Raw genomic sequence first — 144,179 nt, forward strand, 5'->3', positions numbered from 1 at the left:
CATACACCCTAACCAAGCATGCAGAAAATCCGATAAAACTTCAGTCAGAAACACCTGATCTGCATGCTTGTTCAGTGTCTAAGGCTGAAAGTATTACAGGCAGAGGACCAGCAGGACAGCAAGACATTGGCCTCAATTCACTAAAATCATGCTGGAGATAAGGCAAGAGAAAACTTACCACCACGCATTGATCTTGCCTTATTAAGGTGTAGAGATAAGGTTTCACTGTGAGAGTGTTATCTTATTACTTCAGTCCTTAACCACCCCGGTATTCTATTTATTGCGGTCATGCGGCCACGGGTGGCTTTTAAAAAAAACAATGTGTTCAAGTTGTTGTAGCTAGAACTAGGCTAGCTACACTTCCCCCCCCCCCCCCAAGTCCCCCGGCACTGTTCCCCCCCCCCCCCCCCTTCCGATCACCGCCGGCGATACTTACCTGGCTGCGATTCCACGATGGCCGAGACTTCCGCCATAGCTTCAGACGTTGCTATGGCGACGATCGGGCATAATGTCATTGACGTCATGCGCAGTTCCGATTGCCGCCATAGCGACCCCTGGAAGCTATAGAGAGGCTGCGTGGGCTCCAGGGGGGGGGGGGGGTGTTTGTATTTGGCGGCGATTGGGGTGGGGGAATCAGAGCGGGCCGGCGGCAATCGGGAGGTGATGTAGCTAGCCAAGTGCTAGCTACACACCCCACGGAAAATTTTATGAAAAAAGACCCTCCAGGGGCTGAGCAATCCACCACGGCGGCGTCATTACCGCCAAGGTGGTTAAGTTGCCTCCTATGTAGTTATTTTCACATGCAGTTAATTAACAGCCTGTCATTAACTGTAGAATTTTGTTATTTTAAGGATTAAAGAGTTAACTTTAGAGAAATGATGGACTGAATCTGGCCTAATATGTTTTACTAGGCAGTACCTATAATAAACCACATGGGCGTCTCAGATTGAGTTTGACATTATTTCATGTTGATGTGTCCTCTTCTGATCTTCTGTTCCAGGTTTCTATAACAACAATACAAAGATAGCTGTGAAAACACTGAAGCCCGGTTCCATGTCAGTGGAGGCTTTCATGGAGGAAGCAAACCTAATGAAGACTCTCCAACATGATAAACTAGTGAGACTTTATGCTGTTGTCACCAAGGAGGAACCAATTTACATCATTACTGAATTCATGGCAAAGGGTGAGCATGCAATTCATCTATCTGCATACAGTTTAAAGTGTGTACATAGGATTTTTGGCTCATCTGCAGGAAAGGTAGAGACACAATTTCCTGGTTGTTCCAGGAAGAAACCATTAGTTTCCATTGGCAAGAAAACCATTAGTTGCCTCCAGGAGAAGTGGTGTGTATGGGGACATGGATGGTCATTATTGGCTGTTGCTCAGCAGTTCATCAGCCAAGCATTAGAAACTCACTGTTAGAGAGCAGAGGTACAGTTATCAGAGGAAATGGCCACTCCTTCAAGCACAGATCACACCCACTTCTCAATTTCAACCTTTTGCTTTTGTCATCTCTGGTACACTTTAAGTAACTAAGTTCATACGGAACTTGAACCAGCGTTAGGCTTCCCGCATGCTTCATCCGATTTTTTTATTTTTTCATACAATCCGATTTTTCATTCCGAAAATCGGTACCAGCTTTAGCCCTCATTGCACAAACTCCTGTCATCTCATTTTGTCCTGACCGCTACATGTAGCATCCAGGATCAGCTTCTGTGCGGCCCTTCGGTGTTCCACTGCGGGAGTGAAAACGCAGGGCGTGTACCGATCAATGAGAACTGGTACCAAACACTTCTCTGCTCGATTGCAGAAAGACGTTTAGCATTGGCTAATTGCGATGTACCTGAGCGCCCATATGAACCGGCCCCAAGTCATGACATGTAACCTGTATTCCTGTCAGCTGTATCACATGACTAGAACTGATGATGGCTGATCAGTCAAGGTTGGATAGGCGAGAAGGAGGCAAGCCAAATAAAGACGTAGGCCTAAAACTCAAACCATACACGTTTCAGAAAAGATCATTTAAAAAATCAGGAAAAATGACATTAAAACCAGAAGTGGGACAGTCATATGATGGCAGCATGTAAGATGGTTTCACAGGTCTGCTTTACGTCACCGGATTGGAACATACCGTAGGTTCATTTTAAGAAGGGTGGAAGATGAGCATCAGTCTGAATAAACCCTTGGACTTTTCTCACAGTACAATATATCATGTATTTTGCATGTAAATGTTTTATAACTACAGTTAAAAGTTGTTTCTTTCTTTTTTTTTTTCGTGGATAGGAAGCTTACTAGATTTTATGAAGAGCGACGAAGGATCCAAAGTTATTCTTCCAAAGCTGATTGATTTCTCTGCGCAGGTACACTTGTGTTTATATCTATATGAAAGTAACCAGCTTTAATTCATTTTCCATTCTCTTAAAGAGAACCGAGGTCTCAAACTTCCTAAAAAAGTAAAACACTTATTTACAGAGGGAAGGCTCTGGATCCTCCAGAAGCTCCCCATGTTGTCCTTAACCTCAGCCCCAAAGACCCTCCTTAACCTCGGAGTTATGCTCTTCTCCATGCATGAGTGCCTCCTGCTTATGCAGGTGTGGCCATACTCGCCCAGGCACAGTACAGCCGCACTTGTGCCTGAAGAATAGTTTCGGCCCTGAGGTTCCTGCCGTCAAGCCCTTGTCAGTAATATTTGGGCAGTCAGCGCTTGGTGACAGAAGACCGGAGGATGGCGTGGAAAGCCTTTATAGGATCCACTGGCATCCTTCTTCTTAGGTATTTTTTTTTTTTTTTGGTACGTGAGGTCAAATAAAAACTATGGTATGTTGAAAGTTTTCATTTTTAGTCATTATTGCAGTTTTCCATAAAGAAATGTTTATGCAATGCTCACATTTACACTTGCCTGTTGTACCATATATTTACGATAGGCCAGCATTGCTGCTTGCATAGCTATTATAGGAAAAATAAACACGGGATTGTTTTATTGTGCAGAAAATGCCTATGAAAATAGACAAGTGTAACTCGTGTGGATCTAGTCACCCCTACTCTAACCATAACATTATGGTGTCTTACACATGAGAGGCTGAACTGCCTGTTTGAACGGTTCATCCTCCTATCTGTTGACCACTGTGCGCATTTGCAATTTAATGCAGCTGAATGGCAGCATTTGTAACCCTCATAAAAATAATTGGGAGGATACTAAAAGAAATCTTCATTTTTTTTTTTTAGCCTTAATGGCTGGTCCACCGCGCGCATCAGACAATGGGCTTTAAAGAGACTCCGTAACAAAAATGTAATCCTATTTTCTACCATCCTACAAGTTCCTATACCTATTCTAATGTGCTCTGGCTTACTGCAGCACTTTCTTCTATTACCATCTCTGTAATAAATCAGCTTATCTCTCTCCTGTCAGGCTTGTCAGCCTGTGTCTGGAAGGCTGCCAAGTTCTTCAGTGTTGTAGTTCTGCTATATACTCCCCCTTCCAGGCCCTCTATGCACACTGCCTGTGTATTATTTAGATTAGGGCAGCTTCTCTCTTCTCTCTTATCTTTTACAAGCTGGATAAATCGTCCTCTGAGCTGGCTGGGCTTTCACATACTGATGAATTACATACAGGCAGAGCTGTCTGCACTCTGCAGTAAGAAACAGCCTGACACTTCAGTGGATGAGAGCTGAAGGGGGAAAGAAACACACAAATGATCTCTTGAGATTCAAAAGGAAGGGTGTATACAGCCTGCTTGTGTATGGATGTATTTTCTATGTGTGGACATACTGTACATCAACCTACTTCCTGTTTTGGTGGCCATTTTGTTTGTTTATAAACAAACTTTTTAAAACTGTTTTTAACCACTTTTAATGCAGCGGGGAGCGGCGAAATTGTGACAGAGGGGAATAGGAGATGTCCCCTAACGCACTGGTAGGTTTACTTTTGTGCGATTTTAACAATACAGATTCTCTTTAATGGGAAGGTACGCTCACTATGCATGCCTTATAGGGCAGCGCTCGCTGCTTTGCTATGCAAGAAGTATGCCTTCCTTAGTTACGCACATTGCTTACATAGCAATGCGCGTAACTTTAAATGTGGGCAGTCCTGTGAAGTATTGCGGCTGCGATACATCACTAGCGGCCGCAACTATGTTACTTGCTATGTAAGCAACGCGCGTAACTAAGCAAGGCACGTTCCTTACATAGCAGCGAGCTCTGCTATGTAAGGCGTACATAGCGAGCACTCCTTCACATTAATGAATCAAGGTCAAAGTCTTTTATTATAGAAGAATAGTTCGAGTTCAGTTCATGAAACACAAAAGCTTAAGCAGATATCTGCATGATTTGTTTTTATTGCAAAAATACAAAAGACAAAATTCAATCAATATTTTTCAATATAAACCACATGATTAGATCTATTCAATGGTTTGGAGCAAAAAATGGGCAACAACATTTCAAGCCAATTTTAAGCCAATGGCGACTCTTCATCAAGCACTTATGTGATCATTCTTTAAATTCAAAATAATGAGAATTAAACTGTAGTGAAAAGGGTGGTATCATCTCTTAGGAGTGCACTCCTCGCTTGCTTGCATGGTGGTTTGGACGCCCCTCCCAGAGGATGTTGTTGAGCTTATCCTTATAAGGTAGATGTGAGATGCAGCATGGGTGGGTTTGAGATTGATATGGTCAGCCTACCACTCTGCGGCTCTCCACTTCCACTTTAGGGAACATTAGCTAGTGGCTTTCATTTGCTAACATGGCTTCCACCTGTTGGGTGAGCAGAGATTTGCATGCTGGGAAATTTCCCACTCATCCTTACTAAGAACCAGTACTGGAGTGTCTGATAAGAACTGGGGGGTGCAAGAATTCCTCCTTTACTGGCATATCTGCAGCCTCTGATGGTTGGACCCTCAGTGGAGATGGTCAGTGAGATGCAACATGCACATGACGCTTATATTTGGCATTGTGATCCTTTCACAGATGGCCAGAGCTGGGTATTTTAGTGAAGATACATCATCCTTAGGGAACCAGATAGATGTAATGAGTCGGCATATAATTCAGCTTGCAGACAGCTATAGACATGTAAGCTTTGGGTGGAGTCAGACTGTAATGTGTTGTTCTGGTAATCTGTGTGATGGTATACCCAACACATCTTCATACAAGATTGCAAAATTCCCAGTATAAGAATACAGAGTGTGAAGCAGGCCTATTGGGTCGAAAGTTTACTCCATGAATATTTTCAAGTTGGCCAATAAATGTAATCATGTTGATTAAAAACTTCCTGTCAGTACAGGCTATAATATTTAGAATCTGAAACACATTTTATTCGCCAAGCACAACTGGGTCGTGCCTGGAATTGGGTTTAGTACTTGCATGGTTCAGAGTAGAGGTAAGAATGGTACAACAAGGCACAGTGGACAGTAGGAAAAAAACAACAAAGTACAGTAATAGTACAATAAAGCATAGTAATAATAATAACACAAGAAAGCACAGCAATAGTACAATAAAGCACAGTAATAATAATAACACAATAAATCACAGTTAGGCCCTGTTTACACTTAGGGCCTGTTTCCACTACACGCAGATTTGATGCAGATTTGGTGCAGATTGGATGCAGAATGGATGCAAAAAAACTGACTCCAATGAATGCCTATGGGCCTGTTTCCACAAAATGTGATTATTCTGATGCAGATTTTCCCATAGGCATTCATTGGAGTCAGTTTTTCTGCATCCAATCTGCATTAAATCTGCGTGTAGTGGAAACAGGCCCTAAATCAGTTGGTACACGTTTTTTTCCTTCTCCATAGCAGTGCATTGTGAAAAATATTTCAGTTAAAATGCGTTAAGTGTGAAAGGTGCCATAAGAAAATATTGGACTTCCTTTGAAAATCAGTTGACATTTCAGTTATAACTGAGAGCAACTGATTAAGTGTAAATGGGGCCGTTAATAGTAATACAACAAAGCACAGGAATAGTACAACAAAGCACAGGAATAATAATACAACAAAGGACAGTATGAAGCACAGTAATAATAATAATACAACAAAGCACAGGGAAAGTACAATAAAGCACAGTAATAGTACAACAAAGCACAGTAAAATTATGAAAGCAGCATTTTCACTAGACAGACTATCCATTTTGCAACCTTAGGGTGGAAGAGCGTGAGGGGGGTGAGCGCTGGAGGTGGGAGGGCATGGAGGGAGTTCAGGAGTTTGACTGCAGAGGGGAAATTTTATTAAAGATACAAGGGCATAGCTGAAGATATGAGGCATTTTCTGTGCAAGAAGCATTACCCACTTAATAGGCAACAGATCTTTCACCCATTGTTTGTAGCACAGAGAGATGTTGGCAGCAAAAACACATTATTTCTATTTAGAGAAGTAACCACCGTCCTGTGCGGTCTGTGATGATGCAAATGGGGAGGTCTAGGTATCTTTGGCAGAAATCCACCATTTTGGGCAAACCTCTGATGCAAAGTAACAGCTTTGTCTTCCTATTCAGTTGATCACTGCTCCTGTCCTTGACTATCTTTTAACTGCCCTTATAAACGCATTTGTGTAAAGATTACACAATAGACTCTCTGTCACTTTTTGTAAAAGTAGGAAGTAAACAGCAGTATAGATTTAACTGTGAAATAACACACAAAATACAAGACCTCAAAACCTAAAATAGATCTGGATTTATGGTTATCAAAAAGTCAAAAGCAGCCTGCAAGTCTTCTGGGCTAATATATATGCGCCTGTGCAGTACCGCCCTAATGACGTCGGAGAGACCACGTGACCCACGCGGTGGAGCGCAGAAGAAGCTGACTTGGAACCCGACCTGGCGAGGTCAGCTGCGCAAGCAGAGAAGACTGGGAGCCACCGGAGCTGCGGCGAGGGCACAGGATGGCTGCCACGGGCTGGAGGAAGCCCCAGGTAAGTGTATCTTTTTTTTATTTTTATTATTATTAGCTTGAATGTATCCTTTGACGAGGAACTGTCGCGAAAATCTTAAAATTTTAAACACGTACAAATAAGCAGTACATTTTTCCCAGAGTAACATGGACCATAAATTACTTTTCTCCTATGTTCCTTTCACTTACAGTAATTAGTAGAAATCTGCCATTACCGACAGATTTTGGACTAGCCCATCTTCTCATAGGGGGGTTCTCAGGGTTTTCTTTCTTTTTAAAAGCACTTAGTGAATGGCAGTTGTTCTGACAAACTGCCAAAATAATGTACAGCGAGCAGGGAGGCTGGTCAGCATCTTTGTATAAATGTTTTTCAGGGAATGTCTTTATAAACAATAAAGGCCATGCTGAGAATCCCCTATCGAGAGATAAACTAGCACAAAACCTGTCGGTAATGTCAGATTTCTACTACTTACTGTAAGTGACAGCAACACAGTAAGTAGTAGAACTGGGAAACTCTGGGAAAATGTACTTCTTATTTGTATGTGTTTTAAATTTTAAGATTTTCGCAACAGTTCCTTTTACAGATTACAGTTATAAAGATGTTCTATGTCATTTGCAGTAAAGTCCGTTAACTTTTCAGTAGGGTTTTGGGATGTGGAAGGAAACTGGAGTACCTGAAAGAAACATGGGAAACTGTATCCTAGCCGAGATTTAAATCTTGTATGTCATCAGCACTGCATGGTGATGGTGCTAACCCATTAGGTACTGTGATTTAATACCTTATAAACAGAACTGGTTCAGCTTATTGATGCAGGATTTCAACGCAAATGTATGCAGCTTGAAAATCGACCAAGGTGGAATTTGCATAATCCCTCATAATTTGCATTTCATTGACCATCCCTGCTGTCCTATCATTAACCTTGAGTCAGACCTTAATCATTTTTACTCTGAATGCCTAACCTAGCCATTTATCTCTTCTAAGCCTATCCTACACCTTATAAGCATACATGTTAAACATGCCTGCCCGCAGAGCCATCAAATTGGGCCCCCAAGTGCTTTCCCCATTTTGCATTATGTTACCCTACTATAGAGCACCAGGGAAACTATATTGGAGGTGAAGCCCTAGATTAGCAGGGAAGCCATATCAGGGAAGGAGGGGGAAAGTACTAGACACCAGGGAACCGTATAAGGGAAGGAAGTGGGCATCACTAGACACCATGGAGGGAGGGGGGTCACAATACACCAGGAAACTGTATAGGGGAAGGGAGGGGGGGAGCGCTAATCACAAGGGAACTGTATGGGGGGGGGGGGGGGCGCTAATCACCAGGGAACTGTATAAGGGAGGAAGAAGCCACTAGACATCAGGGAATTGTATAGGGGACGAATAAACGAACGAAGGCACTAGACACTAGGAGATTGTAAAGGGCAGGGAGGCAGGGCCATTAAATAGCAGGGAATTGTATAGGGGAGGGAAAGAGAACCACTAGAGTCCAGGGAACCGTATAGGGGAGGGAGGAGTCATTCGACTTTCGGGAACTGTATAAGGGAGGAAGGAGGCATTAGAAACCAGGTAACTGTATAGGGGAGAGAGAAAGGCCACTACACCAGAGATCTGTATAGGGGATGGAGGTGGCCACAAGACACAAGGGAACTGTTTAGGAGAAGGAGGGTGGCCATTAGACACCAGGCAACTTTATAAGGAAGGGAGGTGGCCACTAGACAATGAGGTTGGCCTGTGGCTTGTGAAAAGATTCTTAAGGTGGCCATATGTTACTCGATGGCCACCTGAATGACCTTCAGATAGATCCCTCTCTGATCAGACGGGTCTATTACCTGCCCACACACTACACACAGATTTCCTATAGACTCCAGCGTGAAATGTATTGGAAATTTTCCATACTAGTCTCCTCCTGTCTTGCCCCAGGTCTCCTCCATGTAATGTGTATCCTCCGGTCATGTAATGTGTCGTCACAGAGAAGAAGAATGACTAGCACTTAAGCAATTCATTAATGACCCAGGCAATCAATAGAATCCATTGGTTAACATACACCGTGCAGCCGCCATAGCACAACTTTCCAGTATCAAAAGAATAAGAGAGGGCGGGCGGGCACCAGTGCTCGTATCACCATAAAAACATTTATTGGCGTCAGATGGTAAAAACAGAGGAGGCCCCTGATGGAGAGCGCTCCCCTCTACCTGACAGCTGTTTCACAACATCCGTTGTCTCATCAGAGATTTTGCGGTAGTGCAGAGAGGCCGGTAACTGCGCTAGATCCGGGCCGTGCGTCTGACGTCACCGGCCCCTCCTCTCACTGTGCGTGACAGACTTCCCCCTCTCCAATCGGGTGCTTTGTGTACATATGATGCGCTGCAAAAAGCTGCACCTATCCTTGAGGTGGGCGGGACACGGACTGGCCAATCCACAGCCGCAAATCAGTCCGTGTGTCATCCCAACTCACCCCTCCCAGGGGGTCGCTATAGCAACTAATAAATACAGAATACGCAATGCCCGCGGGAGAGATAGATACAGTGGGTTGCAAAAGTATTCGGCCCCCTTGAAGTTTTCCACATTTTGTCATATTACTGCCACAAACATGAATTAATTTTATTGGAATTCCACATGAAAGACCAACACAAAGTGGTGTACACATGAGAAGTGGAATAAAAATCATACATGATTCCAAACATTTTTTACAAATAACTGCAAAGTGGTGTGTGCATAATTATTCGGCCCCCTTTGATCTGAGTGCAGTCAGTTGCCTATAGACATTGCCTGATGAGTGCTAATGACTAAATAGAGTGCACCTGTGTGTAATTTAATGTCAGTACAAATACAGCTGCTCTGTGAGGGCCTCAGAGGTTGTCTAAGAGAATATTGGGAGCAACAACACCGTGAAGTCCAAAGAACACACAAGACAGGTCAGGGATCAAGTTATTGAGAAATTTAAAGCAGGCTTAGGCTACAAAAAGATTTCCAAAGCCTTGAACATCCCACGGAGCACTGTTCAAGCGATCATTCAGAAATGGAAGGAGTATGGCACAACTGTAAACCTAACAAGACAAGGCCATCCACCTAACCTCACAGGCTGAACAAGGAGAGCGCTGATCAGAAATGCAGTCAAAAGGCCCATGGTGACTCTGGACAAGCTGCTGAAATCTACAGCTCAGGTGGGAGACTCTGTCCATAGGACAACTATTAGTCATGCACTGTACAAAGTTGGCCTTTATGGAAGAGTGGCAAGAAGAAAGGCATTGTTAACAGAAAGCATAAGAAGTCCCGTTTGCAGTTTGCCACAAGCCATGTGGGGGACACAGCAACCATGTGGAAGAAGGTGCTCTGGTCAGATGAGACCAAAATGGAACTTTTTGGCCAAAATGCAAAACGCTATGTGTGGCGGAAAACTAGGACTGCTCATCACTCTGAACACACCATCCCCACTGTCAAATATGGTCGGGGGGTGCATCTCTTCTGCAGGGACAGGGAAGCTGGTCAGAGTTGATGGGAAGATGGATGGAGCCAAATACAGGGCAAACTTAGAAGAAAACCTCTTGGAGACTGCAAAAGACTTGAGACTGGGGCGGATGTTCACCTTCTAGCAGGACAATGACCCTAAACATAAAGACAGGGCAACAATGGAATGGTTTAAAAACAAAACATATCTATGTGTTAGAATGGCCCAGTCAAAGTCCAGATCTAAATCCAATCGAGAATGTGTGGCAAGATCTGAAAACTGCTGTTCACGAACGCCGTCCATCTAATCTGACTGAGCTGGAGCTGTTTTGCAAAGAAGAATGGGCAAGGATTTCAGTCTCTAGATGTGCAAAGCTGGTAGAGACATACCCTAAAAGACTGGCAGCTGTAATTGCAGCAAAAGGTGGTTCTACAAAGTATTGACTCAGGGGGCTGAATAATTACGCACACCCCACTTTGCAGTTATTTATTTGTAAAAAATGTTTGGAATCATGTATGATTTTTAATCCACTTCTCACATGTACACCACTTTGTATTGGTCTTTCACGTGGAATTCCAATAAAATTGATGCATGTTTGTGGCAGTAATGTGACAAAATGTGGAAAACTGCAAGGGGGCTGAATACTTTTGCAACCCACTGTATTTGCCATACAGTAAAGCCAGGCATAGGAGGCCAGATTACAAGTGAGTGACATAAGCAGCACCATCAATGTTATATAAAAAAACAGGAGACAAGTGTGGAAGATGTGGGGAGCATGCAATATTTTTTAAAGAGACCACACTCCCTATTAGAATACTCCGTTATGTGAGAGACAGGAGGGGGAAAGGCAGGGGACCCCAGAAGGAAAACCAACAGCAGCAGATTTTAAATACATGTAGAGGCATACTAATTACAACATTATATACATTCTTTAGTAGATATAATACCTTTTAGGTCCTATAACTAGTTCTTAGCCTGGACAACAACCAGAACAAAGCAATAGGGCTCCAAAAAGCAGCTTAGTTCATTTTTCTCATTTAATCCTAAATTCCCTATCGCATTAGTCACAGCAATAATTTTAGCCTCCCTCTGCAAGAGTAACTTAACCCTATTCCCGCCTCTAGGTGGAGTTTAACGGTACACAGGCCCACAATTTCCATTGCTGTGACATCACCACCATGAGTATCATTAAAATGTTCAATCACCCTTGGACAACCATGTCCCGAATCAATCTTATGCTCTTGGAGCCTTTCTCTCATTGGTCTGGTCCCCTGCCTTTCCCCCTCCTGTCTCTCACATAATGGAGTATTCTAATAGGGAGTGTGGTCTCTTTAAATAATATTGCATGCTCCCCACATCTTCCACACTTTTCTCCTGGTTTCTTATATAACTTTGATGGTGCTGCTTATGTCACTCACTTGCACTCTGGCCTCCTATGCCTGGCTTTACTGTATGGCAGATATCTCTCTCTTACGCGGGCATTGTGTATTCTGTATCTACTAGTTGCTATAGCGACCCCCTGGGAGGGGTGAATTGGGATGACAAACTGACTGGCCGCGCCGCTAGTATCGCTCATGATTTGCGGCTGTGGATTGGCCAGTCCATGTCCCGCCCACCTCAAGGATAGGTGCAGCTTTTTGCAGCGTGTCATATGTACACAAAGTGCCCGATTAGAGAGGGGAAAGTCTGTCACACACGGTGGGAGGAGGGGACGGTGACGTCAGACGCACGGCCCGGATACAAGATGAGGCTACGATCTAGCGCAGTTACCGGCCTCTCTGCACCCCCGCAAAACCTCTGATGTTACAACGGATATCGTGAAACAACTGTCAGGGGGAGCGCTCTCCATCGGTGGCCTCCTCTGTTTTTACCATCTGCTGCCAATAAATGTTTTTATGGTGATACGAGCACTGGTGCCCTCCCTCTCTCTTATTTTTTTGATAATGTAATGTATTGTCCCCGCGGGCTCACCTATCCACTGCTGTGCCTCCTCCAATATCCCGAATCTTCTCTCGATTGCCTGCAGTGATGTCCATATCCTGTGACTCTGTGGCACTTGTGTGACCTCACAGTGGGTCATATGGTACAGGCGCCTAGTGGTAATGTAGGGAAGACTTGGGATACCGGAGAAGACAGGCCAGAGGTTAGGTGTGCTTGGGAGATGCACATTAAACATAGGGGAGACTGGCTGGGGGTCTGTTGATCGTCAGGGAATCGAATGCCACAACCAACGTGCATCTCGCCCTTTTGAGCGAGAGCTTTCCAGCATGCCGAGCTGATCTTTTCAACCAATTTTGGACAGAAATTGATGGAAATTACAATCAGGTGGCCACATTGCAGCATCGATCTCTGGCAGATTTGATCATTATGATCAAATCTGCCAGATATTGATGCTGCAAATCTACCTGTAAAACAAATCGCAACTGATATTTAACCCTAAGTGGACTTGCTACCACAAATCTCCTCTATCCAGACTCTCTGACAACCGATATTTACCTGCAGGTCCTAATAATTGTTTTATCAATCAAACAGTAGTAAACTACAATGCTTCACTTGTAGGCTGTTATTTGGAAGGGATGATGTCATAAGGTGCATTTAAAGGGAAATGCTTTATATTTCCCAGAGACCATTGCATGAATTTTCCTTCCTTACTCCAATGATGTCATTAAGCATTGTGAAAATGATACATACAGGCCAGGATCCTGAATTACATTGAGTATTGCTCTTGATCCGCACTAAAGTCAGTGTTTTAAACCATAGAATCTATTGCATGCATGTGTTACAGCCCTAACTTCCTCTTCCTCTTTAGTGTACTGAAAAAATGTTCACACTGTGAACTTTAAAGCTTTACTGTATGTGTTATTTGTGAAAGGGGAACTGAGAAGATGGCAAATTCACAGTTCATTTCAACAGGGCTTAGTGAGAGGAAATGACAGATACATTGTGCAAAACATGCATGCTGCTACCTACTAAATCTATGGCACATAATATGGAAACTAATATATGGCAATTATACTCACCAAGGCCTTATTAAGGGCTTGTTCACACTGCAGGCGTCGACATTTATTTATTTTTTTTACACGTGCTCGATTTTTAAGATCGCCCACCAAACGCTTGTGCAATGAATGTCTATGAGAAGGTTCATATTCGCGTGGGTCGTGCGCTGTCCATTCAGTAAAGTAGTGCATGCACCATTTTTGAGCTATTGAATACCATGAACAGATTGTGTAGGTAAATTTTCATAACATGGAGGTGATACCTCAATTTTGACTGTCCAATCACTGACTAATGTTGTGTACCAGGCTTAATTCTCCTGTAACTAAGCCCAACACTAACCTCTAAACCTTGTCACCTAACCCTAACCTGCCTATAACTAAGCCCAACACTAACCTCTAACCCTCCTACAACTAAGCCCAACAATAACCTCTAACTCTATCTCCTTACACTAACCCTTCTATAACTAAGCCTAACGCTAACCTCTCACCTCTCACCCTATCTCCAAACACTAACCCTTTTATAACTAACCTCTATCCCTATGGCACTCTATAAGGCTATAGCTGTGCTGCCAGCACCAAGAGCTGAGCACCCAGCACCTCAGCTGATATGGCAAAGCCGAACCCCTGTGCCCAAACTAACCTCAGATTCACCTGTAAGTGTAATATCCCTAAAGTCTCAATTCTTTGCATATATGCAATTGTTTTATGAAATAGTGTGAGGTCAGCATTACTGTTCTCTTTCCTTCCCTCTGTGAGCTCTGTGAGTATCGTATGTTTCTATGTTGTGGAAATAAAGGCATGCCAGAGGATGATGTCATCAAGTGATTATAGGGAACAGGTTTGCTATTTCTGCTTGTCTGCTGCATTGCTGCACAGTCATGTGTAAAGATGGGGGTTTAGGAGTGCAGTAAAGTGGAGGAAGGGGGTGGGGTCTTACCGGAATGACAAGCTCAATCAATGTCTTGGCAAGGAGTTAAATACAAACTGACTTTTGTTCCATAAGTATAGTGCAAACATAGCATACACCATATTGAACTTTCCTAAAATGTTTGAAAAGTAAATAGCTTTAAGGGAATTGTGTTTTTCCTATTCAGTTTATTTTTTCCATCAGTTTACCCTTCTGGGGCTTCTTTACAGTAAACAGAAGTGCTCCTGAGGTAAAGTTGTGGTGGTATGCGCAGGCTGAGGACCTGTGCACTGCTGCACGCAGACCGCAGAGCAGTTATGTGACCTTAGGATGTTTAGAGAAGTTCTTAGCATTTTAGTCAGAAACTTGTTTTACTGGCTCAATGAGAGGACAATAAAAGCATTAAGGTAGTTATGGCTCAAGTTTCTGTTTTCTTTCATCATGCCAGGTGAATTCTACTCACTAATATTACAGTGGCTGGATACCGTACTGATAGGGCTCAGCCTCTGACACAGGAGACCAGAGTTCAAATTTGTTCCTGTTCAGTAAGCCAGCACCTATTTAAGAAGGCAAGACTCCCTAAAGGTGGCCATACATGGTACAATTTTTCAATTAGATTATTTAGTTCGATTATTCCATTAGATCGAATATAAAGATTTTTCCAGCATGTCCGATCATTTTTCCCGAAAAAACGGGATAATCGTTCGAATTTCTTGATCGAAAAAAAAAAATATTTTCAACTTTCATTCAATTCGATCATTTAGATCGAATAAACGGGAAAATCGAACGTTTTTATTGTACCGTGTATGGCCACCATAACACTGCTACTGCCTATAGAGCGCATCCAAGTGGCTGCTGCTCTGGCACTTTAAGTCCCCCTGGAGAAAAGCGCGATATAAATGTTCTGTTTCTCATCTTATCTTATATCAGCAATAGTCAAGGTAAGTCAAAAAACAGCAACTACAAAAGCAAATCCATTTACTAAAGGGCAACAAGTAAAATCAAGCAGCAAATGCTAAAAATGACTTAAAAAGATAAGTCACCATTTTAAGGGGTGACCGCCCTTCATTCCTATTAAATAAAGAATGGAAAAAGTAAAAATAACCCCATATATCTTCTCCGCATAAACCACTTACCGATATTTACCTCACAAGGGGGTGTGCTCACTAAACTGCGGTAAGCAGAATAACGTGATAGTCTTTCCACACGATGGGTAGAGTGTAATGCATTGCATGTAATGTATTACATTGTGCTCTACTTGTCGTGCTTCAGTCTTAACTCGTGCTAGTTTAGTGAATACACCCCAAGATCAGATGTAAACCTTACTGACGCATTATCCTGCTGTCTGCAAGGCCGGATTTATACTTTGTGTGCCCCTAGGCCAAGTATGTCGTGGCTTCCCTTTCATGTGCAGCAGCGCCCCTCCCATTCCATGTGTATCATCTATGTACAGCCCCTCTCTTTCATGAACAGTCCCCTTGGGCATCAGCTTCCCTTTTCATGTGTTTCAGCCTCCTCTTTCATATGTAGCAAGCCCACTTTCATGTTCAGGTGCCCCCTGGGGCTGAAGCCGTCCAAGGCACTGGCCTTAGGGGCCTTTCCAGAAATCCGGCCCTGGCTGTCAGGTGTTTCTGGAAAGCTGACTGTAACCCAAGCAACGGCAAGAGTTATTGGCAGAATTTCCAGCTCCCATCCACATCACAGTAAAAACTGCCATTATTCTCAGTGTCCTGAGCATGTCCGCTTAATAGTAGCGGGGAGCACAGAATGGGCAGACCCGGATCCAGGTCAGCAGGCAAGCAAAGGATGGTAATATTTCTGATGAATAGAGGTAGCACAATTATTATATGCCTGCAAAGACCAGAAATAAGGATACCTTTAGGCTGGTTTCAGACCATAAACCAGCGTTGGCGATGTGGGGCGTCGCACTCGACATACTGCATCGCACCATCAAAAACAGGCCTTCATTTGTGCTGTGTTCCCTGTCTGGCCACCGGCCAAGCAGGAAGTGACTCCCGCTGGCCATCATACTCACATATCAACTTCTACTCAAACAATAGCTATTTGAATGAGGAGTAATCAATCATTTGGATATCGAGCTGCAGTCAATCTGTGTACCTTTACAATTTAACCAGGAGTATTATATAACTAGTGTCAGTAGGTTTTGAAAAATGTCTTTTCAATGGGACTGCAGCCTCTGGTTACAGGAGTCGGTGCTGCACGACTGTATATGGCTGAGATCTGTCTCTTGGCCAATCTGCCCATCATTGCTAGATGCATGGCCACCTTTACTACAGGGCAGGAATCATACATGGTAATGATGTTCATCCTAGTATGTATCAGTCACCCTTTACTAGGGATGATAAATGAGAAGCAAATTGTTCTGAGTTTACGCAATTGTATGCAAATTGTATGCAAATACATGCAGCTTCCAAATGGACCAATCAATTTAAACTAGTGTTTTTCTATTGGCCCATTTTGAATCTGCATATATTTGCATATGAATTTGCATAAATTTGCATAAACGCTGAAATATTTGCATATCATTGATCCCTACACGTTACACGTTACAGTTCTGTTGTCTAATATCATTGATCCCTACACGTTACACGTTACAGTTCTGTTGTCAAATAAACCCTACTATACACTACGTGTTTCCTACATAACAAAATGAAGTGCATGTGCAATTGAGTAAATAATATAGTTAAGAAAAACGGTCAACTATACATTGTCAATCCATCATATACTATTAGTGCCTGTATAATGAGGCCAGACATGTAGGGTCACATAATACTGTATATACAGTAGTAGGGTTTATAGGATACTCATCTAGAGCCAATTGGCCAATGAGAGCAGCTTAGAGAGGGAGGAAGGGGTGTCCTGGGCAGGCATAATTTACCACTTAGGTCTGAGTCCCATTGTTTTAAATAACGAGACTTTAAAGTGAACCCGAGGTGAAAATAAACTGATAAGATAAACCATTATATTTATCCTCCTACTCCTAAAAATGATTTTTTTTAAGTATCCTGTGGTTTTCTTTTATATTTAAACATTTAGAAAGTAGGTTGAATGTTTTACTGTCTCTAATCAGTGGCAGCCTATTAAGTATCCCAGAGTTAGAAATTGGTCAATAGTTCATGTATTTTATCCCTCCTTGTCCTCAGCTGTTGTATTCTGCCAGGAAAACTTGCTGTAATTTGCTTATCTGTGATGTTTACTTTATTCCCAACAAGGTATGGACAGGACAGATTCTGTCACTTCTATGCCTAGAACTCTTATAGGCAGCAAAATAAAACGTAAAAAGTAAAACAGCCTGGTTATTAATGATTTATACTGTACATATACATGTTTATTAGACTGTGAGCTCCTCTCTGAGGGACAGTTAATGACAAGACTATGTACTCTGTACAGTGCTGTTGAAGATGTAGGCACTATATAAATACTAAATAATAATAATCCTGAAAAATGTACTACATTCTATTAACCGTGACTACAGTTCTTCGGTAAGTTTGTAGTTTTTTTTAATATACAGTCCTTATTAACCACTTGTTTAATGTCTCACAGATTGCTGAAGGCATGGCTTACATAGAAAGGAAGAATTATATTCATCGGGATCTCAGGGCAGCCAACGTGTTAGTCTCTGAATCTCTAATGTGCAAAATAGCTGACTTTGGTCTGGCTCGAGTCATTGAAGATAACGAGTACACAGCCAGAGAAGGTATGTTTGTTTTGTTATGGCTGTAAATGTGAATTTTGCCAGCAGTTAGGCTAGGGGCCCACTGGCGGCACTTGCTGATCGCCGGGGATCAGCAAAGCCCTGCAACAGTGGAACCCTACTGTCGTGGTTCCACTTGCAGCGCTGTGATCAGGGAACAATCACAAAGCCCTGCATGCAGCATTTTGGATGCAATCTTATAGAGCCAAATCGCGATGGCTTCTGAAATCACACTTTAAATCACGGGACTTCCTCAATTCGGGAATCGGGTTCTCTTTGCGATCTTCCATAAAGCACCACCGGTGGGCTTCAAGCCTTAACCTGGGTCTGGATATGCGATAATGGTCAGCCATGTAACACACAATCCATTACCTTTTAAGTCTTCTACTCACAGAAACAGAGCAGTGTTGCAGTTTATGTGGCCAGACTGAAATACAGTTTGATTATTTTAATAATATCAATAGAAATTGTATGATTACCTGAAAGTTTAATGCAGAAATTACAGCACGATTGCTTTTTTTTTTTTCTTCTTCTTCTGTCTGAACTTAATTCTTTTTATCCATTGCCCATGTAGGGTGATGTAAAAAGTCTTGTCGAATTGGACAGAGGTCAGGACACTCCCAGTTTGAGTCTAGCAAAGTCAGACTTCAGTCAGAGCACCTGATCTGCATTGTTTAAAAGGAAATAAATATGGTAGACTCCATATCCCTTTGATTTCAGGTGTGCTTCAAAGGTGTGCTTGATTTCAGGTGTGCTTTAAAGAGAACCCGAGGCCGATATATGAAATCTCAATAAGACACAGAGGCATGTCCTGTGTACAATGACATGACTCTGTATTTTTCTGAACTGGCCCCAGTCCCCCCATGCTCTGCTGCCCCCCCTACCCTTATAAAGCAGATTCCTTATTGTCACTGAGAGAATGTCATTTACTCCTGGAAGTCTGAGCAAATTTTGGACTTAATAAAACAATACAAAATGTAACTTTATTTCTTTATAATTCTTCACAGGAGCAAAATTCCCAATAAAATGGACTGCACCTGAGGCCATCAACTTTGGGTCGTTTACAATTAAATCAGATGTGTGGTCTTTTGGTATTCTGCTGTATGAAATCATCACATATGGGAAGATCCCATACCCAGGTATGTTACAGGAGACGGACGCTAATAATCAATATACCAACTAATTGATGAAATCAGATCAAAATGTATAAGTTCATGCCGATACTGCTACTGCTACTGATATGCATTCCTCAGTAGTCTTTAGTAATTCAGCGGATTTCTCCTGCCTTTTTATTGGGTCGTTCTGTGAAACATTACAAGCTTAATAAACTTGTCTTTGTTACCTTCTGTGGGAAGAGTATCCTGAACTTCTGCAGTTGCTGGTTACTGTTAAGAAGTACATTAAGGCTGAATTCCAGGTATTATTATTAATTTTTTTTAAGTGGGTAACAAACACTTCCCCATAGTAGCTAAAAACTGAAAGAAAAACCCTGTACAAATACCTTTTCCCTAGCTGGAAAATAATTATACAAACATTTGTATAGCGCTTTTCTCCTGTCGGACTTAAAGTGCTTAGGAGCTGCAGCCACACAAGAGGGCATCCTGCAGTATTAGGAAGTCTTGCCCAAGGAATCCTTACTGAATAGGTACTGACCCTAGCCAGGAATCAAGCCCTGGTCATCAGTGGCATAGCTAAGGAGCAGTGGGCCCCGATGCAAGTTTTACAATGGGGCCCCCCAAGCACTCTATACGTAACAATTGATACGGCGCACCAAAACCTGCCAATGGCAACTACAGTGTCAGAGGTGCAAGAAGGGGATGGGGAACAGTTTAAGGATCACCACTATTCAAAGTATCTATAGAAGTGATTATTATGAGCACAGGACCAACAGAGAGCTAATACTGTAGTTGAGGGAGGGCCCTTCGGGGCCCCTCTGGCCCAAGGGCCCCGATGCGGTCGCTACCTCTGCAACCCCTATTGCTACGCCCCTGCTGGTCATCCATAACAAAGGCAGAGCCCTTAAAGGAGAACTGAAGTGAGAGGGATTATGGAGGCTGCCATATTTATTTCCTTTGAAGCAATGCCCGTTGCCTGGCTGTCTAGCTGATCCTCTGCTTCTAATACTTTTAGCCACAGCCCCTGAACAAGCATATACAGATCAGGTATCTCAGAAAAACACTTATGCGCCTGTATGTACCATCACATATACATTCTTTTATTCAAAGTCATAAATACAAAGGCATGAATCCCCTATAAAACCAGATAAAATTACCTATGAATGCAAAAATCACTAACCAACTTTCTCAGTACCACCGCCCTATGGCACACTGCCTGGCACACACCACAACAGGTACCTATTGTGGTGTGTGCCAGGCAGTGTGCCATAGGGTGGTGGTACTGAGAAAGTTGGTTAGTGATTTTTGCATTCATAGGTAATTTTATCTGGTTTTATAGGGGATTCATGCCTTTGTATTTATGACTTTGAATAAAAGAATGTATATGTGATGGTACATACAGGCGCATAAGTGTTTTTCTGAGATATTTTTTACTTTAACGGTGGGGGTGTGAGTAACCCCACTTATCACTTGTTGCAGCCAATCGTATTGATTTTAGATTCAGTGGGCTCAAAATCACTTATTTACATATTTTTGGATATACAGATCAGGTGTTTGTGACATTATTGTCAGATCTGACAAGATGAGCCTCATGCTTATTTCTGGTGTTATTCAGACACTACTGCAGAGACATAGATCAGCAGGGCTGCCAGGCAACTGGTATAGTTTAAAAGGAAGTAAATATGGCAGCTACCTTATTTTTCTCACTTCATTTGCCCTTTAACCAGTATACTATCCAGCTACCCATGTGACCACACCTGTGCTGGAACTTGCCTACCATTCAGCGTACTCATATGACATTCATTTCTTAGCTAAGAAATGACATTTAGACCCGGTTCACATTACGACTCTAATGCAGCAGATGCAGAAATGGTGCGGGAAGCACATCCATCACATCGTTAACATTATGTGCCATCTTGCATCCGCTCTGTTTTCTTGCCACCTGTCTGCCGCTGCTGCTGACTCTTCTGCTCGTCCCAAAACCGATTGGAGCAGGATTGTAAAAAAATCCAACTAGAGTTCTTCCTAGCAACAGAGAAGATTCTCATTGGTCCACCATGAACCAATGAGAATTTTCCCTTTTGCTAAGGATTCCTGCAAACCAATGGGGTGCCCCATGCTTTTTCTGGGCTCTGATCTGCTTCTCCACTGCAGTGCACAAAACGGTGGGTGTCAGTGGTGGCAGAACAGATTTGCATTGTACAGGTGAGTTGGCATTTTGCATGCAGCGACCAGCCTAATGGGAACAGACACAGTCCATTCCCATAGGCTTCCATTGCACCCAATTTGTGGCGTTTGCAGCGCAATCGTAATACAGTGGTGGAAAAATGCAGCACGCTGGGATTTTGCATATACAGTCCAGTCCACATGTGGTTTGTTCGTGTTCCCTAGAGATAGCAAAGACGCTAGAACTGCCCTGGTCCAACCAGCTGCTACGTTCTCCCGCAAACAACGTTCAGACCTTCATGCTGGTAACGTTTTATTCCCATTTTTTATTTTTGAGCAAACTGTCTTGTGTGTCTTTGTAATTTTTTCTTTGTTTTTGTAAATCTTTTGTATATATTACTTTCTGCACTGTTCCACTTCTTCTGGAATATTAAATATTTATTTAATAAGTCTTGACTCTGATGTACTAATAGAACTCATAGCCTAGAGAGAGACCGCAGTGTAATTTGCGTTACAAGTTCAGTACCTGTTTGTACTGCTGGGATTGTGCCTTGCTACCGTGTGATTGTATTGTGTGTGCGGCGTTTCCGTATTTTGGCCTAAGCACGCAGCTGACCCAAATACGAAAACCCTGGACTGAGTGCAGGCCACTCGACAGCAGAGTGGGAATTGTTGAAGTGTCTAGCAGGTGCTAGTGGTGGCAGAGAGTGAGAAGTGTTACTGAGGGGTGACAGCCTTGTGTTAGCTTGAATAAGGCTGCTTCCTCTCCCGATCTAGTCAAACCCCCAGTCGGGAACCGTCTCTGCAGGCTTGCCGTGGGGCCGATTCCTCCCACTGGGCAAAATTATCCAGAACTATGGCCTAGAATACCATTGTTATGCAGATGACACACAACTATATCTGTCCTTCAAGCCTGGCACCCAAGACCCATCAGCATCCATAAATGCGTGTCTAGTGGGTTTACAAAATTGGATGAACACCAGCTGGTTGAGGCTGAACTCTGACAAAACCGAGGTGTTGGTGGTAGGTGGTCCACACATGATGGATAAAGTTCAAAACACTCACCACCTCAAACTAGCAATTGGGGGAGATACCGTACAGTATAAAGACTCTTTGCGAAACCTTGGGGTGATCCTGGATGGAAATCTAAAACTCAGACAGCAGGTATCAGCTGTCGTCAAGTCTTCCTTCTTCCATCTAAGAAATATAGCGAGAATCAAACCCCTTATCCCATGTGAAGATCTACCTGCTTTCCCATGTCCTCCTTGACATTGCCGCTGCTCGCCGGGACCCTCTGGAATATCAGGGCTGTGTACCTCTTCCGGCAAGAAGAGTATGGGCCCGATGTTCCATTCCAACAAGCCTTTGCTGGAATTCTTGGGGGGGGGGAGGTGCACTTGGCAACTGGGGATCGGAGGACGTGTGGGAAACCTTTATAGGATCCAGAAGCTTCCCTCTTCTTAGCTAAGTATGTGTTTTCGTGTGTGAGGTTTGTCTCGGGTACACTTTTTAAAGTTCACATCTATGGAGCAGTGAGAAGCACAACATGAATTACTGTGTACACAATCCTTAATGCCTTTTTGCATGTGTGCACTCATGTTAAATGTTGCTGCATTGTGTTTCGTGAGGCTGAGATGTGGCTGCAGCACGTAGTCGCTCACAATATACTTGCATTAGGAGTGGCTGGACTACAGACAGTTTCACTTCCCTGGAAAGGGGAAAATCTTCACTCAGCAACTGACTATGGAAATTCTGCAGAAGTTATGCTAACTGCCTGTTAGCATGACTTGTCACAGCCTTTGGAAACCTAATAGGAGGGGCATGTAGCAGTCGAGTTGCCTATGTGGCAAGTCCCTTACAGCTGTTCCCACAACAGCTAATGTACTTGGTAAATTCACATTTCTCGTATACTGAACTTTCAGTATTGAAATGCTACCATGGGGAAAAAGTTAGAGAAATATATATTAAATACATATTATACCTAAAGTCACAAGTCCAAAATGCATGCAGTGAGTCAGTGTTCCTATGACCACAATCTCTAGGCAACATAGATAAGCAGATATATCCAGCATGACTAAAAAGCAAACACAATACCGTTGTGTGTATCTTATGCGATTGTTGCAGTAATGTTTTATAGCTTAGCTGAGGCCAAGATACATAGCTCTGTCAACTGTAGATCTGACTAGTGAAATGCAGAACAGTCCTCACTTTCATTGCATCATGTAGCCAAGCAGCAATATAATGCCTGTTGTATAATAATGTTATTTACAAATGAAAAGAGCACTTCATGCAGAATTACCCTCTGAAGATCAACCAGTTAAAATGACTGTACATTTTGAGTCTCCATACACTTAAAAAAGAAAGAAAATCCTGATTTTGCTAGAAAGTGCTTCCCTGCATTAGACTGCTTACTCTGATCAAGTCTTAGCAACATTTAGGCAATTAAAGGACAACTGAAGTGAGCGGTATTTGGGGGCTGTCATATTTATTTCCTTGTAAACAAAACCAGTTGTCAGGCACCTGCTGATCTTTCATTCATTAGTACTTAGCATATGAATCACACACCTGAACAAATCATGCAGCAAATGCAGTCAAACTTAAGTCAAACATCTGATCTGCATGCTTGTTCGGGGTCTATGAGTTTTAGAGGCAGAGGATCAGCAGGACAGCCAGGCAATTTGCATTATTTAAAAGGAAATATACCGGTATATGGCAGCCTCCACATCCCTCTTGCTTAATTTGTCCAATAACCATTTACTGGAGAGGCTTCAGCAGCGCTGGGCAAACTACGGCCTGGCGACAGGATTCATCTCCTTCCCCCCCCCCCCTCCCTCCCTGCCGCGTCGCACGCAGGCAGCGGGGGATTTTAAACTCGCCTCGATCACTGATTACCGTGTTGCGTCTCCATGGCAACAGGGCGTAACATGACATGATGTGGGGAAGTGCCAGCGTGGCTGCCAGCATGTAATACGCTAGCATGTCCCGACGTCACGTCTAGTGACGCGGGAATCTGTGATCGATGGGAGTCTGAAGTCCCCCGCTGCCCGCTCACAACTCTGCAGGGAGGGGGGGGGGGGATTTAAGGAATGCAGCCCACGGTCCACAGCATGCCGCCCGAGACGCTTAGTTTGCCCATCCCTGAGCTACAGTATATCTACGCCCCTTGAGACTTCATCTTGGCTCCAGGGGTGTAGATATATACGTACCTAGCTGCAGTTCCTGCTGTGCATGCTGTTGGTCGTTCTCAAAGTGAAAGTAAAAACATATACACAACACTTCCTGTGTACTGTTCACAGTACACATGAATAAAGCGGGGAACCTCTAGTGGCCAAAAAGTAAAAAGACACCCTACATACATTAAGTTAAATATATCTCCATTAATTAACCCCTTACCTCCCCCTCTCCTAAAATTATCAATATAAAACACACAAAAAAAAAAAGATTTAAAAAAAAAATAGTTACCTTAACCTCCCTGCCGTTATAAAAAATTGCTGCGCACGGCAGGGAGGGTGTTTTTTGGCATTTTTTTTTTTTTAGCATGTAGCTAGCCTAGCGCTAGCTACATGCTTCCCCCCTCCCTGCGGCGTCCCCCTGTATGCGCCGATCGCCGCCGGCGCATATGCCCATCCGGAAATCCCGTTCTGAACGGGATTTCCATGAGGGCTTCCCCCGTCGTGACGTCAGAGGGAGTCCCGAACCACCCCTCGATGCTGCCTGGCACTGATTGGCCAGGCAGCGCACGGGTCTCGGGGGGGCACCCTCTGATGCGGCGGGTTGCGGTGAATCGGCGCGGAGCGACGGCGATCGTAAGTTACACGCAGCTAGCAAAGTGCTAGCTGCGTGTAACAAAAAAAAATTATGCAAATCGGCCCAGCAGGGCCTGAGGAATCCTCCGCGGCAGGTTACCCCGAGCTGAGCTCGGGATAACCGGCAAGGAGGTTAAGGAATTTTTTTTAAATATGCATGTCATGAGAGTTTATTACTGTTATTTTTGCAAATAAGGGCTTATAATTAGTGATATAGTTTAAACGAAAACAAAACTGAAAAAAAATGCACCTACAGTATATTTCCAACTAAAATATTGTCGCCATACTTTGTACTAGGGACATAATTTAAATGTTGCAATAACTGGAACAAATGTGCAAACAAAATGTGTGGGGTTTAACCACAGCACCATGATTTATTTTAAAAATAGAATGGTTGAAAACTGAGAATTTTTTTTTTTTTTTTTTATTCTTCCCCTTAAAATGCATTTAGAATAAAATAATTCTTTGCAAAAAGTACCACCCAAAGAAAACCTAAGTAGTGCCCCCCCCCCCCCCAAAAAAAAAAGATAGTAGATAATTTCAGTGTAATAAGTAGTTATAAAGTTATTGGTGAATTAATGGAAGGAGTGCTGAAATCTGAACTTGCTCTGGTTCATAAGGGGAACACCTGTAGTGGCCAATTGGTAAAACTTCCTGCCAGTGTGGACCAAGTCTAATGTAGGCCATATGCTTTGCAATTTTATTGTTAGTTGATCTGATCTTTTATATATTACATGTGCCCCTGCCCTGCCTGAAAAAAGAAATAATTTCTCACTGCCAGTTTATTTAACTCTTTTTATCAAAACACTAATGGTATGGGAAGGATTAAACGTTTTTTTACACATTACGCAGGAACAGAAATATAAGACTTTGGCAAGCTGTTCTCTTGCAGTGCTGGCAACAAAGAGTTAAACTTTGAGAGAGGAGGTGGGTGAGGTCAGGTGACCCTCTTTATTTAATTAAAAGGTCAAATTTTTTGAAGAATGATCAGTGTGCCTGCGCTTCACTCCAAGCAAGTGCAGGGCTCCAGAGCCGGGACAAGGTCCTCCAGCACCCGAGGCTGAGACAGCAAAGTGCGCCCCTCCATCCCTCCCACCCCAGCCGTCACACACTGATTGCTATTAGACTAAGAGGCGCCCCAGTGCCCCCAACATCCCCAACACCTTAATATCTAGTTATCTGGCTTGCAGTCACTGCTATGTATGCCCTTTTCTTATTTCTTGGTGCTTCAAACACAATTGGGAATGACAGCTGAATGAATTGTGTGCCCCCTCCTACACTGCGCCCTGAGGCTGGAGCCTCTTCAGCCTCTGCCTCGGCCCGGCCCTGCAGGGCTCCAACTATTTTGCCAAACGTGTAGTTAAAACTTACTGATTGCACAGCCATTATTGAATATTGTAGTCCAGTTAGAGGTTTTTTTTTTTTCAACACAACAATAAAACTTGTAGGACTTTCATGATCAAGCGACTGTTTTGCTTACCTCACATTTTACCTGAGTTTAGTTTTGTGTGTTTGGCTTATAACACTAGTGTCCTCACTATTGCTAACAAAGGGAAACAATGCTATTCATACAGTAAATGTTGGCAATCTATTCTTGCAGGTATAATGGAAGGCATTTCTATAGCAATATCTGCTATAATTGGACATACAATGACAGAACACAAATTTAAAAGCGTAGAATGTCGTCTGTGATGGAGATCAAATATATCAACCTGAATGCAATCCCAGACTACTTTGTCTCTAAGTTTGCCTCAGGTTTGAAACAATAGTTTCCATGGCAGACCTGTAAATCTTGCTTATAACAAGTAGTGTGATTATTCTGGCAGTGCCTCTGTATACTCCTATGTAGCCACCTGTACAAAGAATGATGTATCCCAGTGAGACAAACAAAGATCACATTACATGTTAAATAAAATTTACATGTTACAGAAAACCTTTAGTGAAAGGTAAGTGCCTGTGCCTTCTTCCTTCCCTTTAAAGTGAACCCGATGTAAGAGGGATATGGAGGCTGCCATGTCTATTTCCTTTTAAACAATACCAGTTGCCTGGCAGCTCTGCTGATCTATTTGGCTGCAGTAGTGTCTGAATCAAACCAGAAACAAGCATGCAGCTAATATTGTCAGTTTTGACAATATTGTCAAAAACACCTGATCTGTTTATGTTGGTTCAGGGTCTGTGACTGAAAGTATTAGAGGCACAGGATCAGCAGGATAGCCAGGCAACTGGAATTGCTTAAAGGGAAATGAATATGGCAGCCTCCATATCACTGTAACCTCGGATTCACTTTGAAAAAAGATGCTTGCCTGGTTGTCCTACATATCCTTGGTATCTAATAATTTGGACTAAAACAAGACCAAGGTGTACTGATGGCACTTTTTGATTATGGTGATAGCTCGGGGATTTAGGGTTATGAGAATTAATGTTGCATGAATTAGGATTACAGCTATATTAGGGGTTTGAGGAGATAGGGCTACGAGAATTAGTATTAGAGCTAGAAGAATTAGAGGTTTGGGGAGATAAGGCTACGAGAATTAGGATTAGAGGTACGAGAATTAGAGGTTTGGGGGAATAAGGGCTATAACTACAAGAATTAAAAGTTTGGGAAATGAAGGTTACAGCAAGAATTGGTGATGAGGAATTAGAATTAGGGTTACATCTAGGAGAATTGAGGGTTAGAAGAGTTTACGGGTACAGCTAGGAGACGTAGGGGTTAGGGGTACAGATTGGACTATTAGGGAAGGGATTAGGAGAATTAGGGTTACAGCTAGAAGGGGTTATGGAAATTAGGATTACAGCTAGGAGAATTAGGGATTAGGGGAATTAGGGTTACAGCTAGGAGATTTAGGGGTTAGAGGAATTAGGGGTACAGATTGGACCATTAGGAGAATTAGGGTTACAGCGAGAAGGGGTTATGGAAATTAGGATTACAGGTAGGAGAAGTAGGGGAACAAAGTGTAGGGTCTGTAACGAACAGGGGCGTAGCAATAGGGGGTGCAGAGGTAGCGACCGCATTGGGGCCCTTGGGCCAGAGGGGCCCCGAAGGGCCCTCCCTTAACTACAAAATTAGCTCTCTATTGGTCCTATGCTCATAATAATGACTTCTGTAGATACTTTGAATAGTGGTAATCATTAACAAACTGTTCCCCATCCCCTTTTTGCACCTCTGACACTGTAGTTGCCATTGGCAGATTTTGGTGCGCCGTATAAATTGTTATGTATAGAGTGCTTGGGGGGCCCCATTGTAAAACTTGCATCGGGGCCCACAGCTCCTTAGCTACGCCACTGGTAACGAAGGTTGGAACAGAGGCGCCAAAAACAGTATAAAATAAACGTTTAAAAAAAGAAGGTAGTGGTAGACTTGCCTCCCCAGAAAGTGGATATCGAATCAGTTGATTAATAGTCAACAATGAAATGTATTTGTACACTCCACAATGCAACGCGGTTCGCAGGATCAAACCCAGTACATCAGGCAATAATGGGAGCAATATCTAGTACAGGTCAGTGTATCAGCCAAGCGCCTCTGTATTGGGTCCGATCATCAGCATTACTCATAAGTGGAAGTGCGTTTGAGAAGGGGATGTTTTAATTCCTGTTGTATTTACCCATTGAATAATGGGGATCAAACATTTTAAAACACATTTTTTAGAACTGAATATATTCCAAACAACAAAGTAAAAACACAATATAAACCTTGCAAAACAGAAGGTATTTGTGATTATTCAGGTTGGATTTAGTATATGAGGTGTCCCACAATGCATCACTGCTGAATATTCAAATCATCCCTTTGATGGCCGTGAAAGCTAAACAGCAGTGATGCATTTTGGGACACATGATATACTCACTTCAACGTGAATAATCGCAGATACTTTCTGTTTTAGGAAGGCACATTTCTGTTTTGCATAGCATTTTAGTAATGAGGCCTTTTGGTCCGTTTTAGCCCCTTACACACATCCAGCAGTTTACCATGAGCTTGCTGGGCAATCTGTAAAATAGTTAAACGTTTGTTTAGATGTTAAATAGTAGCCAGCTGATACCTTCCTTTTTCTTTGTAGGAATGAGCAATGCAGATGTGATGTCCGCACTGCAGAGAGGTTACCGAATGCCAAAGATGGAGAGCTGCCCAGATGAGCTATATGACATCATGAAACAGTGCTGGAAAGAGAAGGCGGAGGAAAGACCAACATTTGATTACCTACAGAGTGTACTGGACGACTTCTACACAGCTACAGAAAGCCAATATCAACAACAGCCATAGGTCGTACATTAGGCCAGATCCCGATGGTGGGGTAGAATTGACTGAGTAGGTTATTCCCATTCTTTACAGCTGAGGATCCTGGAAATACCATCAAACCCTGGCTAGTAGTGTACAATTAACCATGGCTACCTGATTTGTGTAGCTTCAGAGCAAACGTATGACACTTCCGTACGGCCATGTCACCAGACTCCATCAAAGCTATGAACTCATGTACACAAAGGACTTGTATTTCTCTTCTGCAACAAGTGCTATTAGAAAAGGTAAAAGTAATAAACGTCAGGTAAAAGTTCACCTGTTGCCAGTGAAAGTGAAGAAAGCAGCAGGTTTACATAGAGGACTGCAGATTTTAGTTAGGTCTCACAAAATGGCCACTTACACAGGACATGGGCCAAGATCAATTGCGACATGCACAAGAGAATATGTGAGCGTGTTGAAAACGTTTTCAGTGCTACTTTATCTTCAAGCAAGACAAAGCTTCTTCCTGATTCTGAAACAGCTGTATGTACATTATATTCCTTGTATTTTATTAGACTGGAATCAAACTTCCTTACACGCATCTTACTTAAAATGGACTTCCAATGGACTTTTCTGACCAATAGGCAAGAGAGCATTTCTGAATATGATTCTATCTTAAAGAGGAATTTTAGCGAAAAGGGGAAAAAAATAAATCAATACATTGCAAAGTGAGAAGTTAAAAAATAGAAGAGAGATCAAGAAATTATTTGCCATGTAATTTGCTCATATCCAAAATCAGCTAGTACATCTTCATCTTTACTACTGGCCACACCAACTGCATTATTTATTTATAACCACACCCCCTAAGAAATCGACAAGCTGAAAGGTTATTTTTTTTAATAGATATACATATGCATAGAGGGAAATGATGGTTGCTTGGCAGTTGGAAACAGCTGTCATTTCCTACGATGCAACAAGGCTCACAGACAGGAAACGGTCAGGACCTAGGTCCTTACATCACACTGCAGGAGGGGTTTCACCACAATATCAGCCACACAGACTCCCCTGATGATCTATTCGAGAAAAGGTAAAGGTTTCTTATTGCCAAAGGGGTATCGGCTACTGATTGGGATGAAGTTCAATCCTTGGTTACAGTTCCTCTTTAAGTGTTTTTTCTTCTCTGAGCAGCCCTGTATTTGTTACTGTCAAAATATCAGTGAAATCCAACCTCTCACTTCAGTTGTCCTTAAATATAGAAGGGATGAGACCTGTGGGATAACGGCACAGCTTCTCCAGTAGACAGGTGCTGGTGGTCACCACAGTAAAAAAAAAAAAAAGTATGGGCTCTATGCATTAAACAACGTTTACTAGCTCAGGGGGAGCACCAGTCGTTGGCCCGTTAGTGCCACTTGCATGCATTACCACAGTAATGCACGTGTTGCTATGGTAGCTATGTGTGTGACGCTAATGGGTTAATGGCTGGTGTGTTCCCCCAGGTAAGGGTAAAATTACCATGACTTTACTGGAGTTTAGGGCATCAGGCCCATATTTATAAAGTCTTAGTGACAGGGGAAATGGTAACAATGTGATATCATGCCTTCTGAATGTTCTCTAAACCTGTGCCATACTTGCCACCGGCCTGTCATGATTCTAGAGGTACCGCCACAAATGGCCCCATATTGGGTTTGCCTGTTTTTGGTTTTGTTTTTTCTCCTGAACACATTTATTTACATCTATCCGTGGATCTGGAAGAGCAGAGTGTGATTGGGTTGCCAAAAGCAGTTCTAAAAGACTGTTGCAGTCGTCGTATGTGGCTACACTGCTGTCTGGTTGACCGTACAGTGAAATGGGCACACCATGCATGAAGGGCATAACTTGTTGCAGCCACAAGAGCATCTTTATTTCCCTTATTGTAATGAAAGTAGACGGTGGGGAGAGGCACACCTTTCCGTAGTGTGGGTGCATAACCATGGGTGTCAGCAACACCCAGAAGACAGTCCAATAGTAGTAGAACTGGTTTGTCTGCACTGTTCTGATGAAGGGGACCCTTGCTGGCCCCGAAACAATTGTTAACCTAAGTGTTGACACATGATTGAAGAATAAAATATTTGCTCACTTGAGAAGCCGGAGTGCGAACCAATTCTTACTATTATTGTAATGAAAATCACATAACTGCAGGTAAAAATGGGTGGTTCGCTATGAAAGGGCATCCTCTGTCACGTGACCCGCCAGCCACATGGCTGCCTGATACAGGGCTCACACTGAAGATGTCTTATGCAATGCATGATATACCCTCTCTGTACACATGGAACCTGAGGGAGAATGTGTGGTATCCGTAAGTTATGTTCTCAGGGATTGTTTCATCTGAGAGAGGTTCATAAAATATGCTTTACCATTCATGTAACTAGTCATCTTTATGCTATATGTAACATGCATGTTATCCTGATAAACATATCTTTTATATAAAAATCATGGGAGTAAATATTGTGTTTTGTGTCAATCCCTTTTCTATGTATGATTTCTGAAGTGGTGTTCTGTACACATAGATGAAGGTCATGGTAATGATGGAACTGCTGAGACCCATATGAGGAAAATGATGCAAGTTCTGGATTAATGGTGACATTTAGCAAGCCCCTTAGACAATGTCTGTTGCCAATAGCTTGCTGAAGGATCAATTGCATGTGGAACCGTGGCCACATGGTCAACATGATGTTAATAATTCCTCTTGGCCTGCAGCTTAAAGGACCACTCTGGGAAAAAGTGTAAGCAGTTACAATTTGACAGAATTGACAGATTTTAGACTAGTCCATCTCTTCATGGGGGATTCTCAGGGTTTTCTGTTTTCCAAAAGCATTTCATGAACAGCAGCTTAACTGCCAAACTAGTAAGATACCAGACAGCCTCCCTACTCACCTGCACACTATTTTGTCAGTAATGCTGGGTACACACGATGCGTTTTTATGGTCGATTTTCCTTTCGATTCGTTATTCCACTCGATTTCACGCTCAAATCTCTTATCTTTGCTTATCAATTTCCATTCACTTCTATGGGAAATCGACCAGAAAAACGATTGAAAATGAGATCGAACATGATGAAAAGTATCTATCTATTGATCCATCTATCTAACACAAAATTGTATGGTGTGTTCCTAGCATTAGACGTAGCAACTGCCATTCAGGAAATGTGAAAACTCTGAGAATCCCCCATGAGGAGATGGACTAGTCCAAAACCTTTTGGTTCTGTCACATTTTAACTGCTTACTTTTTCACTGGAGTGGTCCTTTAAATGCAAAAAATATAAGGCCCCTTTCACACTAGCACGTTTTCATTGCAGTACCCTTTTTTTTACTGCAGGGTAACGCTAAAGCAATAAAAGTCTATCGGACATTTCATACCTGATGCGATAAGCTGGAAGCATCGCATCTGATGCAAAAGCATCAGCGCATTGTGGGGCAACGTGTGGCGGTTTTCTAAAAGTCATTTAAGTCACTGGTGATGCAGATATTTTAAACGGGTTTGCATTCACATTACGCATGTGAGGTAGAAAGTTTTGTCAATACACTTGCTTGCAATGCGCATTCCCGCCACAGGAAGTGAGCGTTTGAGAGCCTCACTTAACGTTTGAATTGTTGCCAGGAATTACTTGAAGGCGCATTAGCGCAGGTAAATACAAAGCCTCTTTATTACGCTGCAGGGCGATGCAATCATCATCGCTCCGCATCCAAAACGCCGGTGCTGGTGTGAGACAAGCCTGGAGCTTGTAGTTAAGCCTTGTACACATGCTAGATGGTTCTTGGGCAGCCAGGGCTGCCTTTTTACGAGTATCTAGCATGGATGTAGTGGCCCCCCAATTCCCCTTGAGGCATCATGGAGGGATTGGCCTGGCAGATCATCTCGGCCTAGGGCATTGTTCTTCTACTCAACACAACCAACTCCGGTTTTCACTGCACCCTCTGCCTTCCTCCACAGCAATGGAACGTGTCACCAGCCTATAGGCTGGCAATATATCTGTAAAGAACTCTGCCCTGTACTATTGAGTCGCGTTACCTGCAAGTGACAGTCGTCTGTGGAAGGCTTTAGGCCAAAGTAAGTCAGCATTTGATTGGCTTAGTTCCAAGCAGCAATTTGCATAAAAGTTATTATTTGCATCTTATTGGCCATTTCTGCTTAAACCTTTGAACCAAAATATGGCCCATCTGTCAGTTGGGCTGTCAGAAGTGAAGACGGGTCAGCTTGGCTCTGGGATGCCCGTGCAGCAGGCCACATACATCACATATTGTGTATAGACACAGGGTATTTCATGTGCTCCTAGAGATATATACAGTATAAATCATAAAAAATTCTATGTAAACTGTATCATTTTTTTAATCTTTATTATGGATGAAATGAAGGTTCATTTTATGCTAAGTATTAATCCTAATGTTGCTATACAGTACTTACACTTACTGTACTTTTATTCAGCTTACTGGTTAGACGCAGGACTTTTATCAAAAGGAAAAGTCACAGAAACCGCTATGTGACTAATCTGTGCAGTGAAAGTCCAAAGTCTGAGCAATGGTATGAGATTAATGTAATTAGTTTACACCGGCAGTCCATAGCCTGACCAAATCTCCAATATTTCATATGCTTATTTTCTTCCAGGGTTAATGTGCCATTTCATTTTTCATATGAGGCCCATAGAACATACACAAAACCTCAATCTTCCCTAGAGTTTAATAGTATGTTGGTCAGAGAAAGAATAAGTTTCCATTGTTGTCTCCCTTCAAAAAGCAGCTACATGCTTCCTAATCTGCATACTTATTCCAGTTCGTTAAGTAAAATGTTGCAAGCAGGGCAACCTGAACTTTCAGAAAATCAGCATTTTTATTGCTGGAAATTCTGAGAAAATACAGAGAAAAGCAATTAAGTGTTCAGCAATGGTACATGTGAGTATGTTTAACTACCTTAAGACCGCTCCACGCCCAAGGGCGCGGCTGCGGCGGCAGCCCTAGGACCGCCTAACGCCGATCGGCGTCAAGTCCTGGGGCTGCAGTTTGTAGGTGATCGCGCGCAGGATGTGTGCGCATCTCCTGCTTGGGGGCGGAGCTCCTCCCCGCCTTCAGTCTCCGAGCGGCAATCGCCGCTTGGGAGACTGTTAGACGGCGTAATCGCCGTCGATTTACATGTACAGCACTGCGATCGGCAGCAGCGCTGTACTGGGGACACTGAAGTCTATGACAGCTGATCACCCTGATTGGCTGGTGGAGGGAGGTAGGGAGGGAGGGAGCAGGGGAATAGAAATTAAAAAAAGGCATTTTTATTCAAAAATAAATTTTTTTATAAAAAAAAATAAACTGAGTGATCAGACCCCACCAACAGAAAGCTCTGTTGGTGGGGGGAAAGGGGGGGGGGAGGAATCACTAGTGTGCTGAGCTGCGTGGGCCTCCAGCTTGGCCTTAAAGCTGCAGTGGCCAATTAATGAAAAAACAGCCTGGTCTTTAGGGGGTTTAGCACTGTGGTCCTGAAGTGGTTAAGTAAAATGCAGTAATGTATAGTGATCAATCAAACTTCAGTTAGATGAAGTGTGATGTATAGTTTGTAATTCAGGCTCTTATCAGTTACCGTAGTTTATACCTTGTTCCTTTCTGTATAGTGTTTAAAGAGCCAAATAAGGGGTTTATTTTATAGGACAGTGTTTCTCAATACTTTATTGGTATGTACTACTTTTAAAACCCAGTATGCGCCAATAACCCCCTAGCATAGTAAACATTATCACAAGTACCCCTTGACAAATATATATTTAATTGTACTGTGTAAACAATTTCCAAGCATTTACTATTGCTTTTAATTAACTAAAACACTAATTTGGTGTAATAAGATTTCTCCTTTTCTAAAACTTTGTTATTCTTGGTTAAGTATATCAAGCCTGAGTATTCCCTGGGATATGCGTACCACACGTTGAGAACCTAGGTTATAGGACATGCAATAATGAGACAGTGGCTCCCCTTCACATAGGAAACACAAGCCCCCCAAGTGAAGCGTCCACTTTGGGCACAGTCAGTGATGCACCGCTGCTTGCCAGGTTGTGACGATTGTATCAGTATTATGAACAGAAAGTGACAGCACGATGGTATGACAATCGGCAAGGGTACAGAAGACATTGGTAAGTAAGGTTAGTGTTAGATGTAGGGTAGGGAGCAGGAAGGGTAGTGTTACATGTTGCAGCTGTGAGGTTGTTAGAGGTAGCGGTAGGGATGTTGGTGTTAAGGTGGCCACATACACACACCATACAATAAAATTTTACAGAAATTCCATAGAAATGATTGGTTGTCCTGAAAAATGGAAAGCTTTTTTTTTTTTCCATTAGTTTGAAAAATCGAATCAAATTTCCTGTTTTCATTTGAGAAAAGATCAGGAGTGTTGGATTTTTCTGTTCAATTTTTATGAAGATTGAATGGGGTAGGGTAGATTGACAATTACTTGATATACAGACCCAAGCAATTGTTTTATGGTGTGTGACCACCTTTAGAAATAGTGGCAGTTAGGCACAGCAGTAGTAGCAGGGTTGGTGTAGCGGCATGAGGGTTATTTCCATGGACAGTTGAATTGTGTGCTCAGCAAGCAGTTGCAAGTTTGAGAGGCTTTTCTCTGCCTATCAACTGCTCATGGAAATGAGGCCTAAAGGTGGGTACACACGTCAGATAAGTCTTTGGAAAATGAAATATCACAGACCAATTTTACCCCCTTCCCTGTAGTATGAGAGCCATACCTACACAGTCTTTTCTATGGAGCTGAACTCCCCATCAGACAGAAATCTTTGCAAGGTGCTGCACACACAGATGCTGTACACATGCAACAGATCATTATCTGCAAAAGATCAGTTCCTGCAAAATGCATTCGATATCTGCAGATCTCATACATACATAGACTGTGTAGAGCATGGCTCTCATACTACATGAAAGATCACAGACCAATTTTACCCCCTTCCATTTTCTAAAGACTTTTATCTGACGTGTGTACCCACCTTAAGTTAAATGCTGGAAGTATGAATATTGGTAATTTTATATTACACTATTGACTACTCATGTCTCTTTAGCATTTATACTAAATGTCCAGGCCAAGCCCTTTGGAAAAGGCATCCTGCTAATTGACTTTAGTCTTTCTTTTCTGCGACTAGGGCACATAATGTATTATGTCCCACCAAAAGTCCCTACCTTTATCTAGGTGCAGGTATGTTCCAGGGTGGGGTGGTTTTGTGTGTCTGCTGCTGTTGATTGTCCTGGTTAAATTCTCCTACATGGTTTAACCATATCTGCTGAATGATGTGCAGTCCTCACATGTTTCTAAATCCATGTTTGTCACAAAACGTTGTAGATGGAATTGATCCAAGTTGTGAGATCATCCCTGATTCTGTTTTGATTAATGCACCATCTTATTGACATGCCCTGCAGCAGTGCTGGTAGGTTGGGAATTTTTCATTTGTTTCATTTCAGAGTCTCTCTTTGGCCTCTCTATAACTAGCCTGATGAGGCAGGCTATACATCCAGGGGCGTAGCAATAGGGGGTGCAGAGGTAGCGACCGCATCGGGGCCCTTGGGCCAGAGGGGCCCCGAAGGGCTCTCCCTCATCTACATTATTACCTCTCTATTGGTCCTGTGCTCATAATAATCATTTCTATAGATGCTGTGAATAGTAATAATCACTAACAAACTGTTTCCCAGCCTCTTCTTGCACCTCTGACACTGTAGTTGCCATTGGCAGGTTTTGGTGCGCCATATCAATTGTTATGTATAGAGTGCTTGGGGGGCCCCATGTAAAACTTGCATCGGGGCCCACAGCTCCTTAGCTACGCCACTGTATACATCATTCCATATTTGGATGATCTGCACATACTTGCAGTTTCTTAGGAAGCAGCCCTGACTGACCACAGTACGGTTTGTCAGTTACAAATGTTGCGCTAAGTCACGTATTGTGTTTGTAGTGTAGTCGTGCGTGTCACTTTGTGTAAGGCTGGGTATATTTTTTTGAAAAAACTGCCATTGTGACTGCAACTTCCTACTTGGTTTTGAAAGTGAACCTGAACCATGCAAATTTAAGGTAAACGCATTATGTACCTACAAGTGAGTATTTCATACTTAACTCACCAATAGTTACTCTCACAAGCTCACTATTTCTTCTAACAATGGTTCTTTTCAGTTCTGATGAGCTCTAGTCAGACTTTTCTCAATGGGAGATGAAAACCTTAGGGCCCTTTATCACTACAGCAGTGTCTGTCAGCTATAACTGAAAGGACAACTGATGTGCAAGGTAATGTCCATGTTTCCCTATGGCCAAAGCAATATTACTGGTTAATGTGCTGCTGACACAGAAGCTGTTACCAGGTCACCATTTTTTTTTTAATCGAGGGTGGAGACTTCCGTTTATCACAAAGAATGTTGGCGAGGAGAAATGTTGATAAGCAGACTGTGCAGGAGGTAAGTATGACATGTATGTTATGACTTATTTTTCAGTTCAGGTTTGCTTTAAAGGGACTCTGTAACAAAAATGTCATTGTGTTTTCTACCATCCTACAGGTTCCTAAACTTATTATAATGTGCTCTGGCTTACTGCAGCACTTTATACTATCACCATCTCTGTAGTAAATCAGCTTATCTTTCCCCTGTCGGACTTGTCATCCTGTCTGGAAGGCTGCCAACTCTTCAGTGTGATCTGCTATGCTTGCCCCCTCTATGCACACTCCCCTGTGTGTGTTATTTACATTAGCCAGCTTTTCTCTGCTCTCTTATCTTTTACAAGCTGAATAAATCCTATGTTCACATACTGATGAGTCACATACTGCAGAATTACAGACAACCGGGCAGAGCTGTCTGCAAGAGTAAACAAACAATCAGCTTGTAACTCTTCAGTGAGCTGCAGGGGGAAAGAAACACACAAATGATCTCTTGAGATTCAAAAGGAAGGCTGTATACAGCCTGATTGTGTATGAATGTATTTTCTATGTGTGGACATACTGCACATCAACCTACTTCCTGTTTTGGTGGCCATTTTGTTTGTTTACAAACAAACTTTTTAAAACTGTTTTTGACTACTTTTAATGCGGCGGGGAGCAGCGAAATTGTGACAGATGGTAATAGGAGATGTCCCCTAACACACTGGTATGTTTACTTTTGTGTGATTTTAACAATACAGATTCTCTTTAAGATGGATGCTGAGCTCTTATATAAAGCATGTGCTTTTCAAGATGGAGAATGTAGCAGTAACAGTTGGCCAAGCCATAGCTCCCAACTGTCCCTCTTTTGGAGGGACAGTCCCTTTTTGGGAGCCCTGTCCCTCTTTCAGGACTTTGTCCCCCTCTTTCTAAATTTCTATATATTTCTCTACTAAAACGTGTTTGACTCTAAACTTTATTCCAATCCTTTAAATGGTTAACTAATTTTAAAATTTCGATATGAAGGAAAATGAACCAGGATAGAAAGGACCGGTGTTAGAATTATAAAACATTTTTCTCATGAAATCTTTATGGTATGTGTGATCAGGGGTGTGGCTTAAGTGTCCCTCTTTCTTATCTCAAAAAGTTGGGAGGTATGGCTAAGCTGATAACTTCCTGTCTACCTGGCACACATTGTTACAGGGTCTTGTTCTTGGATTATTGGATTGGTAAAGTTGGTGTAAGGAAGTCAAAGGAAGAAGCTATGAAAAGAATAACTTGGGTTATGTCGTGATGAAAACTTAGCTTTATCTCTGTTGCTTTTCAGCTGAGCAGCAGATGTGAAGGCCAAAACTTGAAGTGTGTGAAATACATTACAAAAATTGCTTGTTAAGGTGCTTTCTGGGGAGGTTTCTTGGCTAAGTAGCTCTCAGGGTGAGTGTGTAAAAATTGCTCCCCCAGGTGCCCTCAGTATTAGAGGCACTCCCACAACCAAATCACATGGCAAACACTAAAATTACACCCCTAGGTCAGAGCCCTCTTCCTACATATACACTTTTGCATGTAATGGTTACCCGTTTGGTTTTTTGTACTTGGGATATTGCTAAAGCTAGTTTTTTGGAAATGCTTCTATTTTCCTCTTTTTTCTAACACTAAGCCACAGGGCCAGGTTTACTCATAGGCACGTGCCTACAGGCGCCTGATGTAAAGGCGGCTCACTCTCCTCCCCAAGTGCCTCCCTCCTGCCTTACCTATGCAAAGTACTGAGTGGAGTGTAAATGAGAGGTTACTCACCCTACTCTCTGCATTCCACTGACCAGATCTTCCTTCAGTCAGGTCACCTCTAACTAGTTACTTAATACTGAGGATAGCTCTGGCTACTTAATACTATGGGGCACCTGTAGCTCACTTTGGTTAAGGGAGACGTGAGCCAGCCAGCACACTTGCAGTTTGGCAGGTGTTTGTAGGTTCATGGAGGGTGAAGTCTAGGGTGCCAGGACATCTGTGCCTTTAGGCTCCTGTGAGGTAAATCCAGGCCTGAGGCCAAGTGTTCCCTACATACACAAGTAGCCATGTTCCTCAGATAAAATTAATCTGATCTGAGTGACGGAGGCACAGTGGCATGCCTGGGGGCACAGTACAGGAGCAGGCTTGGCACCCATAATGTTGTGGCACCCATGGCATGAGTCATGCCTGCACTCTAGATACACCTCTGACTGGACTAGGATGCCTAGGAGGAAGATGGTTTGCATGCATACATCACTGGACCCTAGAGATGAGCCCACTTCACCTACCTCTCCCACCCCTATAATCATGCCTGGTACTTTCCTCTACTTTAGTTTTGCCATTGCTGTGCATTTGTTGAATTTGCTGAACTCCCCACCAACTGATCCATCGCCGACCTCCAGACAAGTTACGTCATTACCAACCAGACACCCCATCTACCAATCACACACAGCTGGGGTTTTTTTTTTGCCATCATTGATGATCTGCCAACTTCACTGCTGATCTCCTATGGACTGATCCTTACCAGATTGATTATTGATGCAACTTTTCTGAACCCCTTCAGCCACATCATTGGTGACAATTGTCTCATCTTGGTCTGCTGCCCCCCTGTCTATGCTTCCACTCTCCACACCCCATCCTACCTTATCCCTTCAGTGCAAAATGTACTTCTTCCCTCCTATTAACTCCCTGACCCCTCCACCATTTCCCAGGTATCTCCCTCCCCATCTTGCTCTCCCCCATCACCACATGCTCTACCTCCACCTCCTTCTACACCTGTTTCCCCACACCCTCTCCCCTTCTGTCTTTAGACTCCCTTTTGGCCCTCACCCCCTCAGCATAACCTTATTCCTATCCATCCTACCCCTAGGCATTCATTCCCTGTTTCCTGTGGCCTCTGGAATGCCAGGTCCACCCGCAATAAGCTGCTCTCTGGAACTCGCTCCCGCCAGCCCCCAGACTCAACCCCACCTTTAATATCTTCACACAAGCTCTCAAAACTCACCCTTTCATGCTCACATACCCCCTACACCAGCACCATAATATGTTCTGTTAGACACCCTCTCAACAGATACACCTATTGTCTCCACCCCCACCCTTTAGATTGTAAGCCTCTGGCAGAGCCCTCTCCCTTAGTGTTTCCAGCTTGATTATGCAATCTTACTGACAATCACCCCTTTTGTGGACTAGAACAATCTCTATTTTGACCTATGACACTGTATTATCAAATCATTTGCATGATCTTGTTTTGTTGTCCTGTATGTCCTACCTTGTATAAACCCATTTATCTACTGTGCAGCGCTGCGTAATATGTTGGCGCTTTATAAATACAATAATTAATAAGTTTACTAAATCTAGCTTAGTTCACATAGCTAAACATGCAACAATCTGGATTGGTTATAAGGGGTGTGGTGGCAAAACTATGGCGCACACATGCCATTCATTTTTGCAGAATTGAGCAAAACTGTTCAGTTTTGCTCAATTCTGACACTTCCCAGGCATTCTAGACCAGGGGTGCCCATTAGGTAGATAGCGAACTACCGGTAGATCGAAGGACTTCATAGTAGATCGACCCCACTACAGTTTCCATTCTGTATAGGTAGATAATTTTGACTTGCTAATTTTTTTAAATTAGCTCACAAGCTGAAAAAGTGTGGGCACATCTGTACTAGACCATATGCTAATGTGATGGTGCTGCACCATAGAGACAGAACACCTGGGAGAGGAACAGATCACATGTCCTCTGAGATCCTGGCGAGATGAGTTGCTTTACCCCTTCCACTGCACACTCTGCATGGCTACCTGTAAGTTGATTGGGGGGGGGGGGAAGGGGGGGAAGGGTGGGGGTAAGAACTCAAGCGCACACACCTGGTTACATATTCTGAGGAGGTTCTTACTGGGTATAGCATAGCTCCCAACTGTCCCTCTTTTAGGACTTTGCCCCTCTTTCTATGTAAATATATATATTTCTCTACTGAAAAAAAATGTGTTTGACTCTAAACGTTATTTCCAACCTTTAAATTTATATATTACTAATTTTAAAGTGTTAATATGAAGGAAAATGAGCCATGAGAGGAAGGGCCAGTGTATTTTGAATTATAAAAACATTTTTCTGCTGAAATCTTTATGGTATATATGTGAGTAGTGGTGTGACAAGGGCGTGATCAGTGGTGTGGCAGGGGCGTGGCATAAGTGTCCCTTTTTCTCATCTCAAAAAGTTGGGAGGTATGGTATAGTATTAAATTGTGTTGGCACTTTGCAATGAATAAGTGGGTTTTGGGTTGCAGTCTGGGTACTCGGTCTCTAAAACAGTTTCATCATCATTGCATTAGGGGGTTGAATAAATGGACACAAAATTATACATCACCTTATAACAATACTTAAACAAGAGGTCTGGTTAATGCTACATCCATCCCCCCCCCAATAAAAAAAAGTTTACGTATATGCAGTCTATGCACTGTATATAAAGTTTACATCGGGTACATTGTAGTGCATAGAACATTTATAGCTGTAGTAGTGCCTTCACACTTATCACGCTAATGCCTTGCAAGTACACCCACAGCATTGTCCCCCTCCCCCACATCAAATTTAATATTTTTCCAGTGTGTAGGAGAGAGGAGACAGAACAGCTGCAGTCTGTCTGCTGTAAATTCTTATTTCAGATGTCTTTCCTGTCTGCCTGGATTAAATCACCTCTTTTCACAGTGGTTGTGGCCTAGGAGTAGGACATGAAGGGTGGAGTTATGACATTAATCCCCCAGTATTTTTCGCACCTATGGTTTGGAAAGAGAAAAAAAAGAAATTGCCCAAGCCCAATTTCACACTGGGGGCAGGGATAGCAAGACCACGTGTGGAATACAGACCCTGATGGTGAGGAAAATCACACATGTGTGATGTAATATATCTTGGCAACTCATTAGGTTTAAAGCAAATTGTAATTTTATGCTTTAATGTAGGTTTTTAAGAAAAGGCATGGCAGATAAAAATATGCAGGTTATCATTAGGCACTACATTCAACAGACCTAACATATCCCTAATTTGATCAATGTTGGCAAGACCTGGAGTGTCCACCCAGGCTTGCCAAATGTTTCAAAATGTATCGGTGCTTTTTTAGGTCTTCTCCAGTTTCAAATTATTCATCACTTTTGAAGTAACCATGTTCTAGTATGAATAGCACGGAGCTAGTAAAAAAGGGCGCACAGGGATAGTGGACAAAAAGGGCGCCGCCATAGACTGCAATGCAAAATATCGGCTAGTCGGCGCCCGACAGGAAAAAAGGGCGCCCGAGGAATAGCGGTTACAGGGATCGTATTAACAAAAGTTTTCATTTACAGAATAAGGTTTATAACAAATATTGTTTACAACTTCGTTTTGAGTTTGTGTTATACTTATTTTTTCGTTTTTAAATTTCGCTTATATCAGTTTTTACTTTAGTTTAAAAATTTTGCTTACAAAATATAACTAAATTTTTGTTTACACTTTGATCATTTAAAAGTTTTCATATGTATAATGCGTAAATACCATTTTCAACCTTATTGTATTAGAAATACATCGCTTTTGGTATTAACTTTGTTTTTACACTTATAATGCGTTGATTATAGTTACTAAAATATCGCTTTTAATGCTACTGTTATTTTAAGATTTCTAATGCTTGTAAGGCTATCTATTGTATTGTATATATTTATATATACTTTTCTCTATTTATAATAATGTATACGTGATTTTAAAGCTATTTTAAAGCCATTTATTCTATTACAAATATATAAATTATTTTATTCATGTTATTTGTAGAGAAGTATTTTAAGGATTAAATATATTATTGTTTATATAGGTTTAGGGTGTTTGTGCAGTGGGGCTGGTTAGGTTTAGGCATTACCAGGGGGGGGGGGGGGGGTCTAGCTGTTAGGGATAGGTACAGGGAGGGTTAGGTATAGTTACAGTATAATATACACAATCAGGGGGTCTTAGGGTTAGGCACCACCGGGGGGGGGGGGGGGGTCTTAGGGTTAGGCACCGCCGGGGGCGGGGGTCTTAGGGTTAGGCACCACCGGGGGCGGGGGTCTAGGGGTTAGGGATAGGTACAGGGAGGGCTCTGTGTGAGTGTAAGGTTAGGTATAGTTACAGCACAATATATGTAATATGTATATATATGTATATGTATATGTGTGTATGTGTATGTGTGTATGTGTATGTGTATGTGTGTGTATGTGTATGTGTGTGTATGTGTATGTGTATGTGTGTGTATGTGTATGTGTATGTGTGTATGTGTATGTGTATGTGTGTGTGTGTGTGTATGTGTGTGTATGTGTATGTGTATGTGTGTGTGTGTGTGTGTATATGTGTATATGTGTGTATGTGTGTATGTGTGTATGTGTGTATGTGTGTATGTGTGTATGTGTGTATGTGTGTATGTGTGTATGTGTGTATGTGTGTATGTGTGTATGTGTGTATGTGTGTATGTGTGTATGTGTGTGTGTGTGTGTATGTGTGTATGTGTGTATGTGTGTATGTGTGTATGTGTATGTGTGTGTGTGTGTGTGTATATGTGTATGTGTGTATGTGTGTATGTGTGTATGTGTGTATGTGTGTATGTGTGTATGTGTGTATGTGTGTGTGTGTGTGTGTGTGTGTGTGTGTATGTGTGTATGTGTGTATGTGTGTATGTGTGTATGTGTGTATGTGTGTATGTGTGTATGTGTGTATGTGTGTATGTGTGTATGTGTGTATGTGTGTATGTGTGTATGTGTGTATGTGTGTATGTGTGTATGTGTGTATGTGTGTATATGTGTATGTGTGTATATGTGTATGTGTGTATATGTGTATGTGTGTATATGTGTATATGTGTATGTGTGTATATGTGTATGTGTGTATGTGTGTATATGTGTATGTGTGTATATGTGTATGTGTGTATATGTGTATATGTGTATGTGTGTATGTGTGTATATGTGTATGTGTGTATATGTGTATGTGTGTATATGTGTATGTGTGTATGTGTGTATATGTGTATGTGTGTATATGTGTATGTGTATATATGTGTATGTGTATATGTGTATGTGTATATATGTGTATGTGTATATATGTGTATGTGTATATATATATATATACAAACAAAGAGGGGTCTAGGGGTTAGGGATAGATCTGTGTGAGCCTACAGTTTGGTATAATTACAGTAAAATATCTGTAAAACCTACCATTGCATTGCTATGCTTAATAAAAGTGTAAATATCGTTTTTGTTAGAGGATATTTGACGTTTCTTTTCAGAATTTGTTATGGACGGTATTTTTCCATTTCATTTCCGTTTCTTTAACCCATTTAGCACTAAATTTTCGTTTACAACCCCTTAAGAAAAATATGGTTTTGCATTAAAACTTAAAATTTCGGCTATACCCCGCGCCCTTTTTTCCAGGCGCCTTTTTTGATACACGCTGAATAGCACAGGTGTTGAACACCAGTTCGAGGGCTGCATCAATGCTAGTGCTTAGTATGGACTGAGAAAGGTGTTCTATTTGATGAACTACACCTTCCCCAATTCAGTCCCATTAATTCATTTAATTCATAAAACATCTCCGACCTATAGCCATTTTTCCATCATCAGTTGGGGGTCAGTTTCCCACCTTCAAAAGCCTAAACCTGTACTGAGCTTCACTTAAGGTGGCCAGTGGTTTAGGTCAGAACAACATGCTGCTGTGCATTTGCCAGGCAACATGCGTGTTTACAGTGGCAGCAAAGCATACTTTGTGCAGCAGAATGTGATGTGTGATGTGTGATAAGTCTTGAAGTAGGCTTGTAAGTTTATAACCCCTTTTCTATATTGATCACTTTGTTCACATTGAACAACAATATAAAGTCACATTTGTGTGAAGCAATATTAGGCCTGGGACCCACTAGCAGCAGTTTTCTAACACTTGTGATTTGAAAAGAGTTTGCTAATGTAATGCTATGGGGGATATAAAAAAAAAAAAAATATATATAAAAAAATAATTACTTATAACATATCCCTCAAGTGGGATCACACAGCGCAATACATTAGCAAGAGCTTTTCAAATCACAAGGGCTTACAAAAGCACTCCTAGTGGGTTCCAGGCCTGGAATGCCAAGGTTAGCCATCACTGATCTAGTTGACCCCCACTCATGCAAAATAGACTGAAATGCATAAAACTGGTGTCAATAAATAAAACCGGCCATTTGCAGGAAATGGTTAAGTGAACAAGATAACCTTAGAAGTTCACCTACTCAATTTTCATTAATAAAAAAAAAAAAAATGTGTATACTTTCAAGTACCACATTACCTTCCTGCACAGAAAGCAGAGACTGCGTTATAATTTTATTTTCTATGTCTGATGAGACCAGAAAGGGAAGCAATCGATAAAATGTTTTAAATTTTATTAAAGTGGACATATTTTAATTGAGACTACAGCTGAAAATCGGTTTTGTTTAAAAAATAAATAAAGTGAAACAAATACATTTATAATAAATACACACACAAACTAAGATCTATCTACGAGACAGCAATGGTTTTTTCCTGGTAAGGCTTGTACTTTCCTCCATTTTTTCCACAGATTTGGTCCTCTTCGGGGTGGCAGACATCGTACTTCTAATATTAGAAAAAAGTCCTTTCTTGGGTTTCGGATCACAAACCTCTACAGACTTTTTGCTTTCATCCAGTTGAGTCTGAAGTTCTGTCACAGAAGCCTCCAGTTGAAGGGCACGTTCTGCCAGGCTCTGCAGTCCCTTCACCTCCTGTTCCTGCAAGATGAAAGAAGAAGACGTTGCACATCACTCTAGGGAACTTTATACCGAAAGGCTGCAGAGGCAATATTACAGTGTTATTAGGGCAGACATCTCAGAAAAGCAATGCTCTTCATACAATTCTAGGCAAATACCCGTATTCAATCAGTAAAGCAAAAAGGTACAAGGTGTGATGTACACCGTGTTTTGGGACAATTTCACCTGCAGTGTTCCCGAATAGCCAAAAACTCCAAATGAGGTTTGGGTTTGTGTGGAGAGACCTTAAAGAGGACCTTTACTGAATTTATCTTAAAGTAGATTTTTTTCCCCTAAATTTATAAAATGTAGTAAAAGTTTGCACACAAATTTTACATCCCTCCAATTCACATTCTTAAATATCAGATTTTTTTTATTTATGTATTTATATAGCACCAACAAAGTATATGGTCACTAATTGTCCCTCAGAGGGGCACAGAATCTTGTCCCTACCATAATCATGTGTCCATGTATGTATCATGTAGTGCATGTATCAGTCTATGGACAATTTTATGGGGAAGCCAATTAACTTATGTTTTTTGGGATGTGGGAGGAAACTGGAGGGCCCAAAGGAAAACCCATGCAGACATGGGGAGAACATACAAACTGACCTGTCTGGGATTAGAACCAGTGACCCAGCGCTGCAAGGCAAGAGTGCTAACCACTATGCCACAGTGCTGCCAGCATCTTTACTGCTGACAAGGTCAATCACTATGTCTTGCATTCTAATGCCATCCAAATGACGTTAGAAGATAAATGACCAGTTCATTATCTGTCTTAAGCAAGACATTTCAGACTCTCACTTTGTTGTCTTCCCTTGAATGTGGCAATTTTGATAGTTTATTATAGAAATAATGGAATCATCTGGCTGGATTCTAGAGTATGGCATAGTAGGGCTTCCATTTTAGTGGTGATATGGTAAAACCTGCTATTTTTACCTCCTGGTATTAAGGGTACTAGTGCTAGGACCATGGGTAGTACCTGAGCTTACAGTGTACGAGACATCCCTTTATAGAATAGAAGTATCAAATGTTACTGAAAATATTTCTTGCATAGCCCATGACCATTTGCAAAAAGCAAAATTACTGCTTCCATCAATGGCGTTCTGTAGCTCCACCCAAAATGGCAGGACATAATAATTTAAAGAGACTCCGTAACAAAAATTGCATCCTGTTTTTTATCATCCTACAAGTTCCAAAAGCTATTCGAATGTGTTCTGGCTTACTGCAGCACTTTATACTATCACTGTCTGTAATAAATCAATGTATCTTTCCCCTGTCAGACTTGTCGGCCTGTGTCTGGAAGGCTGCCAAGTTCTTCAGTGTTGTGGTTCTGCTATGAACTCCCCCTTCCAGGCCCCTTTATGCACACTGCCTGTGTATTATTTATATTAGGGCAGCTTCTCTCTTCTCTCTTATCTTTTACAAGCTGGATAAATCGTCCTCTGAGCTGGCTGGGCTTTCACATACTGAAGAATTACAGACAAGGGCAAAGCTGTTTGCAAGAAGAAACGAGCAGCCTGAAACTTCAGTGCATGAGAACTGCAGGGGGAAAAAAAAAAAACACACAAATGATCTCTTGAGATTCAAAAGGAAGGGTGTATACAGCCTGCTTGTGTATGGATGTATTTTCTATGTGTGGACATACTGTACATCAACCTACTTCCTGTTTTGGTGGCCATTTTGTTTGTTTATAAACAAACTTTTTAAAACTGTATTTAACCACTTTTAATGCGGCGAGGAGCGGCGAAATTGTGTCAGAGGGTAATAGGAGATGTCCCCTAACACACTGGTATGTTTACTTTTGTGCGATTTTAACAATACAGATTCTCTTTAAATAAAACCATGTTATTTAGGCATATAAAAATAAATAAAGATGAGCGCAAGTGTAATTCATTCAGGCTTACTTTAAGGTGATGGTTTGCCTTCATGTATTCATCAAATGTGTTATAGGTTACACCTTACAGTGAGCCAATGTGAAAGGCTGCCAGATTTCCTTTTAAACAATACCAACTGTCTGGCAGTCTTGTTGATCTTTTAGCATCAGTAGTGTCAACCCTGAAACAAGCATGAGGATTATCCAGTGAGACTTGAGTCCGAGCACCTGATCTGCATGCTTGTTCAGGGTATACGGCTGAAGTATATAATGTTGGGGATACACGGTACGTTTCTGTACCGTGTATCGGCCAGCTGATATTCAGCTGGCCCAATCAAGCTGCTCGACTCCCGCCCGCTCGATTCCCGATCCGCGCAGGGATGCAGCTGGGGTCGATCCGGCGGCTAATCGGCCGCCGGATCGACCTGTGTATTCACAGCATTACAGACACAGGATCAGGCAACTTGCTTTATTTAAAAGTAAATATAGCAACCTCCATATCACTCTCACCTTAGGTTCCTTTTAAAGCCAATGTGACTAGGGTATCTAGTCTGTCCATGTCAGGTCCACCTGAAGTGAGAGCAATATGGAGGTTGACATTTTCTTTTAAACAGAAATTGCCTGGATGTTCCACTGATCCTCTAATATCCTATAATATTTTTAGCCCTAGATCCTGAACAAGCATGCCATGCAGATCAAAGGTTTCTGACTGAAGTCTGACTAGATAAGTTGCACACTTGTTTCAGAGACACTACTGCAGCCAAAGAGATCAGCAGGACAGCCAGGCAACGGTATGGTTTAAAAAGGAAATAAATATGGCAGCCTCCATATCACTCTCACTTCAGGTTTCCATTCAGTTGAGAACTCCATTCGTTTTAAAAATATAGTTTGTGACCACTGACACCAATACCATAAAAGCCTCAGTAACCCAGAAGAGGAGAGGATCCCAGGTTAGCTAGTCAGATTAAAAAAGGTAATTCTGATGTTACCTTTATTTCAGCTGCATTTATATTGGATAAGCTGTATAGTTTACCTTTATTTTCATGTGCTGCTTTAACATTTCATTTTCTTCAGCCAGCCTTCTTGCATTTAGATCAGCTTCATCTTTGACATTTTGTATTTGTAGCTTCAGACCGACAATTGTCTGTCAAAAATGACCATTATCAAGTCAGACATGTGAAAGTTTACAGATTAAGTGGAGGAGAGGAAAATAGGAACTCCGACTTCTATAGTTTACCATTTCCAAATGAAAATACTTCATTATCGATGCCAAGGAACATTTTAGATAACATGGGACACTGGGCACGTAGGGGCATTACATATTCATACTGTAAAGACTGAACTTGTGACCTCTATAGTCCCTGACTTGTGAGGCCCAAAGGAGCTTGGGGCCCTAGGCCATTGCCCAGTTGGACACTATGGAGGCACCAGCCCTAAAGCTCTAAGGCCCTTTTCAGATGGACGGCTGGACTGCGCATTTGCAGAGCAGTTCAACCTCCTGTCTGCCACCCGCTAATGTAATTCGGGTGCAATTTAAATGGTGGCGAACTGCAGCGGTTGTAACACCATGCGTGTCAAGCATTAACACGCGGTGGAGTTACTGGGCGGCGGGGGAATGCGACATGTCGAGTGAGCATGGCTGTGGCAGGACTTCAATCTCACTCCGTAGGGGGCAGTCTGTACAGGGTTGGTACCAGGTGCCAACAAGCGCCTGGCCGGTGCAGGAGAGCAGCTGACAGGCAGTGACTTCACCACTTGTGAGTTGCCTGTGTGAAAGGGCCTATAGCATTGCAAGCAGCAGACAGCCATAGTGGGAAAATGAACTATGCTCTGTTCTTACTGCAGTCCTGTTGTCTCACTGTGGCAAGCCCGGTTAATGTATATTTGTAGAAGAAACAACAAAGTTTAAAATTACATTTTACCTTCTCTTTTTCTTGGCAGCGCTTGGTCAGCACATCCAGGGCTGCAGACACAGAATTGCGTTCTGGAGGAAAAATACAATGCATGCTGATAAGATGGCTACTAGCTTTACATACAAGACACCAATAATATCCGGTTATGGATTGTGATGTAGATGCACTATTTATACACCTTTTTCAACTAAAGCTAATAACTCCACCCAATTTGTTTTTAGTTTCTTCCCCCCCCCCCCCCCCTCTCTACATTTATTGTAAAAATAAAATATGTAGCTGGCTTTGTGTCCACAGAAAAAAACAAAACAAAAAAAAAACTGAAATTTAAGCCAGACTAAACCACACCCACACAATTTTCTCATCAACATACAAGTCAAACTTGGGCCAAATATCGCCTGCAAGTGGTTTCCCCATTTTGCATTATGTTTGGTCCACTCTAGACCACCAGGGAAGATTCAGGTCCTTCAAAAAATTAGCATATTGTGATAAAGTTCATTATTTTCTGTAATGTACTGATAAACATTAGACTTTCATATATTTTAGATTCATTACACACAACTGAAGTCATTCAAGCATTTTATTGTTTTAATATCGATGATTTTGGCATACAGCTCACAAAAACCCCAAAATCCTATCAAAAAATTAGCACATTTTATCCGACCAATAAAAGAAAAAGCGTTTTTAAAACAAAAAAAAGTCAACCTTCAAATTATGTTCAGTTATGCACTCAATACTTGGTCGGGAATCCTTTTGCAGAAATGACTGCTTCAATGCGGCGTGGCATGGAGGCAATCAGCCTGTGGCACTGCTCGGGTGTTATGGAGGCCCAGGATGCTTCAAGCGGCCTTAAGCTCATCCAGAGTGTTGGTCTTGCGTCTCAACTTTCTCTTCACAATATCCCACAGAATCTCTATGGGGTTCAGGTCAGGAGAGTTGGCAGGCCAATTGAGCACAGTAATACCATGGTCAGTAAACCATTTAGCAGTGGTTTTGGCACTGTGAGCAGGTGCCAGGTCATGCTGAAAAATGAAATCATCTCCATAAAGCTTTTCAGCAGATGGAAGCATGAAGTGCTCCAAAATCTGATCGCTAGCTGCATTTATCCTGCCCTTGATAAAACACACTGGACCAATACCAGCAGCTGACATGGCACCCCAGACCATCACCGACTGTGGGTAGCAGAGAATAAAGCCAGCACTCCCCACATGGGCTGAATTTGAATGACTTATCACCTCATGTGCACCACTTAACAGCTCAAATACACACTCAGCAATCAAACAGATGCAAAACATATGCATAACTAAATACTTACCATGCAAACGGGAAAGCACAATGGGAGCTTCTAACCTGGTAGTTACAAAACTATGGAAACAAAATATGGGTAAAAGGCTGAATGTAAGTTACACATTTCTGCTTAGCTGCTGTCAGGGTTAGGACATATGCTTTTAACTTAGGTGACCTAGTGTAGGACATCTGCTCCGGAGAATTACCTCAACATTGGTGCAGATGTCCAGTAAATTGTATTTTGCATGCAAACAAGCGAAGCTAAACTTTCTCCATAATCCAGTATTGCATTGTTTGGATGCGGGCGTGCATTTTAGTCCAGGAGGGGCGGTGTACGCTACAGCGATTAACCATTCAACTGTAGTATTAGGTCAGGGATGGGCAGCCTTTTATCCATATACTGACTGTGGGTACTTGACACTGGACTTCAGGCATTTTGGCATTTCCCTCTCCCCAGTCTTCCTCCAGACTCTGGCACCTTGATTTCCGAATGACATGCAAAAGTTGCTTTCATCCGAAAGAAGTACTTTGAACCACTAAGCAACAGTCCAGTGCTGCTTCTCTGTAGCCCAGGTCAAGCGCTTCTGCCGGTGTTTCTGGTTCAAAAGTGGCTTGACCTGGGGAATGCGGCACCTGTAGCCCATATCCTGCACACGCTTGTACACGGTGGCTCTGAATGTTTCTACTCCAGACTCCGTCCACTGCTTCCGCAGGTCCCCCAAGATCTGGAATCTGTCCTTCTCCACAATCTTCCTCAGGGTCCGGTCACCTTTTCTCGTTGTGCAGCGTTTTCTGCCACACTTTTTCCTTCCCACAGACTTCCCACTGAGGTGCCTTGATATAGCACTCTGGGAACAGCATATTCAGAAATTTCTTTGTGTCTTACCCTCTTGCTTGAGGGTGTCAATGATGGCCTTCTGGACAGCAGTCAGGTCGGCAGTCTTACCCGTGATTGCGGTTTTGAGTAATGAACCAGGCTGGGAGTTTTTAAAAGCCTCAGGAATCTTTTGCAGGTGTTTAGAGTTGGTTGATTCAGATGATTAGGTTAATAGCTCGTTTAGAGAACCTTTTCATGATATGCTAATTTTTTGAGATAGGAATTGTGTTTTCATGAGCTGTATGCCAAAATCATCAATATTAAAACAATTAAAGGCTTGAACTACTTCAGTTGTGTGTAATGAACCTAAAATATATGAAAGTCTAATGTTTCAGTACATTACAGAAAATAATGACATAACAATATGCTAATTTTTTGAGAAGGACCTGTATATTGAAAGTGAAGAACTAGATCAAAGAGATCATATGGGGAGGGAGAAGGAAAGCACTAGACAACAGGGAACTGAATGGGGAGGGTCACTACACACCAGGAAACTGTATGGTGTGGGGGGGGGGGGGGGGGGCAGGATTACTAGGGCCACTAGACACCAGGGGGAACCTTAATGCCACCTCCCTTCCTTTTGAAGCTAGTCCCAGTGTTCAGTTTTGGCCCTCTTTTTATTGAAGTTTGACACCCCTAGTCTAGAGCGAGAACTTTGCTGAATACATTCGTATATATCAGGTTACCTTAATTGCACTTTGATTCATACCTGTATCGGCTTCATTGTCACTAGACTCTTTCCTAAGGCCAAGAGCAATCTCCAGTTCTTCTATCCTTCGGTCCCTCTCCTGTAGGGACATTAGAATGTTAGACTACTTGGCATACTGCCTGTGCCTAAGTGCAAAGATGTCCAAATAGATCAAAGTGAACAACCTTAAAAAACTAAAAATTAAATAAATAGTAACCCATATTAAGTCCCCTTTACTGCAGTTGACAGTATAGCTATAGCTGTAGACAAAGGAGATCTGATAAAGTCAAGTGGGAAAGAAAAGTCATGTTAGAAAAGTTCACCCCATTGCAAATACCAGCAAATTAAAGCACACGCTGACCTCCACTTTCTCCTGTTCTGCCTGGAACTCCTCATATGGTACATAATCATCCTCCAGATCTTCCAGTGCTTGGCGGAATGCATGATTCTTTATGGCCTTCTTGTACATTTCTAGCCTACTCTCCATCTGCTCTTCTGTAGTTTCTTTGAAATCTTCAAATCGTTTACTGGCAATAAAAGAAACATAGGCTTAAAATGACTGCTTATATGCAAGTGAAATCAAAATAAGATATTCCATGTAGACACCCATCAGAAAACTTCGTAGCCTTACATAGATTCTGACTCCAGAAAACCCTAAATTGTGTTTTCATGATTCGGGTGATTTTTGTACTGACTTCAGTTATCCACAAAGCCTGGCAGGGCTGTGGAATCAATACAAAAATAGTTCAAAGAAAACAAAGTTCTCAGAAACCTCTAACTCTCCAATGCAGGCAGAGCAGAAGTATTAAAAAATAAATAAATAATAATCTGCCAAAGCTACTACATATATTTAGAACTGTTCAACTACCTGTTCCACGTCCATTTTTCCAGCAACTCCAATATCACTAAATTCATTTGGAAGGAAACAAAACAGAGTGGCATTCAACACTTTATGGACCCCAAATCAAAAAAGAGGATTTGGCCTCCCCGGCATCATCTCATACTACTACGGTATGCTGCAATATTAAAATCCACTTAACATCGGTGGTCAACTCCTTTATGGACAAGTATAGAATCTAAACCATGTCTCACCAACCTCAAAAAGCTCCTCTCACTAATCTTTAACCACTTCCCCTGCTATGGGATGAGCAACTACGTCCCTGCAAATTCCTTCTTCCCCTTGCACCGACGTAACTACTACTTTCCTTGCTTTCAAGCACTCCCGCGCTTGTTATTGCTGATCGTTAGACGGGGATGAATGGGAACGCAGTTCTCATTCAATAATCTGTTCCGTGTGAATGATCGCAGGCATCACAGAGATGCCACGATCATCTGTTCACTTCCGACGGAACCCATGTACGCATTACTTCCTATTTAGCATACTATAGGTACGCAATAGAAAGTAATGCGCAAGGACTTGGTCAAATTGTAAAATTACACCTACACACAATTTCTCTTTTAAAAGACCCACAAATACATTAAAATTAAACACTTTACCTCCCACACTATCCCATAATCACCCACTTTTTTTGCATAAAAAAGGAAAAAAAAAAAAAAAAAAAGATACATACCGTATATACTCGAATATAAGCTGACCTCATGTATAAGTGGACTCCAATATTCAACCTTTTAAAGCTGGAATTTTTAATTGACTGAAGTACAAGTCTACCCAGCAAAGTTTATGGCTGCACAAGGAAGATGGAACAGCTGCACTTGGAGACCAGGAGCGGTTAAAGACTGCAATGCATACAGTATTGCACACTTTCAACCCTCCTGTCCCTTAAAGAACAACTGTAATGAGTGATCTGGAGGCTGCCATATTTTCTTTAAAAAAAAAAAAAAATTACACACACACACGCGCGCGCACACACATATATATATATATCAGTTGCCTGGCAGTCCTGCTGATCTATTTGACTGCAGTAGTGTCTGAATCACACCAGAAACACGCATGCAGCCAATCTGGTCACATCTAACAATATTGTCAGAAACCCCTGATCTAATGCATGTTTGTTCAGGGTATGTAGCTAAAATTATAGGCACTTGATCAGAAGGACAGTAAGGCAACAGGCATTGCTTAAAAGGAAATAAACATGGCAGCCTCCACATCCCTCTCGCTTCAGTTATCCTTTAAGTGCAGCCAGCATCTCCTCCTGGCCCCCCAAGTGCAGCAATTATTCTGGCCCCCCAAGTGCAGCAATTATTCTATCCCCTTCCAGTAGCCCAGTATTTTCTCCTTGCCCCTTTCCTTGTTAATTGTTGTGGCCAGGAGTTTGACCTGTGTTTTCTTAGCATTTCCTTTATCAAGAAAGTATCACTTGCTGCAAATGGGAATGTCACTAATAGTACACACATTACACAAACAAACAAAGACAGAACATTTATATCGTGCTTTTCTCCTGGCGGACTCAAAGCGCCAGAGCTGCAGCCACTAGGACGCACTCTATAGGCAGTAGCAGTGTTAGGGAGACTTGCCCAAGGTGTGTTGCTTGTAACTAGTGTATAAGTCGACCCCTATACTTTTATTTAGTGAGTCAGACCTACATTTCTGACTGAACTTTTTAATATGTATGTAATGAGATTATATTACGGTTAATTGTTAAACTTGTAAATAGTGACAGCAAAACTGAAAAAAATGCACATTTCCAAGGAAATATTGGCGCCATACATTGTACTAGGGAAAGGTTTTAAACGTTGCAATAACCGGGACAAAGGGGCAAATAAAATGTGTGGGTTTTAATTACGGTAATGTACTATTTTAACACTATAGCGGCCAAAATCGGAAAAATTCTCATCTTATTTTTTCTGTTAAAAATGCAGTTAGGATAAAATAATTCTTAGCAAAAAAGTACCCCCAAAAGAAGCCTAGTTTGTGGAAACCTCCCCCCCCCCAAAAAAAACAAACAAAAAAAAACAAAACACAAGACTAGATTGTTTTGATGCTAAAGTTATAGGCGAATGAATGGAAGGAGTGCTTTTTTTTTTGCTTCTTGGAGGTGAAGTGGTTACAATGCCTTACCGGAAACCTACCCTCCCTACTGCAGAGGCTACAGTCAATTCAACCTCTTACCAAACAAAAATATTCAAATTCCTTACCTCCCAAGGTCACTTTACACTTTAATTCTACAGGGGAAAGAGGAATTCTACCATACCACTCAAGAACGGAATCTCACTGTGGTTCAACAAGAACAAAGATGCTCTCTTAAAAGATGCCAATCACTGGTCTGAGGTCACCAATTCCCAAATTACTTGCTCCCAACTTTCCCTAGCTTTAGCCCACATCTCCAAATCCTCTTCCAATATAACTCATTGGGACACACCAAAAACTAGTACTAATTTGGCATGTCACTCATGTTAAACTTTCTAACTAGTCTAACCAACACAGCCCCCTGTGCTGGAGAGGATGCAACTAACAAGGGTCACAGTTTCACATTATGTGAGAATGCCCCAGAGTTCAGAAAGTTTGGACATCAGTAACTAATCTATGGTCTAATGCAGCAATGTCTCACTATTTCCCCTGAATTAGCACTACTACACATCAGTTTAGTCTCCAACTCCGTAACATTTCATACTCTCCCAAGTGCTATAAACTACTTTACACGCTATTGTACAAAATTTGAGCTTACCTGAGGTACCCAAGACTTCAAAAATCTTATCCCTTGCACTAAAACATAAGGATGGAAGCGACCTCCAACACTCATTGTGACCTTTCCAAGGCTATCCAGGTCCTGTCAGCGCTTCAAACTCCATAATCACCAGACCATGTAGCCATTCATTTATCTGACTGGTGCTCTACTCTCTAATTGCCAAGGCACTCCATATTATTGTTGATACTCTAGTATTAGGTTTATTCCCTTTCTATATACAGTGCCAGAAAGTATTCACTTTTTCTGTGCCCCCACAACACTGAAATTCATATATGGATTGTTTTGCAATGTCAAGTTTCATATTTGTTTAAAAAAAAAAAATGTATTGCATTTTCCATGATCACTGCAAATTTGCAGAGATTTTAATGCAAGTAAATACGTGTTTTTAAAAACAAACAGCGCAGACAGATAAAGCACTCTGCAGTGTGACTCGGCCCATAGGTTTCAAGGCAGAAGTTTAGTAATTCAAATCAAACCTTCAGCCTAAAAAATAAATAATTGTGCATTGAGGTGTATTTAAACATTTGCTATCGATATTACAATTAATTAGACCAGTGTTCCTCAAACCTGCCCTCGTGTCTCCCCAACGGTGCCCGTTTTGCAGGCAACCTCACCTATGCACAGGTGGGGTAATTTGTGTGATCTACATGGAATCCACCTAGCCGAGACACCAATTACCCTACCTGTGCATAGGGGAGGTTTCCTGCAAAGCAGGCACAGTTTGCGAGTCATGGGGACAGATTTGAGAAACACTGGATTAGATTTGTCTAATGGGGGGCTGGGTTTACACCAACTACCAGGACTCCCATTGGAACAGCAAATCTACAGATACAGTCCCTGTACTCACCAGATTGCATGTGGACTAGAAATGAAAGCGGTGCATAAAATACAGACTGTTAGGGCTGGAACCCACAGGAGCGCTTTTGGCAGCGTTTTGGCAGCACTGCGATATGCTAGCAGTTTGCCAAAACGCTGGGCTAATGTTAATGGATGGGGCAACTTCCACAGGAGCGTTTGCGTTTCCCAGAAACGCAAACGCAGGACCTGCAGCATTTTGGGAGCGTTAGCGCTTCAATGTAAAGTATTGAAACGCTAGCAGAAACGCTCAGCAAAACCTAAACTGAGCGGTTTTGCTAGCGTTTTGCGGTTCAGCACACTAACAAAATTAAAAATAATTCACAGGACCAATCAGGATAAAAACGCAAAACGCAAAACGCTAGGCACCCGCTGGGGAAAAAAATACAATGTTGCAAAACACAACCCAAAACGCTCATGAATCCGCTTGCAAACCGCTCAGACAAAACGCTAGCGGTTGCGTTTTGCGTTTGCGGTTTTCAGTGGGTTCCAGGCCTTACAGGTCAACCTAGAGACCTCAGAAAAGGCCAAAAGTCAGATGGTTTTACTGGGCTTATACAGTATAGTGCAGCTTTACCTCCATGTCTCATCTAGATGAACCATCTGCTGATACATGGCTTCTCCCATCTCTTTTCTGATTTGCATTTCCAGAAGCAGATTGGTATGCCTTTCAGTAATCAGCTTTTCCTTGAGTTCCTCAATTTTTCTCACAAGATCCTGTCAGACATGAATTGTAAAAACCATAAATAAAATCAATATGGCAAAGTGTGGGACTAGCATCACAAGAGCTCAGTTAAGATGGGTTACTGCAGAACACTGGATTTTTGTGCAGAACTGCTTTCTGAAAGAATACACTAGTCCAGGGATGTCCAGCTCCAGTCCAAGTGCTGAGGTCCTCACATTTTTGGCACAGATCAAATTGATAGGACTGAATCAGGTAAGGTGTGGTTCATCAAACAGAACATTTCTCAGTCCATCCTAAACACTGGCATGGCAATGTGCCTACTCTCACCAATACCACAGAGATAGAGAAGGCAAGTCTTGAAATGATGCTGGTAGTATGCATGTGTTGTACACTGGTCATTTTTTTGTTTTACTACTGCGGTTGGCATTTGGGACAAGTGGTGGCTTTACACGACTGAGCAAAATTTTAGAAACCCCAAACTAGACAACTAGAAATCCAGGTATTCATGGTTATGCTTAGTCACACTTGTGTCAAAGTAGAAAAAAAAAAAAAGTCCAAGATGCCAGAATTTTAAACACACCATTTGCCTTACAGGGATCAAAACTTTATTCATTACATTTTTTCACTGATGCTCCAAAGAGAACATTTAAATTATTTGACCAATAGAAAGATTAGAGAACCATAAATCGTAAAAACATGCTCCATGTGACTTACCCATGTGGCAGAACTAACAAAATTCACATACATACTATGTGGATTTTTGCGTTTACAGCAATTATGGTTTAGTGGGAAACCTTACATAACCCTCCAACCAATGGCACCACATACCAAAAAGCACTACTATGGTTTGGGCTTTAGGGACATTTTACCTCTGGGCTCAAAACCGTGATGTCCATCTCTTCATCTTCATCCTCAGAAAGGAGGTCCTCAATTGATATATCATCATCAATCTCCGTGATAACCCTGCCATCCTTTCCAAGTATTCTTGGGGCCATGAAGTCAAAATTTCTTGGCTGTATTGTCTGAACTACCTTAAAATTGAGAAAAATATGATCTTTACATTTAAAAGCAATATTAACACATTTACAAGAGACCTTAAATAATAATAATAATAATAATAATAATAATAATAAATAAAAAAGGACCCTTGCCATGGGCTGTGGATGGCACGAGCATGAACGAACAACTAACATCTAAGGAACAAAACATGTTGCCTGTGCAATATATATGATACAGATACCCCCTTTGTGCTGGTTTCCAAAGTCTGGTCACCATGTGGCTGATGCCGCATATCAGGACCCTACGTGCGACCACCACCCCCCTCTCTGGGTACCAGAGTGGAGTCAGGTTTTTGCAACTCCACCTGCTTCCAGTGGTTGGTTGCTCCCTATGCAGAGAGTGTGTGTGTGTGTGTGTGTGTGTGTGTGTGTGTGTGTGTGTGTGTGTGTGTGTGTGTGTGTGTGTGTGTGTGTGTGTGTGTGTGTGTGTGTGTGTGTGTGTGTGTGTGTGTGTGTGTGTGTGTGTGTGTGTGTGTGTGTGTGTGTGTGTGTGTGTGTGTGTGTGTGTGTGTGTGTGTGTGTGTGTTACATATACACACACACAGTGGCTTGAAGTTTTCCACATTTTGTCACATTACTGCCACAAACATGAATCAATTTTATTGGAATTCCACGTGAAAGACCAATACAAAGTGGTGTACATTGAGAAGTGGAACAAAAATCATACACGATTCCAAACATTTTTTACAACTCAATAACTGCAAAGTGGGGTGTGCGTAATTATTCATCCCCCTTTGGTTTGAGTGTAGTCAGTTGCCCATAGACATTGCCTGACGAATGCTAATGACTAAATAGAGTGCACCTGTGTGTAATCTAATGTCAGTACAAATACAGGTGCTGCTGTATGATGGCCTCAGAGGTTGTCTAAGAATCTTGGGAGCAACACCACCATGAAATCCAAAGAACACACCAGACAGGTCAGGGATAAAGTTATTGAGAAATTTAAAGCTGGCTTAGGCTACAAAAAGATTTCCAAAGCCTTGAACATCCCACGGAGCACTGTTCAAGCGATCATTCAGAAATGGAAGGAGTATGGCACAACTATAAACCTACCAAGACAAGGCCGTCCACCTAAACTCACAGGCCGAACAAGGAGAGCGCTGATCAGCAATGCAGTCAAGAGGCCCATGGTGACTCTGGACGAGCTACAGAGATCTACAGCTCAGGTGGGAAACACTGTCCATAGGACAACTATTAGTTGTGCACTGCACAAAGTTGGCCTTTATGGAAGAGTGTCAAGAAGAAAGCCATGGTCAACAGAAAAGCATAAGAAATCCTGGTTGCAGTTTGCCACAAGCCATGTGGGGGACACAGCAAACATGTGGAAGAAGGTGCTCTGGTCAGATGAGACCAAAATGGAGCTTTTTGGCCAAAATGCAAAAACGCTAGGGGCCTGATTCACAAAGCGGTGCTAACAGTTAGCACCGTGGTGAAAAGCCCTTTATCAAGCCTAAACTGTTTAGGCATGATAAGTTTTTAGGTGTGATAAGTTTAAGTACCAACTGGGCTAGCACCGCAGTGCACAGCTGATCAAAAGTTTTGCGCTAGCAAAGTCTGGTGCACTTTGCATAGAGTTTAATGGCGCTGCTTTGCGTGCGGGACTTTGCGTGCGATCTAAACTTAGCATGCCTAAACTTATAATGCCTAAACTGAGTTTAGGCATGATAAAAATGGTTCTCACGCCTAAAGTCTTTAACTGGGTTATCACCGCTTTGTGAATCGAGCCCCATGTGTGGCGGAAAACTAACACTGCACATCACTCTGAACACACCATCCCCACTGTCAAATATGGTGGTGGCAGCATCATGCTCTGGGGTGCTTCTCTTCAGCAGGGACAGGGAAGCTGGTCAGAGTTGATGGGAAGATGGATGGAGCCAAATACAGGGCAATCTTGGAAGAAAACCTCTTGGAGTCCGCAAAAGACTTGAGACTGGGGCAGAGGTTCACCTTCCAGCAGGACAATGACCCTAAACATAAAGCCAGGGCAACAATGGAATGGTTTAAAACAAAACATATCCATGTGTTAGAATGGCCCAGTCAAAGTCCAGATCTAAATCCAATTGAGAATCTTTGGCAAGATCTGAAAACTGCTGTTCACAAATGCTGTCCATCTAATCTGACTGAGCTGGAGCTGTTTTGCAAAGAAGAATGGGCAAGGATTTCAGTCTCTAGATGTGCAAAGTTGGTAGAGACATACCCTAAAAGACTGGCAGCTGTAATTGCAGCAAACGGTGGTTCTACAAAGTATTGACTCAGGGGGCTGAATAATTACGCACACCCCACTTTGCAGTTACTGATTTGTAAAAAATGTTTGGAATCCTGTATGATTATTTTCGTTCCACTTCTCACGTGTACTCCACTTTGTATTGGTCTTTCACATGGAATTTCAATAAAATGGATTCATGTTTGTGGCAGCAATGTGACAAAGTGTGGAAACTTCAAGGGGGAGAATACTTTTGCAAACCACTGTACATACATATTTTGGTACATCCATGGTTAATGGGGATCTTATGGATTATGTCCCCTTTGTACCTAATAAAAAGATTTGCACTGTTTATCGTGTGAAAGAAAGACGACAGCCGCCCCAAGCTAGAGAATAATGGCAGCCAAGTAGAATTTTTACCTGTTTAGCAACAGCAGAAAACTTCATGACATGGAGAGTTTCGTCATACGTAGAAGCGCACTGATTGATGTTGACAATCATGCAGGCTTTACCCTTACCAGAAAAGAAGGGCTGGAAAAGCCGGGTCAACTTACTTTCCCTGAAGGGTACATAGCTGGCTTTTCTACAGAAACAGAAAACAGAATGCCATTTCAGAGAAACGTAGAAAATTTCACAACAATGTTACACGCAACATTCTGACTAACCTGACATTCTACACACTCACAAGTGTGCTCTAGAGACTTAGCAGAATAGGCAATATGCATTCTATCAAGAAAAGACAAATTAACACTAGTAAACTAGTTTCAGCAAGGCTGAGCAGACTCCTATCATTCTGTTAACAAAAGAAAACTATCATTTCAGATCAGGTTGTAGTAAGTAAAGTGTGCAACTTTTGAGTCCAGGTTTTGCAAGAATCTGCAGTGTTATCAAAAGCAGTACTACACAGCTTACATACTTTTCATTTGTACATTTTACTCATAACTCCTATTGCCAGAGGTGCATAATTATATTACGTACTCCACCTTTTTATGGCCAATGTGGCCATGGATATTTGTTGATTTATTCATACAACCATGATAAAAAAAAAAAAAAAAAAAAAAAAAAAAAAACACACAACCCCTCCCCCCCCCCCCCCCCTTCCCACACACACACACACACACACACACAACTTCAAAATACAGAAAAGTCGCCAGTATTTCTCAACAGGATACATGTGGTTGCTGGAGCTCAAGCAACTGACTGAAAAAGCAACCCTCCCATGTCACCTGGCCCACATCTGGTCAGGTGACACGCAGGAAGCCATACAGAGGATGCCAGAAAGCTTCTAGGAGCGACAGGAAGGTTGGAAAATGGTGCTGGGGGCTTGGTAAGTATTGTATGCCCTGCAAACCCACCAATGCACAGTCAGTTATCCCCTCTGGCATGCTGGTTAGTTGAGACTTCTGGTTGCATGAGTTTTGGATAATGGGGACTTTGCTGTAACTGCTAAGGACTCAGTGATAAGTCTCCAATACTAACCATACAAGAATTGGTTGTACAGCCCAGTAATCAAACATACCACACAATCTGCAACTGTGAAAACAGCTATCCCACTATATTGCATGTGAATAGGAGGGGCGCTCAACTGAGGGATGCCATTTTAGGACCAATAAAACACTTTGCATACCACTCAGCCGAGTATTCCACCCGACTAAAAACACACTGGCACATGGGACTTGGTGGGCTGAGAGCCCCCAGCCGAACCACTCACACTGGTATACTATATGCCATTTTAAAGACGGTTACATCTGTAGCCCTTGGTTGTCTCCCCCTGTAGGGGATGTAGTTTTGATCCACAGTGTGGTGTGTGACTGCCTGTGGGAGTGCAAGGCCAGTCCTGTGGTATAGCATGGCAGTGCGAGTGTGTTGTGTGACTGCCTGTGGGAGTGTAGGGCCAGTCCTGTAGTATAGCATGGCAGTGCGAGTGTGGTGTGTGACTGCCTGTGGGAGTGCAGGGCCAGTCCTGTAGTATAGCATGGCAGTGCGAGTGTGTTGTGTGACTGCCTGTGGGAGTGCAGGGCCAGTCCTGTAGTATAGCATGGCAGTGCGAGTGTGTTGTGTGACTGCCTGTGGGAGTGTAGGGCCAGTCCTGTAGTATAGCATGGCAGTGCGAGAGTGGTGTGTGACTGCCTGTGGGAGTGCAGGGCCAGTCCTGTGGTATAGCATGGCAGTGCGAGTGTGTTGTGTGACTGCCTGTGGGAGTGTAGGGCCAGTCCTGTAGTATAGCATGGCAGTGCGAGTGTGGTGTGTGACTGCCTGTGGGAGTGCAGGGCCAGTCCTGTGGTATAGCATGGCAGTGCGAGTGTGTTGTGTGACTGCCTGTGGGAGTGCAGGGCCAGTCCTGCAGTATAGCATGGCAGTGCGAGTGTGGTGTGTGTGACTGCCTGTGGGAGTGCAGGGCCAGTCCTGCAGTATAGCATGGCAGTGCGAGTGTGGTGTGTGACTGCCTGTGGGAGTGCAGGGCCAATCCTGTAGTATAGCATGGCAGTGCGAGTGTGGTGTGTGACTGCCTGTGGGAGTGCAGGGCCAGTCCTGTGGTATAGCATGGCAGTGCGAGTGTAGTGTGTGACTGCCTGTGGGAGTGCAGGGCCAGTCCTGTAGTATAGCATGGCAGTGCGAGTGTGGTGTGTGACTGCCTGTGGGAGTGCAGGGCCAGTCCTGCAGTATAGCATGGCAGTGCGAGTGTGGTGTGTGTGACTGCCTGTGGGAGTGCAGGGCCAGTCCTGCAGTATAGCATGGCAGTGCGAGTGTGGTGTGTGACTGTGTGCAAAGCCCCTGCTGCTGTATAGCACAGTAGTGGTTCAGCTGGGGCTCTCAGCCCACAAAGTCCCATAAGCCAGCATGCTTTTAGTGGGGAGTTTAGCCTAGCACACATTGTCATTTGAGGGGGGGGGGGGGACCACCACACACACCCCAGCACTGCCCTCTTGTATTCAATATTAAGTCACTGATATCCTGGCAATTTAGCGATATTGCAGCCAAGATCAGAGCAGAGCACACTTACCACTGATTTATAAACTCGGAAACGTTTGCTTTTTAACAACTGGCCAGTGATAAATCAGTCAAATTAAATAGTGTTAAATCTAATCGTAACAATATAACCCTTGTTTTATAAATAACTAAACAGTGATTAAATCAAACATCCCACGGATCATCTTGAATGGAAACCTGCATACAGGTGTCAAACTTGGCAGTAATCACAAAATCAGCATCTGCACATTGGCACCTGATGAATCGTCCTATCAGGACAGGAAATGCATAGGTGGGCAGGGCCATTATGGTAAAGTCCTCGCCACACGGCAGGCTGTACACCCGGCCTTGTGTCTGATGTCACCACAGAAGTGGGTTTTGCATGGCTTGGCAGTTTGCTGGCCTGGGTACCTATAAAGCTTCACTGCGAATTGGGAGAGTTCTGATCTGTTTGTAGTCGGCATTTACCAGCAGATCGCAGAGCTAGTCTACTTTAGGGGACCCACCGCAAATCCCCATAGACAAATGGACCTCAGTGTAAACTGCAACAAATGTGATATAGCATTAGAAATCTCTCCTCTAATGAAATATCTTAATCTTTTCTGGCTGTGGTACATACTCACAGAATAAATGGAGCAGAGGAAGTAGAATGGCGGCCGACGACAGGATCCCCCGGGAGGAGAGTTAAAATGCCCGCATTGCTCTGCACAGACCTCCCGGCGGCTACCAAAACTTCAGCTCGGGGATACCGCTCCTAGCATGGTTTTTCCTACCTAGAGCTGAACTCCTGATTACCACTAACGAGCTTAACGGAGCCATAGCCAGTGGTGTAACCAAGGAGCTTTGGGTTCCATTGCAAGATTTACATCCCACTCCTCCCCAAGCATTCTATACACAATTCATATGGCGCACTCAAACCTGCTAAAGACATGCCGAGTATGAGGTGTAAGCAGGAAGAGAACAGTTTGGTAAGGATTACCACTATTCAGAACATATTTAGAAGTTATAGTTACCAGCATAGCACCATGGAAGAGCTAATACTGTGGCTGAGGTAGGGCCTCTAGTGGGTCCCTCTGGTGTAAGGGCCTCAATGAGGTCGCAGCCTCTGCATCTCCTATAGCTATGCCACCAACCATAGCCTTAAAAATAATGGCTTGTCCATCATTTCTACAGTCACTGTCATGAGGGGAGTGGGGAGAAGAGGATGAGGAACACCACTTTGTAAATACACAAGACAACTCCAATCACCTAACACTGCACATGCCACCTTATACCTGATCACTTACTTGGGGTTCTGGCTGTGTTTTAGGGCTGCGATACACTTTCCAAGGATGAGTAGAGAATTGTTTATGTTTCCGGCTTCTTTCAATCTATCACCAACAGTTTGTGTTTTATTGCAGCGCTCAGATCCAGCCAAGTCACACAATGACATTCTGCACAAGGGCAAAGGAGACAGAGCAGTTTAGACTAGTGACAAATAGACTTGCCAGAACACCCTTCCATTCTACATTTTATAGTGCAGATTCAGTTTAAAAAGTTCACTGCAATTGGCTGTTGTAGCGTACCCAGCGCAAGTTCTAAACAAGACATTATGTGGATGATTAGCAATAAATGTGTAGAGAACCAGCAGTGATATACAGCTCACATACAAGACAAATAGCGCCTGCACTCACTCAGATACGCCAAGAACGCCGGGGTCATCACCGCTGCTTAACTTCAGGAGGCGGATTGTAAATATACTGTGGCTAGAAAACAAAGATTAATTCATTGATACAGGGGCAATCTAAAAATGTATTTAAACTAAAACAATTTTATTGCCTGGTCTTCAAAAGGTAATTTAACAGCAGCTAGGATTTTATCTCTGTGTCCGTACTCTTAATAATCAAGCCCAACAGACTACATGGAAATATTGGCATACAAGAATTGCCTCATTTAAAGTTATATTTTCTGGTATAGATCTGATTAAAGTGAATCAAAAAGGAATTGGATAACACTTGCGGTAGAGTGCACACAAACTTGTGGATTTAGTTCTCCCATCTCCTGCACTCCAACCAAACATCACTTCCTGCCTGTGTACAATGTTCCTACCGTACATTACTTTCCATCTCCGAGGCAGCCTGTACCTCATATTTAGGTCCAGTTCACACTGGCAATAAAACCAGTCTGGCCGTGCCTTGTAATGGAACAGATCCTAATGGAATGTTAAACTATGGATTGGTTCACATTGGTCCGTTCGAACGAATCTGTTCCGCCAGCCCTACTGAATATGCTGCAAGTTGGGTGCTGCAGTAATTTTTCTGGACAGGGGAGTCCATCGGAACGGAAACCGAGGCCATCAGAAACTGATCTGTACAAGACACTGACTACAAAATGGACCATTCTAGCCAGCAAAAATTTGGTGATTGGCAGTGGCGTAGCAATAGGGGGTGCAGAGGTAGCAACCGCATCGGAGCCCTTGGGCTAGAGGGGCCCATCCTCAACCACAGTATTAACTCTCTATTGGTCCTGTGCTTATAATATTCACTTCTATAGATGCTTTGAATAGTAGTGATCTCTAAAGGGAACCTAAACTGAGAAGGATATGGATTTTTCCTATTAAAATACCAGTTGCCCGACTCTGCTAATTCTTTGTTTCTAATACTTTTAGCCACAGCCCCTCAACAAGCATACAGATCAGGTGCTCTGACTGAGGTCAGACTGGATTAGATGCATTCCTGTTTCAGGTGTGAGATCCAGCTACTGCAGCAAATTGATCATCAGCATGACTGCCAGGCAACTGGTATTGTTTAAAAGGAAATATCCATAACCACCTCAGTTTAGGTTCTCTTATCCCCTTCTTGCACCTCTGACACTGTGGCTGTCCTTGATTGGCTTTGTGTGTCCTATCAATTTTTATCTATAGCATGCTTGGGGGGGCCCCAATGCTAAACTAGCATTGGGGCTCACATCTTAGCTACGTCACTGATGGAGTTCTAAGGGGGGGGGGGGGAGGGGGGGGGGGTCGGAAGTCACGGGGAAGCCGAACTGACCCAACTGAACAGAAACGGCTCGATCAAACAGAAATCTGATACATTTTAAAGGATCTGTTTACCAGAAAGTGCCAGTGTGAACCATAAATAAATAAATCCCCAGTACCACACATTTCCCACCTGCAAAGCAGCTTACAGACTAATATACCTTTAAGGGAACCTGAAGTGAGAGAAAATAGGCTGCCATCTTCATTCTCAAACAATGCTAGTTGGCCAGCTGAGCGGGTTTACTTTTAAAGGATGCTTTATGTAGTTCCTCATTACATAGAAGTTGTAAATTGAATAATCAGTGGGCACTGTAACCGTCACTAATAGACCTGTGGAAGTATGACTGTAGAATAGATGAGTGATCTAGCAGGACATCATCTTGTGTATTGATCTGTCTCCACATATATGCTTAATTTTCTGCAATTTCACAGGCAATGCCTATGGGCATTAAAACACACATACAGACTCCCTGTACAGTTGACCAGGCTGTATATTACCTGCAAATTAGATAAATTGTGCACAGCAGTGAAACCTATCCTTACTTCCTATTGAAGCAAACCAGTCACCTGACCAGGAAGTGGGGGGTTCAAAAGCACAGTAATAGACTCCTGACAAGCGCTAGATTTTCTCCCGCTTGACACAAGGCTTTTCCTGCTGTGTCTCCTAAAGTATAAAGAGGCACACAGGGCCTGAGCCCACTAATGCAATTGTGTCCACTTTTCAACCAGACATCAATGTTACAGATGCTGAAAAGCAGAAATGGCAACTGAGCTGGTTCATCTTCCTTCATTACTAGAGGACTTCTTTTCAAGATAACAATCGTGACTGCACATTACACGAATCTTGGCCAAATCCTATCCTCATGATATCAATCAGAAGTAGGTGGTGAGGAGAGGCACACCTTACCGTATCAGAACAGGTGCATAACCATGGATGCTAAGCGACATCCCATTAAAATCCAACACTAGAAATGATTGCTCACTGAGAAGCTGGAGTATTAACCAAAGTTTATTCTCCAATCGTGTCAACTTTGGGGTTTAACAATTGTTTTAGGGCCACATAGGGTCCCCTTCTTCAGAACAGTGCAGACAAACAATGTTCTGAAGGGGACCCCATGTGGCCCCGAAACAATTGTTAACTTTGGTGTTTGACACATGATTGGAGAATAAACTTGCTCATTGTGTAGCTGGAGTGTTAACCAATCATTTCTACTAACATATCACAGTAATTTTGAGTGTGGAGTCGCACTTGCTTGGCTTCCATCAATTTCAGATGGTCAGGTGTGCAGATCTAATAGTCCCGGACACCATGGGACTCAAACTGTGGCAAATGAAGAGAAAGATCCGCACCACCTTCAGAAAAGCTTAGTCTGTTTTATTGGAAAAAAACATACAAATTTAAAAAGAACTTTAAGGCAGGACAGTCCACTGTTTCGGGCTCCTGCCCATCTTCATGCTGCCTAGTTCTGAAGGAACATACAAAAACACCAACATATATACAGAGAAACAACCAATCACTGAGTATATACTAATTAGAGGACCTGATGGGAAACAGCCTATTTACATATCTAGTCACTCTAGTTGGGGGAGTTGGAGGTGTGACTAGATATGTAAATAGGCTGTTTCCCATCAGGTCCTCTAATTAGTATATACTCAGTGATTGGTTGTTTCTCTGTATATATGTTGGTGTTTTTGTATGTTACTTCAGAACTAGGCAGCATGAAGATGGGCAGGAGCCCGAAACAGTGGACTGTCCTGCCTTAAAGTTCTTTTTAAATTTGTATGTTTTTTTCCAATAAAACAGACTAAGCTTTTCTGAAGGTGGTGCGGATCTTTCTCTTCATTTACTAACATATCACACACAGATTATTTACATTCTTAAAACGGATGTGCAGAGAGAGTCAGTGCCTTCCTGAGGGCTGAGACACTGATTTATACTTTCCTTATCTGTGGTACGATGCCATGAGTGACCGTCTCTCTTGTCAGGGGAGAGTGGGGCAAACAGCATGGTGGTGGCTCCTGGAATGTGCAATGGCCGGTACACAGTGTTCTAATTGGTCCTCGCTTTTTTAACCAATTATGTTGCATTGCTCTCAGCAGTGGGTGGGTGCAAGTTCTTTTCAAATCTCTTCAAAACCTTGCACTGACAGAGTGTAGGTTTAGGTATTTTTAGTTCGATACTGACACTATGAGTGTATAATTCAAACACCACCATGTTTGTAGCCATTTCCTGCATGCACTGCATTGATAAAGTACATACTGGTCTGGAAACTGAATATCTTGTTTTGCACCCAAAAGATTTCATGCCTACACTACATATATCATTGTGACACTCTGGAGGGGTGCGGTCATTCCCCCGAAGACAGTGGCGTTGCAATAGGGGTTGCAGAAGTAGCAACGGCATCGGGGCCCTTGGGTCAGAGGGGCCCCCGAGGGGCCCTCCCTCAAGCACAATATTAGCTCTCTATTGGACCTGTGCTGGTAATAATAATTCCTATAGATGCTTTAAATAGTGGTGATCATTAACAAGCTGTTCCCCATCCCCTTTTTGCACCTCTAACGCTGTGCTTGTACTTGACAGGTTTTGCTGTGCCGTATCAATTGTTATGTATATAGTGGTTGGGGGGGCCCCATGGAAAACTTGCACTGGGGCCCATAGCTCCTTAGCTACGCCACTGCCCGAAGAGTTGTTGCACCCAACAGATTGTACTATGCGAGTACTGGGCCCCACACTGGGCTTCTCTGTACAACACTTGGGCCCATACTGTTGTCCTAGGAATAAAGTCCCCATCCCTAAGGTGGGGCAGTAATTTTGCAAGTGTACACACAACTTAAGGGCCCATTCACACTAGAGTGTTTTGCCGCAATTTTGGCAAAACGCTAAAACGCCAGTGCTTTTTAAAAGCGCTAGTGTATTGAAACCCTATGGGCCCGTTCTTACTTGGGTGATTTGTGGCGATTCGCCGCAAATCACCCAAAACTGCAAAATGCAAACGTGTCGCCTGCACCATTTTCAGGTGATTTACCGGCGATCGCATTTCAGTGCTATAGAAGCGCTAAACGCGATCGCGGAAAAATCGCCGCAGTGTTCAAACACCACAAACCCAACATTTATATTGTTCTTTTCTGCTGGCGGACTCAAAGCGCCAGAGCTGCAGCCACTAGGACTCGCTCTATAGGCAGTAGCAGTGTTAGGGAGACTTGCCCAAGGTCTCCTACTGAATAGGTGCTGTCTTACTTAACAAGCAGAACCAAGATTCAAACCCAGGTCTCCTGTGTCAGAGGCAAAGCCCTTAACCATTACACATCCAGCCACTCTGTTCAGTGATTTTTCTGCATGAAATCACGGAAAAAGCACGCCGGCAAAAATCACAGGCGTTTTGCGTTTCTAAGTGCGAATGGGGCCTAAGAATTTTAGTGTGTTTCCAGCACTGGCCCAACCACCAGTCCAATATCAGTAGAAACCAAAGCCTCACTAAATTTGTAGACACCAATCAGGTTCCTGAGAACAAAAACCTTCATGCCTTGGAGCAGATAGTCCTATAGTTAGAAAGGGGTATTTGCCATGCTACATGGAGACCCACCCAGGTGAACCCAAGTCTGCTTTCATGTCATGTGGGCAGGCCTTCGTGGGGCATGGTATTGGCCAGCCATGACTATAAGCAAGCCTGTATTCCAAAGCAGAGCTGTGTATATGATCCTGTGAATGGTTGACAAGGTTTCTACACTCCTGTAATTAGAACAGGCTAAGCCTCTTAGGCCCCGTTTACACTTAGTTGGTATGCATTTTTTCTTCTCCATAGCAGTGCATTGTGGAAACTATTTCAATTTGTGTGAACTGTGCCATAGAAAAACATGGGCATTACTTTGAAAATCTGTTGTCCTTTCAGTTATAACAGAGCAACTGGTTAAGTGTAAACGGTGCCTTAGAGGTTCTAAATGTTCAACTGAACAGTATGTGTGAAACTGATAAATGCTACCACCTTCTGCTAGACTGTTGATTCATTTTAGTAGATGCCAGGCTTCGATTTTTGTTCCCAATTTGTAGAATTTTGCATGCTTCCTCTGTGCTTGTGATCTTGAACCACTTTAAATCTATGAAGAATATAAAAATAAAATTAAATCTGCATATTTTGAATGGTTCTACTTCATTAAAGCCAGCCAGTAGATGCAACGCCAAACAATCAAGCATGAAGACTCTGTACGACCTGAGATTTTAGGCTGTTTACACCAGGGATGCTCATCCGGATTTTGGATATCCGGGTAATCCGGATATTCAACCATTTTTACACTATCCGGACGGATCCGGATTCCAGATAGTTGGGCCCAAATCCGGATAGCCATCTGCGGATATTTGGCCGCATTACCCGGATATCCAGATCCGAAATACTGTAACTAAGGTGATGACGTCCTGGAGCCAGAGGGCTCCCAGCAGAAGCCCTAGCAACCAATCACAGAGGGGAACCCTGGCCAGCCCCCACCTGACCTCATTGAGCCAGAGGCCTCCCAGCCTAAGCCCTGGCACCCAATCACAGAAAGGAACACTGGCCAGCCCCGCTTGTATAATGAGGGCTGCCATGATGAGACCGCTCGTCCTGGCTTGCTGAAGGCTTCCTGAGACACATGCTCCAGTGCTGGTGGCCTAGCAAGGGCTGCCTGTACACAGTTATAAACCAAAAGCTGTTCATTGACTAACCCCTTCACTACTTCTCTAGTAATCGTTAATTAGCTTGATTGAGGTCTCATAGTGTGACAGTGTGCTGCACAGCTGCAGTGCTGCTGGGCCTAGGGCTTTACACAGTGATAAGCTCTTTTCTATCACTACACTATTGTTAAAGCATTAATGGGTTAGTGTGCACTAGTGTCTTCTCTGCTGTCCGACTGTCACTCGGCACTTGCAGGTGCCACGTCCGGCAAGCTCCTGGCACAAGTTACAACCGGCTGCTGCATTGCCCTGCTCCTGCTGCCTCCTGCTCCCAGTTGTGCAGTTAGACTTTGGACACAATGTGGGCTGCACGACCGCTGTCTGGAACCTATGTTAATTGCCGTGTGTGTGTGTGTGTGTGTGTGTGTGTGTGTGTGTGTGTGTGTGTGTGTGTGTTTTGAAGTTCCCACATCAGTGTTACTCTTTGCAAAATAGTGATGATGCATGCCTCATTTACCCTAAAAACACGTTTTAAAGCCATTTAAAGGACACTTCCGGTTTTTCTATCCAGATATCCGAATAGGTCTGGTATCCGCGGATAATGCGCCCGGGTATCCGCAATCACGTGGATATCTTAAAGACCGGATTCAGATATCCGAACCGGATCCGGATATCTGAGTATCCGGATCAATTTGGATTTTAACTACTTGCCGACCCCCTACAGCCGATGGGCAGCGGCAAAGTGGACACCGAAAGGACCGCAATACGCCGAACGGCTTGTAGGGGCAGTGATCGCGTCACTGGTGACGCGCGCTGCCCCTGGCAACAGTCTCCGCCCACATGCGACATCATTCCGCAGGTAGTAAGCGCCGGCGGGATGTTAACCCCTCGATTGCCGCCATACAAGCGTATAATACGCTTTGTAATGTATACAAAGCGTATTATACAGGCTGCCTCCTGCCTTGGTGGTCCCAGTGATCGAGGGACCACCAGGGCAGGCTGCAGCCACCCTAAGTCGCACCCAAACACACTGATCTGCCCCCCCCCCCCCTGCCCTCTGATCGCCCACAGCACACCTCAGACCCCCCCTGCCCACCCCCCAGACCCCTGTTTCCACCCTAATCACCCATTAATCACTCCCTGTCACTGTCAGCGCTATTTTTTATTCGGTCCTAATCTGCCCCCTGGGGGCTCCGGATCACCCCCCCACACCCTCAGATCCTCCCCAGACCCCCTGTGTACTGTATACATCTATTCTCCCCACTAATCACCCGTCAATTACCCCCTGTCACTGCCACCCATCAGATCAGATCCTAACCTGCCTCTTACGGGCATCTGATCACCCACCCACCCACACCATCAGATCGCCCGCAGGCCCACCATCAGATCACCCTCAGATCACCTCCAAAGTGCATTGTTTACATCTGTTCTGCCATCTAATCACCAATCACCCCCTGTCACTGCTACCCTTCAGTTTAGTCCCCTATCTGCCCCTAGGGCACCCAATCACCCGCCCACACCCTCAGACCCCAGCCCTGATCACCTCGCCAGTGCATTGCTTGCATCTATTCCCCTCTCTAATCACACCTTGAGACACCTATCAATCACCTCCTGTCACCACCTTTCACCCCCTAGCACACCTACCCATCAGATCAGGCCCCAATTTGCCCCATGTGGGCTCCTGATCACTTGGCCAAACCCTCAGATCCCCCTCAGACCCCCTTCCGATCACCTCCCCAGTGCATTGATTGCATCTATTTTCCCCTCTAATCACCCCGAGACACCCATCAATCACCTGTCACCCCCCTAATACTCCCATCAGATCAGGCCCAATACAACCTGTCATCTAAGAGACCACCCTGCTTCTGACCGGTTCTACAAAATTCGCCCCCTCATAGACCACCTGTCATCAAAATTTGCAGGTGCTTATACCCCTGAACAGTCATTTTGAGGCATTTGGTTTCCAAACTACTCCTCACGGTTTTGGGCCCCTAAAATGCCAGGGCAGTATAGGAACCCCACAAGTGACCCCATTTTAGAAAAAAAAAAAAAAAAAGACACTCCAAGGTATTCCGTTAGGTGTATGACTAGCTCAGAAAATTTTAGTTTTTGTCAAAAGTTAGCGCAAATTGATTTTTATTGTTTTTTTCACAAAGTGTAATTTTCCACTAACTTGTGACAAAAAAAAAAATTCTATGAACTCATACACCCAACGGAATACCTTGCGGTGTCTTTTTCTAAAATGGGGGTCACTTGTGGGGTTCCTATACTGCCCTGGCATTTTAGGAGCCCTAAACCGTGAGTAGTCTAGAAACCAAATGCCTCAAAATGACCTGTGAATAGGACGTTGGGCCCCTTAGCGCTCCTAGGCTGCAAAAAAAAAAAGTGTCACACATGTGGTATCGTACTCAGGAGAAGTAGTATAATGTGTTTTGGGGTGTATTTTTACACATACCCATGCTGGGTGGGAGAAATCTCTGTAAATGAACAATTGTGTGCAAAAAAAAAAATAAAAAAAATAAAATAAAAATCAAAACATTGTCATTTACAGAGATATATTTCTCCCACCCAGCATGGGTAGATGTAAAAATACACCCCAAAACACATACTACTCCTGAGTACGGCAATACCACACGTGTGGAATTTTTTTGCAGCCTAACTGCGCTAAGGGGGCCAAAGTCCAATGAGCACCTTTAGGCTTTACAGGGGTGCTTACAATTTAGCATCCCCAAAATGCCAGGACAGTAAACACCCCACAAATGCCCCCATTTTGGAAATTAGACACTTCAAGGTATTCAGAGAGGGGCATGGTGAGTCCGTGGCAGATTAAATTTTTTTTGTCACAAGTTAGAAATGGAATTTTTTTTTTTTTGTCTCAAAGTGTCATTTTCTGCTAACTTGTGACCAAACAAACAAAAAAAAAATCTGAACTCACCATGCCTCAGTGAATACTTTGGGATGTCTTCTTTCCAAAATGGGGTCATTTGGGGGGGTATTTATACTATCCTTGAATTTTAGCACCTCATGAAACATGACAGGTGCTCAGAAAAGTCGTAGAGGCTTCAAAATGGGAAAATTCACCTTTTGCACCATAGTTTGTAAATGCTATAACTTTTACCCAAACCAATATACACTGAATGGGTTTTTTTTTTATAATCAAAGACATGTAGCACAATAAATTTGGACAAAAAATGTATACAGAAATTTTACTTTGTCAAAATGATTTTAACTTTGTGATAAAATTTGTCAAAATTCATGGTCTTTTTTGATGAATATAATAAAAACTAAAAATCGCAGCAACAATCAACTAGCACCAAAAGAAAGCTGCATTAGTGACAAGAAAAGGAGGGAAAATTCATTTAGATAGGTTGTATGACCGAGCAATAAACCGTTAAATCTGCAGTGGTCTGAATGGAAAAAAAGGCTGTGGTCCTTAACCTCCTGAGCGTTCTGGATGAGTTGAGCTCGTCCAGAGACGCCGGAGGGTGCCGCTCAGGCCCTGGTGGGTGTATTTTAATAATTTTTTTTTAAAACCCGCAGCAAGCACTTTGCTTGCTGCGTGTTGTAGACGATCGCCGCCGATGCGCCGCTATCCACCGCGTAACAAGCGCTTCCCAGACCCCGTGCGCTGCCTGGCCAATCAGTGCCAGGCAGCGCTGAGGGGTGGATCGGGACTCCCTATGACGTCACAAAGTCGTTGACGTCATTCCGGCCGTCGCTATGGCGACGGGGAAGCCCTGACGGAGATCCCATTCAGAACGGGATCTCCTGAAGGCCATAATCGCCGGCGGCGATCGGAAGGGTGGGGATGGGATTCCGCTGGGAGGGGGGGTATCATGTAGCTAGCGCTAGGCTAGCTACATGATTAAAAAAGAAAAAATTACGTGTAAAAAACCATGCGCAGCCGTGCAGCTGCGCATTATCAGAACGCCAGGGAGGTTAAGGGGTAGAAAGACTGAGGTCCTCAAGTGGTTTAAAAGTACTATCCAAGCACCCCTGGTTTACACCAGCAATGGAGGTGTGATGCATTAGGCATCCACCAGTTACTGGGAAAACTGCACACATCAGTATCACAATAAGCATTGGTTAAGAGGGGTGTTAATTTTAATTAACATCTGTCAGAGAATTTAACCATCAACACTGGTATGTGGATTTCTATCAATGTTAAATGTTCAAACTCCAACAGTCTATGAATGGGTGCTTAATTTGCAATTTAAAGCGGTATGAAGCCCAGCATTTCTTTACTCTAAAAGATTTACAGCATATTATATACTACACATTTTTTTACTAGAACAGCATTCAAGCAGTTAAACACAGGACTTACTTAAAAACAGATTAACATTTTATATTTGCCTATATGGCATATGAAAAAGATTTCCATTTTACATAGACCTATAACAGATAAGGTGACATAGTGGTGGATTTGAAATAAGTTTTCATACATTGGAGGCAATTTCAAAGCTTCAAAGTCTGGTACACACTCAATTACAATTGGCCAATTACTACCCAATTTTAACACTTCCATATAGCATCAGGGGTTTACCCACACAGTCTGCTCATTTATTTATTTATTTATTTATTGTATTTATAAAGCGCCAACATATTACGCAGTGCTGATCATAGCATTCAATATCTGTTGACCCTCATAGCATATGGAGGTGGTAAAAGTGGTCAGTGATTAACCAATCAAAATTGAAAGTGTGTACCAGGCTTAATTGATTAGAGACTGATTTCATCCTTAATTTAAATAAGACAACATTTATATCGCACTTTTTTTCCTGGTGAACTCAAAGTGCTTCAGGTCTGCAGCGACTTCCATATTCTCCACAAGTGATCAGGAGCATTAGGAAACCTTGTCCAAATACTCCTTCCTGTTTTATGCACAAGCTTGAGCCAGTATTTGGAACCCTTGCCAAAGGCTCAAATCCTACATGCGTCCGTGAAAGGACCTGCGGATGGAGATCAACAGATGATGGAAGGCTGATAAGAAATCCCCTCAGACCACAAACAAACCCTGAGCCTTCCTCATTGTACTTTAAACAGAAAACATAAGACGCACTTGAAGAATTTCACACCTAGCCTGGATAAGACATTGTAGCTATTTGAAGCCAGGAGCTGCTTAGATCACCTTAACTGCTGCAGGACAGCTTCATGCCGATGGGCGTGGCCGCGGTGGTAGCTCCAGGACCGCCTAACGGCAATCAGGGTAAAGTCTGGGGCTGGCTTTTTCAGGAGATCGCGCGCATCTCCTGCTTGGTAGGCGGAGCTCCACCCTCAGACTCCCAGCGGCCATCGCCGCTAGGAGACTGTTGGATGCCGTCTATTTAGTATGTACAGCACTGCAATCTTCCTGACTTGTGAATGCCTGCCAATACGAACCTCCAACCCAGCGCAACGTTGGGCACTCCCTGTACTGTGCCCATGCAGAGGAGGACACAGGGATGCAAAGAGGGCATGAAGTACAAAAGGGGGCATAATCCACAAGATGCCCCTTTCGTCATGGATGCACCAGGATTGGTATATAATTTTGTCCTCTAAACCTAGGTTGCGTCTTATGGTCAGGAGCATCTTATAGTCCGAAAAAAAAAAAATACAGTAAATGTAGGGAAAAAAATAAATTATGTTTTAGAAATGGACAGGTTTACCTTTTACATAAGAAATCCCAGCTTGGTCATCGCACACCTTCAGTGTAGGTCTCTTTTGGTTTTTGGATGATGGGAACTGATCTAGCAAGTCATAGACATACTCATTGTAGATCTCAAAGAACGATACCCATGCAGAGTACTGATAAAGATTTTCATCACTTCCTTCTGCAAGGTGGGGAATAAAAAAATAAAAATGGATCCTAAAAGGCCTCCAGGAAGCCCCTCTACACATACATTCTCTAAGTTTTTACTAGTCCTAGAAGGAAAAAAAAAAACTACTACACTACATTCCAAGGTAGTAATCATGACAGTTAATATATTTAGACATGACATAAGCTTGATAATTGCACTTTCATCCTAGCAAATTCAAAACCCTTCACAGTTGCAGCCTCTTAGGTCACACTCCATGAAGTGTCCAGGAGCATTAGGGAACCTTGCCCAAAGATTCCTTTCTGTTTTTTGCATAATGGCTTGAGCAGAGTTTCAAACCCTAGTCAAAATGCTCGACCTATATAAAAACCAGCTCTGAGGGCCCATTCACACTTGCTGATCACAAACCGCTAGCTATTTTGCTAGCATTTTGCTCTGGTGTTTTTTTGGCGATTAACACCTTTAACACCCAAAAAAAAAAAAAAAACAACAAAACACCACCTGGTGTTTTAGCGATTGCGTTTAGCACTAACACGCGATCGCCAGGAAATAGTCTGTTAATTGTGCAGGCTACGCGTTTGCGTTTAGCACAAATCGCCCAAACAACAACGGGCCCATAGACTTATTACCCTAGCGCTTTGAAAAGCACTAGTGTTTGAGCGTTATGCCAAAATCGCCGGCAAAATGCTCAAGTGTGAATGGGCCCTTACATTTTCCTCATTGCAACTATAACAGCCTTCAAAGTCTTGTCTTTATTTCTAATCACTTTCCTTAGTAGATACGTTTAACTGGATTTGAACACACACACACTTTTAGTCAGCTCCAGTTAACTACAAACATACAGCTACAACATACAAAATACAACTACTTATTTTTCAGTGGTAAAAATATATTGCATAGGTGTTCAACCAACAGTTGATCATTATCGCAACAAATTGAAAAGAAATAGAAAGCAAATACATATATCTAAAGTGTGCACGTGTATAATGCTAGGTACACAGATTTTCTGGCAGATCCATTTCCAACATGTCCAATTTGACTTACGATTGATCCTTGATTGTTTTCCGACCAAATTTCGGATGGATGTGAACGGAAAACACATGGAAAGCAGATCGGATATGTTGGAAATCGATCTGCCAGAAAATCAGTGTGTATGGCATCATTGTGTATAGCATTACATACACTATAAATTGCTTTGAGTTTTCAAATTTCATCTGATCTACCCTAGTGGCTATTAGACTCTTCCTGATGTATATCAGTAGTTAATGTACTCAGTCCAAGGAAAAAAAAAAAAAAAAAACCCCCAGCACCCCTATACAGTGAAAGCACAGCTTGCTCTAAATTGGGCAGCACATCTCTGGAGCGGCCCTCCAAGATATTCCCTTCCTATCTTCCTATAAAGCTTCCTCCCATCTTAAAGAGAATCTGTATTGTTAAAAATCGCACAAAAGTAAACATACCAGTGCGTTAGGGGACATCTATTACCCTCTGTCACAATTTCGCCGCTCCTCGCCGCATTAAAAGTGGTTAAAAAGAGTTTTAAAAAGTTTGTTTATAAACAAACAAAATGGCCACCAAAACAGGAAGTAGGTTGATGTACAGTGTGTCCACACATAGAAAATACATTCATACACAAGCAGGCTGTATACACCCTTCCTTTTGAATCTCAAGAGATCATTTGTGTGTTTCTTTCCCCCTGCAGCTATCTTCCACTGAAGTGTCAGGCTGTTTCTTCCTGCAGAGTGCATACAGCTCTGCCTGTATGTAATTCCTCAGTATGTGAAAGCCCAGCCAGCTCAGAGGATTTATCCAGCTTGTAAAAGATAAGAGCAGAGAGAAGCTGCTCTAATCTAAATAACACACAGGCAGTGTGCAGAGAGGGAACTGGGGGGAGATGCATCACAGAACCACAACACTGAAGAACTTGGCAGCCTTCCAGACACAGGCTGACAAGTCTGACAAGAGAGAGATAAGTTGATTTATTACAGAGATGGTGATAGAAGAACGTGCTGCAGTAAGCCACAGCACATTAGAATAGCTTTTGGAACTTGTAGGATGATAAAAAGCAGGATGCAATTTTTGTTACGGAGTCTCTTTAAAACACGTTTAAACCAGCCCCCCCCCCCCCCCCAAAGAAAACACACCTTTAAAGAAAATCTGTAATATATAAAAAAAAAAACAAAACAAAAAAAAAAAAAACACTCCCCTGGGGGTGGGGGAAGCCTCCGGATCCTATTGAGGCTTCCCTCGTCCTCGGTCCCACGGCAGCAGAGAAAATACTCCGGAAGCGGCGGCGATGTAAACGTTTACCTCTTGGCTCTAGCACAGGCGCAGTATCCGCTCTTCCCGTGGTGGTAGGCGAAAATAGCCGATCTCCGTTGGGCCGCTCTACTGCGCAGGAGCAAGTCTCCTGAGCCTGTGCAGTAGAGCTGACCCGACGGAGATCAGCTATTTTTGCCCATCTCCTTCAAAAAGCGCCGCACCAGCGGCCCCCGCTGGAGCCTGAAAAGGTAAATATTGCACAGGCTGTCGGATTTGTCACCTGTGCGTTCTGGGGCCTGCAACAAGACCGCCATGGGACACAGGACGATGGGTGAAGCCTCAATAGGGTCCAGAGGCTTCCCCCTACTGAGGTGAGTACCCCCCTGGGGAACTTTCAGTACAGGTTTTCTTTAAGGCCTGTACACTGCTGCGCTTGCACTGCGCTTTTCAAATAGTTTTTTTTTTAAATCGCAAGGTCTTTTGAAAAAACAACTCTGGATCCAGAAGCCAGAAGTCTGCCATGTATGTTAGGCTGCTAAGGTTAACCCACAATCCAATTTACCTTCAAGGAGTGAAATTGCCTCACTAGAACACAGATTTCGCAGGTTGCTTGAACTTGGATTGGTTTTCATAACATCCTGTAAACAAGGTTAACAGTTAAAAATAGGTCTAACAATTGGAGTTTATCACCTCCTCCTGCTGCTGCTCCCCCAAAAGAAAAAAAAAACACACAAAAGAAAAAAAAAAAAAAAAAAACCCAGATCACACAGGCCAAAAATGGGGGGGGGGGGGGGGTTCACATTACTGCAAAAATTACTACAACGATCACTAGCATATGATAGTTATGAAAAAAAATGCATCATGTACGCCCAATCCAATTCCTGCCTTAGGGTACTACAAAACACAAATGCAATGCAATTTGCGTGACATTTTTACAATACAATTTGTCTGCAATAGAGTTTAACAATTTTTACTGGATTATAGTGACACAAGGAGAAATAGGAATATAAATCATGCAGGACTTTTGTGGTATGTAAATTCAGATCGCAGTCAGATCACTCTACGGTAGTATAAAAAGGGTTCCAGTGATTATCGTTTTGATGATACCCTTGCATTTGCATGAATGTGTACTATAACAAAAAGCCCTAAGGGCCCTTTTACACTTAATCAGTTGCGCTCAGTTAAAACGGAAAGAAAACCGATTTTCAAAGTAATGCCCATGTTTTCCTATGGCACCTTTCAAACTTAACGCGTTGTAACTGAAATCTTTGTCACATTGCACTGCTATGGAAAAAACGCGTACTAACGCACATCAGCTGCTAAGTGTAAAAGGGGCCTTAGGGCGATCTCCCACTATGAAAGACAATTGTGCTACAGTGCAGTAGCACTTCAGTTTTCTAGTACCGCAATTCCACCACGAATGCGGCAGGCACAACGACTCCCTTCGGAAAAAGTTGCGTTGCAAACCAAATACAGCGTACTTCTGGAAACCTCTCCACAGGTATCCCATTTGTAAATAAAGTACCTATTGTTTTGTGATTGCATTACAATACAGTGAAGAGTTCATATTTTTTAGTTGAGCCAGAGAAAATCAAAATCTAAAACAATTCTGCCATCTTGTGGACGGTTTAGTACTAGCATTTTGCAGATTTTAAGCGTGCCAAGAACTCAAGTACAGTATTATAAATCAGTTCCAAATTGTTCTTCAATTAACTATCAGTGGCGTAGCCAGGGCCGGCCTTAGGTTTTACAGCGCCCTGAGCGAAACCTGATTTTTGTGCCCCCCTTCATCCTCTTCCCACGTGCATATACACACATGCACACAGGCCCATATGGAATTCCCCTTTTCTCCTGGGACAGGGGTTCCCAACCTTTTTGACGTGACACATCACGCCAAATGCCCAGATCTCCACAACACGTCACGTATGTATAATAGAAAAATACTATTAATAACCACGAATTGATGGAAAGAGTGCATTATCCTGAATACACTTAAAAATGAAGGCTAGAACCTTTCAGGGATATTAATAAAAACAATCAGAGGGACAGTTAGCCCCCTCCCCATTTAGAATGATAGCACAGCACCGACAATTTGCACCACGCGTTATAGCCACAGTGCGCCCCCCCTAAAACGCCCTCAGACTCAGTATAGGTAGGTAGCCAGGTATAGGCGCCCCCAGTATAGGATCTCATGTGTAGGTGCCCTCAATATAGGTTGCCAAGCATAGGTGCCCCCAGTATAGGAAGTCGGTTGAAGGTCTCCACCCCCCCCCCCATAGGTAGCCAGGCGTAGGTGCCTCCAGTATAAGTAGCCAGATGTTGGTGCCCAGGGGCGTAGCAATAGGCCCTGCAGCGCCTGCGCCCGCGGGGGGGGGGGCCCGGCCCCCCCCTGGGGCCCGCTCGGGGCCGTTTTTTGGGGGCTGGAGGGGTGGCAGCATGAGGGGAAAGCCTTGCCCACAGTCGGCGGGGAGAGGGGAAGTTCCCCCCTCTCCCTCACCTCGGGGATCTCCCCTCTGCGCTCCCCTGCAGCTAGTCAATGTGTGTGGGCAGCGGGCAGCGGCGGCGGGATACATACCTTCTTCCTTGCGTTCCATCGCCGCCTTCTCGCTCTAGCGGCTGACGTCACTTCCGGAAGCGGAAGTGACGTCAGCCGCTAGAGCGAGAAGGCGGCGATGGAACGCAAGGAAGAAGGTATGTATCCCGCTGCTGCCCGCTGCCCACACACATTGACTAGCTGGAGGGGGATTTTCAGGTGTCTGCTGCCCACATTACGATTTTCAGGTGTCTGCTGCCCACATTACGATTTTCAGGTGTCTGCTGCCCACATTACGATTTTCAGGTGACTGCTGCCCACATTACGATTTTCTGGTCACTGCTGCCCACATTGCGATTTTCTGGTCACTGCTTCCCACATTACGATTTTCAGGTGTCTGCTGCCCACATTGCGATTTTCAGGTGCCTGCTGCCCACATTACGATTTTCAGGTGTCTGCTGCCCACATTACGATTTTCAGGTGTCTGCTGCCCACATTATGATTTTCAGGTGTCTGCTGCCCACATTACGATTTTCAGGTGTCTGCTGCCCACATTACGATTTTCTGGTGACTGCTGCCCACATTACGATTTTCTGGTCACTGCTGCCCACATTGCGATTTTCTGGTCACTGCTGCCCACATTGCGATTTTCAGGTGTCTGCTGCCCACATTGTGATTTTCAGGTGCCTGCTGCCCACATTACGATTTTCAGGTGTCTGCTGCCCACATTACGATTTTCTGGTGACTGCTGCCCACATTACGATTTTCAGGTGCCTGCTGCCCACATTACGATTTTCAGGTGTCTGCTGCCCACATTACGATTTTCAGGTGTCTGCTGCCCACATTACGATTTTCAGGTGTCTGCTGCCCACATTACGATTTTCTGGTGACTGCTGCCCACATTACGATTTTCTGGTCACTGCTGCCCACATTGCGATTTTCTGGTCACTGCTTCCCACATTACGATTTTCAGGTGTCTGCTGCCCACATTGCGATTTTCAGGTGCCTGCTGCCCACATTACGATTTTCAGGTGTCTGCTGCCCACATTACGATTTTCTGGTGACTGCTGCCCACATTACGATTTTCAGGTGCCTGCTGCCCACATTACGATTTTCAGGTGTCTGCTGCCCACATTACGATTTTCTGGTCACTGCTGCCCACATTGCGATTTTCTGGTCACTGCTGCCCACATTGCGATTTTCTGGTCACTGCTGCCCACATTGCGATTTTCTGGTCACTGCTGCCCACATTACGATTTTCAGGTGTCTGCTGCCCACATTACGATTTTCTGGTGTCTGCTGCCCACATTACGATTTTCTGGTGTCTGCTGCTCACATTACGATTTTCAGGTGTCTGCTGCCCACATTGCGATTTTCTGGTGTCTGCTGCCCACATTACGATTTTCTGGTGTATGCTGCCCACATTGCGATTTTCTGGTGACTGCTGCCCACATGGCGATTTTCTGGTGACTGCTGCCCACATTGCGATTTTCTGGTGAACTCTGCCCACATTGCGATTTTCTGTCCCACATTACGATATTCTGGTGAACGCTGCCCACATTACGATTGTCTGGTGAATGCTGTCCACGTTACAATTTTCTGGTGACTGCTGCTCACGTTACGATTTTCTGGTGAACTCTGCCCACATTATGATTTTCTGGTGAACTCTGCCCACATTATGATTTTCTGGTGAACGCTGCCCATATTACGATTGTCTGGTGAATGCTGTCCACGTTACAATTTTCTGGTGACTGGTGCCCACATTACGATTTTCTGGTGAACTCTGCCCACATTATGATTTTCTAAAGGCCCACATTACGATTTTCTGGTGAACTCTGCCCACATTACGATTTTCTGGCCCACATTACGATTGTCTGGTAAAATGCTGCCCACTTTACAATTAATTTACAGTGAAACGCTGCCCCATTACGATTATTTGGCACCTATGGGGGGGGGGCCCATCCAAATATTTGCAGGGGGGCCCAGTGATTTCTAGTTACGCCCCTGTTGGTGCCCTCAGTAAAGGTAGCCAGCTATAGGTGCCCTCAGTATAGGAAATCAGGTGTAGGTGCCCTCAGTATAGGGAACCAGCTATAGGCGCCCTCAGTATAGGGAACCAGCTATAGGCGCCCCCTTGGAAGCTGGCGCCCTGAGCGACCGCTCCAGTCGCTCATATCAAAGGCCGGCTATGGGCGTAGCAATAGGGGTTGCAGAGGTAGCGACCGCATTGGGGCCCTTGGGCCAGAGGGGCCCCATGGGGCTTTTCCTCAACCAAAATATTAGTTATTTATTGGACCTGTGGTGGTAATCACTTCTATAGATGCTTTGAATAGTATTAAACTGTTCCCCATTCACCTCTTGCACCTCTAATACTGTGGAAATCCTTGGCAGGTTTTGTTGCGCTGTATCAAGTGTTACATATAGAGTGCTGGGGGGGGGGGCGTGTATTACTTGCACCGGGGCCCATAGCTCCACAGCTATGCCATTGTTAACTATGCAACAACAATACTCCAGATTCTGCTCCCCTTTAGAGATCAGGGCTCTCATGTTGTCTGTCTTATAAACTACAGCCTGTATACTGCAAGCACCGTCACAGGAAAAACAAATATCCAGCACTATAATCCATGCATGAAAAGCTGTCACAAGAGTGCAGAATTATTATATGCAGGATATACACAATGCACAGGCTGCTGTGGAGAAGTCATTCGCAAATAGGCAGCCAGAGGGTTTAATTACCTATTAAGGAAAGACAACTTTACTTACGGTAACGTCTTTTCCGGTAGTCAGGAGGACAGCACCCCTGGATGAGACTTGTCTCCCTCCCCACCGTGGACAGGAACTGCAAAAGAAATAATTTGCATAAGCAATAGGCAGCCAGGTATATAAGCTACTTACTTGCCACTATACTTCAGTTAATATAAAAGATAATACGGACACTTAATAATGCTTATACAAACCTCTGATATTCCACCCAATAAGGGCGGGTTGTAGGGGTGCTGTCCTCCTGACTACCGGAAAAGACGTTACCGTAAGTAAAGTTGTCTTTCCCGGATCGTCACTCGGACAGCACCCCTGGATGAGACGATATACTAAAGATCAGGCTTAGGGCGGGACCACTGCTTGCAGAACCTTTCTTCCAAAGGATAAATCTGTAGCTGCCGATACATTAAGTCGATAATGCTTCACAAAAGTGTTATGACTTGACCATGTTGCAGCCCTGCATATCTGCTCAATGGAGGCCCCTGCCCTCTCTGCCCATGACGTAGAAATGCCTCTTGTAGAATGAGCCCTGACCGAAGAGGTTAACGTCTTTCCCCGTATCTGGTATGCTGATACAATCGTCTGTTTGATCCAGCGTGCTAAGGTCGTCTTAGAAGCTCTGTTCCCTCTTGTTTTTCCGGCAAACAGGACAAAAATTGCATCTGATTTTCTCCAGGCATTAGATCTTTCTAAATACTGTAACAGACACCTCCTCACGTCCAACAAATGTAGTCTCTCTTCCTTATCATTTGCCGGATTCTCACAAAATGACGGGATATAAATTTCTTGGTTCCTGTGGAAAGAAGAAACCACCTTCGGAAGAAATGTTGCGTCCGGACGCAATGTTATTCTATCCTCTGAAACAACACAGTACGGCTCCTTAATCGATAGTGCTTGTAGCTCACCTATTCTTCTTGCTGTAGTAATTGCTAGAAGGAATATGGTTTTCAATGTCAGGAATTTGTCCGTATTATCTTTTATATTAACTGAAGTATAGTGGCAAGTAAGTAGCTTATATACCTGGCTGCCTATTGCTTATGCAAATTATTTCTTTTGCAGTTCCTGTCCACGGTGGGGAGGGAGACAAGTCTCATCCAGGGGTGCTGTCCGAGTGACGATCCGGGAAAATAGCATTAACATTTATAAGCAACGCCAGATTTACACTTTTCCTCCCCTAGGCCAACCCATTGTTTCTTATCCACGTGCAACAGCACCCCTCCCAATCCTTGTGCAACACCCATGTACCACAGTCCCTGTCTCATGTACAGCATCTCCTTCTCCATCTGTTGCTCCCCTTTTCCATTTGCAGGCATTTCTTCCATATTCAGCAACTTTTCCATGTCCAGCCACCCCTTGGCCAGCAGCCCCCCCCCCCCATGCCTTGGCCTCTGTGACCTTTCCAGAAATTTGTCCCCGTTTATAAGCACACTTCAACTTTTACAGTAAACTTACAGCAACCATAATGGAAGTGTCCTTTGCCGACTTGTTCAAAATGCTAGTTAGCTGTCTAGAATGCTTAGGGCCCATTTACAGTTAATTAGTTGGTGTGCATTCGTACGCATTTTTTTCCATAGCAGTGCATTGTGAAAAAAAGATTTCAGTTAAAAAAAAACGCGTTAAGTGTGGAAGGTGCCATAGGAAAATATGGGACTTCTTTTGAAAATCAGTTTTCTTTCAGTTATAACAGAGCAATTGATTAAGCATAAGACTAATGGCCCCTTTACACTTAAAGTACCTTAAAACTTATCTGGAACAAGCAAAAGGTAAAAAACGAACGAAAACACTGAAGCCCAACAGCGTGACTCAACCCTATTCTGTCCAGACAATCTGCTTACCTAATGTGACAAGGTAGGCTTGCTTTTTTTTTTTTGGGGGGGGGGGGGGGGGGGGGAGGGGAGAAAAGAAGCACCACATCCCACAAGGCCCAATCAGTGATTGATTGTTAATCGCTTCAGAAAGTCAGTCTCGTAAATTTGCCCATAGACTGATTTGTGATCTATAGATCAACTAGCCGAGAGGAGCGTTCTGACTCCAAAGGATTCCCCACACACAAAATGTATTGCTTGCCACCACGTGCGTAACAGAGCATGACTGTAAACTATATTAATACACTGGGAACACTAACTCCACTCTTAGCGGTATGCAGGGATCAGCACCCGATCTGTATCTGTGCCCGATTCAAGCATAACGTTTTCAGAGGAGTAAGTACGTTTGTGGATGCTCCAGGAACAGGCAATAACTTAACAAGTTTTAAATGTTTTAATACCAAAAATGCATTACACAGATATACTTAAATTAACACTGAATGCAGTCTTTTTTTGGGATGAATGAAAAGAATCCAGTTCAAATTTAGGCATTGATCGTAGACTAGTCCTTTAGAACAGTGAATTATGCAGGTCCATGTGCCCAGATCTTCCAGAGGACACGTGTGTGACGGTCAAAGTCGATGGAATTTGGAAGACAAAAAAATGGCCGCAGCTGGCTGGACTTTTATGGGGTCTGTCCCTGCCCAAACGTGGATGTTCTGGCTCCCTTGAGTTTAAATTGTGTCATTTCTGCTGGTGAAATAACCTTTGCCATTTCTTTCCAGATTTGCTTACAGCTAATCCGGGGCAGATTTATAACCTGCAGGCAATGCTTTATAAGATGATAGCGAACACTGACAGGGTACTATGTGTGATCAAAAAATGTTGAATAACTGTTTCCATAGAAGGTTGCCGCTAGAAGGTTCTAATTTGGACTATACATTATCCTGATTGTTTTTAAACATACTAATATACTAGCTTTCCATCTGTAATAATGCCCTCGAGAGAATAAATGCGATTTTTGTATTGATTTAACTTTGCTTTTGGAGGGAAAGGTTTTAGAGGGAGATTTTATCTGCTGCTGTCTTCCAAAGACGAGACCATTTTGCCAGTAACCAGAGGTGTTGCTAGAATCCTTAAGGCTCATACACACATCAGACTATAGTCTTTGGAAAATGAAAGATCACAGACCAATCTTACCACCCTTCATGTAGTATGAGAGCCATACAGTCTTTTCTATGGAGCTGAAAATATCAGGAAAAAAAAAAACTCTTTGCAAGATGCTGCAAAGATGTTGTACAGACACAAAAGATCAGTATCTGCAAAAGATCTGTTCCTGCAAAATGCATTCTTAGTCTACGAGATCTGCAGATCATCATACACACCTTGTTTAACCACCCTGGCGTTCTATTAAGATCGCCAGGGCGGCTGCATGAGGGTTTTTTGTAAATTAAAAAAAAACTATTTCATGCAGCCAACTGAAAGTTGGCTGCATGAAAGCCCACTAGATGGCGCTCCGGAGGCGTTCTTCTGATCGCCTCCGGCGGCTAAAATTAACACGGAAGGCCGCAATGAGCGGCCTTCCGTGTTTGGCTTCTCCTGTCGCCATGGCGACGAGCGGAGTGACGTCATGGACGTCAGCCGACGTCCTGACGTCAGCCGCCTCCGATCCAGCCCTTAGCGCTGGCCGGAACTATTTGTTCCGGCTGCGCAGGGCTCAGGCGGCTGGGGGGACCCTCTTTCGCCGCTGCTCGCGGCGAATCGACGCAGAGCGGCGGCGATCGGGCAGCACACGCGGCTGGCAAAGTGCCGGCTGCGTGTGCTGCACTTTATTTCATCGAAATCGGCCCAGCAGGGCCTGAGCGGCAGCCATCGGCGGTGATGGACGAGCTGAGCTCGTCCATACCGCTAAGATGGTTAATAGACATCTATTCATTTATTCATCTGAAGATCAGAATCATCTGCAGATCTGAAGATCCATCCTGGTGGATCTGATCTGCAGATGAATGTCTGTTAAACAAGGCGTGTATAAGGATCTGCAGATATCAGACTATGAATGAATTTTACAGGAACGGATCTTTTGTGTCTGTGCAGCATCTTGCAAAGATTTCTGTCTGATGGGGAGTTCAGCTCCATAGAATAGACTGTAGGTATGGCTCTCATACTACATGGAGGGGGTAAAATTGGTCTGTGATCTTTCATTTTCCAAAGACTATAGTCTGATGTGTGTATGAGCCTTCAGAGATCCAGGGCACTTTTGGGCAGTCCATCCAGAAAAAAAGATGGGTTTGACCATGCAGCGGAATGTTGGCATGCTCATGGGTGAAACCATAATTACATGAACTTAGTGGTTTAAGTAGTCCTGCCCAGCAAAATGTTGGATTAAGCTCCCCTCCACTAATAAGAAAAAAAAAAAAAAAAAAAAAGCAGCATATCACATAAATAGGCAGTGTGACTTAAAGGGATACTGTAGGGGGGGGGGGGGGGGGTCGGGGAAAAGGAGTTGAACTTACCCGGGGCTTCTAATGGTCCCCCGCAGACATCCTGTGTTGGCGCAGCCACTCACCGATGCTCCGGCCCCGCCTCCAGTTCACTTCTGGAATTTCTGACTTTAGTCAGAAAACCACTGCGCCTGCGTTGCCATATCCTCACTCCCGCTGATGTCACCAGGAGCGCACGGCGCAGGCACAGACCATACTGGGCCTGCGCTGTGCGTTTTTGGCGACATCAGCGGGATCGACACGGCAACGCAGGCGCAGTGGTTTTCAGTCTTTAAAGTCTGAAATTCCAGAAGTGAACCGGAGGCGGGGCCGGAGCATCGGTGAGTGGCTGCGCCAACACAGGATGTCTGCGGGGGACCGTTAGAAGCCCCGGGTAAGTTCAACTCATTTTGCCCTGACCCCCGTACAGTATCCCTTTAACTGGGCAGAGTTACCTGGCTTCCGTGCCTTTCTGCTGGGCGGCCTGAACTGCTGCTAGGTTATCTGGCAGTTCCTGCATAGCATTCCCCCTGACATTCTAGTGGACCCCCTTCCATTGGCCTCCCAATGAGGCAACTCCTCCCAACATGCCCCAATAGAAGAACCACAGCTTCCTGCACGCCCCCATAAAGGCATCACAACTCTCAGCATGCCACATAGAGGCACCACAGCATCCAGCATGCCACCCCATTGGTGTGTGCTGTGGTCCCAGGCTGGGTTCTAGGGTGTCTATGGGGCATGCAGGGTGCTGCAATGCCATGGTGGGTACTGTGGTGCCATGCTGGATGCTTTGGTGCCTCTGTGGTGTAAGCTGGGTACTATGTGGTGCTACTCTGCCTGGGGGGACATCTGGGGCACGTGCTACTGATCTTTGGGGGTAGCAATTCCCCTGCCAGTAAAACCTGTGTATTAAGAGCCACATGTGAACTTCTAGGGGATTCTGCTCTATTCAGAATGGGTGAGGGATGGGGGGGGGGGGGGGGGGGGGAATTGTATTAGTACGTTTAAACTGAAAATGATACTCCACTGTACAATATGAAATTGTTCACGATTGCGCAAGACTTTCGTATCATGCATGACAATAACCTGTGATAAGTTAAAATGTGGTCCAAGAAGCACTTTACCCGACTTCCTGTCTCAGGAAATGATTCACCAAGAACAGCAAGATCTCTGCAAAAATTGCACAAAACTTTTTTCTTTTAGTAATATGGGAAAGTTTTGGAACTGTGAGAATTTGATATGAAGTTACCATTGGGTCTCCCTTTTTGTCGCCGGCGCTGTGCCATTAAGAGCAGGAAGTGAAGTAGGTGGTCTCAAACAAGGGGCCAAGATTATTGAAATGCTTGACAGCTGTTCTACTCGAGCCAAAGTGAAGAAAAAAAAAAAATTCAAACCAACATCCCACTGTAGGCCTGGAACCCACTAGAGCGTTTGTGTTTGGAGCATTTGAAAACACTCCCTAAACACTCTGCCAATGTAAATGGATTTGACAGATTCCACTAGAGCGATTGCGATTAAGACATGCAGCATTTTGGAAGCGTTGCCATTCTAATGAATTGTATAGGAGCAGGGAAATAATTCCCAAAAAACACATTTTGCACCATCTAGTGGGTTCCAGGCCTTAAAAGTTGCTTTTCAAAGACGACAACTTATGATGCAAGTACTGACCTTTTTTAAAAAAAATTCTCTTTGATTTTTCAGCACTGACCTCTTTTAAGCTTGAAAGCAACAATGTTTTTGTGGCTTCCTCCTGCTTGACTTGAGCTGGTTCTAGTTTCATGACATCATTGCCAAGATATGGCTTAAGATTCATCTTTTGGTACTGCTGACCTTCAATATGACCAAATATTACATCAAGTGATCGTGGAAGAATACCACCATCTTTCGGGGCTCCTGTAACAATGAAAGTTGTGTTTTTACTTTTGTTGCATAGCTCAATGTCTAGTGGTCACCTCTCTCCCTTATAAAGTTGCCTGGTGTTTAATAGCCCCCCTCAATCCCCTATACAGTTCTCTGGTGGCCTAGAATGGGCCAAACATAATGCATAGTAAGTGTGGAAGGCATCTGAGTGCCAGATCTGATGGCTCCGAGGGCCAGATTTGGCCCATGGCCAGAGTGACATGTATGATGTAGGCAGAGCATGGACAGTCAAGAAAAAAAAAAAATGTTTGAGAAATCACTAATCCTAACAATATTAGCCAAATATGCTAACTACTTTGGAGAGGTCAACCTCGCCCCTTTGGTTCCATATCTCTATAAGACAAAAAGGTCTGGATTCCGCAGATTAGATTTTCACAGAAAAAAAAAAATATATATAAATTTTTTTTTTGAATATACCGTAGGTTTCACTGTCATAACCACTTTAGAACATGTATTAAAACAGTTATATTGTGCTTAAAATGTGAGCAGGCATACTTGGGTGAAGCAGCTACATATAAGTGAATAGGACTCTAGATACCTTGTATTGTAAATGTTTTGCCAGCATTAGTGACGCCATACGTGAACACAAGCACATTCTGCCCTTGACAGAAAAAATGTACTAGATCTTTTATTGTGCCGTCGAAAAACTCTGCTTGTGTCGTCTCTGGACCAAATATCTAGGGGAGAAAAAAAGGCCACAACCAGTAAACAGTCATGCTAAAGGAAAACCAAACATGATTCAGTAACAATAGCCAGCATTAAAGGTCTGTACACATCCAATTTTTATCTGCAGATGTCTGGCCAATTTTACCACTGCCATGTAGTATAAGAGCATACCTACACATCTGTTTATAGCATTCAAAATCTGTTGGCCCTCACACTACGTCAGTGGTAAAATTGGCCAAGCCTCTGCAAATTAACTCATGGTAAATGTACTACAGTCCTAAGTTGAACCTCTTGCTGTCTTGAGTTATTTTCATCTGATGCAGTCAGTGAATTAAAAATAATAAGCTGGTGTTAAGGCCGGTTTCACATTGAATATTGGCGCAGTGGTGCAGTCCGCACCGCCAAAAACAGGCCTTCGGGGATTACGGCATTAGTATGCCGTAATCCCAGTCTGGCAGCAGGCCAAGCATGAAGTGACGCTCACTTCCTGTTGATATGTGCAGAAGGTAGTGCTCAAATACGCTTCCTCGCATGCGTGATCCGTAAAACTTGTGGCGGTCAAAAAAAAAAAAAGATGCGTCGCCATAAACTTACCCGAGCTCCGATCTGCCACAGGAGCCACATGGTAATGTAGGCATGTGCTCGGGTTAGATAGGGCACTATATAGCCCCTGATGAGTCGTATGACAACGCGTAGGGCGGAGCCTGGAAGGGAAGCGACCAGCAGCAGGAGACGTCCCCTGAGTTAACTTTACAAGCGCTTTTTACTCTGATGTTTGAGTACAATTCTTAAATTTTATAAAATAAATGTGGATTTTACACTATTGGCAGCCTTTCAGTTTATAGATATGTGCCTGATGGTCTGTGGAAGTGGAATATATTCTTAAACACTGAGGTTGAGACTGCACACCCATAAAATGTGGACAGCTGTCTGTGAGTGTGGGCAGCAGCAGCAGCAAAGGGTAAGCAGGAGAATAATAGACGGTAGCTGTCATTTGAACCTAGTTGCTTTGCAAGCATGATCGCACTATGATGTCATCTTGTTGTTTTGTTTGAGATTGGATGCACCATTCACCACTGGAAAGTTGCTGGTTAACCCTTTAAAGTGCAGTTGCTGTCTGAGGCTGGGCAGCCATGCAGCAAGGTGAGCATGCCATCTGTTGGCTAATGGTGACGGATAAAAGAGGTGATCCCCTAGTAGAAGTTTGCACAGTCGGACCCCATAGGGTGGTGGTCCCCATATGGTTCAAAAAAGGATCGCACTATGATTTCTGTCTTTTTCTCTTTCCATACATAACTGTGCCACTAACAGATGAATTCCTTGGAGTACCTGGAAACTGGATGTTAAACAGTGGAGGACGGTCCATTAAGAACTCATTGTTTATGTATTGAACATTGGGAAGGGGTAGCGCACTCTGCAAGTGTTAATGTTAATCGTTATTAAATATTAATTTTAATTATTTAATATTGTTATTTAAGTTATTCTCTGGATCCAATAAAATTGCTTAGCATTATACTGCTGGTTCATGTGCATCATTGGAGGTTGTGGGTGTCCCCAGAGTTGAAGGGAAGGGAAATTACATAGGCGTCTCCCAAAAGGTAATAAGATAATATACAAGAGGCATTATTGTAGAGGGAGGGGCGAACTCATCTTTTATACACATTTGAGCAAATAGTGTCTAGTCCAAAATTATTCATATCCTTCTCAATCATCAATAGAAAAGCCTATTACAGCAAACGCTTCCTATAATTGCAGACCAGCTTTTTGCCCATTCATCTTTAGCAATGAGCTCCAAATCTTTGGGGTTGGAGGGTCTTCTTGCCATCACCCTGGTATTGAATCCAATTGAGAATCTCTGGAAAGAGTTAAAGTCAGGACTCTGGCTGGGCCACTCCAAAACGTTAATGTTGTCTGCCATTTCTTCACCACTTTTGCTGTGCGTTTTGAGAGTTGAGTCATTGTCATGCTGAAATGTCCACTGGTGTCAAGGCCAAGTTTCTCTGCAGACTACCTGATATCATTGAGAACCCTCATGTATTGCCCTTTTTCATGGTACAGTTTACTGTGATTAGGTTCCCTCGTCCATTGGCTGAAAAACACCCCCAAAGCATTAACCTCCTTGCCGGTTATCCCGAGCTCAGCTCGGGGTAACCTGCGCAGGAGGATTTCTCAGGCCCCGCTGGGCCGATTGGCATAATTTTCCTACACGCAGCTAGCATTTTGCTAGCGTGTAGTACGCAATCGCCACCGCCGATTCGTCGCTACCCGGCGCGCCAAACCGCCCCCCCCCCCCCCGCCCCAGACCCCTGCGCAGCCTGGCCAATCAGCGCCAGGCAGCGCTGAGGGGCAGATCGGGATTCCCTGTGACGTCCCGACGTCATCCTGCCCCGTCGCCATGGCGACCGGGGAAGCCCTGCAGGAAATCCCATTCTGAACGGGATTTCCTGCTTACTCTGATCGCCGAAGGCGATCGGAGTGGGTGGGGGGATGCCGTACATGTTTTAAAAATATAATAAAATAAAAAAAAATTCTGCGCTGCCTCCTTGCCGGATTAATTAGACCGGCAAGGAGGTTAACCTCCCTGGCGTTCTATTAAGATCGCCAGGGCGGCTGCGGGAGGGTTTTTTTTAAATAAAAAAAAAAAAAAAAACTGTTTCATGCAGCCAACTGAAAGTTGGCTGCATGAAAGCCCACTAGAGGGCGCTCCGGAAGCGTCATTCTGATCGCCTCCGGCGACCAGAATAAACAAGGAAGGCCGCAATGAGCAGCCTTCCTTGTTTTGCTTACATAGTTGCCATAGCGCCTGACGTCAGCCGCCTCCGATCCAGCCCTTAGCGCTGGCCGGAACTTTTGTTCCGGCTGCGCAGGGCTCAGGCGGCTGGGGGGGACCCTCTTTCGCCGCTGCTCGCGGCGGATCACCGCAGAGCGGCGGCGATCAGGCAGCACATGCGGCTGGCAAAGTGCCGGCTGCGTGTGCTGCTTTTTATTTTGCAAACATCGGCCCAGCAGGGCCTGAGCGGCGACCTCCGGCGGTGATGGACGGATATATTCGTCCATACCGTTGAGGAGGTTAAGTTCCAACCACCATGTTGGACAATGGGGATAATGTTCTTTGGGTTGAAGGCTTCTCTTTTTTACGCCAAAGGAAGGAAACATTGTGATCAAACAATTCAATTTGTTTCATCTGATCAGAACACAGTAGACCAAAAGTAGTCTTTGTCCAGATGAGCATTTGCAAAGGCCAAGTGAGATTTTGTGTGCCTTATCTGGAGAAGTGGCGTCTTCCTTGGTCTGCATCCGTGGAACCCAGCAGTGTGCAGTGTCCGTTCGATTGTCTGCCTTGAGACATTGCCACCAGCAGAGCCCAGATTCACCAGGAAGGTCTTGGTGGTGATCTTTGGATTCTTTTTCACCTCTCTCACTAGCATCCTGGCCAGCACAGGTGTCACTTTTGGATTCCAACCACATGCTCTGAGATTTTCCACAGTGCGGAACATCTTGTATTTAATACTTTGCATTGTAGCCACTAGAACTTGAAAACATTTATAAATGGCCTTGTAGCCCTTTCCTGACTGGTTAGCAGCCACAATGCGCAGCCGCAGGTCCTTACTGAGCTCCTTTGTCTTAGCCATGACTGCCTACAAACCAACTGCAGAGAGCTACAGTTTTTCACCTGTTGAGTTGATTTAAAAAAAAAAAAAGCTGTTCCCAATTAATCGGGGTAATTAGGATGCTTTACAACAGCTTGGACTATTTGGAATGGTATAAAACTTTGGATTTTCCCACAGACTGGCAGTTTTGTAAAGAGTATGAATAATTTTGGACTAGACACTTTTTGCTCAAATGTAAATAAAAGCTGAGAAATGTACATCTTATATTTTGGGAGACACCCATGTCATTCCCCTCAAAAATTACTTGCTGGTTGAATAAAAAGCAACGTTAAGTCAAAATTTGCCAGGGGTATGAATAATTATGGGTAGCACTGTATAGAGAGATAGAGATAGAGAGATCACTGAGGCAATAGGTGATGCTGAAGAAAGCTGAACAAAAGGAATAGAAATGATCCATCACCTCACCTAAAGTCACTCTAGTAGCATCATACTACAGAAGCTACAGGCATGCTGAATGTTAAATTAGCAGCTGGATCCTTTAGCAACTTGAATGCAATGCAATAGTCAACCAGTCTTTTATCCCTGGTATGGATCCTGTTGGACAGTTTAGCATCCTGTCTGTATCATACAATTGCATTTGAATGCAATTTAAATGCAGCCAACTGACAACGTTTGTAAGACCATGTGTGTCAGCGCCTGACATGCGATTGCATTATCTGGTGGTAGAATATCGGAGGCGGCCTGTGGCCACACTCAGATGTAGCATGAAAAACACACGCTAAAAGCAAATGCATACAAAAACAAATTCCAAAAACGCAAAATGCATACAAAACGCAGACGCACATGGCGGAAAACTCATGGTTTCCTGCACATACAAGTGTCCTCCCAGCCTAAAAATAAAGACATGAACACAAAACTTTTGTAGACCGCTACCTTGGAGAATGTAAACTTGTGCACAGACTGTCCAATTCCTCTTTCACTGTTTTTCATTGTAGACGAGTCTTTAGGAGCACTAAGAGAAACTATCTCTGCGTTTTCTATAGTCACACAATCCTAAAAGAAATTAAAAGTAAACTCAAAGAATAATATTTTTACTGTAGTCTTATCTTTACTACTCAATGAAAACTGGAACATGTGCTAAATTCAAAATTTGTCAGGAAAGTATGCACCGTGTATGTACTTTTGAGTGCCAACCCACATACGATTAATACAGAGAAGCCTAAACTAGGAAGGTTTCCACAGATTCTAAAAATCAAGCCATTTAGCCAGATTCAGGACATCCGGTACCCAATAAGTCTTTTCAGTGTACATCTGAGCCCTCCACGTGAGGCGGCTACACTCTGTACTTGGCTGTGTGCTCAGACTGGACAAAGTAAAAGGCAATACCGGTAGTTTTTATATTTGATAATTTCATGCTTACTACGCAACTGGCCCAATACAATGCTCAGGTGTGGATATGTAAGGGCCCCTATGTAGAAACTTATGAATGGCATCTACTAAGTTGGTCTGTCCTTAAAGGGAACCTGAAGCGAATACATTTATTTAAAATAAATTAAACACAGGATGTAGCTGCAAATTAAAATTACATACTAAACTCAGTCAGTTCCTCTCAGAAGCTCACAATTTTCTTCTTATAGTGATCCCTTTCAGTTCTGACAAAATATTGTCAGAACTGAAATATACCAGCTGCTGTCAGTTACAACTGAATGTGCAAGGTAATGTCCATGTTTCCCTATGGCTCAAGTGGGTGATATTACAGTTTAACAGTGATGACCAGAAAGCTGTTATGGGGTAAGGTCCATTTTCAAAATGGAGGACGCAGAATGATCACAGTGGACAAATGGGGCGCAGGAGAGGAGAAAGATTGCGAAGTAGACTACGCAGGAGGTAAATATGACCCGTGTATGGTTAACTTTATTTTCAGTTCAGGTTCTCTTTAAGCCTCGTGTCATAGCTGAAGGGGAGCCAGCAGGCAACTTTTTTAGGAGTGGAGTTTTTCATTCCTCGGTGAGGGGTTGTATTGCAAGGTCTCTGTCCTGAAGCCTGGACAGAAACAAAAGTAACTTCTGTTTTCTTCTCCATCCATTTGAGACAGAGGTCCTAATACGATTAACAAGACATCACCAACCTTCGTGTGGGACTACAGCCTGGTGAACACTTTTCCCCAAGTGGTTAGTACTCAGCTCGTAACAGATTCATTCTGTAGCACCATAAGGACTTATGAAGACTTTCCCATGTTTTAGGGCCCTTTTACACTTTCCTGCATTTGGCGATTTGATTCCGATCGCACAACACAGTATAGTAAAACGAATGGAAATGCCAGCAGCCATTTCCATTAGTGCGATCTGATTGCATTGCGATTTTGTCCCCAATGCAGTTCTGCTGCATTTTGGATGCAATTGAGCTCCTATACTGAGCAGTGGAAATTAGTTTGAAATGTGATCTCATTGCGTTTTAGAGACCTTATGGTGCAGCACTGTAGATGTGTTCCATTAACACCCCTCCCTGCAGACACAGCCATAGAGCAAGCTGTAAAGCCCAATCTACACGATACGATTCTTTGTGCGATTCGATTACGATTCGAATAAATCCGACATGTCCGATCGGGATTCAATTTGATTTGCCATTGTTTTGCAATGGCAAATCAAATCCCAATCAGACATGTCGGATTTAATCGGATCGTAAATAGAATCGTAATCGAATCGCACAAAGAATCGTATCGTGTAGATTGGGCTTTAGGGACACAAGGATCTCTACCCTGCACTGAATTGTTTTATGGACATACAGTATGAAGGATCTTCCATGTTCCATGGCGTAGCACTGTGTTCCATTGACACCCCTCCCCACAGGCAAAGCCATGGTAGATTGAGCTGTAATGAATACAAGGCCCTCTACCCTGCACGGATAGAAGCTTCATTGACAGCAGTGCATAGCCAGGGAGATATGGTGGACCTAGAGGGCGTGTACCTTTTTCCTATATTGCTGTCAATTACAGTGTCTAGCAATTGGAGACGCAGAGGTTTCGACTGCAACCGGGGTCCTCCCTCGACCTCAGTATTAGCCCTTTGATTGGTCCTGTGCTGGTAATCACTTCTATAGATGCTTTGAAATGGTAGTAATCATTAAACTGCTCCCCATTCCCTTCTTGCACCTCTGACACTGGTTGTTCTAGCCAGGTTTTAGTGCACCGCATCGACTGTTTTGTTTCATGTGCTTGGGGGGCCGCACCCAATATAAAAAAAAAAAATTTGCACTGGGGCCCATAGCTCCTTAGTTACACCACAGGTGCCCAGTATTAATCAGACATCTGACAGGTTTTAGACTAGTCCAGCTCCTCTTGGGGGATTCTAAAGAACTCCTTTATTTTCAAAAGCACTCCCTGGATGGCAGTGGCACAAAATAGCGTGAACACAAGTAGACAGGCTGACTGCTCATTTTTTGTATAGATCCTTTAAAAAAGGAGTGCTTCAGAAAAAAAAAAAAGTGAACACCCCCCTTTAAGAGATGTAGTAGTCCAAAACCAGTGAGTTATCACAAATCAAAACTGAAACTAGGGGAACAATAATAATAATAATAATAATAATAATAATAATAATAACAATAACAATAACAACAACAACAACCTCCTATGGAGAGGGAAGGCACACTAACACCAGCCTCTGTTGCCCCATGGTGTGCCTCAAAGACCCCCATGGGCGCCGCTATACCCCCGCAGTGCTGGCGACAATGTTTACCTAAGTGCTGTCTGTCAGCACCGCTCCCCCGCCTCCTTATCGGCGCTACCCGCCTGTATCCCTTCCCTCCCGCTGATTGGAGGGAAGTGACGTGGCGGGTAGCGCCGATACGGAGGAGGCGGGGGAGCGGCGCTGACAGACAGCGCTTAGGTAAACATTGTGCTGGCGACATGCTGCGTGTTGCCAGCACTGCGGGGGTATAGCGGCGCGCAGGGGGGGGGGGGGTCTTTGAGGCACACCATGGGGCAACAGAGGCTGGTGTTAGTGTGCACAACCAGCCTCTGTGCCCCACTAGCATAATAAAATCCCACCTCGGGTTCTCTTTAACAAAAAAAAACAAAAAATGTATGTGGGAGGGAAACAGCCAATTTTAAATGTAAAAGATAATTGTTTATTGAAAATTGTATGTAGGTGCAGTTTACTATTTGGCCACAAGATGGCCACAGTCAAAAAAGTTCTGGATGCGAACGATCTCGCATCCAGGAACTAAAAGAACACGGGGACGTTTCCAGGGGGCAGAAATACCACGCTCTCAATAGAAAGCGTCGGTTTTCCTGTGGGGAAGGTAGATCGGTGAATGGGAATTATACTCCCATTCACTGATCGGGGGGGCTAGCGGCGGGAGCGCGCGCACCATGCGGGGGCAGCAGCAGTGCCTATCTGGACGAGGAAGCTCGTCCAGATAGGCCGAACTGGTTAAGGGCCCTTTTCCACTAGAGATTTCGCTAAATGCTAGCGATTCAGCAAGTCCCTAATTTTTCCGCAATTACAATTTTGCAATGCATAACAATCATGGTAAAAATCGCTCCGCAGCGCAATTGCTGTAATAGCTAATAAAGGTTTTTCTATTGATTATTGAGAAGGGTATGAATAATTTTGGACTGGACATTTTTGCTCAAATGAAAATAAAATCTGAGAAATTTTTTTTCCCTCAATAATGCCTCTTGTACATCGTCTTATCTTCTGGGAGACACCCATGTCATTTCCTGTCACAAAATTACTTGCTGGTTGAACAAAAATAACTTAGTCAAAATTTGCCAGGGGTATGAATTATGGGGGGGGGAGCGAGAGAGAGATTTTAAAAAAGAGATTTGTAATAATGGTCCATTCGTGACTAAAGAAATGAAGAAAAGCTCAATGAATATCAAGAGCACAAAAGCAATGAGTGGCACAAAAGCCATGGCATCTCCTGGTCTTGTCTCTCTGAAACTCCTTGCTGCTCCCGAGGTTCTTCTCTGTACATTTCTCTTTCTATTACATACATGGTGTGCGCATGTTTTTTGTGATCATCTTAATTTGGTAGGAAGAACAACAAATGCTATCACTTTATCCATACCTCAGAAGAGAGATACATGTTAGAATATAAAAACAAACAGCGTCTAAACACTAACCTGGGACTCGTTATTGGCGATCTCAGCCTTTGAGAAAGGTCTAACTCTCAAATACACCTTCAGCGGATGTAAAGCTTGGTCATTCTTCGACATAAGGGGGAAAAACAGTAAACATGAGTGATATCTGCAGACAAAACTCTGACATTCAAAAATGACTGTCTCCATCCCAGCTCCTTCAGCACTCAGTTATTAGGGTTGCTAGACTAGCAGGCATGGTCTCATGTCAATCTTGCCAGTTGACAATAAGGACACAAGAATGCTCCTCAGTCAGTGGAGTGGGACGGGGGACTAGCAGGCTGCAGATCAATAGAGATTTAGAATCTTTCAAGCCTGCCCTGTAGAGTGGCTATTTGTTGCTCTTCATCTGCTGATCCCACAGGCGTTAGGTGCCTGGATCAGCAATTATATTTAGTTTACATGATGCTGTATATCCTTTGGATGTCAGAACTGCCAAATTCAGAATCGGTCAAAAGTTCACGTTTTCAAATGAAAGCCCCCCTCAACAAACAAAAACACCTTCAGAATTGTTGATTCTGATTATATTTGCAATAAATTACAATTTAACGCAACTGGTAGAATTTCTGCCAATTTCCTGCTGACCTTTTGAGTATCATACAGTAATGTGTGCATCACTCACCTGAAACATGCATGTAGATAATCTAGTCAGATTTCAGTCAGAGCACCTTATGTGCATGCTTGTTTAGGGTCTATGACTAAAAGTATTAGAGGCAGATCAACCATTATTTAAAGGGAAACAAGTACAGTATGAGAATATATCTACACGCCTTTCGCCTCAGCTTTCCTTTAATGACAGTGGGTGAAAGATAGGGGGGGGGGGAAGGGAGGGGTCGAGAGGGGGAACTCCAAGGGATCTTTGTCACCCAGCGGTGATCGGTACACAATCCCTTGGGAAACAAGAGTAGAGCAGACACCTGCCTACCGATGCGTCCGTTACTATGCAGGCATACATGCATACATTTTTTGTCACCTACAAAGGTGACAAAAAATAAAATTTATGAACTCACCATACTACTAACAGAATACCTTGGGGTGTCTTTCTAAAATGGCATCACTTGTGGGGTTCCTATACTGCCCTGGCATTTTAGGGGCCCTAAAGCGTGAGGAGTAGTCTAGAAACCAAATGCCTCAAAATGACCTGTAAATAGGACGTTGGGCCCCTTAGCGCACCTAGGCTCTTAGATGACCGGTTGTATTGGCACTGAAGTGTAGGAAGAGCAGGATGTTCTCAAATCGTGACCTGGACATGGCAGCAGAGAACATGGGCATGTGATGTATTGGGTGCATAGACCAATAAGACCGCAATAAATTCTTTTTGACTAGACCCATGTTAAAGAGAACCCGAGGTGTGTTTAAAGAATGTTCTCTGCATACAGAGGCTGGATCTGCCTATACAGCCCAGCCTCTGTTGCTATCCCAAACCCCACTAAGGTCCCCCTGCACTCTGCAATCCCTCATAAATCACACCCGTGCTGTGAGGCTGTGTTTACATCTGTAGTGTCAGTCTCAGCTGCTCCCCCGCCTCCTGCATAGCTCCGGTCCCTGCCCCTGTCCCTTCCCTCCAATCAGCAGGGAGGGAAGGGATGCAGGCGGGGACTGGAGTTCTGCAGGAGGCGGGGAGAGCAGCAGACTGACACTATAGAGATAAACACAGCCAGCTCTGACAAGCTGTTTGTCAGCAGCGTAGCTGTGATTTATGAGGGATTGCAGAGTGCAGGGGGACCTTAGGGGGGTTTGGGATAGCAACAGAGGCTGGGCTGTAGATCCAGCCTCTGTATGCAGATAATATTCTTCAAACCCACTTCGGGTTCTCTTTAAGGAGAAGGCCCCCAAAAAAGTTAAAGGAATACTATCGATTGAAACGACTTTTTTTAATACTCTATATTAGTGTACACATTACCACTAGTGCTAGGGGCACTTTATTCACCCAGGTCTCTCGCTATTCCTGCTTAAAAATTCATTTCTCACACAGCTCATAGTAGTTTGGGTCACCCTGAGCTGCTTGGTTACTCTGTCACACAGCTCACAAATATATTTCACTATGCCACTCACAGCATGCAGGAGACATGAGGAGAAGTAGGTTGATCTGAGAGAGTAACAGGTAACTAAATGAGCTGTAACATTGCTGGAATATAACTAGCTATAACACTAGTCTGTGTTTACACTCAGACTGGCTGCCTGCTTGTGGTGATTTACTCCAGGCTGCATCTGTGATGATATATAACATAGGACACTGGCAAAGGCTAATATTGAAAGGATTCAGGTGTTTTATTATACCACCAAAACGACTCGGATTTCTGCAACCTTGATATTCCAGCAAAACAGAACTGAAATAACAGCAGCATAAGCAGAACTACTGGCATATGTAGTGCCCACAGATAACTCCATGCATTACAAGAAGTCCAAGGGGAAAGTCCAGGCAATATGTCCAGTATTCCATATGCAGGCAATGCAATGCTTCAGGAAGCTTCTTCAATCCCATAACTACTGGTTCCAAGGGTTTAGAGAACAAGTGCCACAGCTTGCTGTTTCCATCACTAACTCACTCCAACAGCCCCAAGTACCTGACCTTATATTGCAGATCCAGGATCATGTCTACCTGTGGACACCTTGCTCCCAGACTATTCAGTAGATACAGATAATCCCCTCCTCCAGGAGCTGTGTGGTCCAGCAGAAAGGAGTCAGACCATTGTCTATTGGTAAACATGAGCAGAGAAGGACATGTCTGCCAACAGACAGTAGAACAATAGACACTCCAGCAAGCTAAAATTAACACAAGACAGCATGCAGATCACAGCAAGCACTCTATGCAGGAAAAAAAAAATACATGTTGCAAGAATAATAAAAAGCATACATCACAGCATCCACTTTACAAGCTGCTTAGAGGGGCAGACCAGTGTCTACAATTAGCATTATTAGTATCTTTATCAGTCAAGAGAAGCAAAGATAATAAACACATTGCTAGAATCTTTAACCCCTTACCCCCATATCGATAAGATTCTTTCAGCAAGGTGATAATTAAACTATAAACTGAGGCGTTGATAGCAACTCCCCTGTGCAGAGACATGGTCTAGCTCTCTGGGAGCTCAGTATTTAGATACATTTTGTATCCAACACTGACACCAAACTGAGGGAGGATTTTACAGCTGAGGGGGAACAGCTGTGTGAGGAATCAAATTGCTCCTAGTACTTGTCCTAATGTGTGCTACAACACAGCATTTAAAAATGTATACACCGATAGTATTACTTTAAGTTCGGAAACTTGGAGTGGTTTCCAACGAAAAGGCTGGGCATGGTAGCTTCTTGGATTGGCGGTTGCGTATTGTGTGGCATAACGGTTGGTCTCAGCCACAATTAAGTCGTAGAGACCAGCAGTGATCAGAAAGGAAAAAAAAAAAAAAAAGAAAGAAATTGTCACTGCGGTGGGGCGGGTGAGGGTTTGGCCAGGTGATCAGAAGCCTGCAGGGGGCAGATTAGGGCCTGATCTGATGGATAGGAGTGCTAGGGGGTGACAGGAGGTGATTGATGGGTGTCTCAGGGGGTGATTAGAGGGGAGAATAGATGCAATCAATGCACTGGGGAGGTGATCGGAAGGGGGTCTGAGGGGGATCTGAGGGTTTGGCCGAGTAATCAGGAGCCCACACGGGGCAAATTAGGGCCTGATCTGATGGGTAGGTGTGCTAGGGGGTGACAGGAGGTGTTTGATGGATGTCAAGGTGTGATTAGAGGGGGGGGGGGGAATAGATGCAAGCAATGCACTGGGGAGGTGATCGGGGGGGGGGGGGGGGGGGGAGTTTGAGGGTGTGGGCGGGTGATTGGGTGCCCACAAAGGGCAGATGAGGGTCTGATCTGATGGATATGATGGGTAGCAGTGACAGGGGGTGATTGATGGGTGATCAGTGGGTGATTAGAGGGGAGAACAGATGCAAATAATGCATGTTCAGGCAGGGTCTGAGGGTGATCTGAGGGTGTGGGCGGTTGTTTGGGTGCCCACAGGAGGCAGTTTAGGGTCTGATCTGATGGGTAGCAGTGACAGGTGGTGACAGGGGGTAACGGGGTGATTGATAGGTGATCAGGGTGTGATTAGAGGGGAGATTATGCAAGCAATGCACTGGCGAGTTGATCAGAGAGGGTCTGGGGGGCTATTTGAGGGTGTGGGCGGGTGATTGGGTGCCGAAGGGGCAGATTAGGGTCTGATCTGATGGGTAGCAGTGACAGGTGGTGACAGGGGGTGATTGATGGGTGATTAGAGGGGAGAACAGATGTAAACTATGCACTTGGGAGGTGATCTGAGGGCGGGTCTGCAGGCGATCTGAGGGTGTGGGCGGGTGATCAGGTGCCTGCAAGGGGCAGGTTAGGATCTGATGGGTGGCAGTGAAAGGTGGTGACGGGGGTTATTGATGGGTGATTGACAGGTGATCAGTGGGTTATTACAGGGCAGGATAGATGTATAAAGTACACAGGGGGGGGGGGGGGGTGTCTAGGGAGATCTGAGGGTGTGGGGGTGATCAGGAGCCCCCAGGGGCAGTTTAGGACCCAACCTAAAAATAGCGTTGACAGATAGTGACGGGGAGTGATTGATGGGTGATTGGGTGCAAACAGGGGTCTGAAGGGGAGGGGGGGGTGGAGAGAAAAAAAAAAAAAAAAAAAAAAAAAGCTATGCTGCGCAGACGTCCTACAATTCATCCCAAATTTCAGTAATATCGTTATAGAATTGTGCACTGCCACACCAACAGAGCATAGTCAGACTGTAGTATCACCTGCAGCAGTGACTGATAATGGACCAGTATGTGCGTATGTGCAATACCTTCTATGTGAGTGTATATTGCCATAATCATATGGGGGTTTACATTTTCAAATATGAACACTCTCCAAATTCATCTTGCATCTTGTCCCTCCCCATATACATTAAATAAGCCATCCATACTGTGATACTCTTCCCCTTAGCTACAGTTTAATTCATTACCTGAAGGCCTCTTTTCCACGGGCAGTTGAATTGTGTGCTCAGCAAGCAATTACCAGGCAGCGGCAACCAGTTGTGAGAGTTTGAGAGGCATTTCACTGCCTAACTAGGCAGGGAAAAGAGGCCTTAGGCGCCTTTTACACTTAAGGTACATACACATGTCTGATTTTTTCAAACGACCGGTCGTTTGGACGTCAAATCGGGTGTGTGTACAAACGGTCGTTCGGCTGATAAGGCTGATTTTTATGGATCTGCCAAGCGGATCCATAAAAATCAGCTTTATAAGCCGAAGCGAACGACTGTTTGGACTGGTAGTTCGGATGCAAATCGGGCGTGTGTACAAACGACCGGTCATTTGGAAAAATCAGACGTGTGTATGTACCGTTACCACACTACATCCAAGTCTCACTACTCTCCCATTAAAGTCAATGAGACATGACACACTGCCTGCCATGTGACGGAATGACGTAATACTTAAGCTGCAGTGCATTACTCTGACTCGAGTCCCAGATGTGTTACTTTTTGTTCTTCAGTCGCACCAGAGATGTAGGCGTGATGGTGCAACTTGTGGGCTCTACTGCGGTGCGATTATTCCAAATCTGAAGTGAGATATTATTCTCCTGTTAAACAATGCTAATTGCCTGGCTGTCCTGCATCTATAAACTTTAAGGGCCCTTTAGCGTTGTGGATGCGATACAACTATCGCATCGCATTCAGCCGCGAGCACTTCCAGACAGATAACCAGATGCAGCTTCCCGTAGGCAATGAGAAAATCCGATGCGTCCCGCGGAAAACTGCAGCATGCTATCCATAATTTCCCCCGTGTCACAGCGTGCCAGATTGCGCAAGTAAAGTCGCATCAATGGAAACTACTTAATGACGTGAATTGGTTGCATTTTCTTTGCAGTGCAATCAGGGCCAGTTCTAGGCTTTTTGCTGCCTGAGGCAAACTTGAGAATGTGCCCCCTCCCCCCCCCCCCCACACATGATTTGGAATGATCACACAGCACTTAATTGCTGTGGAAGTCAAACGAAACAATGCTGCTCTCCTGCCATTTCCCTCCTCACACAGCACAACAAGCTGCTTCACACCCCCCCCCCCCCCCCCCCATGATGACCTCTTCACCTTGCTCTCTTTTCACTTCTACTCTGACTGCATGCTGTTAGTGTAAACATACAGTACAAAATTGCTGTCCCTGTAATCTCTGCCACCAGATGCAAATGTTTGACCTTGCTTCATGAGAGAACCAGCCCTGGGTGCAATAATTGCATCGTAGTACAAACAGGCCCATAGCTATAGACCTTGCAACAAGAACGCGGATCAGGTGCTCTGACTGGATTGCTGCATGCTTGTTTCAGGTGTGTGTGGGGGGGGGGGGGTGTTTAGACACTACAGCAGCCAGAATGATCAACAGGACAGTCACGCAACTAGTGTTTAAAAGTAAATAAACCTGGCTTTTGCGCACGCATGGCACATCCACGTGACTCAATTACGCTCCCACTGCAGGGAGTGTTCTGCACTAGCGCAGTTTAAAAACTCTTGTGAACTGTGCAAACAGAGCACTCCTGGCCATGGAAGCACAATCTAGAGCGAGGTGTGAAGATGCACCCACATGTGCAGAAGCCTCTTTTTCTTTATTAGAGGGGGGAGGGACTATGCTGCGCACATGTCCTACAAGTCACCCCGAATTTCAGTGATACCATTATAGAATTGTGCACTGACTCACCAGCAGAGAACAGTCAGAAACTGTGCCATCACCTGCAGCAGTGACTGATAATGGATCCAGCATAGAGCCCACTTCAGCTGGCAGCACAGAGCTTACATCAGCCGGCAGCACAGAAATGTCATCTGCCACGTCCATAGTACCTGCTGGAAAACAATAAAGGCAAAACTAATGTTTCATTATATAGTAAGTAGGTGGTAACAGTGCTGCTTCACACAATGGCCTCTATTCATAAAGCATTCCCACATGTGGTAATGCTCAAAACAGCTGACTTTACCGAACATTTAGCAAAGTGTCCATTCATAAAAGCTGTTTCCGCATAAAAAGCTACAATTCCTGAGCAGTGCGGGGAAATTACCGCCTTGTGCGGAGATTATCACAACACCTGTCACTACATGTCAAGTCATGGATTAGAGCAAGCGGAATGGGAATGGAGAATACCGGCTGTTTAGATAATGCGATAAGCATGCGGATAACAGGCAAGCTAATGGGGACAGACCTCCCAGGCAGCAGCAGAGAGCAGAGCAAACAAGGCATCCCAGACTACCAAGGCTGCGTTTTTTTAACCCCTTGGGTACCTGTTTTCAGATACATTTCACATCAGAAAGCCTGCATGTGTAACATTTCTTGAAGTTCTTCTAAGCTGTGGCAATTAAATAGATTGTTTAGAAAGACTAATAGACAGATTTAGCGCAGATTCAGGGCAAGGAGAGGCAGTTTTTTAAAAAAAGTGTACATCTAAAGGGATGCTGGGGCTGCCTCCTTTACAGGCACTCTGTCTCTGCACGGAGAAAATGTATCAACTCAGCCAGCACCACTAGTTTAGGTCAGGAATTCCCTGACCTTTCATCACAAGTGTAAACTTTTTTATGAATTAGCACACAAAAGTCTAAAATACCGATGCATTGTTTTCCCTCCAAGATATTTTTTTCCGCAAAATGTTTTATGAATAGAGCCCAATAAAGGCATAAACACAAACGTACAGTGTGACCAGCACAGCGCTCCTTCAGGTATACAAAGTGGGCAAGTTCTGCAGGCAGTCTAAATATCTGCTGCTCACGTGATCTCTGCAAAGTTCCAATCCTATTGGCAGGCTCTCTCCTACTTTTCTAGCATGGAGTGGGAATAGCACCTAACCACACCTACTTCAGTAGATGTCCACAATTAGGAGTGATCAATGAGATGCAAATATTTCCGAGTTCATACAGGAGTATGTCAATTTGTATGCAAATTTATTCAGTTTGAAAATGGACCAATCAGTTTAAACCTTGGTGGGACTTGATTGGTCCATTTTCAAGCTGCACATATTTGCATACGCATGTACATAATCCTGCATGAACTCAGAAATATTCACATCTCATTGAATGCAAATATATGCAGATTGAAAATGGACCAATCAATTTAAACCCAGGTTTAAATTGATTGGTCCATTTTGAAGCTGCATATATTTGCATAGAAATGTGCATCAACTAGGATGTATTTGCATACCATTGATCATCCCTACTATCCACAGGATGCATTTGTCAGCTGTGTATTTGCTTCTTTTCTTTTTCTGAATAGTGTTTAAGGCCTCTTTTCCACGAACTGTTGACAGGCAGTGAAATGCCTCTGAAAGTCTCACAACTGCTGACTGCTGCCTGGTAACTGCTTGCTGAGCACACAGCTCAACAGTTCGCAGAAAAGAGGCCTTAATTATATGTTTGTTTCTGTTAAAATTGGTCAATACCAGGTATTTATTCAAGGTCTAGGCCTCTATTCATAAAGCATTCCCGCATGCGGTAATGCTCAAAACAGCTGACTTTACTGACCATTTAGCAAAGTGTCAATTCATAAAAACTTTCCGCATGAAAATCGGACATTCCTGAGCAGTGCGGGAAATTACCGCCTTGTGAAATGATTATCACAACACGTCACTACATGTCAATTCATAAAGATTTGAAAGATGGCGGAATGGGAACGGAGAATATCGTCTGTTTAGAAAAGGCGATAAGCCAGCGGCTAACAGGTAAGTTAATGGAGACAGACCTCCCAGGCAGCAGCAATGAGGCCCAGTGCACACCAAAACCGCTAGCAGATCCGCAAAACGCTAAAGGATTTTGAAGCAGATTTTCAGAGCGATTCTAGGCATGTTTAGAGAGGTTTTCTAAACATGCCTAGCGTTTTCTGGAGCGTTTTTGTGTAGCAGATTTCATATATTGTTACAGTAAAGCTGTTGCTGAACAGCTACTGTAACAAAAACGCCTGGAAAGCCACTCTGATCTAGAGTTTTTCCGAGCAATGTGCGCTTTTTCTATACTTTACATTGAGGCAGAAATGCTTCTACAAACAGCAAGAGTGCTGCAGGACCCGCATTTGCGGTTTGCTAAAAACCTCAAACTGCTAGTGTGCACCAGCCAGTGGCGGCTCCAGGAATTTTTTTTAGGGGTTGCTATGCAGGTGCTGGACCAATTTCCGGGGTAGCTGACGACCTGGTGTGGGCGTGGCTACACATGACCGGATGAGGGTGGGGCTAACTGTAATTTAACGTGAACCCAGGGTGAGAGTGATATGGAGGCTGCCATATTTATTTCCTTTTAAACAATTCTAGTTGCCTGGCAGCCCTGCTGATCTATTTGGCTGCAGTAGTGAACTGAATTACACCAGGAACAAGCATGCAGCTAATCTTGTCAGTTCTGACAATATTGTCAGAAACCCCTGACCTGCTGCATGCTTGTTCAGGGTCTATGGTTGAAAGAATTAGAGGCAGAGGACCAACACGGCAGCCAGGCAGCTGGTATTGCTTAACCACTTGCCGACCGCACACTCATACCGTGCGGCGGCAAAGTGGTAGCTGGAGGACCAGCGACGCAGATCTGCGTCACCAGGTGCCTCCCTAATTAATCAGGAAAGGCCGCTCGCGTGAGCGGCCGTTTCCTGTTAGATCATGGAGCGGGTCTCTGTGAATAGCCTGCGAGCCGCGATCAGCTAAATGTAAACGCAGGAGACATTTGTCTCCTTTGTTTACATTGTACGCCGCTGCTGCGCAGCAGTGCCGTAAGGCAGATCGGCGATCCCCGGCCAATCAGCGGCCGGGGATCGCCGCCATGTGACAGCGGACATCCTGTCACAGGCTGCACAGGACGGACAGCGTCCTGTGCAGCCCCGATGACCGGGGGGACAGGTAGGAGAGGGAGGGGGGGGATTTGAGGTGCCCCCCCCGCAACATGCCACTAGCAGGAGCGATCAGACCCCCCCTGCACATCATCCCCATAGGGGGGAAAAAAGGGGGGCGATCTGATCGCTCTGCATGCCAGCTGATCTGTGCTGGGGGCTGCAGAGCCCACCCAGCACAGATCACAAAAATCAGCGCTGGTCCTTAAGGGGGGGGGGGGGTAAAGGGTGGGTCCTCAAGTGGTTAAAAGGAGATAAACGTCTCTTCAATCAACAGCATCGTGTCTGTTTTTGGGTGTTGCTGGGCCACCACCGCCACCTGAATACTTTTAAACCTTTTAGATATTTTTACTCTTTTGGCGCCTCTGCTTTTCCGTATATCAAGTTATCCACCTTGGTGGAAGGGTGAAATACCCTCTTTTCCTTCTACAGAGAGCGACATCTTAGCCCTGAGTGGGGACAGGCCTAATCTCCCCACCTGCTTATTCAGTGGTTGCCTAAAGGGTAACCCAGGTTTGTAAGTATATTACTTACGTTTCATTATTACCTCATTTTCCAAAACATACTACACTATATTCGGCTCTCGGTCTCCAATTGTTTAAAAGGAGATAAATATGGCAGCCTCAATATTATTCTCACCTCGGGTTCCCTTTAAAAGTGCAACGCAAAGACAGTGGGCCCAAGTTTTGGTGACCCTTTCCCCAGAAAATTCACATAATTGTGCAGGTTTTCTCAAGAAAATACACGTAATGTGAGCAGATTTGAACAAAAAACACGTTCAATAACCCCAATATGCACAATCGTTATCAGATATGACCCCAATATGCACAATCGTTATCAGATATGACCCCAATATGCACAATCGTTATCAGGTATGACCCCAATATGCACAATCGTTATCAGGTATGACCCCAATATGCACAATCGTTATCAGGTATGACCCCAATATGCACAACCGTTATCAGGTATGACCCCAATATGCACAATCGTTATCAGATATGACCCCAATATGCACGATATGACCCCAATATGCACAATCCTCAGCAGATCTGACCCCAATATGCACAATCCTCAGCAGATCTGACCCCAATATGCACAATCCTCAGCAGATCTGACCACAATATGCACAATGCTCAGCAGTTCTGACCACAATCAGCAGCACCACCTGAAAAAAAAAAACCCATTTACTCACCTACAGTCAGAAGACCTCCTGTCCCGACCTCCTCCTCTCCCGACCTCCTTGTGGCGCACAGCTCCCACGATCCTCTTCCTTCACGTGACTTCCTGCCTGCAGCCTGCATTACCCGGCGAGCAGGGCTACGGGAAAATGGCCGCCCGAAGCCCTGCACTGCAGACTCCAAGTCTGCAGAGCAGGGCTTCGGGCGGCCACTGTGAACTGACTCGGCGTCTCTTAGACGCCTGAAGTCAGTTCACGCCAGGGGATGCTTTGGGGGTGCTTGGACAATTCTAGGGGGTGCTTGAGCACCCCCTTGCACCCCCCTGGTGCCGCCCATGTCACCAGCTCATTTAGATACATTAGCCAAGCGTTTTCACAGGCGGAAGCGGTCTTGTCCCCCCCAAAAAATTAAAGTTCAGCAAACACAGCACTCAAAGCTCCAGACTCTATTTGAGTCAATGGGAAGCGAAATATATCACCAAGTACTAGTAGGGGATAAAAAAAAAATTGGTAGTTAATTGATTTTTTGCGGGAACTACCGACATATTATTCTCCCGTTAAACAATGCTAATTGCCTGGCTGTCCTGCATATATTACCATCGCGCGTTTAGAGGAAACTGGCCCATAGCCATAGACCTTTAACAAGCATGCTGATCAGGTGCTCTGACTGAATTGCTGCATGCTTGTTTCAGGTGTGGGGGTTTTAGACACTTCAGCAGCCAGAATGATCAGCAGGGCAGCCATGCAACTAGTGTTGTTTAAAAGCAAATAAACCTGGCTTTTGCGCATGCATGGCATATCCACGTGCCTCTCAATTACGCTCCCATTGCAGGTAGTGTTCTGCGCTAACGCAGTTTAAACTCTTGTGAACTGTGCAAGCATAGAGCACTCCTGGCCATGGAAGCACAATCTAGAGTGAGGTGTGAAGATGCGCCCACATGTGCAGAAGCCAGCAATCACAGCTGTGGTTGGGGATCTTTCTGAGGGGCTAGTGCCACTTTGGATGGTAGTGGAACTCCAGTGCTGGCCACGAGTGCCATTTGGGTGCAATTAAAATGCAGCCAAGTGGCAATGTTTGTTAACCATGCATGTGATCACTTGATACAAGGTGGCATTACCAGGCAACAGAAAACTGCTGTCGGTAAAGTAAATTTATGCGGGAGAACACCGCTGGCGGTATTTTAGACTTGTATGTGGTCATTCATAAAAATGTATCCAGTTTCCACCCAGTAAATAGCCAGGGAACATTGTCCCTCATTTCTGGGTAATAAGAGAGGAAACACCATATTTGGATTGTCCCATCGGAGCATGCGTAGATAGGGTCATCCATCACATGCTATTATCAGCCAATTGCATGCGATGGGTACTAGATCATCCCTGAGGGATGATGTCACATTTAACTCTTTAGAGGTTAGTATAGGAATAGCCAACATGGGCTCCCAAGGGCACTTCTCTACTTCTGCCGACTTCCTTTTTGTAACTTTCCTTAACTGTATGCTGTATATGTTATGGCCAGAACCCGAAGTGTGGCCACTTCAGGTTCTGGCCAGCCACTTCGGGTTCTGGCCGGCCAATGTGCGAAGTGGCCGCAGCGAAGCGGCCAATGTTAGATATGTAATGTTTAAATGTATTAAAACCTGCTTAATTTCATGAAATATAGCCGGCGGCAATGTAATAGATGAAGCCGCCGGCTTTCGCACTGCCTCCTCTCCTCCTCCTTCCCCCCCCGCCTCTCTCCTCTCCCTGCCTCCTATACAACATACAGAGCAGCCGGGGACAATGCGTGTCCCGGAGAGTCGTTCGTCGCGGCAGGGGAAGCAGAGCGGGGAGGCTGCAGACATTGCTTCTGCCAGCACCCGCTCTGCAGGATTCCCCTGCTGCGACGAACGACTCTCGGGGACACGCGTGTCCCCGGCTGCTCCGTATGTTGTATAGGAGGCAGGGAGAGGAGAGAGGCGGGGGGGAAGGAGGAGGAGAGGAGGCAGTGCGAAAGCCAGCGGCTTCATGTATTACATTGCCGCCGGCTATATTTCATGAAATTGAGCAGGTTTTAATACATTTAAACATTACACTTCGCACATTGGCCGGCCAGAACCCGAAGTGGCCACACTTCGGGTTCTGGCCGTAACATATATATGCCTAAGTGCAGCTAGCATAGATGTAACAAAGAGAAAGCCACCTGGTCTCTCATCACTAGGGATAGACCGAGTCTGCATGGAACACATAAGACTCTACAGACCGTTTGCTTTGCCGAGGTTAACATGTAACGAAGATATAAGATTGCTGATGAACACATCTGTATATTTGTTTTACAAATAAACTCTTGAATCTTGTCTAAAAAGTTCTATCACCTATGCTGTTTGCTGTGATGAGTGTCAAGTTATCACACTTCCTGTGATATGGTGCCGAAAGGTAGTGTTGTTGCCCATAGCAACCAACAATATTTATTACAATTGGGTCCATGTAAATATACAACAGTGAGTTTGCAGTCTATGCATTGAAGTGCTCCTGTGGGTTGTATGTTGAAACAACTAAATCTGTGAAATCCAGGATACTGGAACATAAGGGTTACATTTGTGGTTATAAGCCAGGCATAAAATCATGCAACACCCCAGTGGCCAGACATTTTTATGCTAATGGCCATAGGGTTTCACAGTTTCAATGATGTTGGACCACATCCCACCACTCAATTGAGGTGGAGATAGAGACAGAATACTTTTACAGAAAGTTGCATGAAGTAATTAGATACCATTACCTTAAGAAGCATGAATTACATTTTTAGCTTCAAATGTTTTCTGTGATTGTTACTTGTAACCATTCTTAATTTTCTCTCTCTTTCCAGATCTTGAAGGATGTATGTACCATTGGTGATTGGGTGTTGGTTGGAGGGCATCAAGATGGTGACAGATTTGGTCCAAGAAGGCTTATTTGCATTATTACTGCAGGACATTAATGTATTATGCTGTTATTTGTGGGTATACATCACTGTATGTAGTACCTAGTACTTTTTGTTATGGAGTTGTTGAAAATGTACTTTTGACTGATGTCAGGACAGTCAGCTGACCAGGAAAAACTGTCCATGCTTGGGAGTGGTGCTTTAACCTTCCTGGCGGTAAGCCCGAACTGAGTTCGGGCTATGCCGCCGGAAGGCACCGCTCAGGCCCCGCTGGGCCGATTTGCATAATTTTTTTTTTGCTGCACGCAGCTAGCACTTTGCTAGCTGCGTGCAGTGCCCGATCGCCGCCGCTACCCGCCGATCCGCCGCAATTCCTCTCGCCGCGGCCGCCCCCCCCCCCCCAGACCCCGTGCGCTGCCTGGCCAATCAGTGCCAGGCAGCGCTATGGGGCAGATCGGAGTCCCCTCTGACGTCACGACGTCGATGACGTCGGTGACGTCATCCCGCCCGTCGCCATGGCGACGGGGGAAGCCCTCCAGGAGATCCCGTTCTTTCAACGGGATCTCCGATCGCCGGCAGCGATCGGAGGGGCTGGGGGGATGCCGCTGAGCAGCGGCTATCATGTAGCGAGACTTTGTCTCGCTACATGAAAAAAAAAAAAAAAAAAAAAATTTTAAAAAAAAGATTTGCTGCCCCCTGGCGATTTTTTTGCAAACCGCCAGGAGGGTTAACATATATTCACTGTTGAATGTAAGTATGTACACCTGATGAAGGAGAAAACCCCAAAACATGTAATGCTAGCAAATCAATTCTTTCCAACATGTCCAATCTGAATTTTATAATAATGGCAGTATTTGTATAGCGCCTTTCTCCTGTCGGACTCAAAGTGCTTGCGAGAGAGCCACTAGAGCGCACTCAGTAGGCAGTAGCAGTGTTAAAGAGACTCTGTAACAATTTTTTCAGCCTTAGTTCTTCTATCCTATAAGTTCCTATGCCTGTTCTAATCTGCTCTGGCTTACTGCAGTCTTTCCTAACTGCACTGTCTCTGTAATAAATCAATGTATCTTTCCTCTGTCCTGTTTGTCGGGCTAAAGCTTGATTGTGTGGAATGTGCAGGGCTGCTTGTGATTGGTAGAAGCGATACACACCCTCTGCAGGCCCCCTGCATACTCTGAATGACTCATACACTATGCTTAGCTGAGCCTATTAGAAGCTGGTTAGTTTGTTTGTAAACACTGCCTAAAACTGTTAATTACAAGCCAGGATTGCAGCAGAGAGTGGCAGAAACAGCACAGAGGGGCACAGGAGAAAATAATGAATAGAATGGTATGCTTTTTATTGTAAGAATATTAGAGTACAGATTCTCTTTAAGGAGGACTTGCCCAAGAAACTCCTTACTGAAATACAGTGATGTGAAAAACTATTTGCCCCCTTTCTGATTTCTTATTCTTTTGCAGGTTTGTCACACTTAAATGTTTCTGCTCATCAATAACCGTTAACTATTAGTCAAAGATAACATAATTGAACACAAAATGCAGTTTTAAATGATGGTTTTTATTATTTAGTGAGATAAACTCAAAACCTACATGGCCCTGTGTGAAAAAGAAATTGCCTCCTGAACCTAATAACTGGTTGGGCCACCCTTAGCAGCAATAACTGCAATCAAGCGTTTGCAATAACTTGTAACGAGTCTTTTACAGTGCTCTGGAGGAATTTTGGCCCACTCATCTTTGCAGAATTGTTGTAATTGAGCTTTATTTGAGGGTTTTCTAGCATGAACCGCCTTATTAAGGTCATGCCACAACATCTCAATAGGATTCAGGTCAGGACTTTGACTAGGCCATTCCAAAGTCTTCATTTTGTTTTTCTTCAGCCATTCAGAGGTGGATTTGCTGGTGTGTTTTGGGTCATTGTCCTGCTGCAGCACCCAAGATTGCTTCAGCTTGAGTTGACGAACAGATGGCCGGACATTCTCCTTCAGGATTTTTTGGTAGACAGTAGAATTCATGGTTCCATCTACCACAGCAAGCCTTCCAGGTCCTGAAGCAGCAAAACAACCCCAGACCATCACCATATTTTACGGTTGGTATGATGCTCCTTTGCTGAAATGCTGTGTTACTTCACCAAATGTATTGGGACACGCACCTTCCAAAAAGTTCAACTTTTGTCTCGTTGGACCACAAGGTATTTTCCCAAAAGTCTTGGCAATCATTAAGATGTTTTTTAGCAAGATTGAGGCAAGCCTTAAAAGGATACTTAAGTCAAAATAAAAAAAAGATTTTTACTCACCTGGGGCATCCCTCAGCCCCCTGAAGCTGTATGGTGCCCTCGCAACCTTGCTCCGATCCTCCTGTCCCCACCGGCGACTACTTCCGGGTTCGGCGACAGGCTGGGAACGCGAGTGATTCTCCGCGTTCCCAGCCGCTATATCACCCTCTATGCTGCTAGAGTATAACATATACGCTATAGCAGCATAGAGGGTGATAAAGAGGCTGGGAACATGAAGAATCACTCGCGTTCCCAGCCTGTCGCCGAACCCGGAAGTAGCCGCCGTGGGGACAAGAGGATCGGAGCGAGGCTGCGAGGGCACCATACAGCTTCAGGGGGCTGAGGGATGCCCCAGGTGAGTAAAAATAATTTTTATTTTGACTTAAGTAGCCCTTTAACCATCCTGGCGGTAACCCCGAACGTAGTTCGGGGTAAGCCGCGCAGGAGGTTTTCTCCGGCCCTGCTGGGCCGATTTTCTTAATTTTTTTTTTGCTGGACGCAGCTAGCACTTTGGTAGCTGCGCCAGCGCACTGATCGCCGCCGCGTGCCCAATCGCCTCTATACGTTGCGGCACGCGGCCCCCCCAGACCCCGTGCACTGCCTAGCCAATCAGTGCCAGGCAGCGCCGAGGGGGGGAACGGGACTCCCAATGACGTCACGACGTCGCTGACATCATCCCGCCCCGTCGCCATGGCGACGGGGGAAACCCTCCAGGAAATCCCGTTCTTTGAACAGGATTTCCTGATCGAAGAGGGCAGGGGGATGCCGCTGAGCAGCGGCTATCATGTAGCGAGGCCAGGGCTCGCTACATGATTTAAAAAAAAAAAAAACTGCCGCGCTGCCTCCTGGCAGAATTTTTCATACCGCCAGGAGGGTTAATGTTCTTTTTGCTTAAAAGTGGTTTGCACCTTGGATATCTGCCATGCAGGCAGTTTTTGCCCAGTCTCTTTTGTTATGGTGGAGTTGTGAACACAGACTTTAGAGGCAAGTGAGGTCTGCATTTCTTTAAATGTTGTCCTGGGGTCTTTTGTGGCCTCTCAGATGAGTTTTCTCTGCGCTCTTGGGGTAATTTTGGTCGGCCGGCCACTCCTGGGACGATTCATTACTGTTCCATGTTTTTGCCATTTGTGGATAATGGCTCTCACTATGGTTTGCTGGAGTCCCAAAGCTTTAGAAATGGCTTTATAACTTTTACCAGACTGATAGATCTCAATTACTTATGTTCTCATTTGTTCCTGAATTTCTTTGGATCTTGGCATGATGTCTAGCTTTTGAGGTGCTTTTGGTCTACTTGTGTCAGATAGCTCCTATTTAAAGGGGAACTTCAGCCTAAACAAACATACTGTCATCAAGTTACATTAGTTATGTTAATTAGAATCGATAGGTAATCTCTTACTCACCCTGTTTTAAAAGAACAGGCAAATGTTTGTGATTCATGGGGCAGCCATCTTTTTGGTTGAAAGGAGGTGACAAGGAGCAGGAGACAGTTCCAACTGTCCTGTGTCCTGATTACCCCTCCCAGCTGCACACGCTAGGCTTCAAATGTCAAATTCAAAATGTAAAAAAAAATGCACCAAAACAGCAGAATGAGAACAAAATCAGAAATCCCATCATGCTTTGCACAGCATCAGGGGAAAAAAGCCCGGGCAGTTTTCTTCTTTGCAGCTAAAAATGAGGCTTGTATAAGGGAAGCAAAGTTCTGATGCTGTAAAAATGTTAAACACCAAGCCTTTTCAGTGCTGCTAAGTTGATTTTTAGTCCTGAGGTTCACTTTAAGGGCTCGTTTCCACTATAGCAAATCCGCATGCGGGCACTGCATGCGGATTTGCATACTTAATGTTAGTGGATGGGGCTGTTTCCACATGTGCAGCGGCGTTTTTCGGTGCGGGGAAAATCTGCACGACGATTCGTGTGCGGCAGGAATGCGGGCGAATCGCCGCTAATGTATTCAATAGGGAAATCGCATGCAGCTTTGTCATGCGGATTTCCCCGTGATTTCGCATAAAAGCCAATGGAACTTAACACAGGCAGAGACATGGTTAAATTCGCATGGCTCCTTGCCATGCAAAATCGCAAGTAAATCTGCATGCGGAAACGCAGCCGCATGCGATTTCTTCAGCGGTGGAATCCAGGCGATTCCGCACCGCTACAGTGGAAACAAGCCCTAAGTGATTTCTTGATTGAAACAGGTGTGGCAGTAATCAGGCCTGGGGGTGACTACAGAAATTGAACTCAGGTGTGATAAACCAGCTAAATTATTTTTTTTAACATGGGGCAATCACTTTTTCACACAGGGCCATGTAGATTTGGAGTTTTTTTCTCACTAAATAAAAACCATCATTTAAAACTGCATTTTGTGTTCAATTATGTTATATTTGACTAATAATTAACGGTTTTTGATGAGCAGAAACATTTAAGTGTGACAAACATGCAAAAGAATAAGAAATCAGGAAGGGGAAAATAGTTTTCCACATCACTGTAGGTGCTGGCTTACTGAACAGTCAGAGCCGAGATTTTAACCCAGAGCCTTCTTTCTACTTTCAGATTTTCATTGATTTTCTGTTTGAGTTTCATAGAAGTGAATGGAAATCTATCAGAAAGATAGGAAAAGAAAAATCAGAAAATTGATCAAAATGCAGATCTGACATGTTGGAAATAATTGATCTGACAGGTAAATCTGCCAGAAAATTATATGGTGTGTACCTAGCAGAACTGTTGGGATCTAATAAACCAATTTAGCAAATTATGTGCCTCCTTTGCATTTTGAAATTAGTTAAATCCTCTGCCTGTTTATATTATGCAGCCTCATCCATCTCAGCAACTGTACTGCTTGTTTTATGTGCCACCAGTTTGATTTGCACCCATTTATGATTCGTAATTCTTTCCATTTCATATTAAATTTGCAGTTCCTATCATGTCTGCCATTGCATTTCAGAATCAGGCATTCTCACTAAAGAAATGCTAGAAAGTGGCAGCTTACAGAACTACTCACATCCAAGTAGTGCTAAAGATGAGCACAACCATAGTGTGTTTACAGTACAGGTCTACTCCGACTGTTCTAAAGAGCTATTTGACCTTAGAAAAGAACTTCAACCAGGGCCAGTGCAGGAATGACGGGGCAGACCGAGGACACCCTGGCTGTATGGAGCGAGTTTACAAAATGAGTATATAATATAGATATGAGAGAGATATGAGAGAGAAGCTGAAGTTTAAATATTGACATCTGAGGATGGACTTTACGTGGAGCATGCAGTGTATAAAGGGAGGCTTACTTAACCTCCCAGGATTTATGTGAAAAAGGTGATCAAATTAATTTTATAACTTTCCTGTAACTTGCCAAACAAGGGTCTAGTATACAGTGCAGGAGTGTATTGACATGTATGCATATCAATACTGTTCACAGCATGTTTTGTATTGACGTGCATTTCTATCAATACAGCTAGCGAGGTGAATGAAAATATAGCAGCAATGAAAACACAGGTAACCACATGAAAATTGACTGTTCTTTATTTCAGGAAGAGTGGCATTTATGCATCAGCAATGGTAACTTCCACTTCTACACCAGGTTCAATGCTGATGGAAGTGATCTGCTTCACAATCTCAGAGGGACTGTGCAGGTCAATCAGGCGCTTGTGAATCCTCATCTGGAACCGATCCCACGTCTTAGAACCTTCACCACAAGGTGTTTTTCTGGTGGTGATGCGCAAAGTCTAGAAATAAAAATTACACCATTTTAAGTCAGCGAGGGTAGATTGACTTTATTTACAACAGTTTCAGAATTGGCCATACATTGTATATTTATATGGATATTTGCTGGGACTTGAGCACTGAGTTTCCTATGTGCAGAGGTTTACTATATCAGCGTTTACTATAATGGGATACTGTAGAACAAAGCAGATTCAAGCAGTGCTTTGTCTCATAACATTGCCACAAGGAAATATTCAGCAGATAGCAGCTACCCTTTGACACGTTAAAGTGCATGTCTGGTATAAAATAAAAAGCTAATGTATACCTAATTAGATCAAGGTATAATGTCCCAGCACATTGTTAGTGAGAATGATCACTGGAGTCATGCACAGCTGGGTTCAAACATAGCTCTGCCCCCTTGCAGAAAGACACTCCGCCTTTTGCCCATCTCCAGCTTTATATTCAAAATTGATGTACATCTGCCACCAAGTACATGACTTTATGAAAGGTTGCAGAAGAGGCTAGAATGCATCAGGCCAGCTCAGTATTTAACACACTAGAGTAAGAGGATGTGTCCCTTTGGGTAGTGTAAATGGCTTACAAAGTAACCCGGACACACACACACACCACAGTAGAGTATACATACACTTAGTGGGAACAATCACAAGTAGAGGCCAGATTACAGACTGGTGAGTGAGCTAGGTATAGTCAGCCATACAGTTGCTGTATCACTGAGGAGCTTGTTCTCTGTAGTGTTGGGGTACAGTAGACTCATCTTGACAGTGCTCAACAGCTGGCTTACCAGCTCTTCCTCAGCCTGTAAGCTTTTTGCAGTTTTTCTACTTCATTCAGGACAGAACATTTTGATTAGTTCTGTATGCCAAAGGAAGGTGCAAAAATGCATGTGACCTTCCTGCGACTAAATGAAGACTAGAAGCAAAATGAATTAGAAGGCATTTCATGCAATGATCCTATCAATTCTCTAACACTGCATTACCATAACATTTGACATATGCTTTAGCAGTAAATTTCTTTACTATGCAATAAAGACTGTCACAAGGTTAGCTCAGAATAGCGTATAAATCAATCATCGTGATTCATTTAACAGATTATCCTCATTGCCAACCAGATGACCACACCAGGCAGTAAGCACACAGCTACAAACAGAATTTATCCACTTGAGAACACAGAAACCGCAATTGAAACTCATGAGGAATGACGACATCAATTAAAACTTTAAGTAGCCAAAGTGTTACATGGCATTTTCATTGTAAAGGAAGCCTAAAGACGGAAAAAATTTTTTCGAGTTACCTGGGGCTTCTAAAACCAGCCCCCTGCAGCCACCCTGTGACAAACCAATCCTCAGGTCTCCTGCAGCAACCCACTTACCTACTCTGGTGAGTCAGTGGCCACTGCATCTGCGCAGCCCTGATCACGCGCCTCCTTGATTGCACTCCTGGGAGCAGTCCTGCATAGGATGCTCCCAGCAATGGAAGCGTGACCGCGACCAGGGTTAATCCCGGCACAGCATCAGGGCGGCTGCAGGAGGCTGGTAGAAGACCCAAGTAAGTTAAACTGGCTTTTTAAATGACTACGGTTCTTTCACTGTCTCACCTAAGCTCCGCTCACTTTAAGGGCCCGTTTCCACTAAATACGAATTCTTATTGTGAATTTCCGCATCAAAACAGACTAATGCATGCCAATTTAGTAATTTCCATTTAATGCAAAATTTCAGGTGTGATGTAGAAAAGTTATGGATTACATGCTGCAGACAGCACACAGGGCCAGATGCAAATCGCAATTGTAATGCAGATTTCTGCATGTGTAATGCAAAAATGTGCAATTGATCCACAAAACAGCTGGGCAGAAAAAGGAGGGTTAATGGGATTGAGGTTGATAGGCAGGTTAGAAAATGCAATAGTTTGCATTAAAAAGCGCATACAAATAAATCGCATTGCAAATATACATCACTCCACACGCTGGTGGAAATGGACCCCAAGACTAACCTAGTTGCAGTTTTTCTACTCAGTGACTACTTGCAATAAAATTTTGCCTTAAAGTGACTCCGAGCTCTAAACAAAAATGAAATTGGTACTCACCTAGGGCTTCCTGCAGCCCACCGTAGGTCAGGAGGTCCCTCGGCGTCCATCTGGCTCTTCCTCCAGGGCTAGGCCAGAAATGGCTCCCCGGTGCCCGGCTCCTTCCTGAAACGTCACCACGCCGGCCACAGCTCAGCGACCGGCGTGACAGTACTGCGCATGCACGATTAAACCGCTCATGTGCTGTACTGTCACGCTGGCCGCCATCATGGCGCGATGACAGACGTGACGTTTCAGGAAGAAGGAGCCCAACACTCGGGCCCAGTGTCGCCGGGAAACATTTCTGGCGGGGCCCTGGGAGAAGAGCCAGATGGACAAAGAGGGACCTCCCAACCTGTGGGCTGCAGAAAGCCCCAGGTGAGTACCAATTTCATTTTTGTTTAGAGCTTGGAGTCCCTTTAAAGGATACCCAAGGTGAAAATAAACTAATTGTATCTATCCTCCTAAAAATTACTAAGGTATTGTACAATTATATATTTAAATCTACTCTGAAGAGAATCTGTATATAAAAAAGTCCCCTGGGGTACTTGCCTCTGGATCCTAAAAAGGCGTCGTCCGTCTCTTCGTTAGCCTGCCTGGGTCCCCCGAAGTTTTGCAAATATTTAAAATTGCAGCCATTAATCTTAACGGCAGAGGTCTCAAACCTGCCACAGTAATTTATTGGATGACTGGTGTTCAAATTCAGAAAAGGGGTGGAACAGCCAATCGCATTGGTTTGCTTGATTTTAATTGAAAATTTAAACGGCTTCCATTGTTACATTCTTGATGCCAAGGACCCCAAAGCTTGCAAACGTAGTCATTGAGTGAATGTGTCAAGGTTAGGAAAAGTGGCCAGACCCAACAACCACCTAATACAAACCCAAGCTACACAGAGTCTTCAGCTAGTCAATCTAAAAAAACAGCCTCAACTGGGAGAGACTTGACACTCAATTTAGATTCTAAATGAAATATACTAGATGAAGCTGTTACCTTAGTGGGCATGCGCACTGGTCCCTTCACCTTCAGGTTCTTTTCCTTTGCTCCACGAATCAGATCAGCGCAGACTAAAAAAAAACAGTTGCAGTTATTTAAAATTGTGTCAACACAAATTCCTGTTCTCATCAAAAGCACTGGCCTGGAACATCTAATAAGTTCAGAACTGTAAAGGATTCTCATTTAAATAAGAACAGCAAAACTGATGTGCATTAACACAGACTTTAGTAAGAAATCCAACAGCTACCTATAAAGTAGTCAGAAATAGATATTTCACATGGGGAGCAACAGATTGGAAGGGAGAACTGTGTTGGAGCAACACCTTCTGGCAGCACTTTTAAACTTAAAGTGTAACTGTTGGGCATAAAATCAATTCTTTATTTGTATCTGGTAAACTAGTAATAAGTATGCTAACCAGGCAATCCAAAAACACAAGAGGTGGATCCAGCAGAGGAAGGGGAGGCACAGTGGGGAAGGCAGGAGGACAGCACAAGAACTTGTGTGTTCAAAGAAATAAGACCTCCACTGAAAAAAGCCCTAGCACAACATTTGGAGCAAAAATGTATATACCGTATTTTTCGGACTATAAGACGCACTTTTTCTCCCCCAAAAGTGGGGTGAAAAAGTCACTGCGTCTTATAGTCCGAATGCAGCTTTTACCTATATGGGGGCGCATGTGTCCGATGATAGCAGCAGCCGCTATGAAGTTTCCCCGCATCAGCCAGAGTGTCCAAAGTGAGGAGGCAGCAGCTGGATACAAAGTTTCCCCGCATCAGCCAGAGTGTCCGCAGGGAGGAGGCAGCCGCTCGATACAAAGTTTCCAGCATCAGCCAGAGTGTCCCCGCAGCGAGTCAGCAGTAGCCCGACCTAAAGTACTTCCTGAATCAGCGTGATCAGAGCAGTACAAAGACACCTTCAGCCGCTATATCGGCAGAGTCCTCTGAGGCTTCCATACTGTGTTGTTTATTGGTGTCAGCCCATAACCCCGCGCACGTGCGCTGCGGGTGATTGGAGGGCGCCAGTAAACAACACAGTATGGAAGCCTCAGAGGACTCTGCCGATATAGCGGCTGAAGGTGTCTTTGTACTGCTCTGATCACGCTGATTCAGGAAATACTTTAGGTCGGGCTGCTGCTGACTCGCTGCGGGGACACTCTGGCTGATGCCGGAAACTTTGTATCCAGTGGCTGCCTCCTCGCACGGACATTCTGGCTGATGCTGGAAACTTTGTATCCAGTGGCTGCCTCCTCCCACGGACATTCTGGCTGATGCTGGAAACTTTGTATCCAGTGGCTGCCTCCTCCCACGGACATTCTGGCTGATGCTGGAAACTTTGTATCCAGTGGCTGCCTCCTCCCACGGACATTCTGGCTGATACTGGAAACTTTGTATCAAGTGGCTGCCTCCTTCGATGGACATTCTGGCTGATGCTGGAAACTTTGTATCAAGTGGCTGCCTCCTCCGACGGACACTCTGATGCGGGAAAACTTTGTATTGAGCTGCTGCCTCCTCGCTGCGGTGACAGGCTCATTGCTGATGCGGGGAAAACTCATCGGGCTATTGCTGCGGGGACAGATTTATTACTGAAGCAGGGAACAGATGCCACCCAGGCTGGATAGGTGAGATAGATCTCATTTATATTGTAGTGGTTAGCATAGCTAGTGTTTTGGGGGAGAGCAGGGGTTTGTGTTGTGTAGTGTAGTGTAGCTGGAGAAGATGGTATCAGTGGATTTGTGAAATGTAGTATAGTTAGTGGGGGCAGCAGTGGTTAGTGAAGTTAGGCAGTGTAATTTAGAGACATCTTGGGGAGGGGGTAAAGGTCCATAAGACACTCCTGGACCATGGATGCACCTAGGCTTAGTATTTTTTTTTTCCCTGGTTTTTGCCTTCTAAACCTGGGTGCGTCTTATAGTCCGGAGCGTCTTATAGTCCGAAAAATACGGTAATACTCATATTTGGGGAAACTGTAGTAAAAAGAGCAGTGCATGTGCCCTATGTCAGTGTGAAACCCACGGTCTGCTGATCTCAGGCTGGTTGCAAGCAAGTTGATGCCTGATAACATGTGTAAGATAAGAAGAATTTTACTCACACATTTTGAAGAGAGGCTTCATGATTGGCAAATGTGCTTATACTGTACCTCCAATGGGACGAAAAAGTTGGTCTGTTGCAGCAGAGAATGTACCAGGGTATGCTAGGCCAATTTCTGATATAGTAAACCAGTTTTTCTGGTCCCTTGGAGTTTACTTTAACAAGATTATACTGTATTATCATGAATCAGTCTTGCATAAATGTTTGTGCAGTTTAAATAAATCCTATAAGTGCCCCTGGAGGGTACTTGCCTCAGGAGGAGGAAGCCTCTGAATCCTATGGTGACTCCCCCCATCCCACAGTGGTCTTGCTGGGCCCCTCCGAACGGTGGCCAAGTAAATATTTACCTTCCTCAGCTCCAGCGCAGTAGTGGCTCAGGATCAGGCAGAGATGGCCGATCCCAGATGGGTCCACTCAACCGCAGAGACGACTTGTGCCTGTGCAGTAGAGCAGACCTGACTGATCAGCTATTTACGCCAGAACCCGAGCCGCTACTGCACCTGCACTAGGGAAGGTAAATATGACAAATTGTCAGCTGTGGCTTTGGAGGGGCACAGCGAGACCACCGTGGGACGAAGAAGGTCAGAGTAAGCCTCAATAGGATCTAGAGGCTTCCCCCTCCTGAAGTACACCCCCCCCCCCTTTTTTTTATTACATAATCTCTTTAAAAAGCACTCACTCTCTCTTAAAGACTGCCAGTGTGGTACAGAGTATCAAAACTACCTTGCCAGACAAAACCATGGCTGTGGAGTCGGAGTCGAGGCAATTTTGGGCACCCGGGAGTCGGAGTCGTGGTTTCATATCATAAACTGAGGAGTCTGAGTCGGGTGATTTTTGTACAAAATCCACAGCCCTGTATATTAGACTAAGGAGTCAGAGTCTAGGCCATTTTGGTTACCCGGAGTCGGAGTTTCATAAACAGAGGAGTTGGAAGATTTTGGTACCGACTCAAAAGCCCTGGACAAAACTGAAATATATTTCACCTTTTAAGTTAAATCACTGAAATAAACTTTTGTACAATATTCTAATTTTTCAAGTTTCACCTGTACAGGTAGTCCCCGACTTACAAACGACCCACCAATACGAATGGCATGGATTCTGTGTTTCCATGGGAACAAGTAAAAGGTTCTCAAATTGGACTTGTTTTCAGAAAAATAGATTTTTAAAAAAAATCAAAGAAAAAAATGGCTTTTAAACTTGTATAAGCAGTTACAGAGGGCAGAGATGACCGAGAGGGACACTGGAGGAACAGAGGACAGAGATGGCACAATGTTCCGACTTGAGAACAGATTCAGGTTAAGAACGAACCTACAGTCCCTATCGTTCGTTAACCGGGGCCTACCTGTACATATATCTCTCATCGGCAACACCCAGGCCGGGTGTCGGGCTCCCACTTCCTGAACTGGGACACTTCGTCATAACGTCGGCCGCTGCATGTTATCACAGCGGCCGGCGTGAGTACTGCGCATGCACTGTACTGTCACGCCGGCCACCGTGATGATGAAGAGCGTCCCGGTTCAGGAAGTGGGAGCCCGACACTCGCCCCGGATGTCGCCAGTGCGGTATGCGACGGAGGGACCAGGAGAGGAGCCAGGACGACACCGGGGGACCTCCCGACCTACGGTGGGCTGTAGAAAGCCCCAAGTACCAATTTCGTTTAATTTTTAGAGCTCGGGTGAAGTGTGAGCTTCCTGACAATTTTAGAAAACTAGATACAAAATGTTTTAGAAGGCATTTCATGCTACACTCCTATTCATTTTCTAAAAGCTCTACTATAACATTTTGCTTTAGCAATACATTTCTTAACCACGCAGTGAACACCATCACAAGGTTAGCTCAGAATAGCGTATAAATCAATCACTGTGATTCATTTAACATATTATCCTCATTGCCAACCAGATGACCACACCAGGCAGTAAGGAATCAGCTACAGCAGATTTTATCCACTTTAGAATACAGAACAAACTAATGTAAACCTCTGGCAAAGGAAAAGCTCACTGCAGACTGCGTAGTGATGGAAAGCAGCCTCACCAAAGGAACATTACCAATAAGTAGCTAAAGTTTTAGGTAGCATTTTAATTTTAACAGGAACTACTTCACCTACGCTCTGCTCACATTAAGGTTTATGTTCACAAAGGCTAAAATCTCATGTGCAGCCGAGCCCTTCTGCTGTACCTAAGAGCATCTTCAAATCTAGACGGGAAGAAAACATACCCTTCTCCAGAGATTTTACATTGCGACTTGTCAGTGTAATACGGATGCGATGGATGGCCACTTCCTGTTCAACAGGTGCCTTTCCTGTGTCTTTAAAAGCCTGTGAGGAAAAAAAAAATATATCTCAACAGAAGAGCCATTTCTGATACAAAAGGCAGATGTATCAAAAGCAGGGCTGTGGAGTCAGTACAAAATTAATCTGACTACGACTCCTCAGCCCTGATCAAAAGACCACTTAGGACCCTTTTCAATGAGCATTTGATAGGCAGTTAACAGCACAACACAACTGCTTGCTGCTGCCTGGTAAATACTCACTGCTGCTTGGCAAGAACCCAGTTCAACTGCCTATGTGAAAGGGCCCACCATCTACACCGCAACATTCATTGTCATGTATTAGGCCTCTTTCCAAGGTCAGCTGAACTGCTCGTTAAGCAATTCAGCCTCCCCCAGATGCGCCCCACCCCCCGATTCACGCTACAGTAGACTAGCGTGGATCGGGGAGGCGCTAGAGCTGCGCAGCCACACGTATATGCAGACTGCGCAGCCAGCTCGGGTGGCCATTTTAGTGGAGGCAGGAGAGCCCGACCCGGGCTGTGGGGTCGGGACCCGGCCTGGGGGGACATTGAGCAGCGGGGACCCGGCGGACCGGCGTCCTCCGTGCACTCAAATGCCATGCAGGTATTTAACTTTTTCCCCCATTTCGCCTCGTGAGTCCTTTAACTACAGATTTTTTTATCACCTACTAGTACTTGGTGATCTATTTCGCTTCCCATTGACTTAAATGGAGTCTGGAGCCTTAAAGTGAACCTTAAGCAAGAAAAAAAATGTTTTTCTCACCTGGGGCTTCTACCAGCCCCCTGCAGCAGTCCTGTGCCCTCGCAGCCACTCACTAATCCTCTGGTCCCCCGCTGCCAGCTAGTTTCGTTTTTGCCGGCAGGCCCGTCAGGACTGGCCACGCATAGCTTTTTCCGCATTCCCGACTGCAATTAGCGCTATTGGCCACACGGCCTCTGAAGACGCTACTGAAGCGAAACGGACGTTAGGCGGCCCGTTCTTACCACCATGCCCCACAACCTTTACTAACCACAATGGGTATGTGCCCTCTACATGTTTGTACTGCATGAATATGTTTTGAATACTTTTTGCATATTGAAAGAGCCGCTGGCAATAAAGCTCTTTTTGATGCTAGAAGCAGTGCCAGGTCTTCATATATCTGTTTGGTGAATGAGTTTGATATCTGTTTCTGGATCCTGAGCACGCTGTGCTTTGCATGAGTTACTACCTGGTGGAATCGATGCATCTTTGGATTGCAAGTAGTGATTTATTTTGAGTGCCGCCGTAGTGCCAGTTGCTGTATCCTCCATTGTGCACCAATTAGCGCTATTGCGTTGCTGCATATCTATTCGTTCGTAATGCGGCACCGCTTATTTTTGTACGCATTGCAGCCCGCAATAGCACTAATTGCAGTCGGGAATGAAGAAAAAGCTACGCATGGCCAGACGACAAAAACGAAACTAGCTGGCAGCGGGGGACCAGAGGATTAGTGAGTGGCTGCGAGGGCACAGGACTGCTGCAGGGGGCTAGTAGAAGCCCCAGGTGAGTAAAACTTTTCTGGCTTAAGTGTCCCTTTAAGCGCTGTGTTTGCTGGACTAATTTTTTTGGACAAGTTTTTGTATGCCACAATTTTACGCATTGTTCCCGCATGTTTACTATGTAACTATGCATGTTTCCCAAATTTTTTTAAGCATTGTTCCCGCATGCGGGAAACATGCGGAATACTTTTAGTGAATGTGGAAAAAATGCGGAAATTATCACTGGCGGTAAAAAAAATCTTACCGCATGTGTGATTGTGAATAGAGCCCATTGTCAGAAGTGATAGCTGGAGTGTGCAGGGAGGCCGGTGACTGCGCCACTTGGACTAACAGGTTTCAATAATGCCACTCCTGACATCCCTTTAAGTGTATGTGCAGACTCCTCCCACTCCTCACCGCATTAGAAATCTGCACACACCTTAACCTTTGCCCGTCCTAATTTATTAGATAATATAATAATTCTAATTCTAATTATGTCGACATGAAAAGTGTTTCCCATTGAAGGCCCGCCCATCATACCGACCCTTACATCCTCACTTATGGACTGCATACCCTAACCCACAATACAATTCCCTTATTCCCACAAGTACCCCCCCTCCTCCACATGCTAATATTTTGCTTTAGCATAGCTAAATGTATTTGGTCCTGCCAATAACACTTTTTTGGATTTGGTGGAAACATCAGCTCCATATAGCAAAGTCACTTATCCGGCAGAAGCGGGAATCATCTGGTGCCAGATACAGGCCCTTGATTGAGCGACCAGCTGAAAAAGCACCAACCTTCCCCTTAAAGAGACTCAGAGCTCATCACGGTATGCCGTTCAGCTGCAGTGAGCCCCAGTGACAGACCCAGTTGTTGCCAGTCTGGATCTATTGCGCACGCGCAGTAGATCAGACTGACGCCACTGAGCCGGGTACCCGTGCTGAGCGGAAGACCGTGGGAAGATGGTGTGGGACTTAAACATGATTATGGGGTGGGAGGAAGCCCAGGGTAAGTGTCAGAACTTTACATTACTTGAGTTTTGAGTCTCTGTAAAGCAGAAGGATTAGCCATACTATTCCAGGAAAAAAACACATGTAAGTTGATAATTGATCTACTTACACAACACATGTATTGTGGTGTCCACGTTTTGATTTCAGTGAATGTTATAGTAAATTAAGAGAATTCTGTTCCTGGTGGGAACCATGTCTTTTGCCCACAGTTTAGGCTAAATCCTGATGTCATTTCTGCTCTTTACTTTTTTCTCCTCCAATCACTGAATCACCTCAGCATTGCTTGTAAACACAAGTGAGTAGGTGACCGTGTTTCAGATAAGCAGCCAGGCAGGGAAATAAATGGACGAGGAGGAATATATTATAGATAAAAGAACCCCCAGCATGCAACTGTTTGGCACCGACTACTAAAAGGACAGTGCTCCTTAAAGGACTTATGAGGCAAATAAAAAAGCAAAGTACCTCAAGCAAATTTGAATGCACGGAGGGCGCCATCCACGCCCTCCATGCAGTTCCGCCGGGTACCCGCTGCTTAATCTCCCCACCCCACAGCTGCACGGCTCTAGCCCCCCCCCCCATCCACGCACAGGAGACAGCCTGTAGCGTGGATCGGGAGGGGAGGCCCTAGAGCTGCGCAGCCACAATCACGTCTATGCGGAGTGTGCAGCCGCAGTAACCTGAGGTGGCCATTTTACAGGAGGCATGAAAGCCCAACCCGGGCTGTGGGATCAGGGCCTGGGGGGGGCTTTTGTGGGGGAGATTAAGCAACAGGGACCCGCAGAAAAGCAAGGAGGGTGTGGATTGCATCCGTGCATTCAAATTTGCTTCAGGTACTTTATTTTTATTCGCCTCGTCAGCCCTTTAAGTATGTGACAATCCCGCTTTAAAATACTCACCGATTGTCCAGAACCATCATCTTCCCTTCCTGTCACTTGCAGTGGCTTTTCTGGGGTCCCATGCAAAGCTCCTGACCCACATCTGGTCAGGTGAAACACTGGGAACAGTGTACAGCCGCACGTAGGAACAACAGGAAAGAGAAGATGGCACTAGCCACCGAGTATTTTTAATCACTGCAACCCCCAACAGACCCCATTATCCTCAGGCATGCCAGTTGAGACTCATTTGCCCAAGTTCCATATAACTGGTACCTTACTGTACAAACAGATCACAATGGCCCACCATAGCAGTATGCACTGTCTGCTCTTGCTCAACTGTGGACCAAGCAGCATTACAGTAACAGTACTGTTTCACACTCACTTATATGGTAAGCCAAGCATGTCTCAGCCATCACTGCTGTATTTTGACAGCTTTGCTGTTACCTATAGCTGGACCAAACATGGGCTTTTTCCATTGTGCCCTCTAATACTGTTTTACTGAACTGCATGCTTTTTCCTGAATGCAAAGAGACTTCATCAGGCAAACCAGTGCACCCTTTCCACTGCTTGCATTGCAATGGGATTCTAGGCAAATTGCAACAACAAAGTACCTGCAGCATTTTTTTTCGCCATTCAATAAATTAGAATCGTGCATTTTACTACACCACAAAACAGAGCAAAAGCAGAGTGCAAACATTTGCATTCCTCACTCTGCACTTGTGAATAGCAGTAGCCCTATGAGCCCTTTTCCACTAGCAGCGATTCAACTGAAATTGCAAACCGCTAGCGATTTTTAAATTGCTAGGGTAGCTAATTTAACATGGGGATTGCAAATAAGTATTTTCCACTATCGTGATGCAATTTTTGCTAAAGCACAATCACTTTTTGCCACAATTTTTGAAGTGATTGTGCTATGTTAACGCAAAATTGCAATCGCAAACAAAATTTATGAAAAATCTATCTTCTTTGATAGCTAGTGGAATGGGGCCCTAAATCACATTGTTCAAGAGTGACTACTTGCCTGGGGCTTTTTCAAGACAACCATACTCTTTCAGGTCCCACAGTATGTCCTCTACTGTCAGCCCACTAGAAGCCTGCAACCTGAATTTGTCACACAAGTTGCATGCGCTGTTCTGGCCAACCACCTTCTGAATCAGGCTCCCATAGCCAGGAGCATTCTGCACAAACAATTGTGAGTATAGAAAATTATGTGCAGCTCAATCGAAGCAATGTACAACCAGGACAGCACATGCACCATTGTACACAACTCAGTCAGTGATGGACTTGAATCAGGATCAAAGCAGAACAAAAGAGGAGACCCAGTGGACCTAAAATGTCTATTGGGGGTGGATGAAGCCCCAAGTAAGTCAACTTTTTCTCTGTCTCAAGTTTCACTTTAAAGTAACTAGCTGACCAGTTATTCGGCAGCTCGGTCAAAAGATGAATTGCATATACTTACATGTGCCAACTAAGCTCAGTGTGAGCTTAGATGGGACATGTAAGTATGTGCAATTCATAATTTGACCGAGCTGCTGAATAACTTGAATTTTTGTAAGCATAACTTTTAGCTACTAGCTACACTGGGCGGTAAAGGACGGCGCAGACATTGATATGAGGGAATAAGCTGGGCCAACAACTCTACCGATTTTATTAACATGTGCAGGACAGCAAGCGAGCAGCAAGCAGCGCCATGTGATTCCGGTTCCCGCCCGCATCAGAGATGACAGCAAAGGCTGCGGAGAGGTCAGAGGACGGCTGCGGGAGGGCGCCGCACACTCACCATGATCACCTTCCTGACCGACTTATTCGTGTAGTTTGCCGAGCGAACAGCGGTGAGCCAGGAACAGGCGGCAACGGACGTACGTACACCTCACTGGCTGTACTCAAAGAGGGTGAGCCACGCTCAGCTCACGTATTTATAGGACGCAGGCCTGCAAGAAGTACGTCACCGCGGAAGCGACGCTGAACCTCTCAATGCCATATTTACTGAGGGCAATGTATTTATAGCATGCTGGCCTGCAATAAGCACGTCACCATGAGAGCGACTCTGAACCTCTCAATGCCATATTAACTGAGGGCTATATTTATTCAAGGCCACACAATTTGATTATAGCGCAAACCTCACTAGATGCGAAGTTCGGATCTTTTCAATGATCCGGATGATTCGAATCGGATCATTGAAAAGATCCGGATCTTTGATCCGAATCTCGGATCATTTTACAAGGGAAGCATTCGGGGGTGAAATGACTAGCAGGACAGGAGAAGGGGAGGGGGGTGGACACACAGAGAAGGGGAGAAGATGGACAGAGGGCAGGGAGTGGACAGAGAAGGGAGGAGGGACGAGCAGAAATGTTTGTTTGCACACAATACCCACATGCTGCAATCATATGCTTTACATATATTTCACCTATATATGTTCATCTGTATACTCCCACTCCCCAAAGCATTCCCAGAAGTAAAGTGCAGCTGTTTAGTGCCGAGTGCAGGAGGATCATATTGCACAGCAATCACAGTGCCTGCCCTGTCCTAGCCCAGCATGCTGCCTGTAACGTTACTGAGCTGTGCCAAAAGCATAGCCGGCCTTTGATATGAGCGACTGGAGCGGTCGCTCAGGGCGCCAGCTTCCAAGGGGGCGCCTATAGCTGGTTCCCTATACTGAGGGAACCTACACCTGATTTCCTATACTGAGGGTACCTATAGCTGGCTACCTTTACTGAGGGCACCAACATCTGGCTACCTATACTGGAGGCACCTACGCCTGGCTACCTATGGGGAGGGATGGAGACCTTCAACCAGGGCCGGCCTTAGGTTTTACAGCGCCCTGAGCGAAGCCAGATTATGGTGCCCCCCCCCCCCCTCATCCTACACACACACACACACACACACACACACACACACACACACACACACACACACACACACACACACACACACACACACACACACACACACACACACACACACACACACACACACACACACACACACACACACACACACACACACACACACACACACACACACACACACACACACACACACACACACACACACACACACACACGGAATAGGTAATATTGGGATGGACAGACAGACAAATATATATACATTGAGAGAGAGAGAGAGAGACACACAGATATAGGGATGGATGGAGGGAGGGAGGGAGGGGGGGGAGAGAGAGAGACATACAGAGAGAGAGAGAGAGAGAGAGACATACAGAGAGAGAGAGACAGACATACAGAGAGAGAGAGAGAGACATACAGAGAGAGAGAGAGACATACAGAGAGAGAGAGAGAGACATACAGAGAGAGAGAGCATGAGGAAAGAGAGTGAGAGAGGAGGAGAGAGAGAGAGAGAGAGGAGGAGGGGAGAGAGAGACAGAGAGAGGAGGAGGAGGAAAGAGAGAGAGACAGAGAGAGGAGGAGGAGGAAAGAGAGAGAGACAGAGAGAGGAGGAGGAGGAAAGAGAGAGAGACAGAGAGAGGAGGAGGAGGAAAGAGAGAGAGACAGAGAGGAGAGAGAGAGAGACAGAGAGAGGAGAGAGAGAGACAGAGAGAGGAGAGAGACAGAGACAGAGAGAGGAGAGAGACAGAGACAGAGAGAGGAGAGAGACAGAGACAGAGAGAGGAGAGAGACAGAGAGAGGAGAGAGACAGAGAGAGACAGAGAGAGGAGAGAGACAGAGAGAGGAGAGAGACAGAGACAGAGAGAGGAGAGAGACAGAGAGAGGAGAGAGACAGAGACAGAGAGAGGAGAGAGACAGAGACACAGAGAGGAGAGAGACAGAGACAGAGAGAGGAGAGAGACAGAGACAGAGAGAGGAGAGAGACAGAGAGAGGAGAGAGACAGAGACAGAGAGAGGAGAGAGACAGAGACAGAGAGAGGAGAGAGACAGAGAGAGGAGAGAGACAGAGACAGAGAGAGGAGAGAGACAGAGACAGAGAGAGGAGAGAGACAGAGACAGAGAGAGGAGAGAGACAGAGACAGAGAGAGGAGAGAGGAAAGAGAGACACAGAGAGAGGAAAGAGAGACAGAGGGGAGGAAAGAGAGACAGAGGGGAGGAAAGAGAGACAGAGGGGAGGAAAGAGAGACAGAGGGGAGGAAAGATAGAGACAGAGGGGAGGAAAGATAGAGACAGAGGGGAGGAGAGATAGAGACAGAGGGGAGGAAAGAGAGAGACAGAGGGGAGGAAAGAGAGACAGAGGGGAGGAAAGAGAGACAGAGGGGAGGAAAGAGAGACAGAGGGGAGGAAAGAGAGACAGAGGGGAGGAAAGATAGAGACAGAGGGGAGGAAAGATAGAGACAGAGGGGAGGAAAGATAGAGACAGAGGGGAGGAGAGATAGAGACAGAGGGGAGGAAAGAGAGACAGAGGGGAGGAAAGAGAGACAGAGGGGAGGAAAGAGAGACAGAGGGGAGGAAAGAGAGACAGAGGGGAGGAAAGAGAGACAGAGGGGAGGAAAGAGAGACAGAGGGGAGGAGAGAGAGACGAGAGATAGAGACAGAGGGGAGGAGAGAGAGACAGAGGGGAGGAAAGAGAGACAGAGGGGAGGAAAGAGAGAGACAGAGAGAGAGGAGGGAGAGACAGAGAGGAGAGAGAGAGACAGAGAGAGGAGAGAGAGACAGAGAGAGGAGACAGAGAGAGGAGAGAGAGACAGAGAGAGGAGACAGAGAGAGGAGAGAGAGACAGAGAGAGGAGGGAGAGACAGAGAGAGGAGGGAGAGACAGAGAGAGGAGGAGGAAGAGACAGAGAGGAGGAGGAAGAGACAGAGAGGAGGAAGAGACAGAGAGGAGGAAGAGACAGAGAGGAGGAAGAGACAGAGAGGAGGAAGAGACAGAGAGAGGAGGGAGAGACAGAGAGAGGAGGGAGAGACAGAGAGAGGAGGGAGAGACAGAGAGGAGGAAAGAGAGAGGATGAGAGAGACAGACAGATATAGGGAAGGAGGGATAGGAGGGAGAAAAAGAGAGAGAGAAAAACATGGGGGGGGGGGGGGGGGGGGGGGTGAGAGAGATGGATAGATAGATAGATAGATAGATAGATAATCTAGGGACATATATGAGAGAGAGAGACAGAGCTATAGGGATGGATGTATGTTTGGGGAGAGAGAGAGAGAGACAGACAGATAAAGATGGATGGATGGAGTAGAGAGAGAGACAGATATATAGGGATGGATGGATGCATGGGGAGATAGAGAGACAGACAGATATAGGGATGGATGGATGGATGGTAGGAGTAGAGAGAGGGGGAAGAGAGACAGAGAGAGAGAGAGAGAGAGAGACAGAGAGAGAGAGAGAGAGAGAGTGAGTGAGTGAGTGTGTGTGTGCTGCACAAAGTCCGGTCCATTAAGGCTGCATTTTGATCTATGTAGAGCCCCCTGAGTGACTGACCTGCCTCTCTGCTGTCCCCCTTGCTTGCAGTTTGCTGGCACTCTGTGGGAGCTGGGCGATGTGCTCCTGTCACACAGACCTGTGGGCTGCAACAAGTTCCCCTCTGTGGTGGCTCCCTCCATCCCCAGCACTCAGACTGCCAGCCATGTAGTTCAGTGGTGGGTGGTCCAGCAGCATTGATGGCAGAGCGAAGGAAGCTGCTGTATACTTCAAATACAGGAAGTGCTCATTCAGGAAAGCACTTCCTGTATTTGAGATACACAGCGCCACCACTGGGCTCCCTCTGTCATCACAGCTGCCGATTCACCCACAGCTGAACAGGGCTGACAGTGAGTGCCGGAGATCGGAGGGAGTCGCGAGTGAGGGGAATAGAAACCCCTGCACATGCGCCCCTTGGAGGCCGGCGCCCTGTGCGACCGCTCCGGTCGCACAGGTCAAAGGCCGGCCGTGCCTTCAACCGACTTCCTATACTGGGGGCACCTATGCTTGGCAACCTATATTGGGGGCACCTACACATGAGATCCTATACTGGGGGCGCCTATACCTAGCTACCTACCTATACTGAGTCTGAGGGCATTTTAGGGGGGGCGCACTGTGGCTATAACGCGTGGTGCAAATTGTCGGTGCTGTGCTATCATTCTAAATGGGGAGGGGGCTAACTGTCCCTCTGATTGTTTTTATTAATATCCCTGAAAGGTTCTAGCCTTCATTTTTAAGTGTATTCAGGATAATGCACTCTTTCCATCAATTCGTGGTTATTAATAGTATTTTTCTATTATACATACGTGACGTGTTGTGGAGATCTGGGCATTTGGCGTGATGTGTCACGTCAAAAAGGTTGGGAACCCCTGTCCCAGGAGAAAAGGGGAATTCCATATGGGCCTGTGTGCATGTGTGTATATGCACGTGGGAAGAGGATGAAGGGGGGCACAAAAATCAGGTTTCGCTCAGGGCGTTGTAAAACCTAAGGCCGGCCCTGGCCAAAAGTTTCCAATGTGTTCACTGTGCACAACTACGGAACAGACAGCCTATAATGAGCAGCACATTTCAGCCAGTATGTGTGCTCTACACATATCTGGCAGTGGCACCGATGTCCCCTCTCTCTCATCTACCTGTGGCTGTGCAAGGCTGCCTCCCCTTCAACAGAGCGATCCATCTCTGCTCTGCTTCCAGGACCCCGCTGACCGCAGAGAGGGGGGCGTGTCGCTCCTGGCCCCGCCCCCTTTGCGATCCGAATCACTCATTTTGATGATTCGGATGATTCGACTCACAAAATAGATTCGGATCAAAGATCCGAATCATTCATGATCCGGACAGTGGTAGTTGTGAATTGTAAGTGTAATGGCTAGTGTAATGGCTAGTTTCCCAAAGTGGTTATGCTTTAGTTCCCACATCCATTAAGTGGAAGTAAACAGTGGGTAGTGGAAATTAAATAAGGGTACAAAATACATTTTGTTATGTGGCTGTTGGGGTGGTCCAAATCCCAGGCAGCAGTCAGTTTCACTGCCTGTGCTAGTCAATTTGGGGGCAGGAAAATGAAAGTGGCCAGTCACTTGCCATTGTTGCCCATGTCCTCAGGACTTACAAGACAGAAGATGTCAGTGCAGACCTAATGGCCTCCATTCTCAATCAGTTACCGCATTCGGTAACAATATTATAATTTTTTTAGGTACTTACGTACAGAGATGCTCAAATAATTAATTCAGATGAAATCCGAATAGGTGTTATTCAGATTTTATCCACGTTAAATTAAATCACCTGTGCGGGGAAGGGGGGGTTAATCTTATCCATCAGCCGTCTTCTTAGATCGTCCCTCGGCGCCTTCCACGCTGCGTTCCAATCCGCCGTCACGTGATTACAAACACTTCCTCCTTCCGGGTTGAAGGAGTAAGTGTATAGTCACGTGACAGCGGATTGAAACGCAGCGTGGGAGGTGCCGAGGGACGATCTAAGAAGACGGCAGACCCGCACAGGTGATTTAATTTAATGTGGTTGAAATCTGAATAACACCTATTAGGATTTGATCCGAATTCATTATTTGAGCATCCCTACTTACGTATTATCCCGTCTAGCAGAACAGCTCATCAGTTAGACAGGGTGGAAAAGCGTGCACTGTGTTTCTTGAGTAGCTGATTCGCCACAGATTAGCTGCTCCGTTCCGCTGCCAGCTCTTGTCTCTCCGGCAGGTCTTGGCCCCCTGTCGGCACCCGTCTCAAAGTCACAGCGCTTGGCTTTTTCCGGCAGCACTCAGGCTGCCAGCTATCATCTCTCCGGCAGGTTTCGGCTCCCTGGCTGCTGGTTCAGTCCATTCTCCCGCACAGCCCGGCAGTGTCTCGTCTGTGCCATACACAGTAGTCGGGGATTTTATCATGCCTGATTAGAAGCAAGCTGAACAGTTAAAAATGAAACCGAGAGCAGGGTAGGTGTTTTCTCTAATGTTCCCATTGATATATATGGTAAAATACATCAGAGTGCTTCGTCTTCGTGCTTCGGTTCACTTTAAGCGCGGCCTATTTTTGCTTTTTTCCGCTGATAAGACTGGATTTAACCAATCCGCCAAGCGAATCCGTCAAAACCCGTCTTATCAGCTGAACGCACCTTTACAAGCAAAATAATCAAAGTAAGTTGTTCCTGATTAACTTCATTTTAATATTAAATGAACAGGGTATATAGCGTTGCGCCCACACCAGCAGCTGCAGACTCTGTAAAGGGGTCCCCAAACCTGAATACAAGATATATTTAAAATCACAGAAAGCGCTGCTGTTAGGAATCTCTGGTAAACAAACTTCGAAATTTATTACATAAAAACAATCTAAGGTAGACAACCTTTGTCAAGACTTCTTAATAAAAGGCTAATAGCACAAATGGTATAAAAACCAAAACAGGTAATAGAACCTGCTTGGATAGTATATGTACATATACCAAAAAATGATTGATGGGCTTTGACAGATGATGCATCTGATGGAGGAGCTATGGAAGTCCCAGATATTGGTCTGGTCAGATACGCCCTCTTTAGATCCGATACAGTTCAATTGCCGGGGAACCTCTGATTGATGCAAATGGTGCTTCCTCCGTAACAATTGGGATTTGGATTGGCCCAATCCCGAATTCAAGTGGCATGCAGTCCCTTTTACTGGACAATGATGATGTTCAGATATATAGATAAAATTAAAACGATCTCACCCGTTATGCGCTGACTTGTGTTGGTTTATAATGAAGCGCAGAGCTGAATCTTCACGGGAGCCGCTCAATCCTACTAGCCCCGGCCGGTGGCACAGTAGTAGAGACTGGACGGGAGTGTCACGTCAGGCAAGCGTGCCCGGCTCCCCTGTGGATGATGTTAATTCTGGGATGGCAGCGGCAAGCGGCTAGACGGACTTCCGTATCCAGGCTTGATGGTAACAGCCGCACGGCTCCAGCTCACCCAGTTCCCCACTGGTAGTGACGTCACAGGAACAGCCTCCGCTGACGTTTCGGAGGAAACGCCCCCCTTTTTCAAAGCTTGGCCAAGGAGGAAGGAAACGCCCCCCTTGGCCAAGCTTTGAAAAAGGGGGGCGTTTCCTCCGAAACGCCCCCCTTTTTGCGTTTGATTTAACATTTAAAAAGTAAAAAAAATATTACTGAGCATGTGCAACACAAGTAACGCAGCATATTCATTGCTAAACACACAGCATGCAGCACTTTCTACTAACGCTACACGTTACACACTAACGCAACGTGTGCACTGAATGTCGCACAGACTTTCCATTGCTGTACGTTACTCTGTGTTAAAATATTTGCAGTGTGAAAGAGGCCTTAAACTACTAGAAAGACCCCAGAGCTGCGGATTCTCATAACACACATTATTATCCCAGTACTTTGGGGATGCGAAGCAGGAAGTTTGGCCACCACAATAGGGGCCCATTGAATTATCGGTAAAGAGTGGAAATTTGGACGCTTGTGACTCCCGATAATTATTACATTTCCCTTGTTTACCGATAATTCAATGGGTCCTTATGGCTGCGCCCGATGATAAAGGTTTTTACACTTTTTTTGCAGAGGGGTAGATGGTTAAGGTTAGCTATGGGTGGGGGAGGGTTAAGGTTAGCCGTGGGATAGGGTTATGGTTAGCTGTGAGGGGTGGGTGATTGTGGTTAGCCATGGGGTGGGAGGGGTTATGACTAGCTATGGGGGGTAAGGTTAGGCATCGTTATTGGGAGGGTTCAGTGTGAGAGTAGACTTAGGTTTAGCTGTAGTCAAATATCGATATTTTATTCCGGTATTTTACTGTAATTTTTTCCACTTTAATATTAGAATATCTGTAAATTTCCCGATATTCGGCTTTTCTGGGCACCCTTTTTTGATGGACGCCTGGGAATGACCTGCTAATTAAAAATGAATCTTCATTTTGGGTTCTATGACATGAAGGGCTATGCGCCTACGCAGTACTACAAAATGCTCCTGGTGATGGGAGCACAATGGGGAACACCCACAGCCAGGGTGTGCATATGCAATATGGGGTAACTGTAGAAGCAGACCAGGTCGAGCAGCGGAGGATCGGAGTATCTCGGGAGGATGGTGAAGGAACCCACGGCCTAAAGGGAGCTGTTGCTGAAGAAAGCCCCAGGTAAACATAAATGCCCATTTTTTTTTTTCTCAGGTTTCCTTTAAGAGCTGGTGCTTCTGAGCGCTTTTTAAAACGCCAGCACATTGAAAAGCGCTTGGCTAATGTATTTGAATGGGATGGATCACACCAGAGCGATGTGATTTTCTCCCAAACGCAAACTTGGGTCCTGCAGCATTTCTGCTGATTTCTGAGGCAATTCAGTCTCAATGTTAAGTATAGGAAAGTGGAAAATCGCTCTGAAAAGTGCTTGAACAGAGCAATTTTCGAAGCGTTTTTATTACAGAAGCTGTTCAGTAACAGCTCTACTGTAGCAAAAATAAAAAATTCTACACCAAAACCGCTAGGCATGATTAGAAAATCTCTGAAAAATCACTTCAAAAAGTGCTTAGCGATTACGCTAGCGCTTTTTGATGTGCACTGGCCCTAAAAGGCAATTTATTGATAGGTGTGAAAACTAGAGATGTCGCGAACCTCCGATTTTCGGTTCGCGGAAGGTTCGGCTCGCGGAAAAGTTCGCGAACCGCAATAGACTTCAATGGGGAGGCGAACTTTGAAAAATAGAAACAATTATGCTGGCCACAAAAGTGATGGAAAAGATGTTTCAAGGGGTCTAACACCTGGAGGGGGGCAAGGCGGAGTGGGATACATGCTTAAAGTCCCGGGGAAAAATCTGGATTTGACGCAAAGCAGTGTTTTAAGGGCAGAAATCACATTGAAGGCTAAATTGCAGGCCTAACGTGCTTTCCAACATCTTGCATGGGTATACATCAATCAGGGAGTGTAATTAGAATTCTGCTTCACACTGACACACCAAACTCACTGTGTAACGCACCGCAAACAGCTGTTTGCGTAGTGACGGCCGTGCTGGAGTGGTGCGCACCGTGGCCAGAGTGTAGGCCGTGGCGTTTTTCAAGCCCATATGGTCGCCGGGCTGTGGTAGCTCAATGATAGAACAACAGTGACTGTCCAGCTGATCAAATTTGGTCTGACCACAATGAAGCAACGACCTTATTTTCTTTTGTGTGCCACCCCCACCCGAGACACTCAAATAGCCGGCGGTCATAGCTTCATTGTGATACGCAAGCCCCTTCACCGCGGCAAGATAATGATCACGAAGGGGGACGGGCACATGTACATGCCTTTTGTTTTTTTGTAGCAGCCGCCCGCAGTGCAGCCAGAAAAATTAGGCAGGCATGTACACGCACCAGAAAAATTAGTGTAGCGGCCGCTGCTAGCAGCAGCCTTAAAAATTCAGGAAGCCGCCTAGAGTCCTGGACCCTGTTGGTGGTGGCGGAGAAGGCAAGCGGCCTGCAGGCAGAGATGCTGTGTGTGGGGACTGACTTAAGGTGGCCACTAACGGTCCAATTTCTAGCGAAAAATCGTTTGAGCGATCAGAAATTTTGATCGGATTGGTTGTAAATAATCTCAGTTGGTGGACACAATCGATTATGAACGAGTGAAAAAAATGTCGGCCGAATGAATTTTCGTCGAACCAAAATTTGGATTTTCTTGTTGGTTGTGATAGATAGGAAGCAAAGATTGGTTCGTTGATGCTGTAGTGAACGATGTATTACAATATTTCACTTCCGATCAGAATTTCTGATCGCTCAAATGATTTTTCGCTAGAAATTGGATTGTTAGTGGCCACCTTTAGTCTTCGGTCGTGCAGTAGCCCTCCGGGATCCATTCCTCATTCATTTTGATAAAAGTCAGGTACTGAACACTGTCGTGACTTAGGCGACTTCTCTTCTCAGTAACTATGCCTCCAGCTGCACTGAAGGTCCTTTCTGACAGGACGCTTGCGGCAGGGCAAGAGAGAAGTTGTATGGCAAATTGGGACAGCTCTGGCCACAGGTCAAGCCTGCGCAACCAGTAGTCCAAGGGTTCATCGTCGCTTTTCGCAGTGTCTACATCCACACTCAAGGCCAGGTAGTCGGCTACCTGCCGGTCCAGGCGTTGGTGGAGGGTGGATCCGGAAGGACTATGGCGAGGAGTTGGACTAAAGAACGTCCGCATGTCCGACATCACCCTGAGATCGCTGGAGCGTCCTGTCCTTGCCTGCGTGGACTTGGGAGGAGGAGGGTTACTGCCAGTGGTAACTTGATTGCGTTGTGCAGCCACATCACCCTTAAACGCATTGTAAAGCATCATCGACAGCTTGTTCTGCAAGTGCTGCATCCTTTCCGCCTTCTGTTGAGTTGTTAACAGGTCCGACACTTTGTGCCTGTACCGAGGGTCTAGTAGCGTGGCCACCCAGTACAGGTCATTCGACTTGAGTTTTTTGATACGGGGGTCCCTCAACAGGCTGGACAACATGAAAGAGGACATCTGCACAAAGCTGGATGCAGACGTACTCTCCATCTCCTCTTGCTCTTCCTCAGT

The 144,179-nt window shown here is 44.4% G+C and overlaps 3 protein-coding genes and 2 non-coding genes across 10 annotated transcripts in view; 1 reads left to right on the plus strand and 4 right to left on the minus strand.

Moving 5' to 3' along the window:
- The window catches only part of LYN (LYN proto-oncogene, Src family tyrosine kinase), a 218,183-nt gene extending 186,452 nt beyond the window's left edge, over window positions 1-31,731 (plus strand). For all 5 annotated transcript variants that reach the window (XM_068237399.1, XM_068237400.1, XM_068237398.1 and 2 more), the window contains exons 9-13: window positions 1,001-1,183; window positions 2,284-2,360; window positions 17,797-17,950; window positions 18,955-19,086; window positions 29,087-31,731. In XM_068237399.1, the coding sequence (XP_068093500.1) occupies window positions 1,001-1,183; window positions 2,284-2,360; window positions 17,797-17,950; window positions 18,955-19,086; window positions 29,087-29,289 (749 nt within the window). In that variant the 3' untranslated portion in view covers window positions 29,290-31,731. The remainder of the gene's footprint in view (window positions 1-1,000; window positions 1,184-2,283; window positions 2,361-17,796; window positions 17,951-18,954; window positions 19,087-29,086) is intronic.
- A 14,408-nt stretch (window positions 31,732-46,139) lies between these two features.
- On the minus strand, window positions 46,140-114,334 carry LOC137517744 (kinesin-like protein KIF20A). The gene is made up of 19 exons (XM_068234777.1): window positions 114,305-114,334; window positions 107,802-107,944; window positions 101,094-101,177; window positions 96,902-97,021; window positions 92,230-92,368; window positions 91,480-91,664; window positions 80,756-80,831; window positions 77,782-77,946; window positions 71,475-71,586; window positions 66,149-66,220; window positions 65,762-65,908; window positions 61,926-62,088; window positions 59,114-59,275; window positions 58,137-58,276; window positions 53,419-53,584; window positions 53,079-53,157; window positions 50,218-50,279; window positions 49,329-49,439; window positions 46,140-46,402 (listed from the first exon to the last, which is right to left on the minus strand). Exons 2-19 carry the CDS (start codon window positions 107,934-107,936, stop codon window positions 46,151-46,153), a joined length of 2,370 nt encoding a protein of 789 aa, XP_068090878.1. The 5' UTR covers window positions 107,937-107,944; window positions 114,305-114,334; the 3' UTR covers window positions 46,140-46,150.
- Window positions 114,335-120,778: 6,444 nt separating this feature from the next.
- Window positions 120,779-144,179, minus strand: part of RPS20 (ribosomal protein S20) — a 168,709-nt gene continuing 145,308 nt past the window's right edge. Inside the window, exons 1-4 of one of the 2 annotated variants that reach the window (XM_068237407.1) lie at window positions 133,588-133,710; window positions 128,349-128,448; window positions 124,045-124,118; window positions 120,779-120,999 (exon numbers count right to left, since the gene is read on the minus strand). In XM_068237407.1, coding sequence (XP_068093508.1) covers window positions 120,817-120,999; window positions 124,045-124,118; window positions 128,349-128,448; window positions 133,588-133,590 — 360 coding nt within the window. In that variant the 5' untranslated portion in view covers window positions 133,591-133,710 and the 3' untranslated portion in view covers window positions 120,779-120,816. Of the gene's footprint in view, window positions 121,000-124,044; window positions 124,119-128,348; window positions 128,449-133,587; window positions 133,711-144,179 lie in introns of those variants that run through there. The other variant, XM_068237408.1, reaches the window with a different exon arrangement.
- Window positions 122,036-122,100, minus strand: LOC137520095 (small nucleolar RNA U54). Its single transcript, XR_011021439.1, has one exon. It is a non-coding gene; the product is annotated as a small nucleolar RNA U54 (small nucleolar RNA).
- On the minus strand, window positions 127,964-128,028 carry LOC137520094 (small nucleolar RNA U54). The gene has a single exon (XR_011021438.1). It is a non-coding gene; the product is annotated as a small nucleolar RNA U54 (small nucleolar RNA).

Source organism: Hyperolius riggenbachi, chromosome 5 (assembly GCF_040937935.1).
Source record: "Hyperolius riggenbachi isolate aHypRig1 chromosome 5, aHypRig1.pri, whole genome shotgun sequence".
NCBI classification, from domain to species: Eukaryota; Metazoa; Chordata; class Amphibia; order Anura; family Hyperoliidae; genus Hyperolius; species Hyperolius riggenbachi.

Coding starts and splice junctions, on each gene's coding strand:
- LOC137517744 (XM_068234777.1), bottom strand. CDS start 107,936: ATGGACGTGGCAGATGACATTTCTGTGCTGCCGGCTGATGTAAGCTCT. Junction 92,369..96,901: donor ACAAGTTTACATTCTCCAAG/GTAGCGGTCTAC, acceptor TTTCTCCCCTAG/ATATTTGGTCCAGAGACGAC. Junction 62,089..65,761: donor AAACACAGCCAGAACCCCAA/GTAAGTGATCAG, acceptor CTGTTTCTGTAG/AAAAGCCAGCTATGTACCCT.